The following is a 144,179-nucleotide window of genomic DNA, read 5'->3' as shown; positions in this document are numbered from 1 at the left end:
AAAAAAACCAATTTATTTTTTCAGGATTTTTACTTTGTATATGAAAAAAAAAAATTAACTTACTTCAAAAATGGGTTTCTTAGTGCAATGAGTGATGTTTTGCATGTTTTTATAATGATTTGATGCATTCTTAGAAAAGTCAATTTTTATTACAATGTGAAAAAAATAAATATATTTTTGATTATTTTTACTCATTTTTATAAACATAATTCACTTTTGTATTTGAAAAAAAGCTAAAAGCAGACATTAACGAAAACTTATTTAGTTCAAATAGGCATGATGCATGTGTTTATAATGTTTGTATCATAACAGTATTCCTGAAAAAATCCGTGATAGAGTGAAAAAAAAAAAAAAAAAGGAAGTCTTTTTGAGAATTTTTTCTCATTTTTATAGACATGATGTTGGAAGTAAAATTATATTCGGGATGTTGTTTTTTTTCAGCATTCTTAGAAAATAAAGTCTAAATATACATATATTTTCATTAATTTTCAGCATATTTATGAACAAGAGTCTACTTTCCTATCTTACAATAATTAATAGCACACCTCAAAGAAAGTTTATTGAGTACATTTTACATTGTTAGATGTTTATTGGTTTTGTTCTAAGTACCCTCTTGGAAAATTCCATCATAAAGTAAAAAAAAAAAAACCCTATATATTTATAAGAATTTTGTCAAATTGTTTGGACATAAATCCATTTTTATATATAGAAAAATTAATGGAACACATTAAAAATGGATTTTTTTTTAGTAAAACTGGTTGTGTGAAAGTCAAAATTGTTTGCTTATATTGATTCAATATATTCGTAGAAAATTCCATTTAAAAGTGAAAAAATCCTATTTTTTTGTGGATTTTTACTTATGAAAAAAAAAAAATTGCATACATCAAAAATGGCCTTCCTAGTGTTATGAGTGCTATTTTTTTTTTTTCTTAATAGGTATACTTTTTATATTAATTTGATACATTTTTAAGAAATTTAATTTCTGAATCAAAAAATAATAGAGAATAATGTCCCCTTTTATGAAAATGAGGCTATATTCATATATGAAAAAAATAATATCTGCACACATTGAATATTGTTTATTTTAAGATACTAGGATTTTTTACATCTAAATATGTATGTTTGTTATATATCGGATAATATATCCTCAAAAATTCAATTTAAAAGGAGGAAAACTATAATTTTGAAGTATTTTTACTCATTTTTATGGACGTAGGTCTACTTTTGTAATTGAAGGATTTACAATTAGCAATCATCAAAAATTAATTATTTAGATGCAACTAGAAACTCATATTTTTGAGTATTTTTATGGACATTTTTTTAAAAGAAAAAAATAAATATATGTACTCATCAAATATGGTTTATTTAGTCTAACTAATTATATTGCTTCCAAATATGTACGCATGGAAAGTTTCTTATAAAGTTGGAGAAAACCTATATGTTTGAGTATTTTTACACATTTTTATGGATATAGATCCACTTTTGTAAATGTAAAAAATTATTAGCATACATCAAAAGGTTTTTTTAGTAGAACTAGTGAGATTGTATCTAAATATATATGCCTTTTTATTTATTGGTGAAGATATCTTAGAAAATTCAATTTAAAAGGGAAAATTACATAATTTTTGAGTTTTTTACCCATTCTTACTAGCACTTTTAAGGAATTTATCATTATCTATGGTCAATATTTAGATTTAATTTTTTTGTTTAAGACATAATTATCCCTTCTTTATTTTTAAGTGGCGTAGCATAATTTTTATTTATACCGAACCATAATAATTTTAAAATTAACATAAGATAATTTTTCAATTAATATAGTTACTTTGACTAATTGTTTCTGTGTATGGATATATAATACTCAATAAATAGATTTATTCATATTCCCATGAGAATTGACCAAACTATGAATTTTGTAGGTTATTTTAAAGGATGAATTAAAAAATAAATTTTTAAAGGAGTGCAATGATGTTTTACTAAATATCTCAGAAGGTATTCGAGGATAACTCCTTAAATTTAGTGAAATAGAATAATACATTTCAAAAAGAATAAACTTAAATAGGTTGATTATGCTAATATTTCATATATTTGCAATGAAAATCAAACAGAAACATCTGAAAACCTTTTCGAGTAAAATAAATGGCATATTCGTAATCGAAAATTTCAAAATGCAGACATAGGTAGATACATACCATTCATACTTTAAGAAATATTGAGATAAATTAAAACTAGAGATTACGAGTGTTAGAAGAGACGGATACAGTAGAAAATCCAACTTTCACCCACTATAATAACACCATTGATAATACAAGATCGTCATGTGACATACCACGAGATAGAGGCATCCTTTGGTGTTTCTTCCACCAGCATACATTCGATATTGCATGTCCACCTGGCCGTAAAAGAATGTTTGTTCTTGTTGGATCTCGCACAATTTGACAATCGCTCAAAAGAAGGATCATGTCGGTTGGTGCAAATAAATGTTGAAAAAATACGTTCGCAAAAGATGTTTATAAGATTGTCACAGGTGACGAATCATGGATCTATGCGTATGAGTCTGAAACAAAACAACAATCGACCGTGTGGGTCTTCGAATACGAGCCAAATCCAACGAAAGTTGTTTGTGGAAGAATCACTTTTAAGCAAATGGTCGCCTGTTTCTTCGGCAAAACTGCTCATGTGGCAACTGTTCCACTTGAGCATCGTAAGAAGGGCAATTCTGAGTGGTACATCAAAATTTGTTTGCCTCAAGTCTTCGGAGAAATTCGAAAAACTAACAAGAGAAGACGATTCATTGTTAAACATGACAATGCGAGCTCTCACACATCGGCTCAAACCAGCGCCTTTTTGACCAGCCAAAACGTCGGATTGATGGGTCATCTGCCGTACAGCCCTGACTTGGGACCCAATTACTTTTTTTTATTCCTGCACATCAAGAAAAAAATGCGTGATCAACGATTTTCGTCACCAGAAGATGCTTTTGAAGCGTTTAAAAACGGAGTGGAAAAATTTCTTGGACAATTGATTTGATAGCGCATCCAAAAGTGTATAAATCATGCGGGAAAATACTTTGAAAAACAATAAAACCATTTTTGATGATGAATATTCGCATTTTCATTATTAGGCCAGAAATATATATAGCAGCCTACGTAAGGACTTTTCCCCACCTTTGATTATCACTCCAAGACATATTCAAGGTATTTAAGTATTTCCTTTTGATATTAATGTCTCTATTTCACCGTAATTGAGTATTTATATTACAATCCCTTCTGAGATATTCAGAATAACATCATGTTCATACTCTTTCAAAAATCAGTCCTTAAAGTCATCGTTCAAAATAATCAATAAAAGCTATTTGTTTTGCCAGTTTTTTTCATAGGATTATGCAACATTTTTTTTTTGAAGATTATATGTAATGCATAGGTTAAAACAATTAGTCTTAGAATCTATTTTAATAGAAAATATTCTTATTTTACCATTAAAATTTTGATATTTTGGTGGAGTAACACATTATGGCACGTGACTTATAAATAAAGAACGTGAAACAATGATGTAATGTAGAAGAAAATAAATAATATGTACATAGATGTCGACTAGAAACCTACCACTTTATTTTTTTGGTAAAATGTTATTTAATCCTCTGATGAGATTTGACTGTCAGAGCTGTCAGCCAATTTCTAAGTTTCGGAACCCAGGACGAGACAGTAATTAAGATATAGTTATTTTGAGATTGATATAAATTATTTTACATTTACATATGAAGGTTTTCGAAAAACTATACTCATAGATAGTCTCTAGAGAACTGAATAAACTTGAGCTAACTTTTATAGAATAAAACACACACTAGATGAGTATTTATTTTATTCTAATTTCCAAAAATATTAATTTTACTTTGACATTTACCAATGAAATCATTTCCCATCGGTGTCTAACCAATTTTATTGACTGAATCCTTGTAAGGCTAGTCATTTTTTTATAGGGGAATCTGTCGTATTTGTCCTTAGATATTTTTTTACTCGTTTCAAGAGTGATAAAGATATTTCACTTTTTGCATTTGTAGTAGGCATAAAAAATATCAATTTTAACATCTTCAGTAAGAAGAATCTTTTTACCATGATCTAATAACTTAAAAAAAAAAGAAAATAGATTGGTAGAAATGATTTATTTTGTCTCATATCCAAGTTTTAATGTGAGAGAAGACAATAAGATTATTTTTATCTCTACCAATTTTTTTTATGTCTTAATCGTAAAATTTGCAAACTGGCTCGGAGTTTGTTTGATCGAATCTCTGTTCGATAAAATTGACTACGAGATCAAAAGCTAAGTAACGGAAACGTGTTTTGTATGAATCGTGAAAATTGAAAATATCTTTTAAATTTTAAATTTAATTTGAATGAAATAGTATATTTCTTTTTCGTCTAAGTTTAGGATCATAAATAATAATTTTTAATTGCCTTTTTAGGACTAATCTAGTTCATATTGTCAATTGAAGAGGTAATGTAATAAAATAGCTAAAAAAATAAATAATGCACTTGGATATAAGGTTGGCTTAAAAGTTGTAGTTTTTTTATTGCTTGTTATTTGAACGTATTTTAAGTCATTATTCTCGACACTCTAGATAAAATCATTAATCATTGTTTCTTTAACTTGGAGTTGGTCTGATTTCGAATGCCATTTTTCGAACTGATGGTATTGATTAAAAATTTAATAGAGATTGTTATGCAAAGTATAAAAATACAAAGAACATCCAAAGAGTGATAAACTATAAAATTCAATTTTTGACCCTGGGGTAAGTGGTGTGCGGAGCCATTGGTTTGAATGAGGTATTCTGTCAACCACATAACGTCATCCATTGGGTGAGTTCGTCGTAATCGAAATATCTTGGAAGACCTGTCAATATTCGCTCTGTACCTATGGATAATTGATTTTATAATATATAAAAAAATAAGTTAGACGATTTAATATTTTAATATATTCCACAAAATTATAACAGATATCCTTCACTCATCCCCAGAAATATTAATATGAGGCTATTTGGCTCAAAAATTGACCTACTTCAAATTTATATTACTGCTTAAGTACCATTAACTATGCAATGGAATTGTTCTCAAAATTGCATTTTGATTTGAACTTTGCGAAAAAACAAAATTCTCGATCTCAATATCGCTTATACGGGCTAAGTAATATGGCAAAAAAGTTCATTTTGTGCCAACTGGTCTAACTCTTCTTTACTGGCATTATGTATGAATACACCTACTTGGGATCATTCAAAACTTCCTTGACCGTATTTTGTATCTCTGATGAAGAAGACGTCTTTGAGACTCTCTTTCCGATTCCTCTATATTCTACTTTTGAGCAAACATCACCTTGGTCTACAAAAATAGGGAGACCCACCATTGGAACTCCAAAATAAATGGCCTCCATAACTCCATGCATACCACAATGTGTAAAAAACAAAACCATGTTCGGATGAGAGAGAATGGACTGTTGTGGTACGAATGGAAGGATCATGACATTGGAAGGTAAATTTTTAATCTCTGCATCAAATTTGAAAATGACTCGTTGTTTTAAATGTGCAAATGATTGTATGATGGTTTGGATTCTATCCTCTGGAACTCCTTCAAAACCAAAAACGAAGCCAAGAGAGATGAGGATAACTCCATCTTTTGCCTCATTCATCCAATTGGCCAAGTCCTGAAAGATAGTATTATGGATTGAAAATAAAATGATCTACATTTATACATGAGATAGAGGAGGAATGACTTTGCTGATTTGAAGGCCCCCCACATTTAGGACAGTAGATCCTCTAAGTCTTGGATAGTCCAACACATCATCTGAGTTGATAATGACACCATTTAATTGTGCTATCATATCCAATGAATGTAAACGAGATTCTGGAAGTAGTTCTTGAATGTATTGGTCCATCAAGTTGTAAAAGAGAAAAGAAAAAGATCCCCAGAGAAAGTGTTTGTAAGCAAAGTTGACTATTCTTTGAAATAGATTCATTTCATGTGTGTATTCAGTTAAGAAGACTGGTATATATGATGATGGAAGAGACACTTGACAAAATTCACATTCCCCGCTTACGAATGAAAATGCCCAAAAGGCTACTTTTGATGGTACTAAGAAGTAAAATAATAATTATTTATGAATAATATATATTTATACACTAAATAGAAAATTATTTAATTACTTTTTAAATGGTGAGTCAATACTAGACCAGCCTGGTTATTAAGAATATCAATTATTGCCAAGTCAAAATTCTCCTCTGTCAGTCTCGATAATAAACTTGTATTTGTGAGTAGTGTTCGACAATATGCCTTTGATAATGAAATTGCATTATCCGGAGAAAGAAAGAGCCCCTTCCAATCTAATCCATAGTCCCAAAAAAATCCATTTGGAGTGACAAAGCGACCATCCTCACGTGAAATCAGTGCCAATTGACCATCAGTATTATTAATGGTGAGTTGTATATCAGTGTGATTAGCTCCAAGTTCTTTAAAATTGAATCCATGAGAATCAGCGAATCTGAGAGTAGTGACCCTGTGGCCCCGTTCAATCAGGGACTCAGCTACTTTGTGGAGAGTAAGGACGTGACTCCCAGCATAAAAGGGATGGGAAATTAGGATGTTATATGAGGATATTTCTTGTGTAAAAATAATTAAAACGAGGGAAGCAATGTGATACTTGATTCTCATGTTTCTATAAACTGATTCATAATAAAAGAAATATATATTTACACCAAAGGAAATCTTTTTAACCATAAAAATATTTTATATTTAAAATCCCCACGTACATAACATGTTCAATGTAATACGTCAATTTGACATGACAATCAAGATCCCTTGGAAGGCCTTCTTTTTTTAATATTATATACCGATGGTGGTAGGGATAATAATTAACTCAGTGAATAAAAAAAAAAAACGCTAGTAAGATTTACATAAATAAATTGCAAAAAACTTTACATAAAGTTATTGTACCTTATCGACGGTTTAAAAAAATAGAGATAGATGGAAAGAAGATAAATGTTTGTTGTTTTATTTTTTTGAAATTACATTTCCTATTTATATAATTAAAACAAAAAGGTATATTTTCACAAAAAGATATCAATTGAGTAGTGATTGTCATTTTTTTTATTTATGAAAGTGCTACATTAAAGAATTTGTAATTTTTGAAAGGCCACACTCATAGAATCACAATTAAAGAAAATATTTATATATACAAAAGCGAAAATGGAATATTATTTGGAAAAAACAAACAATTTACTTTTCATAATGGTATCATCAAATCATCAAGAAGTCCTAGGTTTTTTTTTATTTTCAAGCTATCAATTTGTTCCTTATATTAATGTTCTGAACATTAATTTGTAGAAATTGAATTAGATTTTGTTAAGTTGTTAACATTTTCTAATATATTAAATGAAAAATAGATAGTCATAACAGTTGGGAAGTGGAAATTATTCAAGTCTACCAACTGATTTGGGCTGTTTTTCTTTCTCTGTTTGGAGAAGGAAAGGTTAAAAGATACAGTAAAGATTGTTATGTGCTTTATTCAAACTCTTTAAATGTAGAAAATCCATCTAGATGACTTTGATAATCCTTAATTGATGTTCTATAATCTTTTATAAAAAAATAAATACGACTTATTTAAATATATAATTTAGTCTTCTTGGGGAATTATCAATCCAGATTTACAATTGTACTCCACTTAAAGATTATAGCAAAATGTCATTGATCCATATATGTCAATACGAAAGGTATGAAAAATATTTGTTTATTGGAAGTTTAAAGTAGATAATAGTCAAGGTTTTAGTGTACTTGAAATAAAGTATCCTCTTTAATTGTATTTTTGTATATTTGAAGGATCTACTAGTTATTATTTTTTTTAAATTCCTCGTGTTCAGGAAGAGATAATATTTTTATTTTTTAATATTGAAATTTTATTGACACTTAATTTTTTAAATTTGTACGCTTGTAGTTATTTTTTGTTATCTAATATACTAGCGATTTGCGACTATGTCCATGCCTAATGCATATGTTATATTTGTAGATTTCTGTCCATCTGTTACTTATATTTTTCAAAACAGCCCATGGATTTAACTGATTTGGGGAATCTAACACTCTTAAAACACTGCCCTAAACACAAAAAACTATTTTTTGTCCCGTGAGCCAGAACGTCTTTGGAACGCCTTTAAAAATATATTTTTGTCCTACACTGGTACTTTTATTGAACCAAGTTGATTTTAAAGCATAATTCCTTAGCTTGAAAAAATTATCCTAGTTGTTCTTGGGATTCACGGCACAACAAGGCAAAAAAAAAGTTACATGATAAAATAAAAAATATTTATTCTAATTTTGCCCATTACAGGCTATTGATTTTTTTATCCCAAAGAGCAATTTTGAAACAAGACTGTGCTAAACGTTAGCTACGTCTCCTCAAGTGCAAAGGTGGCAATGGGACATCTATAACTTCCTTTTTTCTACTTTATCCTTTAATGTTAGCCCTACAAATTTTGGTCATATATCTGAACTTTGACGTTTTTAGATCTTCATATATTATTATTTAAACCTTTTATTTATTGATGCAACTTTTTTGAATAGATCAAACCAGACTAAGATAGAGGGTGTATCAAGAAATAAAGTTTGTCCAGTACATAGATTACATATGCTTTGGCCCAAGCATCAGTGTATCTATACGGCCAAACAAATTCTTACAGAAACATGAAGAGTATATTATATATGTGGAACCAAAACCAAATTTACAGATGTCACGGTACTTGGGTATAAAAAGTTAGGTTATGCAATAATAGACGTAGATTAAATTTATGCAAAAAATAGAGAAATAGGTAGGGGTTCATCATTAAATAAAGGTTGTTTTTCACTCACACAGTATACTCATATGTAGCAAGGTTAATAGAAATACAAGGTTAGACCATCATGTGATCGGGCTTACTATAATTTTCAATGTGATCTATAGTAACGACTACTGGGCAAGACAGGGAGATTTTGACAAAACACGCCACCAATCATAGTCTATGACGTCACTATTGCTAGAATTTTCAATTTAATATATCGTACCGACTGCTGGGTAAGAAAGACACATTTTGACAAAACACGCAGCCAATCAAACACTATGAAGTCAATATTAAAAAGCGTGCTGGAAGTTGAGCATCAGTTGTACACACGTTATGGTATAACCTTGTATTTCTATTAACCTTGATATGTAGGATATTATAAGGAAAATACTTTTTAATCAATACAATTTTTATAGAAATTGCATGAGTAATATCAAAAATGGAAACAAAAACTGATGCTCAAAAGATATTCTAGCGGTAAGGGCTATTTATATATATGTATAAATTTTTTGAATTTTAAATAATTCATCTAACATTACAGGATCTGGCAAAGTCGGCGTATTCAACAAGTAAACTGTACATACAGGGTGCGGCCTTTATTTTACACCCAACACGATTAAATAAAATATATCATCTCCTAAACTAATCATCTGATTTTAATAAAAACCATTACCAAATAAAAACTGAATTGCCTTTTGCGTCAATAACGGCATCAACTCAACCTCAGAAACGCAAACAGGTCTTGATGACAGTCTCAATACACAGATTTTTGAATTCCTTTCAGATACTGTAAATCAGGTTGGGATTTATTGTTGCGGAAGGATCTGCTTGTGTGTCACTCAACTGCACCCCACACAACGGGGTTGAGGTCCAGTGAGCTTGGAGGTCAAACACTGGGGCCAGCAAGGTCACTAGTTTTTTGGCTTCACAGATTCCTTCTTTACTTATGAATAAAGAAGAGTCTGAATGTTGGTAAATACCATTTAATAGTGTTTTTTATCCCTTTTTTTCCTAGAAATATATATAATGGTGCATTCCTACATCTTATGAATATTCCACAAAAAAAGAAAGTTTTGGCGAACGATAATTGAACAATTTTCAGAATAATCAATCTACTTACAATAATTTTACAGACCGGGTAAAGTTTAGTCTAAATTCAAGTAAATCTGATCCTATTTATGCCTATTAGTCTTCCTCTCATCTTGGTGTCGAAGAAAATAGAGCCAAACATAATATCTAATACATGAATGAATTCCTATCATTGGCCAATCTCTCACTAATATTTAAAACATTCTTAGATGAAATCTCTACATTTCATATGTGGATATTTGAAATGACATGAAAAAGTTTACAAATTACTGTTTTATTGGGGGAGGTACTTCACCTGCCTACGAGGCCTAGAGTACTTCGAGGCAAGGTTTAGAATCGGGGATGGGGTGTACGGTTCTACCTTTTCTTTGTTGACGGGATTCCAGAGCTTACACGTATTACTTTCTCGAGTGTGTGTTATTTGCGGATAGTTTTGGGGCATTTTGGAGATATAAACTATGATCTATATGGCAGATTAACCTAACATAAGAAAATGAGGATGTATCGTAGTGATGATATGTCGACTCAGGACACGAAGAACATAACAAAGGCCCAAAATCCTCGTTAATTGTTAGTTAGTCAATTTTTCCGAATAAATGGGAATTGGTCACAGCTACTTAAACAGAGATACTAATTTATATTTAACCAATCAACGTTCAGAATACGGATAAGAAGAAAGGAAGCGGACACATCGACATCGACAGCTAACTACAAAATACAGTGTATTTTTTTTTGTGTTGGTGTGGTAACGCCGTGAAAGATTTAGATAAAAGAAATGATGGCTTCAAATAACTTTATGAGGCAAAATCACTAGAGGATAATACATTTTTCCCTATCAATTTTCTACACTGCATTCCACGGAGTTATTAGGCGGGGAGAAAGATATACATTTTGTTTTAATAATATAGAAGATTACTCCCCAACCAATCCTTAGTTCACTCTCTACTTTTCTTGAGTACACTCACACATAGTTACTCACTCAATACTTGGACTTTCTTTCCTCAAGAATAAAAAAAATAAGTATAATTCGATTTCATGGGCCAAGGAGTACTTTAGTTCGTTCCTAAACCTCATCTAAATCACATTCATTTTTTAATTTTATATAAGTACTTCCTTCTTTTTCGTTTTTAAAATGTGTTGAAGTAAACGCCTACGAGATTTAATTCATTTTATCTCGTGCGCTCCCTATATATGATAATCTTTTTTTTTCCATTATACTATATATATACATCAGGGAGCACTATGTTCAGTACATTCAATGTCAAACATATGTACATAAATTATTGTTAAATCGCTGGATGACTCTTAAGTTGATGCTATTATAAATACCCAGGAGTGCAATTTTGCCTTATCAGTAAGGATATAAAAATTTTTATTCGTGGATCGAAAAACATGGATTGAAAATGAACAATATGACATCTCTATTGATAATTATAAGCTCTATGTCTATTTTAAATGTACATACAATTAAGTGTAAGTATAAAAATTAAACATGCATTCATGCTTTATTGCGAAATTTTTTTTTTATAATAATTTTTATATTTGTGCATAAAATGATACGCGTTCATAGGCCTACCTACATATATTGAACATGCATAAAAAATATCACGAAAAGATCAAAGAACCATAACTAATACTATTAATAGTAAAGTTATATAGTTTTAAATAACATAATTTATTTAAATTTAATGTATTATATTATTTTTATTTAATTCATAATCAATTAACATTCTTTTAGATACTATGTTAGTTTCAGAAACAGATCTAATCGAAAATAAACCATAAATCCAATAATCCCAAGATAAAATATTTTATATTCCATAGAAAATAAAAGGAAAATAGTTTTAAGTAATTTAAAAGTTCTTATACCTATAAACCACTTTTTTGTTGAAACAAAATAGATTTCTAATAAACTTTAGCAAAAAGGAATTGCTTTAGAGTAGATAGCCTAAAAAATGAGTTCGTCATAAAATGCTCCAATTCCCCTGAGAGTAAAGTGTTTGATAATTTTCTGATGATTGGTATACATGTGTGCACGTCTAAAACTGAACACTCTGAAATTTTAAAAAATAGTTAAATAATTCTGTAATTTTTAAAGTGGTCGACGAATTAATTTATTTAACATGAAAGATGAGAGTATTAGACACATGTCTATTCAATATGGCCGCCCATGTTCTCCACTACCAACTCAAGCCTGGACCAGAATTTGCTGCATGACTTGGCGATGAAGTTATGTTCGAGGTTGGCTCAGGCATTCTTGAGGGCAGACTTCCGATGGTCCTTGGACTTGTATTGGACTCCCGGCAGCATCCCCTTTAAACGCCCAAACATTGCAAAGTCAAGCGGAACAAAACGACGACATCGGTTGGCTTTTCTTAAGCTGGCCGAGACGAATCTTCGACCTTGCGAGACGTTTTTCCTTGTCTACAGGCTTGAGGGCTTCACAAGGGGTTCTTTTGTAGACCTTAAGGTCAAGATCTTTCTTAACTAGCCGGTCCATGGTCCTTTTGCTGACGTTGAGCTCCCTAGAGAGGCCGCTGACGGTGACCTTGCCTCTCTTGTCCTCGACATACTTTTTCACGGCAGCAACCATTTCGTCCGACATTCGAGGCCTTGACTTAGATCTTGTGGTCGCCTCAGGAGTCCCTCTGGCTACCACGCTGTAAACGGTGGTGCGGCTACAGTTCAGAACCTTGGCAATTTCAGTGGGAGTTTTTCCCCACGCGGAAAGTTCCAAAATTGCGGCTCGATGTCTCTCCATATTATCGGCTGTTGTTTCACTGCTGCTATTTAGATTTTGCTGGAGTTTTGTTTATTACTAGTTAAGACCCTTGCCTCGAAGTATAACCGGTTTCAACTCAATAAAATCACGAATATGTGCATGGTGTAAAATTTGAAGGAGTGTTCAGTTTTAGACACGCACACCTGTATTATATGAGTATACCCTGTTTTATGTATGGTTTGTCTGATATGCCAGGATTTAGAGCAGGTCTGATCCTTCAAGTTTAGCTCTGAATTGAATCCTGAATCAGGCATGATGAAATTGAAGATTTTCAATTGATGGCAAGGAGTATAAGTAGTTATAGACGATAGAAAGAGAAGAATATGTTATTTCTATTTCACAAGTTATTATTAATATCCCTGGATCGGGATTCCATTCCTATTTACGATTAACGATTCATGATGCCGTCATTTCTAATCCATAAACACCATAAATCATTCATATTAAAAACATAAACTGTATAACGTTACAAATATCACTCTTCAAAGTAGGAATGAAATGTCTGTCATCATCAAAAGGGATTGAGTTACAGATCATAAATTTCATTTTTGTGTTTCCAAATAAAAGTTTTTTTTTACCTACAAAATTTCATTCTAATCGGATGAAAAAAATAGAAAAGTGAAAATTTTCCATGGAATGATCCATATGCCTATATAATTATGATATTGTGACCAACACTATCAGAAATCAAATAACAGCATTTGAAAACCTAAAACTGTCTTCAATTTCAAAACCTTTTGATTAAACGGTTGTAAAAATTCTTTTTTTTTACCTTATATTAGAGCCTGACCAACATACCGACGAGCAAATTAATTTTGGTTGATTAATTATTTAATATTTGATAATATCGGCCAAAGTTCCTAATTTTTATCAATATGATCTTTTCTACTAAAAATTAAATCAAACTTTCACTTTGTAAATAAAAATTCAAAGTCAAAATTATTTCGTTTGCTTAACCTTTGAAACCCAGATGTTGCAGGTATACACATTTTTTAATGTTACCTGTCTTCTCTCACATTTAATTACTCTGATAATAATTAACAAAGTTTATGAGCTGTGTAATCCCATTACAACAGTGATAAAGTCTATGTTTTTTATGTCCGGACAGAAAAAAATTAATTGTTACAAATCACTCAGGATCAAAATTGAATAAAAACTTTCAAAAGTCTGATTTCATTAATTAATTTACTGATTATTCAAAGATTTAAAAACTATCTATATTTATCGCCATTTGTATCTTGTTATTGGAAATATTTAATTAGATAAATAGCTCGTTAAATAAAAAATCCATAATTATTTAATTATATTTGTATGTTGTCAATAGTTACTTCATGAGTTTTTATTTACAAAACTGACTTCATAATAAAGTCAAAAAAATTAAAAACAAGTTTAAAAAAATATGAAATAAGTTTTTCTTTTCTTATGCCTTAATTGTAATGAACTTTTTTCTTTTTCTTTTTTGATTTGATCTCATTTTCAAGTACTTTCGGAACACTAAAACTTTGACCAGATGGAGTGTAACGATTTTTGATGTCACAGAAAAAAAAATTGAGAAGACATTACCAACTCCTAAATACATCTCATGATCTATGGTAATTTTGAATTTGGTCATCTTTAAAAAATAGCCAACACTCTACTTTGCATATATATTTGTCAATTAGATACAATATATGAAGGGAAATTTAAACTATAATGTTTATTCATGTATCGATTGTACGTATTAGCTCCGGGTTTATGTATTCATTAACATATTAATGAACGGTGAAGAAAAAAAAATCGTTATTATAACATCATTAAGCATTATAGTAAAAAATTCATTACCTAATAGAAGACCTAAGAATCAATTATTAGAATAAAAAATAAAATGTGAAGGTCACAGTCTTTTCAACCTGCTCAATGAGCTTAATTTGACAAGTTAGAGCATGATCAGCTTTAGTCATATGACCCACTTTCTCACAGTAGTTCTAAAATCGTTTTCTAATCCACATAATAACTAAGTATGTATTGAAAACTTTAACCTTACTTTAGATATTGTCTCGTCCCTTTGTCATCCCCAATTGCTTTGAATGTTCTTCCTCCGCAATCTCCTAATTCAAGTGATTTAAGTGGACTCACTAACTCACTTTTCAATAATACATTAATTAAATTCGAAAATAATTAAGAGCCTTATAACCTAATCCACAAACATATAGTTGTGGATTATTGTAAATGATCTATTTAATTTTTATACAAGAATCAAAAACGACTTTTATTATCTTTGGATTGAGGCAATGACCCATAATTTCCAAAATTATGGGTTGGTAAGAAATAAGAAGTCAAGGTTAGAAAATAAAAAACTTTTAATATTTAATGATTGATAAATAAAATGAGGTTAAGATCTAAGGTTGGGTTTCTGTCTACAAATCTTATAACATTAATTTTTTTGTTGGAACGAACTTATTTGATCCTTTAATGAAGTTTAGTCTTGATCTAACCATAAAAAAAATTGGCATTGATTGGACTCAAATTTAAAATTCGGTCCAGTTGAATTTATAAATGAATGGTGTGTGTTTTTCTATATTTTTTAAATGCATACAACTTGTATAACTGAGATAAGGAGCAAATAAACCCAGAGAGCGAGATCGAAAGAAAAAAAATCGTTCCATAATAAATATTTTAAATTCCATATTCACTTTCATTAGCACTAGTCAGGTTGATTGGGAATTTAATTTTTTTTTCGTACCAAATCTGGGGTTTGAGAGATTTTTATTTGAAACTTTTGTTTATTATTACCCTTTTTATAGATTTGAGCTAATTTTTGAGTATGCAAAAATGAAACAATAGCTCATATATATGTAAATTTCTGTTTGAAAATTATATTTTAAATTCAAATATGGGCTTATATTAGACCAATCATTCAAATCAATGCAATTTAAAGATTAAAAAATCATCATATTTGAAGGATTTTGCTTGAAAAGGAATAAAACATCGGATTTTCAATTGATTTTACGATAAAAACCCATATTTAAAGCGTCCATATTTAGAATTTCATTTGCAAAAAAGTATTTGGTTTTCAAAGGGTTCTACAGAATTAATTAAAATTTTTTCTTTATTTTTCTAAAGATAAAATGTTTCGAGTTGTAGCACTAAAATCTTTAAAATTCTGTGTAAATGTATGAAAAAGCTAACAATAAGTATTAATTGTTAAACAATGAAGCTTTATACTCGTATATTATTTAATTAACTTTGTATTGATTACGTTACCCCAATAAAATTAAAAATTAAACTAGACATTATAGTTTAGCGGCATAGCTACTCTTCTTTAATTGAAATATTTATGCTTCAAATAAAACAATTTAAAAAAAAGTAGGTCATACTTTTTCAAACAAACCCTTTTGATTGTGGTGGTTTTGTAACCTTTGAATCACATTTTTTCAGGATTAGAAGATCACATATTAATAATAAGTACAAATTTAAAATTATCCAAAAATTTGACAAAAAAGAATTAAAACTTTTTGACTGAATTACTTAATTTTTCCATGCACAAAAGTTGACTCCAATCTTTAAAAAAGGATCAAAATATTCATAAATTTTAAATTGAGAATTCGCCAAAACCTGATTTGATACAAAAAATACCAAATTCCACTGGTCAAGTACTACCAGCATTAAATATGGAATTTAAAAGATGGTTTTTTGTTGACTTTGTGGAGTTCATCTAAAATTTTTGACTTTGTTCAGAGCAATTAACTTGAATTTTTTAATGCAGTAATAAGAGGGGGGAAAATCCGCATTTCTGACCACAGACAAGTCAACATATATGACAAGTAGGTTAGAACTTGCAAACTTTTTTACACCTATAATCACGTCGAAATCAATGATACATTGGTTCATCGTATTCTCTGATGTAAAGACCTTTCTACCAGTTTAGATCCGAGGCAATTGAATTTAAAAATATATCCCTTACAATAAGTATTATTCATTTAAAAAGGTTACATATACAGTGTTTGGAAGCAGTGAATGTTTTCTTTAAGTTAGGCTTACAAACTTTCAGATATAATTCCAGGGACTCAGCATCCTTGATCGAATTTGCTTTATTTGCGTCGTTCTATAATGTACGAATATAAAGGTAGATTCTTGTTATACATAAAGTTACAACATATTTTATAAGGCTATTATTTGAGACGTTCAGCCAATGATTCCTTTGATATTTATGCTATATTTTCATATTCAATTATAATTACAAATATTCATATCAATGATGTTTATAACTTTAACTGGACATTTCATTTCCTTTTTGAAGAGGGATATTTAGTGACAGCATACGGTTTATGTTTCTAAACTAGTTATTAGTTATTGAGTAGGGTTGTATACGGAGGGTTGGGCATTGGGGAGTCGGCACTGGAGATGAGTGATGACTAGGGTTGTCATTATGATAAATCTTTAATAGTGAGTAGAAATGAAATCCCGATCTGTGGATATTATTTGTACCTTGGGAAATATAATTAAATCTCGTCATTACTCTCCATCTTCTTCATCGTCTATCACTACTAGATCCTACTCCTTCATCATCTCCTTACCTCTTCCTTTCCTCTTATTACAACTCAAATCTATGTAATAGAATAAACAAGTTGCTTGGGTCTTTCAATCCCTTCTTCAGGATCACTTACTCAGTACTGCTTCAATTTCAGCTCTGGATTGAAGCATACAACAATAAACATTATTCATAAGATCATGTTGGGACTTTATATATCTTTATAATATCTCAACCAATCACAACTATTCAAACGTAGGTTTCAAATAATTTAGAAGGAATAATGAAATACTACTGCTTCGGTCCGTTGAAAAAAAAATTGACATTCATACGCAGTCCGTTTCTAAATCAAAAGACCATCAAGATGATTATAAAGTTATAGAACTAGATTGAGATGGGGACCTAATATTTTTTTATTCACCCTACATTTCATTGAAGATTTATAATGATTTTCTAAATAAACCAATGTTGAGTTTTTCTTTTTCTAGATTGAATAAATATTTCTATTATTTTTAGGAATTATCTAGAACTTTCAAAAAACATTTTACAAATATGAATTTTGATATACAAAAACTGACTGATTAGCCTTATACATATTAAAGAAAAGAAGGATAGGACAAAAAAGCACAAATATTGCAAATTCGTAATAACCAATCAGATTAGTCATAATTTGTAACTCATGTTTTATTTACATATCTTAACTTATGACGTGAAAAAATATTTGATGACTAAACGTAACATAAATTTATTGAAAGAGTTTTGAAGGAGGCCCATGGGCGTGGTATCCTTGATAGATAAATCTATTTTATCAGTCAAATCTTTCTTGAAGTATAAAAGCATTAGGGATTGAGGACCGCTATCAGTCATTATAGCTTTTAGATGAGTTTTAATAAGCTTTTATATACTAAATGCTCTTTCGTCCTTTTCAACTTTTACTCGTATTGTCAAAACGAGATGATAAAACAATCAAATTAATGGAAATATAGATTTTCCCTTGTGAGAAAATTTGGCCACATTTTTCAAACCTTTTGTACCTTCTTCAGAAAAGCTACAAGGGAAACAAAATTCTAAAATTCTAATTGAAGAGAATATTGATCTATATTAAACTCATTTGGAAAGAATTTAAGATGGTTGTTGATATCTTCAACTTATGGAAAATGTCAGAGGTGGCTTTAGAATTGAAAAAAAAAAAAAAAAATGGTTTCAACATATCAAGAATTTTCTTGATATGTTGACGCAGTATAAATGCACTCAAAAATTGAATAAATTACTTCCTGTAAAATTGTGTCATTGATAAATTTAATGTGGTATCAGTGTTTTTATCAAATCGTGAAAGTTGTTTTCTGCATTAATGTTTCTTGCTAAATTCAGCTCCAGGATCATGAACACCGATTTTCTTCAAAGACATTACACCTGCTACAATTTCCTCATTTAAGGCTTTGTGTCATCTCTTGACAAGTTTTTTACTGTTGATCTTATTACATTAATTGCATCAATAATTTTAAATTCCTACATTGGTAAGATTTTAGTCATCTGTTGGATCATTTGCATAATATTTTTCATGAAAATCAGTGAAATAACGAAGTCGACGCACAGCAAATTTGAAAGCAAAGATATGGAAAGGTTTGTCGTTTTTGTATCGAAACGATTTGAACAATCTTAATGCTCCAATTTAAGGGTCAAAACTAATTCATAGAGCACGAATAGATTCTGAACGATGGAGCCATCTAGTCTTTGACAAGTTACAAAGTTTTAACAAATTTTTGATGTCCTAGGTTGCTTTTTCAAACGCTTCTGTCCCAAAAAAAAGAAAATTCATTGTTGTTTGATCATGATGAGTAAAATCAATAATTATCATAGAAATAATATTTTGAGCAAGACTAGAGTACTTAAGTATGTAGGATATTCAGCAAATACATGAATATGGTAATGGGGCGACCTCTTTATGTACTCGATAGCACCCTGTATATAGAGGAAGAATAACCCATCATATGTATATATTATTATATAAGCTAAACCAGTAAATAATTAATATCACAAGAATAGAAATGGATAAAAGTGATATAAATTGAAAATGTTTAAAAAAATATTTGATAATCATTTACGAATCTAATGCTTACCTTCTGATACTACGAGCGAAGAATGTGTATAAGTACTCTCATATTGTAAACACTGAAGTAATTTGTCTACTTGCATTCCACCCAAGTTTAACCACAGTATTGCTCCGGTGACTTTGACACGGGATATATGGCACATTTCGTTCTATCAGTTCTTCCAGTCTATGTTCTGCTCCATTGTACTGGCTAGACATTGTAGCAGCAAAATCGCATCCAGTAAATAAAATGATTGTGGCAAAAAGGTTGTGTAAATAATCATTGTGAGACAAAACCGTTGTATATAATGTCATCGTGAAGCAACATCATTGTGAGCAATATGATTGTGAGTAATTTAATTGCAAGACAATATTATCGTGTGCAATTTCGTTGGAGTTTATATTAGATTAGGCCAATAAAACTATTGAATGATGAAGAAACATGCCGGGATAGAACCTTTCTAATATACTATAATGAACCCTAGCCCACAGGTTATATAGGTGCACTGTTGGACCCTCAGGCAAGTTAAATTTATCCCCCACTGTTTCCCTGTGCATCAAGGAACCCATCTTATTTACCAAAAACACACCCCAGTCCTCAGGCTGTACAGGTAAAAAGATGGGTACAAATGCAGTTTAAACTCTACAGCGCCGCATTTCTATGCATCAAGGAACCCTTTTGATATGCTATAACACACCCTGGCCCACAGGTTATGTAGGTGAAGTGTTGGGTCCTGAGGCAAGTCCCAACAATGTTGTCCCTAACCTTTTTGCTACAATCAAATTGTTATAAAAAATTGAAGACAGACAAAACAAAACCATAGTAAATTTAAATCTTACACGGGCAAAGGACCTCCTTAAAATTGTACTCCCGTATTGCAACCTGGGCCACTTTTCATGAGATATGGTATCCAAGGGATACTCTCTTCGCCAAAATGGTCTGAAACTGCTATAAAAATTTATACAAACAAACTAGAAATATTGTTCGTAAAATAACTGGATTTTGCAACAAAAATAAATTATAATTTCTTAGTGCAGAACCCGCAACCTTTTACAACAACAGTCATGCAATGAATCCGGCAATGAATACAGTATACCATGAATTTTATTTAAAGTTTAGACAATAAACAATCCATCTGATTCAAAGGTATCACATGAAATATAATTTTTGTAACAAAAATCAGCTTAATTGTAGTTTTTTTATTACTTGTAATTTGATTGTATTTTTAGTAATTATGTATATTAGATACTCAACATAAGTTTACCAATCATTGTTTCTTTAACTTGAAGTTGGTCTGATTTCGAATGCCCTTTTCGAACTGATGGCATTGATTAAAAATTTAATAGAGATTGTTATGCAAAGTATAAAAATACAAAGAACATCCAAAGAGTGATAAACTATAAAATTCAATTTTTGACCCTGGGGTAAGTGGTGTGCGGAGCCATTGGTTTGAATGAGGTATTCTGTCAACCACATAACGTCATCCATTGGGTGAGTTCGTCGTAATCGAAATATCTTGGAAGACCTGTCAATATTTGCTCTGTACCTATGGATAATTGATTTTATAATATATAAAAAAATAAGTAGACGATTTAATATTTTAATATATTCCACAAAATTAAAAACAGATATCCTTCACTCATCCCCAGAAATATTAATATGGGGCTATTTGGCTCAAAAATTGCCCTAATTCAAATTGATATTACTGCTTAAGTACCATTTACATTGCAATGGAATTGTTCTCAAAATTGCATTTTGATTTGAACTTTGCGAAAAAACAAAATTCTCAGATCTCAATATCGCTTATACGGGCTAAGTAATATGGGGAAAAAGTTCATTTTGTGCCAACTGGTCTAACTCTTCTTTACTGGCATTATGTATGAATACACCTACTTGGGATCATTCAAAACTTCCTTGACCGTATTTTGTATCTCTGATGAAGAAGACGTCTTTGAGACTCTCTTTCCGATGCCTCTATATTCTACTTTTGAGCAAACATCACCTTGATCTACAAAAATAGGGAGACCCACCATTGGAACTCCAAAATAAATGGCCTCCATAACTCCATGCATACCACAATGTGTAAAAAACAAAACCATGTTCGGATGAGAGAGAATGGACTGTTGTGGTACGAATGGAAGGATCATGACATTGGAAGGTAAATTTTTAATCTCTGCATCAAATTTGAAAATGACTCGTTGTTTTAAATGTGCAAATGATTGTATGATGGTTTGGATTCTATCCTCTGGAACTCCTTCAAAACCAAAAACGAAGCCAAGAGAGATGAGGATAACTCCATCTTTTGCCTCATTCATCCAATTTGCCAAGTCCTGAAAGATAGTATTATGGATTGAAAATAAAATGATCTACATTTATACATGAGATAGAGGAGGAATGACTTTGCTGATTTGAAGGCCCCCCACATTTAGGACAGTAGATCCTCTAAGTCTTGGATAGTCCAACACATCATCTGAGTTGATAATGACACCATTTAATTGTGCTATCATATCCAATGAATGTAAACGAGATTCTGGAAGTAGTTCTTGAATGTATTGGTCCATCAAGTTGTAAAAGAGAAAAGAAAAAGATCCCCAGAGAAAGTGTTTGTAAGCAAAGTTGACTATTCTTTGAAATAGATTCATTTCATGTGTGTATTCAGTTAAGAAGACTGGTATATATGATGATGGAAGAGACACTTGACAAAATTCACATTCCCCACTTACGAATGAAAATGCCCAAAAGGCTACTTTTGATGGTACTAAGAAGTAATAAATATTGATTAATATTAAATGTTTAAACATTAAACATGTTTTATGCGTTTTCAACACTATACAGAAAATATCTTTCTCAACTAGAAGTCTTCAATTCTTATATCAAAACTTTAAATATGCTACATGATTTTAAAGATATTAATAAATTTAATTAGTGAAGGCATATTTACTACTTATTAATTACAGAAGATAACAAAATATTTCCTTTCAATTCCATGTTTAGTTCTTGTTGTACTTAGCGCATGAATTAAAAATCTGAAATTAGTTTTTTTTGTATTAAATCTGAGTTCAGAAAAGTTTCAAATTAATTTTTTTTTGTATATTTGAACTCTCTGTATAGTTTTGGGGTAACTTTTTAGTTAGAAACACTCAATGGTCCAAATGAAATTTAATTTATTCGTTGGGAAATTTTATGTTAATTTAAATCTATGTTAATATTGTACCTCCAATCATTCAATACTGAGAAAATGTCAGTAAAATCACAATATGTGAAGGGTTAGATTTAAAAATGAAAAACACCTTTATTTTTTCATTTTATTTACGTCAATGGAATTTATTTGAAGCCTGAATTATTAAAGTTTAATTTAAAATAAAAGTATTTGGTTCTAATAGCTCCAGTTTAGTAGGAAGATCGATTTGAAAAAGGACTCCAATTGTAGTTGTAGATCTTATTCAATCATCAATGACTAAAGAGGACTCTGCTTCTCGTCGTAGAACCTCAATATTCTATAAAAAATGAAAAAAATATATATCAAAGTTTTATAAGTGGGTACATGGGGCTTTTTGTATATTGATATATCTAGAACCAAAAACCTTTTAGTAAAATAAACTTTAATAATTTACGCTTCAAATGCACGTTTTTAACGTACAAAAATAAATGAAAATAGAGTTGTTATTCATTTCAAACAAAAACCCATAAAATACGGTGATTTCTTAACTTTAAATAGTATTTTCTCAGAATTGTATAATTGGATATAAAATATCAGCACATATTTGAACTCAAAATAATAATTTACAAAGTATAAACTAATATGATACGAGGGTAGTTTGAAAAGTAGTATGTACAAGGTCCGAGAGGTGGCACTATTCGCGCGTATCGAGGCTATGTTAGTTAGTAGCATCTCTTGGAACAGCCCACATCAATTTTCAACAAGATCGATTTATTTCTTTCTGTTTGGCATTGGCTTGAATCGACAAAGTGGATTGATTTTCAAAAAATGGACGAAAAAGAATTTTGTGTTTTGATCAAACATTACTTTATGAGGGGGAAAACAGCTCAGGATACTAAAAAAAAAAGCTTGATAAATATTATGGATATTGATAAACACTCTATTCGAACAGTTTATAAATGGTTTCAAAAAAAATTGAGTTACACTATGGGCACAAGTGGTGCTGAACGTTCTGAACGCCCTGTGGAGGTTGTTACTCCTAAAACATTAATAAAATCTATGATATTGAGATAAATTATAGAAAATGGAAGCTGACTGAGATTTATAGTGCTGTGGGTATGTCGAGTTAGAACCCTATTTCTATTGAATTTGTGACAGCAACTGCAGAAGTGTAATGGTGTATTTTTGTGATGGAAAATGACTTTTTTGGCGCAATCGTGGAGTTTTTTTTGGAGTTCGGTTTTCAAAAAGTCCAATAAGGATGAATAAAATGCACTTGTAATAGTTTTACCCTTTTCCAGATAGTCGATGACGATTATTCCTTGCCAATCCAAAAGACAGTAGCCATAATCTCTCAGGCCGATTCCTCGATTCAAACGATTGCCAAACAGAAAGAAAAAGATCGATCTAGCTAAAATTTGGTGTGTGTTCTTCCAAGAAATGTAATTGACTAAATATTACCTCTATGGGCGCCAGAAATGCCATATCTCAGATTTTGCAAGGACTTTTCTAACGATCCTAGTATGAGTAATCTGAAAAAAAAATTATCTGCAAGGTGTTGCGACAGTTTCTAAGTTGGGAGTGCAGAATAAATTTTTCATTACGTCCTCTATGTGAGTAATATATATATATTTATTTTAAGTAATATTATCATTTAGAGAGTTGTATTATTTCCCCACAAGACGGCGCCACTCTCTTCTGCTTTGTTTATATACAATTATGAGTAAACAACGCAGATGCTCCATTATAGATTTGTAATCAGCTCGTCAAGTTCTACTAGAATTGCATAGAGAATATTAAAGATTTTTGAAAAAGTACAATTTGTTGACCTGGTATTGTTTAATTACTTTTTAAATGATGAGTCAATACCAAACCAGCCTGATTATTGAGTATATCTATTATTGCCAAGTCAAAATGCTCCTCTTTTAGACTCAATAATAAACTTGTATTTGTGAGTAGTGTTCGACAATATGCCTTTGATAATGAAATTGCATTATCCGGAGTAAGAAAGAGCCCTTTCCAATCTAATCCATGGTCCCAAAAAAATCCATTTGGAGTGACAAAGCGACCATCCTCACGTGAAATCAGTGCCAATTGACCATCAGTATTATTAATGGTGAGTTGTATATCAGTGTGATTAGCTCCAAGTTCTTTAAAATTGAATCCATGAGAATCAGCGAATCTGAGAGTAGTGACCCTGTGGCCCCGTTCAATCAGGGACTCAGCTACTTTGTGGAGAGTAAGGACGTGACTCCCAGCATAAAAGGGATGGGAAATTAGTATGTTATATGAGGATATTTCTTGTGTAAAAATAATTAAAACGAGGGAAGCAATGTGATACTTGATTCTCATGTTGACTTACATATACTGATCCATAATAAAAGGGAAATTGAATTCCTCCACAAGAACTATACTCTTTTTACACGCATTTTACCAAATAAATGTCTATACATGTATGTTGTCACCTCTTAAAAAATACATGCCTAACAATGACGCTTGATCATGTTTCACAATTTAATTATTATCTGTTGGATTTTCATAACCAATTACTTCATATTTTCTCTTCATAAGCACACATATGAACTAAGACTACAAACCCCCTTCGAAGACAAATTTGTCTTAATGTAACAACATAGTTCAATGGACAACGCACTCATGAGAAATTATTCTCTTGAACTTAATGTGCGTAGGTTTGCGTCTCGGTATATGGACTTCAAAGACAATTCCTAGGTTAGATAGAGTAATTGTAATAGTTTAATGCTTACTTATACTTAATCAGTGCAACTCTATCTGACAAATTAAAGGAATATTAAAAAAAAAAAATGCATTTAAAGAAAGTATTGTCAGAGAAAAATCGATGTTTCAAAAGTAAGGACTCTTTTTTTCAATATTTCATATGCATATAGATATATTTCTCTATATACAGTAGTTATTGTTTATAGATATGCCTAATCTGTTGATTGCTCTAAAAAAGTTGTTTACTTGGTTCATTTTAAACACAAACATTTTTAAAGAGCAACTACATAGAAAAATGGAGTATTAAAAAGACGTATCTTAGGATAAACGATATACCCTCTTTCGGAGTTAAAACAAAAGACAAGTATGATGTCAATGACTAAGGTGAGGCGTTAACGGAAAAGTGATGAAAATAATTAAGGTTGCACAATGTTTTTAAGAGAAATCAACATTGAAAATTTGATTAAGAAAAATAAGGGTAAATTGGATGGAAGATGAGGATATATTAACCTGTGGAATAGTGTTATTCGTAAGGGAGCAATCTGTTCATCTTTTTTTTTTTTTATCAACCCCAAACTTCGGCAATCAAAGTTTAATCCTGTTAATTGAATTATATATCAATAAAATTATATCAAATGCTCCTTTGGAAGAGGATCATAATAAATAACACTGGAGAACACGAAATTTCTACCAATGAAGGAAGCCAAGAATATAATTGATCTTTGATCCCAGAATCCAAAAACTGATCTCAGGTTCTATCTGGGTCGTCAGGCTTAAGAAATATCTGAGACTAATGTAATTTCAAACTAATATAATTTCAAGTCATTTTTCATCATTAAGACCATCACCAAATTGAAGTACTGATGTAAAAGGGTTTTTATGTTTATAAAAAAGTTTTTATTGATTCTGTGGCTTGTTCTGAACTTGACATATTTCCATTTTTAGAACGAAAAATGGTGAATAACGACACTCTTCTTTAGACTTGTTTAGAGCTTATATTATAAAAAATACTTCATATTGCTATAGTACCCAATTAACACATTTTTAATTTATATTTCACATTCAGAGCATTTGATTTAAATTTTTCCCGTCACAGTTTCAAACCTTATATAAATTCATTGTTATATATACATGGATAGATTCCTACACAAACTATTCTCGTATAAGGATTAGCTTGGTTTGGTTCTCTTTTAAATTTTCATTCGGCCATACTCCCGTAGATATCGGAATTAAAGCATAATTTGTTGAAGATAAAATATCTTAGATCCCTTCTTTTGTCTTAATTCTTAGAAAACACAGAAGTTTTTTACCTATTAATGAAGATCGATCCAAGAAAATAAAAAAACACTTTAAAATTTGTTTCTCCATTTACTAAATTCGTTTGAATGTTATTTTTAATTTAGTATAATTATATTATTATAGCGTATGCATCATATTTATAAACGATAATAGTCCCGAATCTCAGATCTCTGACGACCCAGATAAAAACTGAGATCAGTTTTGTATTCTGCGCTCAAAATATATTATTGGCTTAATTTCATTGGTTGAAATTTTTGTAAGTATTATTATTTTTAGTATATCAATACTCGTCTGTATAAATATGTTAAGAGTTTTATATTTGCAGCTGACCTTATATTTGTCTGTCTCTGCTTATATTAAATCTTGTGTTGCTACCTGCGCGGCGTGTATTTAAATAATAACTATTTTTCAGTCAATATTTGGTAAGTGAAGATATCAAGAGAGAACTCACTGTACCGAGGATTCATCAATAGAATGGTTTATCAGAAAAAAGGTATAGATTCAGTGCGTGCAGTGTTATCTGATGGTGGTTTAGCCAATACCTTCTGGGTTGAATTAGTGAGAACTGCTGCTTATATTCGTAAGCGATTCTTACAAAAGCAGTTAAAAGGAAGCCCCCTTATGAAGTTTGGAACGGTAAGAAACCTGATTTGGCACATCTAAGAAGAATTGATGTTTTACTCATGTTTTTATAACTAGAGTGAGTCGTCAAAAGCTGGACGACTTCAAGAGTAAAATAATGGTGTTATTAGGATATGGAGAACAAGTAAAAGTCTATAAATTATATGAACCTAAGAGTGGGGAAATTATTTTTAGTAGAGATGTTATTTGATGCAAATGTTATAGGGTTAAATGAAAATGACTTGGATTCTGAGCTTGCCAAGACAGTGATAGTATTTGAGAAATCAAATGATGAAGCAAATTCAGAGGATAGTACCGGCTATTGTTCTCCTTATAACATTGAAGATAGTGTGCAAGAACTCAGAAGATCTACAAGAGAAAAGAAATAACCAGATTGTTTTGGAAAAAAAACCATATCTGTTACACGAAGATCCAAAGTCACTGGAAGAGGCTCTACAAAGTACAGATGGAACAGAGTGGAAGAAGGCTATAATGAAGGAACTTCCATTCCTGAATAAAAATGATGTTTGGGATTTGGCAGAACGTCCTGATAATATAAGTTTTATAAATTTCAAAATGTGTTCTTAATTTGAAGAAAGATGAAGAAAATAGGGCTGCTAGATTCAAAGCACGGCTAGTGGCGAAAGGTTATTCTCAAAGATATGGAGAAAATTATGCTGAAACTTTCAGTCCTGTAATTAGGTTTGAAACTGTACGATTGCTCTAAGTAATAGCTGCTGGTGAAGGGCTTAAAGTACATCAACTTGATGCTAAAACTGCAATTATAAATGGTAGAATATCTGAAAGAGTATGTTGAATAACCTGAGGGATTCAGTGAACCTCGAAATGAAAAGTTGGGCTGTAAATTAAAGAAGAGTTTATATGCATTAAAGCAATCCCCTAGATGTTAGAATTTTCCTCTTGTTCAATATCTAAAACACATCAGTTTTGAGAATATAAAAGAAGATCCATGTCTGTTTACTATCAAAGGAAAAATATTTGTTGCTGTGCATGTAGATGATATTTTACTCATTGGTTCTGAAGACAAGTTAATTGATATAAAGAAGAAGATTAACTCTAAGTTTATGACTACTGAGGGAGAACCTGTGCTATATTTTCTTTGAATAAATATATTACAAGATATTAAAAATGGATATATATGGATTGGTAGTCAAAATTTTGTCTGAGCATACTAGAAAGAAATACAGTTGAACACCCTGTAGCTTTAGAAACAAAGCTGACAAAAATTGTGGATGAAGAAGTAGTAAAACCTGTTGAATATAGATCAATTGTTGGTAGTCTCATTTACTTATCTACTCAAACAAGACCAGATTTAGCATTTGGAGTTGGAACTCTTAGCTGTTATTGTGATACTCTTGGATCCAAACACTGCATTACTTTGAAACACAAGGAATCTTGGCCATTGTTATCGCAAAAGTAATAAAGGAGGGCTCGTAGAATTTTCAGATTCTGATTGGGCTGGATATTATGACGATAGGGAGTCAACTAGTGGTTATATTTTCCTATACAATGAAGGACCTATATCTTGGAAAAATCAGAAACAAAACTCGGTTGGGTTATCGACTATAGGCGCCGAATATATGGCTCTTTCTGCTGCATCCCAAGAATGCATTTGGATTCAAAATTTATTTTGCAATATTGAAAGACCTTGAGATATCAGTCGACCATAAGCTTACCTAAGAACCTCCAATATCCTGGTAGAGACAAGGATGTTGATATAATATATCATTTTACCAGAGAACCAGTTGAGGCAAACAAGATTATACTCGTCTACTGTCGGAGTGAAGATATGGTGGCTGATATGCTAACAAAAGCACCGTCTAAATTTAAATTTGATAAATTGTTAAAGCTTGTAGAATTATTAGTCTGAATACTGATATGTGTACATATTTTTAGAGTTTTATATATGTAGCTGTCCTTATATTTATCTGTCTCTGCTTATATTAAATCTTGTGTTTATACCTGCGTGGTGTGAATATATATACTAACTTTTGTATTTTATTGGATTAAAGGACATTTCAGTAAGAACAATTATTCTCCCGATATATTTTGATATAATCACAATCCAACAATGTTGACACTTTAATCATATAATTGTGCCTTGATGATTCTTTTGAGTTTGAATAAATAGGTATTTTATATGAGCTCATTCATTATAAAGTCAGGATAAGAGTTGAGTTATTTTACTTTTAGGATTTTATGTGTATTATGAAGAGTATTCATTATTAATACCTAAGGTTGTTAATCTTAATCTTTTTGTTATGGGGTACCCCCCGAAAATTACAATTTGAAGAATGTTATACAGGAGAGTAGCTTCACTGTCATGAAGTTCATTTTAATCAGCTGCAAGGAGCTATGAGAGGAAGGTAATAAACACAAATACCACTCCGTATCAAACAAGAATATAGGCAGGTATGATTCGGCACGGTGTTACTCGCTAACACCAAAATACCCTATGTATTTGGTTGTCAGCTGTCGATTCCCTAATCTCACTTGATATAATATATAATAGTTTATATATATTGGCCATTTTATTATATATATTAATAAATTTTGGCTATCATATATGTAGAAAATACAAATTTATAGATACGTTTTCTATAGAATATTATAAAGCAATATTATAATACATATCGAATAAAATACTAAAATAGATTTTAATATTATGAAATATAAATATGTAATTCATTTTAAAGATGGCGAAGAAATAATATGACCATGATAGCCTGGGAGTACAAAATATATGAATGACAGTTGGTATGATTGACTTATTTGTCTAACTACCAAATGATTTTAGGCCTTTTTCTGTTTCTTTTCTGAAGAAAGGTTGAATGATACAATAAAGATAACGACGTGTCGGATGTCAAAGTCCAAAAGGGATTTATACTTATTACTAGTGATGCTTAAAATATGTCCTGCCGATATGTAAAAATAAAAGAAAATCAAACTATAAATCCTGACAATTTGAATGATGTTTGCGAGAAGAACAACTTAGCTGTTAACACGGTTTATTAGATCAGCTGAAATCAGTCGTAAGAGTAAGCGGAATTACTCCGTTGCTAAACCTCAATTCTAGACCGAGTCGAACAAGGACTTCCACTTATAACTCCCGAAGAAATCCTCAATGGTACTCTTCGTCTTTAATGAGCAAACACAGTAGTTATTACTTTATACCGGGTGCAACCAGTTGTAATAGGGTATGTCAATAAAATAACTAATATGATGTCTTGGCTCCCCTAATCATCGATGCAGCCCCTTGGCAGGTGGTCACGGAAGGACTTGCACCCATTGCGGATGTAGTCCTCAGACATGGTATCCCAGTTCTGGTTAGCGGTATCCTTGAGGTTGTTGACATTTGGGAGACGGACGGTGTTCTTTGGTCAGAAAGGCAAGTTCCATTCCAACTACTTCCTTAAAGGAGGATTTAAAGAGTGAAATGAAGTCCCTCTTGAGAGTAGGATCACGAATTTGGGGATCGGCATTCATCTTTGATGTAGTGTGTATGTACGGTATGGAATTCCTTGTGAACTGCCCCTGGCTGCTAGGATTTTAGGTTTTGAGGGTCTGCTCCAAAGTCTGTCAAAAGTCCATCTCTTGGAATTCCTCACTCACTACGAGTCTACAATGAGTCATCTTGTGTCTATGGAGCTTGAAATAAAGATGGATGAGTGCAAGGATATATGAAATCAAAACATAATGTATGAATGTCTTGGATGAGGGATGATCATCCTGTCCTGAAGAAAAGTTAATTTTTGTTTTGAATCCTCAACTATAATTTGTTTAAATGACTTTGATTATCTGAATGCATCAACACTTATCAAAGTTTCAGATATTGATGAATATATGTTTGCCTATAACGAATGGGATGATTGTGGAATTTTCAAGCTATTGAATTTGAAATATGTTAAGTATAATGTGTACAGTTCCATAAATTGTAATTAGTATGCAACCGTTTAAATGAAAATAAATATATTTTATATAATTTGTAATAAGTATATGCCTTATTTATCAACGTATATAAATAAATCTAGATTAAAGCATCTCTTTGATACGAACGAAAATGTCTCTTCGATACAGACTTAGCTCTTTTCCAAAGTACTTAGAAAATCTTATTTTTCATAAACATACATAATGTAATAAGTCAATATATTATTGATTTTAAAGTATATTTATTTAATATATCTTTGCAAATACAGATTAATTTGATATTTTTTAATCAATTTCATCAACAGTGTGATTTTTATATCTAATGTATAAATTGTTTCGATCGTAATAAGCTTTTCCTCGACAGCTTACCTTTTCAATATTTCGTCATCCTGAATTTCTTGGCAAACATTTTTTAAAGCATTTTCATTCAGTTAGTTTAAGCTCGTTTGGTTTAAGTAGCTATACTATTTGCATTTACGTCCATAAATTAGTGAAAGTTGCTATAATCCGAATTATTTAACTTAATACTGCTTAATTGAGAAGTGGTTTATGGAATAAAATATTGTGTCAGATTTAGAAAAAGTTTATTTTTAAACAAATTTTGTTAATATTCGAATCAACCTGAGTTTAAACTATGTCAAAATGTAATACGTTCACCCTTTCAGATTACCACCTATAACATAGACAATTCGATTTGACATGAATATTATAAATTGCCAAGTAAATTTGTACTGAACGCCATATGTATATAATCATAAGATTATAATATGAACCTTGCAGTCTAGGAACATGTCATATAAACATTTGTGCACACATTTGTCATTAATTCTTAAATACTGTTATCCTTTAATTATCATGCCTTCGTGAAAAAAATACCAAAAAACCTTATATCATGGTAAAAATATGGTACATATGAACTTTACTTATAGTCTGATGAAGAAGAAGTTTATATAATTTCTGTCAAGTTAATATTTAACATGTAAATAAATTTCTTAAGAAATCCCAATCTTTATTTGTTTTATTTGTGGTTTACTGATATTCCCTGCAGATTATTGTTGGAGACTGAAAAGGGATCTTACCAGACAAAAATTCCGACGAAAGTACTAGTCACGTAAATTATATTATATGTATATTCATGTAAATATACAAATATTTATATACATCAAACTGAATTTCTTCAGACTTAAACAAATTTCAGCGTATAACTTATATTCAGTAACTGAATATAGCGTTTTCACGTGACGTCAGTAGTGCTAATGTCAGCCATTTAGGGGTCTTTTTATTTGAAAGGCATTTCATGGAGTTTTACCCAGGTTTATTATAAATATGTTCATTTTATTTAATAAAAAATATATTATGCATATAAAGGTTTTTATATACATAATTAACAAATTTATATCAACTTTGAGCACCAAAAATGGTGTCTTCTTCAATTATGATGCAAATTATGACGTCAGTGAAAAGGTTCTATAGAAGTTTTTATCGAAGTGGATCCTCCAACTTTCTTATCTTTATAAGTAAGAGCTGTTATCTGGTAATTTTGTTACCTCATATCAAGGATTCCTCCTCCCATGATGCTGAGATACATCCACATTGATAAATTCAAGAAAAGCTATATTACAATTTCCGCAGCACACCTCCATCCATCATCACAGACCCAACTTTAAACTCAGACAATAGATGTATCATTTTACATCGACTCTAAAATTGATTAGTTTGAGTTTTACTATTCATGTATCCTTATTTCAAGCTCCATAGACATAAAATGACTCGTTGCAGACTCGTAGTGAGTGAGGGATTCCAAGAGACGGACTTTCGATAGAGTTTGGAGCATAACCTCGCAAAATTAAATACTGGTAACCAGGGACAGTTCACAATGAATTTCATACCAAATTTCATACTTCTTTAGTGATGAATACCGATTCCAAATCTGCGATCCTACTCTCATTTCAAACTTTAATTTCACCCCTTCTTTTTTCTCTCTTTTCTCTATTATTCTTTAAGCTATGGCGTGCAAATACATATACTTTTCTAATGAGATCAATTCAAAAAAGATTTTTATTCTTGAAATATTATCGTGGCCTTATCTCAAATTGACAGCAATATTGAGCGTTTTTGGGTAGGTTTAAAAAAAAAAAATTAAATTTCATATTTTCAGCTTTCCAATGAGATAAACTTTTTGAGTATATTCGTCTAGAAGCTATGAGCCTCTGAATAAAAAGTAAATATTGTCAACTTTAAACAATGATAACGCAAGTTATAAGCATTGACGTTGGGCTTTAAAGTATATTTGCATAATTTATTTCTATCTTAAACATCAAGCACTTACAAATTCTTTGAATATTAAAAATGGCTAAAAATAGAAAAAAACAACGTATGTCCATTTTTTGAAGGCCACGAGGCTAGAATAAGGCCATATTTGGAATCAAGGGATCAAACTTGATTAAATTGAGACATTTTGTTCTAGCGTTTTAAAAGAAAGTGAGATTTTGTTTGATAATGTAATCCAAGGCCATTCTGATTAAACAATTAAAATTATTGATAACTACTTGGCAAGATTTATTAGATGTCAAAGAACACACAAACGTTGCTTCAATAATATATATGATAGCTCCACAAGAAAGCCTCAGTTTTACTCTCCGTCTTTCATGAGCATTCTTAGACGTAGTTACTCAACACTTACATGTTCTTTTCTGAAGAATGAAATGATAAAAACATCAACTTGATCGAAAATGACTATGGCCTGATAAGCCAGGGAGTTCTTTAATCCCAGTAATGTGAGCTAAAGTCACATTATATGACTTGATCTTAACGCCATCAATATTTCATTCATTTTTACAAACCGTATGTGTAATTCATTTTCTTATCTTTTTTAAGCTCAAAGTTACATGCAAAATACCTGCGAGTTTCATTAATATGACTTCAAGGTTATTTCTTAGATCAAAAATGACTGTACGGATTACAGACAGATAGAATTTGCTTTATTAATATAATTATCAATAGAAAAGTTAGGTATTGTGCATTTAACATTATATGACTATGAATTGGTTATATATAACACAACATATTTTTGATATATTAGTTTTTTTCTATTAAAATAGAACATATTTTTTGTCAGTATTTATGTATTGTTTAAGTAAAATGTAGTTTCATAAATAAATGTCGTAATAGTAAACGAGTACATTTGTATAATGGTAGATATATATGTTAATGTAGGGCAAAATGTCAAGGGAATAAAAACAAAGTAAGAGGTAAAAAAAAAAAAAAAAAAAAAAAAAAAAAAGGAATCGGCTTAATTGTAATAGCCAAGAAGCTTCCAAATAACAATGAATAGCGTTGTATAGTTCGTTAAATCTTTTGAGTACGTTGAAGCTCCACCCCCATCCTGCAAAAGATAAATACAAATAATAATAAAATAGAGCTTTTGATGTTGCATAGGGCATGAGCAAAATAAAAAGATTATAAATATCTGCAAGATGGTGCAGTAAGTACGACTAATAAACGAGAAAACGTGATATGTGAACAAACTACGGCTAAAAACACAGCCCTCATGCCCTATTCAATGCTTTCCCCTTCTTACATCGACCGCAAATTTGTCTAAGTATTCATCTTCACAAAACATGTGCGAAATTGCGACTTCTGCAATATTATGCTCACGATCATTATCACTCGGGTCTTGACAGTAAGTATCCTTTAACCAATCCTCATCGATTTCATTCCATTCCTCTGTAATCCATTGTCGATACCAACGGAGATTACAATCGCACTCCAGGGGATTACCTGTTAATATATAAATAACAAACATTATTCAACACTTTTCAAAATATGTACGTAGAGAAAAGATAAACAGAAAAGAGACAAACGCTGTTCAATTTGACTTCAGCTGTAAACTTTGTTATAACTTAGGGATGGGATGTCCAACTCATTTTACAGCTTAATTTGATCTCTAGGGGCGGGGGGCGGCCAGTAAAATCATCGCTACTTGTATTAGTTATTAATACTAATCCTTAGTGTAAAGAAGAATAAATCACTTATACACACATTTATTGTATGAATTTTCCTTTTATTAAATAGACTATAACCGACCTAAGAACTCAAAAACCATGTTCAATTGTAACAACACATTTAATTCAGTTTAACATTTATTTAAGTCCGTTATGAATAACTGATCAGAGGGTAGTAACAATGATGCAAAACATCTGTTCACAGCCTTGTGGAACTTTAAAATACTGTTTTTAACATCTCCAATGCACATTCAACAAGTGAATAACTTCCCTAACAATTTGTTTTTTTCAGTTCTCCCTGGAAGCTCTTGTATTTTTTTTTCACTCTGCTGAGTTTCATAATGGTGCCAAATATTGTATTCTTTAAACATCAAAGCTTCTTGTAGTATACCAATTCCATTCACTTTTGTGAACATAAGAGAAAATGATATTTTCTTTATTCACTTCATTTTCTTTGTGTCTACTTTTTTTCTTCTTGACAAAGCCATTCCGCTGATTAGGGTGAGAGGCTAAAGGAAACACATAATAAAGAAATTGCTGCTAATAGATACAAAACAGACTCAAATGGTACCACCTACTGGGGTTAGTTCTGCCACAGTATTACTTTCATGTTGTCTACTAGTACTAAAACACGGCGTCCTTGACTGAGAATATAGGAATCACAGATTAATAAGAAAATAGGGGGCTGGATACGTCCCTCGGATCGAATGTTTGACACCCTTGCGTTAGAGACATATTCGATATCTTATTCGAATTTGAGAAGTGTTTTTTTTTTTTAAAAAATAGAGATGCACCATTTTGAAATGACCTCATACAAGTCATAGTAATTAATTTTACTGTTATTAGGAAAACTGTTTATTTACGGACAGACAAAATCACTCAACAGTCCATATCCATCGCTTTCTACTCTTTTTTTCCTTTTATTTTTCATATACTGTTACAACATTGACCAAACACAACAGTCTATTAAACATATATAAAGATCAAACAATGGTGTATTTAATATCTTTTTTTGTATTTAGTTTATCAGTTGAAAATATTGTTTTGAATGATTTAAAGGATATAAGATGTGCTCAATTAATGGATATTCTTTTTACAACGAGGTTAGCCAACTGGTCAAAAAATAAATCCCAGAAAATAAACATGTTTAATTATACGATAAACTGTTTAAATGATTGAAATTATTGTGTGATTTAAATTTTGTATCAGTTTATTAAATAATTCCTCCATTGTGCACTGGTAAATAAATATCAATTAAAACACTGAAACAATGGAAAATAAAGATTGAAGTATTCTATACTTCTATAAAAACTGAAGAGTTTGAGAAGGAAACATATAATCAAATGTAAAATACATTAAAGGATCAAATCTACTAAATATTTAAAGCACCCTCTGTTGTTAACATATTTATTTGTTATTGCTGCATATGCAACAACTTTTAAGCTGAACAAAATCGCTAAATATACGAATAATGCCTATACAAGGCATTATTAAGATAAATACAGAATATCATATATTCAAAATTACTGTTTGAGTAGTGTTCTAAAAATTATTGACGATACAATGTATATTCAAAATAATTATAAGGTTATGATTTTTGGGGGTTTCCTGTTATATAAAAGATAAGTATCTACGTTTTTGTTCAACCAGGCTACATTTTTATACATTATCTACATTGTTATGTTTGATACAATTTTGCCCGAATACCTGATGTGACCATTATAAAAAAAACCTTACTATGAATATCAATGTGCATTAATGTATCCAAAACTGGCTCCATAAGTTCATAGGACAAAGTTTTTAATTCATTATTGTAAAGCTTGATCCATTCAAGACTATGAAGATATTGAAATGCGGGAGCTGGTATGTTATTGATGCTAAGTAAATATTAAAACCAAACATTATTGAATGGATCCTATTGACAAACAAATGAAAACTCACTGATTGTTTTGGAACCATAGATTACGAATATGTTCCCCAAATCCTTGGAAGGAATTTTCATAAATTGTTGTCACACTGTTATCGTCTATATGCAGTGTTGTAAGTTGATGTAGTTTTCGGAGTGCTTCACTGGGAAACTCTGTGAGTTTGTTGCCAGTGAGTGTTAATGATTGTAGATTTTCTAAAATAAAGTGTTAATTAAATTCAAATATCCAAGGAATAGGCGGTAGACCGTGGGAATGTACCTTCTAAACCTATAAACGCATTTTCATGTATTTGAGAAATTTGGTTCCTATCCAAATAAAGAGATGTGAGTCCATCAAGATCTTCAAAATTATTTTCGGTAAGAGCCGTTATTTGATTATCATTCAGAATTAATGTATCTAATTTCTCTAATCCTATGGAAAAAAGAAAAGAAGTCATAAACACAACAAGTTGTGAAGGATGTAAAGTTACCATAAAATTCACCAGCATGAATTTCGTCTATTTTATTTTCGGAAAGATCCAACCGATCCAAATTTTTAAGATTATTAATTGAAGAGTGTGGAACACTTTTAAGGTCGTTCCTTACTAAATTCAGCCTTATTAAATCTCTGTAAAAAATAAATATATAAAGATACTTAATATTGTTATAATTATGCCATAGTTTGTTAAATATAATAATCAAATTATATTTTAATACTGTACATATTAGTTAAAATGAATAATAATAATCAATTAAATACATAGACTGGGAATAGTTTTAGAACTATTTATGACTAATGTTGAAGTATGTAGTAGAATATTAGTATTTGAAAACTCAACACGAAACAAGTCTATGTAAATAAATAGGTGTTTTAATAAAGAAAAAGAGAAAAATATGAAGTATATATGTGGTAGGTATTTGCAAATAATAAGTGCTTTGATGGTTTTATTATAGATGGATTATTATACAGATAATTATATTTAAAAATACAGTTGACGGGTTTCAATTTACAGTACATATAAAGGATAATCAAATAAGTAAGCTAGACAATGATTTTATGTCCATCAACGGATAATTTTAGCAATGTACAAGTGTGTGGAATGTCATAATCCAACTAAAATACTCCATATACATTTAATATATATAATGTTTGTGTGTAGGTATAAACATAAAAACATGCGTTGAATAAATACATTTGTTTAAATGAAGGGGAAAATCGAGAAATAAAGGAGTTGTATATACAAAATCATGCTAAAAGTGCTAGTCCACAAATAAATTGCGATGAATTCCGGATTCCCTTGTTATCTGTAACAATTACTTTAGATATTTCTTAAAGCAGAGGGGTAGATAAAGAGAAAGAGAGAGAGAGAGAGAGATGTTGAGTTTTTTGATTGATGGATAGACATTTATAGGAGATAGTTTGTTACAAATTCAAGGGGTCTTAATGTTGATAAAAAAATATTGCTTTTTCAAATAAAAATAAATAAACAATGAAGAACATGTCAATATTATGTACACAATTGCTTTAATTTTCTGGATGTTGATGACAAGGAAAGGAAACCAATTTGAAATCAAAAGAAATCACAAAATATTAATATATAATTAATACAAAATTATTGTACTTTTCTATAAATTTCTTAGGAATTTTTTTTTAGAAATGAAAAAAGAAAAACATTTCAATCATTTAAAAAAATATGCACTGATAAAAAAAAAGTAAAATTCAAGCAGAAAATAAACAAAAGAAACTTAGAAAAACTATTACAATTATTCTCTAAATGCATTGTAATAAATAAGGCTTCAAATTCATAGTTCCCTGCATGACCTAAATAAAATCGTTTATGACTGTCATCAAACTTAAACATTTTTCAGGAAAAAAATTGATATATATGTGTAGTATTGATGACTAACTTCAAATTAATAATAATAACAATACTAAAAAAAAATAGATAACATCAAGAAACAAAAATTTTGTTATTTTTTTTTCAAAAAAATGTCCATGCTTATGTTAGTAAAAAAAGTTTTTAATTCAATTTTTTAAATTTAAAAATATCCAATGATTTATTCTAATTTAAAAAGAATTTTACGTCCCTATAATGCAGCATTACTTATCATTAATTAAACAACAAATTACAACAATTATACAACACTATTCAGATCTTGGAGTTCACACCGTCTAAAACCCACATTTATGATTGTTATTTTAGTTGTAAAACCCCGAAATGACCATTCAAATCTTCAACCGTATTAAGTTTGGCCTTTGGTGCCTTCTTTTTAAAATCGCAGTTTTTTTTATAATTTAGATTCAGAGGCATAGTTTGACGTTAAATAACTATAAAGATGAAAATTAAGGTAATGACAATTAATTAAATATTCCAGCATTCGAGAGATAATTATTTATCTCTCGTTATCATGAATACAGCTCCTGCAAAATGTGTCAAATGATAACAAAATTAAGTAACATGAATCATCATACTTGAAAAATAATATGTTTTTAATGGCTTTATATCATAATTAAAATTAAAGAAAACAATTTATATAACAGTTCTAAAATATTTGCCCTTAATAAAACTTCAATTTTCATTGATTTTTTCCGTTTAACCATTCATCCCAATTTACGAATATGTAATAAATAAGTAATAAAAAAAACTGCAAGAAAATATCTAAAATTAAATATTAATAAATCGATTAGATGACTTAATCGGTTATATATTCTAATCAAATACATTGTATATAAAATATATATTTAAATTGGAATTAATCTCCTTGCCTATAAAATAAAAATTACTTATTCTAATTAGTCAAATAATCAGCTGAATAGGGCATAAGCGTTGTTTACTTATATTCGTTTGTAAAGAAATCTTCAGAGAGGGGCTTCTTCTTGTAGCAATATAATACACACCTCTCTAAATGATAATATTATTTTGTAAAAAATAACATATGAGTGTTGCTTATAAAACGGATCGTGTGAAAATCTTCTGACTATAACCCATTTTTTTAAAACAAGCTACACAATCTCACAGAAAAAATATATATTTTTAGTTTTACCTTGCCCTATTAAATTTAACTTTTCACGCAACCTTTATTTGTTCGTATTTATTAAAGATTTTATATAAAACTAAAAGTTAAACCAAAAAAGTTGACTCATAATCCAACTTGACGGCAAAGCATTTTAGGTTTTGTTTTTTGTTTTTAGCCATAATAAAAAAAATAGAAAAAAAAATGCAAATTAAATATTAGCTTATTAATAGGTCCATAGACTTAACTTGATTTTTCGCTAATAAGACAGTATTTCTAGGAACTGTATTCAAGATAGCTTGACAAATAATTTATTATTTGAATGCTGGAATGTGTTTATTAATTGTTATGACCTTTGATTTTCATTTATATGGCTTTTTCACTTTATAATACGACTCTAAATCGTAACTACACTCGTGATTTTTTACGCAGAAAAACTCTAAAACAAACCCTCATTGCGGTTGAAGGTTTTAATGTTCATTTTTTTTAGTGTGCTATGGTTTAAATAAAAATAATAAATGTGGGTTTAATCAGTTTGGCAAAAAAGCTGTTGCATATTGCTATGAAACGTCATACAATACATATGATTTGAATCTTTTCTTATTACAAAAAAGGTTTTTTGGAAAAAAAAAAAAAAAAATTGTAAATGAAAAAAAAAAAAAAAAATAGAAGAAACATAACAAAAAAATAACAACTGAATATTAAACAAAAGTCTGAAATATAAAGATGAATATATTATGATAATAACTATACAAGATGATATGTTTTTTTTCTGTATTTACAATATAGGTCGTATTAGTGGAAAATTTAATAACTAAATTATTATTCTACCAAATAATTTGTGATTTATTACAACAAAAGAATTCACCTTGATTTATTTCCTTGTACTTCATTTCGTATAAGCAGACTATGTAGAGATGAATCCGGAACAAATAATATAATAATAATAACAATAGAAAGGAAGAGTAAATAAAAAATAATAAAAATAAATGAATGTGTTTGAAAACCACATGCCTTTTTTCATAGATCAATCTTTATGTAAGATCCCTCAGACAAAAAAAGAAAATAGTTATATGTAGGTTGTAAAAGTTGTAAGAAAGGAAAAAATCAACCAAAAAAGAAAAAAAAATCATTGAATCTTATTTAGGTTATATAATTTGTTTTCTTTCGGATTAAAAATCAATTTCTTTTGATTCTAAGACAAAAAAGAAGAAAGAAAAAAAAAAGCCCAGAAAAATTGGAAAATTGTCAATGTTTGAAATTTCTACAAAAACCAAAAACAAAGACAGCAGCAAGATTTTTAACTAAAAGGATTTTTTTAAATGCTATATTGACTTAAGCACATTAAGTGTGTTGTTGTAATTTATGCATGGGATTACCTATGTAAGTAAATAAATACATAAATCAATGCAGTCTCGTTTGCTCCGCTTGATAAAGATATGAATTTCAGCTCTATATTAATATTTACCCTTCATGCCAAAAAAAGAAAAACCAAAGTTGTAGTTAACAAATACATAAACTTATGTTGTGGTTATCAAAAAAAGTAAAAAAAAGTAAAGAAATAGGATTGAATAAAAAAAAGAAAATATGTAAGAAGCGCGCGCGAATTGGAGTATGGAATAAGAAAAGATACTTTAAAAAAGTTGAATTTAAAAGAAAAAAAAAATTAAAAAATATGTAAGTAACAAGGGATCTTAAGAAAAGATGAAATATAAAAAAAAGGACACTTGAGTTTGATTTACCTTGTGAGACCATCAAAGGCATTGTTTTCGATTTTATGAATTTGATTGTTGTAGAGAGAGAGACGAGTCACCTGGATGGGAAGGGAATATATGCAGATTAATTACAACAAAATCTATACATCAATAAATACGAAGAAGGAATTGAAACCCAAGATTACAACAGTATATGTAAATTTTTGATTTTGTAATCTACAGAGTGCAAAATTTTATATACCGGGTGCGGCGAAAAAATCTTTAAACTTCGTTTTGGCTTAATTAATCCAGGTTTTTGTGAATGCGGTAAAATTGTTCCGTTCAAAACTAAAAAACAAAACTAAATCTACCCAAACTATCTTAGAACCCGATAAAATCCCATCAGAACGTGACCAACGAATTTTGGTCTGCGCACTTTTGGACGCTGGCATAAAACCAACGGAGATTGCATTGTTACCATGTGCCCAGACAAATTAACCGGACATACACGTGGTATTCCTGCAGGATGGTGCACCTGCAAACACGTCCAAAAAGGGACAGAAGGGATTGGAGGAGAACTTGCCTTTCTGGACAAAGAAAAGGTGGCCTCCCTACTCATCAGATCCCAACTCATTGAACTCTTTTTAGGTGCATGTTGAGTCCGATGCTTGCACCGTATGTCACCTAAATATTAACAACCTCAAGGACATTGGGATGTCATGTCTAAGGACTACATCCGCAATGGGTTCAAAACTTTCCTTGGTCACCTGGAAGCATCAATTCTGCCAAGGGGCTACGTCGATGATTAGGGTAGCCAAGGCATCATATTAGTTATTTTATTATATTGACATACCCTATTACAACTGGATAAAGTTGTAGATTGAAAGTGTAAAGATTTTTTTGCCAGACCTAGTATAGGGTGTCCCTGCTTATAAGAGTTTTTGGGGAAAAGTAAAATCCGCTTTATACCAGGACTTTCCAAGCAATAAAACCCTTAATATGAGATAAACTATTTTTCAATGGGCAATTTTTACTTTTCTTCATTTTTTTTAGTATGGTTAGCTCAATAATTTTTGTTTATTCATTATTTTAAATAATGTGTGCATGACAAGATACTTCTAAACTTTAATATTGATTTTAAATCCAGTCATTTCAAACTGTAAAATTTAAATAATCGGAACCTAAGCAATACATATTATTTTGTATAATAGCCCAATGTTTTAAGTCTAGCTGTATCAAATCAAATACTTAATAGACACTAAATTCTATGCAAAGTTATAGACTTTTATTTTATAAATCATCGTTTACCTCTCTACATATATAAATTTTTATCATTTATTATGGTAATATTTAAAAAAACACCTTTATTTAGGGGAGTCAGAATAATTCCAAATACTGTGTTCACATAAATCTAAAGTGTTTGAAACTGTGATATGCGTGTACCTCCCGTATTTTCAAAAAAAAAAAAAATCTCGATAGTTTTATATTTTTTAAAACCAAAAATCTTATACAATGATTTCATTTTGTACTTACAAGTAGTATTTTGTTGGTCTTTATTTATTTGGTTGAGTACAGTCCATTCTTAGGACCTGCCCTTTCAAATAAGATATATGATATATGTATTAAGAACATTGTACATATATTGCAAAAAAATGCAAAAAGTATTAATGTTTTTCTTATATTATATTATTTCAAAATAATAGTTTTTCTTTGTCATATAATTTATTTTAGTATACAACAGTATAATAAAAAAAAAAAGGACAAACACCCTCAATGACGTCACAATAGATTGATTTTAATTTCTTTAAGGACCGACCTATGGGACTAGATTCCACGTAGTTTCTGAAGGACTGTACATACAAGATATTTTATCCTATTCAAAAACAGAGACAAAAATACTAAAAAAAAAGGTACAATTTCTGGAATTTCAAACGGACCAAATTTACTACACAATTTCACATTTCCACTGACAAGGTCAAATTTTATTATTTGTAAAAAGACTGCGGTTTTATATTCAATCCTACCCTGCACGCTTTTGCTAATTGCTCAGTTTTGAGAGTAGTCAAACATTTTATCCAATACAACGTTTGTGTGACAAAAGATATTTCTTCTAACTTAATGAAGACAAATATATTATTTGTAGCTTATAAGATAAATAAAAACACTTCTCCTGTTCACACAGCCGTGGATTTAGCTTCATTCAATATTAAATCATTGATTGCTAAAAAAATAACTATTGACTCTCCGTTACATGTGGAAGAATTAAGTCAATTTAATGAAAAGTGCAGCAGTTCGATATTTAGCACTTTCTCTCAAAACCCCTCTGTCATCATCGTGGGCCTGATCCGGACACATCATCAAATTTGTTCCTTCGAGGTCTGTGCAAAATTTTAATCTTATGAAGTCAATAACAAGAAGACATCATCGTTATTTTATTAACTTTATCTGATGTTTAGACTTTTTTTGAATATTATATCAGATTATTTTACTTCAGGATATTAAATGTGAACTATATTGTTCATTTATGTTTTTTTAAACGTAATTTTCCTGTTGCTTTCTATTTATATGATTTACTTTTCATCTTGATGTGTATTTATAATTTATACTGTTTTGATTGTAGAATATAAATAAATTATTTTAACCAAAAAAAAAAATATATATTTTATAATATATATATATATCGATGTGTCAACTATGAAACATGTATCAACAAAATATATTTTATGTGTTTGTCTTAAATTTAGATTCTTAACTATTTAGAAATAGTGGGTTAAAATGATCATTTGATGTTTTTCTTTTGGTAAAAGCTATCATACGCACACAATTTGATTTCAAGAGCAAAATGAAGTTGAAATTTTGTAAACTAATTTTTTTTTTAAGTAATTGCATTCTGTCTAAAAAATAATTATACTGCATACATCATATGATATGTGCACATTTTTATTCTTTTAGTATGCAAATCATGAAAACGTTTCATTTATGTAGATGACTCATCATGAACAATAGACTTCATTCAAATAAATAATTTATATTTCAGAGAACTTTTTTATTGCTAAAGGTATTTTACATAACTTACCTTACTTAGTCCCTTAAAAGCCTCATTTCGCACGACTTTAATTAGATTGGAATTAAGATTAAGATGCTCTAGTTCTCGAAGACCACGTATGGCATGTGAGGGAATTTCTTCAAACTTATTATCTGACATGACGAGGTGTTTAAGTGTATTTCCTTGAGAGGAGAGTGCGGATCGACTCACCGAACGAATAGCTGAATTATGAATATTGATGAAAATTAATTACATATGATTATATAATACAAGTAATTACATTGTACATTTTTATCATTTATGTGACCCGTCCCAACAAAAGCAAGTAGTTAGAATTAATTACTCCAAATTGACCCCTGATTACTTTTAATTATCTTCTATTGTTTCAAAATATTTTGAATAATCCATTGGAGAAGTGCCGATTTTAGCAAGGGAAGCCATTTGTAAATATTACTGCCCCTCTGTTACAGGAATTTAGTAACTTGTATTATGTTAGAAAATAAATACAAAATATTTCTTCAATTTTTTGCCATTCAATTATTTTTGACGTTATGAGGCGCAGGGGAGGTTTTACAGATGGTGGGACCGGGGGTTAAAGAACCTTTCATTTCTTTAAAAATTGAATTTGAAAATGTATTTATTCATTTTTAGGGGTCTATAGACCCCGTAGTCCCATCCAGCTTCTTTACCACTTCTTTTTGGGGTCTTTGCAAATTACATTTAAAGGTCTTAATTTTTTTTGTCATAACACTATGCAACAAAGCTCAAGTTTTGGAATGCCACTGGCTAAAATCCACATTTATCCATGTGGTTTAACCCGTGGAACACGAAAATGGCCATTAAATCTGTCATAGGTTTAACTGTTCGATACTTTAAAAAAATTATAAGGTTTTTAGAGTATAGTGACGATTCAGAACCATATTAAATAACGTCAAATAACCACTTAGATGAAAGTTTAAGGTTATAAGAATAAATAGATAATATTACATCACTCGAAAGATTAAATTTTTATTAAGTAATCTTGAATAAAACTCCTAAAATATGTGTCTTATCATACAAAAACAAAGTAAAATGAAGGATCATATTAAAAAGCTCATTTTTAATGTTTTATATTATAACTATGATTAAAGAAAAATTACAGCTTCAAAAAATAGTCGATTTTGATTGATTTTTTTAGTTTAACTTTTAATTTTCTTATGAAATATTTTATAAATAGGCAATGAAAAAGATTGTGTGAAAAGTTTTGCAATTAAATATAAAGAAGTTGATTAGATGACTTAATCTGTAATAAATTATAATCAATTACATTGGATAGAAAATATATTTATATTGGAATTAATCTCCTAAACTTTAAATTATGAATTACTCATTACAATTCCTCGCTCTTTTGTAGACATCATACAACTGGATTTTGATAATTTTTTTAATGATAAAATTAGAAGCTAATATCTATAATATGTGAAAAAATTACGCTTAAATTCGCTATAATAAAAAAGTTATAACCAGTTGTGATAGTGAATTTAGTTCAAAAGTTATTAGTAAGTTAAAAAGTCCTCATTCTTATTTTCTCTCAACTGAGAAATAGCGAAAACGAGTTATCACAAGTCTACAAAACAGCGACGAGTTAGTCAAATAATCGACTTAACTGTATTGAGTTTCAAAATATTTTATTTTGTAAGCTTTTTATTTTATATTTTTTAGCCGACGAGAAAAATTGATGATGCGTAGCGTAGTTAACGAAATATAATGATATATATATTTTATTTGAAAGGCCTTATCGGAGTCAAAGAAAGTCTCAAATATCCAATTGATATTTTATACTATAGTAAGCATTATTTTGTATTTTATCTTATCAAATAAATTTAAATATATGGAACACGCTTGACGTAACATGTTCATAATATGTATAAAGTAAAATATTGAGTATGGAGTTTCTTCGTTTCTTATTAAAAATTCAAGATTGTACTTCTCTTAATGCTCCACATTAAGTTTGTAGGGATGTGAATATGGGCTAATTTGGGGTAAGCGTAAAACCCACGCCTGAGAAAATGTGATAAATTTTTTGTTACATTGAGAGACAAAACATTTGACTGACATGAGAATAATTTAAAGTGCACCTCGCTCCCTGATACGTTAGAATGTTCCAAATTGGGAGGAATGATTAATAAAATAATTTATATTCTTTTTTTTTTTTTTAATATACGTTCACTGCAATTTAGACAATATTTACATATCTGCATACCCGTATGTTGATATGTAATATTGAAATATGTAAAAAGGCTCTCATTGGATGGAGAGGATTTTTAATATAAAATAAAATAATAGATTGTTGCCATTTTTTTAAATTTAATTTAATTACTCATTTTCATTAATTATTAATAAAATCATATTTAAATATAAAAGGCAAATAGATTAAGTCCAAAAGATTATATTATTATCAGATAGTAGAAAGGTATGGAATTAAACTTTAATTCTCTATTCAAAAAATAGTAACAACAAGTATATGGAGGGAGATGAAGACATTTATAATTTATTCAAAAGCGTTTTTATATACATTATATAAATGTATGAAATATACGTACATACATAGACATCTACATATATTTAGGTATATAGATATATATATATACCTAAATAAATAATATAGACCTATGTAATTTCGTAATCCCTAAAAAGCTTCGTCATAAGTACTTATCTGCCTTCTCATACCATATGCAAATGTAATTTGTCCATATTTACAGTAGGGATGTAAAACTTATCTTAATCTTCGTGAGTGTAAAATGTGAATAAAAAAGAAAAGGGTATGTTGTTCACTTTGATAGACAAAATATCTGCTGACAGTGAATTTTTTAGCTGGACCGTTATTTGGAATGGGAGGGCTAAAGAATGAATTTTCTTTTCCTTAGCAGTTGTCATTATAATTTAATTCCTGAGTGTTGAACTTATTTTCCTTTGTAACAGCTGATTGTAGCTGATCTTCCTCCAAAACAATCGTCAAATTATCAGGGTAACTATTTTGATTTTCGGTTTTTTTCTCTTAACATTTCCACTATACGCACGATTTCCATCACTAGTTAGAATGCTTTTTGCTCGCTCATACTTTTGAATTTTCAAAATAGGGAGAAATAATTATTAAGAGCACTAATATATTGCAGGTAACCAACTTTTACATTAAAAATCATTATGCTCACAATTTTAAGAAAACTTGATCTTTTTAGAATAAAAAAACAAATAAAACATTTGTATTGAATACTATTAATAACTTATATGTGGTTTGTGAAAATTTCCTTTTAAATAACTAAATTCTTATAATTATTGAAGTATGGATTGTATTAACTACGTCCTTTCAGCTATTGTAGTCACCATAAACGACCAATAAGGCCTGGTCCTAAGACTGAAAAAGTTAATTCAGACCGAACTGACACCGGTAGTGGTTTTAAGTATTTTTAAACCGATCCAACAGATGCAGAAATAAGTAAAACCACGCCATTTTCTTTAGGGAGAGTAAAAGGGAATCAATTTGAATGATTTCAGATATCAAAAGTACAATAAATTGAATAAAATAAAGTATAAAAGGCCTTGCATTTTATTAAATTGAAACTTAATGTATGTTTTAAGTGAGGTTAACAAATAAAACACATTGTTTTAGGGAGGGAGTGAAGAAAAACAACAACTACATAAGTCCTCATGGAGGTTAAAAAAGAACCATCATGTGGCTTATGAGTGGCCCCTCATATATTTTTCTTTCCTTTTTTCATTGTACATATATGACGTCCACGTCTAATTTTTCTGCGATTTTGGACGAATCTTGTAAAATCAGGCATATTAGGGGTCTTTTACTACAACATCCTACTATGATGAAATACAGTCTACATATAATATTTATGCAAAATAAAAAAACATACTTACAACAATTATTTATTATCAGATGCTCGATTTTCAATCCTAGAAATAAGTAATCTTCTAACTTTGGCAAATAACTATCGCTGATTTTGAAATATCTAATATTTCGTTCTTTTGACTTCAATTTAACACAATCCGCCTGTAAAAATGATGATTTATTGATAAAATGTATAGTGACTTATTTTCAAAATAATCATTCTATAACTAAATAATAAAGGGGACTATTATTACTTAATACATATCCTATTTATATTAGAGTCCTTTTCCATTTCTTGCAACACTTTTGCAATATATGTAAATCTATTATTACATTAAATTGAATTTCCTGTGCAAAAATTTATCTATGATTTTTTCATCTACGGAAAGCTCACGGTAATCGTGAATTGTAATTTTGAGCGCAAGGAACGCATCCTGAGGGAAATGCCAAAGTTATTAACTACTTTATTCATAATGGATCGAATGTTAATTTTGGAGATGAAAGTTGCGTTCTGATTTTATCAAGACACTTTCCATCAATAATAAGTCGAGTGACGATCTCCCAGATTTTTTTATATTGACAAATGTAATCCAAATTTGATGTCAACATTTTTTTTTATCAATTCTATGTATATGGTAAAAGTATTATTGTGGCTAAAACCACCTCAAGTGAGACCAAGCTAAGAGTAAGACTATGACCAACACCTGAGATCACAAAAACTACATGAAAGGGTGCGAAAATGCTATGGTAATACAGAGTGGCACATATTAGATTGATCTATCTGTTACTGTCTGATTTGGCTCACGAATTAAAACGTCGTTCAGTGCAGTTATTTTAGTTTTAGAGTAATTCTTATTCACGTGGCTTATTGATTATGATGCTCAAAATAAACAGCTTATACTATTTATAAAAAAGTAAATTGGAATTGTTGGGGGCTCATAAAACAAAACTTAAGATCTAGTTGAATTTTATTATTTCATTTGTCAAGTTTAAATGGCAAATTCATCATAAAAAAATAAACTTTTTATTTTACTACAAACTATGATTACTTATAAAAAAATTAATAACATGATATGGTTTGAAATCAAAGGTATAATTTTTCAATACTTTTAACGTACCTAGATACATGAAACTCATTTTCTAGAATTAAAAAAAATGAAAAAAAACACAACAAAGAAACACATTTTTAGAATCTTAAAGAATATTCCTACACAAAAGTTATATTTAAATATGCTCGAGCCTTTTACTTAGTTCCTTCATGATAAAAAATAACTCTTTACTCTGCATACAAAAAGAGTTTTAAAAAATAAGTACTTAGAATATATCTACTTTTTTATAAAAGTCATGTTCTTGTTTTTTGAAGTAAAAGAAAGGAATGACACAGCATTATAATTCATTGGCAAAATTAACAATCAATGTGCCTAGAGACAAGAGCTGAATAGTTCTTGCATCAATGTCTTAATTTGAGGCAAAAATATTTTTTGAGTAAATGTCTAAAGCAAGAAAACTATATACATACTAATAAAGTAAAATTTCAAAAATCGAAAAGGGCTCTCACTGACCAATTGTTTAGCAACCTGAGGTGTATCTATTCTTTACAAATGGAAAACTTCCCCGAGTAGTCCAGTTTGGAGACACTCTTAGGAAAAAGGAAACAAATATTTCAACGGGCAAAAATTACAATTCTGATAGGCTTAAAATTATTAACTGTGCAATGTTAATCTTTTAACTCGTGTCAATGTTAGATATGGTATTTTTCTAGAGAAACATTAGTATTATTCTCCTTTCCCTCAAAAAAAAAAAATCTTTGTCATTATTTGATCGAATAAGTAAACAGCATTTAGATACACATTTTTTCTTCTTCATTAGTATTTCAACAGTCTTGTGGCCTTTTACCACAGCCTCTCTTTTGTACAGTTGACTGATTGATCCACGCCTACTCAAACTCTCCCAATCAACTTACTTTTAATTTTTCCATGTCTACATCGCGACATGTGATATCCAATCCTTTTTTACGAGATTTGCATTTACAATACATCTCATATTCGGAATTCCCAGGACAATAATTCGCATTGTCTCGAACCCCACTATCCGTGTCCCCTTTTCGGCGTCCAATTCCAAGTTTTACTCCTGAGTCCCGTCTTTCTGATGTTTGAAAGAGGGTTGTACTTTGGGATATTTGAACGCAAAATAATAGAGTCCATGATAAATTCGAAAACACTTTCATTCTTGATTTTATAAGTTCTTAATTTTAAGGTGTCACTGAAGAGTTGAAATTGATTTGAGTATGTAATTATATACCCACATAAAAGCTAATGTCTCAAATAAACGTTTTCTTCGGATATCCAGCGTCAAATGATCTGTAAATATAATAAAGAAGAAATACAATCTGAATATTTGAGGAAATTCATATAAATTTTCATAAAAGCATATTAGAACATAAGAAAAAATATGAATATATGTATTTAACATTATTGATCAAAATATACCTACATATAATTAAAAATGAAAATTTAAGGCTGGACGTCTCAAATAATATTTATATAAATTATGTTGTAACTTTTCGTTCAAGAATAATCCGGATTTATATTTTTGCATTTTATAATTATGCAAAAGCAACAAACTATTCGATCAAGTATGGAGAGTGTCTCGAAACACCTCTGAAAGTTTTAATTGCCTTGGATCTAAGCTTGTGGGAAGGTTTTGCCATCAGAGCATACGATGAACCAATACATCATTACTTTGGAATTGATTATAGGTATGAAAAAGTTTGCAAGTTCTAGCTTACTTGTCAAGTATGTTGACTTGTCTTCGGTCAGACTTGCGAAACTATTTTTTTTAATATTACATTAAAAAAATCAAGTTGATTACTGTGAACAAAGTCGAAACTTTTAGATGAAGTCAACAACACAACCCATCTTTTAGATTCCATATTGAATTCTAATAGTACTTGACAACTGGATCACAAATAAGTAATTTTTTTAAATATCAAATCTTTTTTTTGGTCAATTTTCGTAATAAAATTTATGAATACCTATTTTTGAAGGTTGGAGTCAACTTTTGGCCATGGAAAAAATAACTAATTAAAAAAAAAAAAGTTCTAATTATTTTTGCAAAATTTTATGACTACTTTAAATATGTAATTATTATTAATCTTGCAATCCTGAAAAAATTAAATTCAAAGATAAATAAAACCACCACAGTTGAAGGATTTTGTTTGAAAAGGAATAAGATCTCTATTTTTAAAATTGTTTAATTTGGAGCATAAATAATACGGATTTCATTTACACAAGAGGATTTTGTTCTAGAAGGTCTAGTTTAACTGTAATATTGATTTATTTTTAATTTTATGGGGGTAATAATCAATCAAAAGTTAGTTAGATGATGTACGAGGATAAAACTTCATTGTTTAACTATAAATACTTATTTGCTTTCATTTTTTTTTCATTTGTACGGAATTTAAAGATTTTAGCTCTAAACCTCGATATATTTTTGCTTTAAAATAATAAAGAAAAAATTTAAATTAATTCTGTAGAAACCTTCGCAAATCAAACACTTTTTGACAAATAAAATCCTATTTATGGACGCTTTAAATAAGGGATTTTATTGCAAAATCAATTGAAAATTCAAAGCATTATTCCTTTTCAAGCAAAACCCTTAAAATATGGTAATTTTTCAATTTTAAATTGCATTGCATTGGATGATTGTATAACCAATATAAACACATGTTTAAAATTAAATTATAATTTTCGAAAATAAACTAAAATATATGTGAGTTATTATTTTGTTTTTTCATACTCAAAAGTTAGCTCAAATTTATAAAAAGGGTAATAATACACAAAAATTTCGAATAAAAAATTCTTGAAAACCAGATTTGATACGAACAAAACAAATTACAGATTCGTGATTAGCTTGACTAGTACAAGTACATAGTGAATATGGAATTTAAAGTATTTATTGAAGACTGAATCTTTTTTTCTGCCTCGCTCTCTGGATTTTTTTTTCTCCTCATCCCAGTTGTACAAGTTGTGTCAATATAAAAAAAAAATGGAAACACACTCACAATTCATTTATAAATTCGGCAGGGCCGAATTTTAAATTTGAGTCCAATCAGGACCAATTTTTTTATCGTTAGATCTAGACTGAATTTCATTAAAAGATCAAATTAGTTCCTTCCAACAAAAATTAGAATGTTCTGGGATTCTTAAACATAAACCCAAGCTTAGATCTTAACTTCATCTTATTTATCAATAATTAAATATTAACAGTTTTTTAATTATTTTTATTTCTTACGAAAACATGTTTTTGAAAATTATGGGTCATTTTCTCAATTCAATGGTAATACAAGTTGTTTTTGATTCTTGTTTTTAAAAATTAAATAGATTATTTACAATAATCCGCAATTACATTTTTGAATAAGATTATAAGGCTCTTAATTATTTTCGAATTTAATTAATGTATTATTGAAAAGTGAGTTAGTGAGTCCACTTAAATCAATTCAATTAGGATATTTCAAAGGAAGAACAAAGAAAGCAATTTTGGATGACAAAGAGACAAGACAATATCTACTGGAATGTTCAAGGTTTCTATACATTATGCAGTTGAAACGATTTTCAAAACTACTGTGAGAAATTGGGACAAAATACTACAGCTGATGAAGATCTACCTTGCGAAATTAAGTTGTAAAGACTGGCACCTCCATATTTGATTTGATATTGTAATAATTGATTTTATGTCTTTTATTAGGGAATTATTTTTTAACTAATTGATGTTTTTAACAACAAAAATGTCCTTTGATATATTATATCTTATTGGTAAGTATATTTCTTGCTAATGAGAAGGAAAAAGGCTTACTAGAAGAATTTAAAAAAATAAAATAACTAGACTTTATGTACCAATAGCAATTTAGTTCATCCTTTTTCTATATTAATGTTTGTTATATTCAATGAAAAAATGATATGATAACCTTTAAAAAAAATTCAATTTTTCTCAAGACCCTTAAAGTTTTGTACCTGATATTTAGTGATAGTGCTATATTTAATTTTGAGAAGTTGTTGAAAACAAACAAACAAATAAAAAGTAAGTAGAAAATTGAAAAAAAAAAAATTTTTTTTTTTTTTTTTTTTTTTTTTGGAGATAAGAGTTTTTGTCTCAATGTGGATATACTCATATGTAATTATTAGTTTAATTCAAGTATTTCTTCGTTTGTTCTCCCCTCCCACACTGAAAGTAAGAAGAAAGCTCTCAGATAAACCAGCTTACTTTCTAATAAAATTGATGTAATATATAATACAAGTAGTGGGACATTCTGTATAAGTTAAGTTTTATATGACATTTTAAAATATTAACCAAATAAATGATATAGCTAAAATAATAATAAAAATTTATACAAAAACTCTTTTAATATTTAATAAAACGGAATTAAATATTATGCCATCTATTAAAATAATATGTTAAACAAGATTTCATTGTCTGTAGTTGTACAACATATTACTTTAAAATAATATAAATTATAATTTAATTCCGTTTTATACTACAAATATCTATAAACATATAAATATTTAATAAGTACTGATTTTTTAGTTATATATTTTATAGATATTTGTCGTTTTTTATTTTAACTTTTATGTATTATATTAATTATAATACAGGCGCTTCATAAAAACCATAGTGCTTTGGAATGCCTGTAAATAAATTAAGATTATCTGTAATAGTTTTAAGTTATACCTCTAAAGTATTCTATAAAAAATTGTGTTGAGTAAAAAAGCTGGGAATGAAAAATGCTGTAGAATGTATTGGAGTTCACAATTTTGACTTCATGATATTTTATTTATCTCACTCTATCTGATCCGCGTTACTACCTCAAAAGCAAAAAATGAGTTTTTACCTATTGATACTTCTTTTTTAAGCTAATCTAAGCCCTAATGCTTTAAGAACAACATTTTTGTCTATAATAAATGTATTAAAAAAAAAAAAAAACAATCAATTACTCCGTTTTAGAGTCTGAACATAGAAAAAAAGTAATCAATGTTTAGTACCGTGCCCCAAGAGATTCACATCGATAAATCAAACAGACATAACTCGAACAAATATATACATATAAGATTTTTCAAAAGTGGCAAGTAAAAGGACATTACAGAGTGTTTAAAATTCAATTGCATTTTGGTGCATAAAATATAACCACACATTTGAAATGGATATAAAATTTTGCAACGAATAAACTAATTTTTATGATGATTGCATATTTTTTCTTTTTCTCCAAAATTGGCTCAAACCTATAACAAGGGTAAAAATAGTTCAAAAATACAAATTCAAGACTCACAAATAACAGATTTGATTGTAATGAAAAAATTTAATAAACAATTTGTATTTATCATGTCAAGTACTGATTAAAAAAACAAACTTTTGTTGACTTGGGTTATCAAATTAAAATTGTATTCAAATTTATAATGTGAGTCATGCCAAAAACATAATTTAAATATAAATACATATATAAAATCAATTCTTATATTTTCAAATCTGAAACCGGGGGAAAAATGTGAAAAACTAATCAATTTTCAGCGAATATATTTTTAGAGCAAGTCTAATACTATACACATGATACGATTAGATCTATAGGTTCATGAGTATATTTATGTTTTCTTTTCCTCTCAAATACCTATATTATATTAATGATTTATGAATTTATTATAGTTCATTATATAAGTTACATAAATATATGCATCAAGGCTCATCTTCGTTCTTCAATGCATTTATTTATGCGTTCCAACACAAAAGTTAATCATAACTTTTCATTTCTTAGTTCATTTCACGAATTATCTTTAATATATGCAAGAGCTCGAATACTTATTTTATATTTATTTACAAAAGTAAATAACAGTAGAAATTACTTGAATTGAAAATCAAGACAAATTAAGAACCATCCTATGATTTTTATTAAATACTAGCAAAAGTATCCGGCATTGTCCTGAGTTATTTGGGATGAACGAACGTATAAAAGATATACAAAATTTGCTTTAAAAATATAGGTATGATCTCCCCTTTTCTTTTCGTCTTTAATATGTTGGGCTGAGCTTAAGCTACACATACTCATTGTTAAAAATGAGTGCTCCGTAGACGTAGACACACTTTTACTTTAAAAATATATCAATATGTACTCATCCAATTTAAACACTTAATGAGATTTATTACTTATGTTATGTTTCTTATAGACAACCCCCTCTCTGGAATTGAACTTACTCAAACTCCATTGCCATCGATTTAGTAAATCCCCATGTAGCAGAACCTAGCCTTGTCACTTAATTCACCATTTTACTAATTAGTACACATTTTCACTTTTGCGACAAGTTAAAAAAATAAACTATGTACTTAATTAACTCACTAAGAAGAAATTTTGAGCTTCAAATCACTCATACATTCACATTTAATTATATTTTTATAGCACAGTTTAAATTGCGTATGACTTCCTAACTTCCCACCTTACAAATGAAACTCCACTTCATGGATTACTAAATCTATAGCTTTATTCAAACAACAAGGACCCCTTTCGACTATTTATTTATAGGGATACTACCCAACATTAAGCCGACCCTATTCTCATTTTATAAAAATATAACTTAAACCTCTTCTTACTATAACCTTACACCTGAGGATGTCTTTAAGCTAGTTATCTGAATTTTTCTAGTATTTAAACACCTTAATTTTACATTTCGGAACTTCCCCCATGCATGAGTCCTATTGGCTCATTGACTTATCTTTACGTACGCCCCTAGGTTGGGAAAAATACATTACAACCTTTCACGAAAATTATATGTAAATGAGCCCCCCACAATAGGTTAAATCACCCATTTATATTAGCTACCTTAAGGTAACTTTAAACTCTCCACATCAAAAACTAAAAGAGGATTCATCCATTATTAAAGTAAAAAATGAACATTTTTATTTAATTACCTTTTACTCACTTGTTTGAACAGGAAAATAAGCAAACAAACTTTGCTTGATGATTTCTTTATTTTTAATATGAGACGCTGAGCTTTAGCTCTATACGCTTGCTGTTAAAATGAGGACTCCACAGAGAAGCAAACATACACACTTTGCTTTATCAATAATTTAATTTTCGTTTTTATTATGAGCTATCGCTACACAACCTTGTGGGAACTATGGATGCTCTACAGACAAACAAACTGACAAACGTTGCTTACGTTACTAATGTATATATATTCACTACAAGGTCAAAAAACCATGTTAAATTTTTTTTTATTCTTAAGAGAAAATCGAAAGGATAAAAGCTTAACAAAAGGTTTAATCAAAAACTCCTCCTTATTCTATCCTTTTGATTGATGTATGTATAATTATCTATAATGAAAAAACGTTTCAAACAGATAAAAAACACTCCATGACATCAAACATTTTATTAAAAAGTATTAAATTTGTATATAAACCTACACGCAGTTGGATACAAGACTCTTGAACGAATACAATATACATTATTCTCCACCGTTTTTAATCATTTATTTGTATCCCTTGAATTTATTAGAAAGCAAAGTCATTTAAATAATGTTTTTTTTTCTAATATAATAATGTAGTATTGGGTCCTATTAGGGGGGGGGGAAGAAATAAAAATAAAAAGTGAATTATTATTTTTGACATGGGTAACAACAGGATGTATTTAGCACTTAGGGATAAAAAAATACTCTTCATAGAAAGAATGAGAGAACTTCTATTGGATAATCGATTTTCGATTCACAAGGTTCATTCAATATATATATATATATATCTAGGTAGGTATGTAATCATAAGTAAACCCCTGAAAGGAATTGAATTTGATAATGAATTACTGAGAGTTTTGTTTTACCCTTAACGCAAAAACAATCTTGAACTAAAATTTAAGAAAGGAGAAATTCACAATTTATTTTTCTACATCGTATAATTGTTGTCAGATTACCAATATTTTTCTTGGGGTCAGCTACATAAATTAGAATCGGTATTTCGATACATTTTCGACTACAAATATTTACCAAAAACGTTGTTATGGGAAAATAACTTGCACTTCCAGAGGACTCCGTAGGGTTTTGGTTTGGCATGGTGGGATTAGCTAAAAAAAATGATGACGTTTTGTATTACAATTTTTATTTCGGCTGTGTTTTATGTAGACCAATTTTCCAGCCTATAAATTGGTGCGTTCTCCGTGGGCCAATTTTTTAAATCAAGTAAGAATTTAGTATAACTCCTATCAATATAGTACTAGTATGCCTAGACATGGGCAAAACGTGGATAATCATAAAACTATAGTTATTTTATGTTCATTCTTTGATAGATCGTTATAGTGTTAAAATCTCTCTCTGAAGCACTAAATCCCCACCTACTTTTGGTAGTATTAAGAAAATACATTCTAATGCAATAATTTTTATATTTAAATATAATTTCACAATATTTTCCACACACTAATCCTATTTTAAATGTGGAAGGTTCTCTTCTTTAAAACAATAATACATTTTTCTACCTAAAATAATAAAATAACCAGTTGATATTAACAAGGTCTTACCTCCGAACTACCATAAGTCTTTCTCTCGCCATCTCCCTGCGCTTTACTTAATGCCAATCCCTATCTATTCCTAATATTTACTAAGGAAACTTTAGTCGAAATTAAGCTTTTTATTCTTAATTCATGGATGTCTTAGAGTTGTCTATACAGTTAACGACATATAACTTGAAACTTGCTCCTGATATGATTTTTGAAATAAAATCCATCAATTTCTATTTTTTTCATTATAAGGATGAATGTTGCAACTTCATGTGTAATTTTCTGTCCGCTCAAAAATGTAGTCACGACTTCATTTAGAGAAAAAATATTCTTGCTTATTTTGTGTTTTACGTAGAAATTTGGATATTCTTATGCCAAAACTTAATAAAGTATACTACTCTGATAAAAAAAGAAACTATTACTTACTAACTCTGAATTCAATTATCAAGTTTATTGTTTTTATTATGTGTATACAAATGTCCACCACATTTGTATTCTTAATTTTTTTGACAGATAAAAATGTTTGACGTCTTCTGGAGTGCTCTGGAATTTTCTATTATTAACAAAAACGGTAAGAAAAATCAAGTGTTGGGAAAATGTCTTTAAAATTATTTGAAATATTATTTATTTCCGAAAAAAAGTTATTTTTTTTTATTCAAAATACTAAATTTTGCTATTTTTTTTGTAAAACTTGACTTATTCTTTTTTTTTTTTTTTTCAGTATTAGAAAGCTATCTAAAAGAAACAAAACAATACAAACCTTCTGGACGTGTATCAAGATACTCAAAAGCTTATTTGAAAATTGAATAAAAATGGAACTTTGAATTAGAAACTATCAAATAGTTATTTTTGATCAGACTTCGTAAGGATGTTTCAAATAAAAAATCATAAATAATTTGTGGAAATATTGTCCAACAGACCATCAATAATGCACAAACTATTTAACATCGTGAGAAACTTTTTTTCTATTATTAAAAGGAAACTTTCTTTGGGACTACTCTACGAATAAATTATATCAATTAAGTTTAATGCATTTAATACAACAAATAAGTGGAAAAGAAAACACACTAACAGGTAACAAACTCCCAAAAAGTTACTTCCCTTTGCCAGACCTATTTGAAGTTTATTAGGAATTATAATCTAATACTAACAAAAAGAAAATAGAAAGGAAGTTTGTTTACTTATTTGTTTAAAGTATATTTGTACACCAAGGACGGAAGATAGAAAGAGAGAACAGGCAACTTTTTTTTAAAGTTTGAATTTGAACAACACCGAATATATACACATTGCATAGTTCAAAAACAGGGAACTTTATCAGAGCGAAGGACCTGGATTTGAGTCCTTATTTTAAAGATTTTAGATCAAAATCCCATATTCCAGACTTGATTTCGACTCGTATACTAAATATGGAGACATTATGGGACTTGAACCAACTTTTGAATTAAATTGATCACAATTTTGTCAATTTTTGTCACTGGATATAAATGAACTCTTCTAGGGAAATTTCAATTCAAGTAAGAATATGTACTAAAAAATAATGAATGATTGATTCATAAAATGCTACTTAACAAATAGGAGAAGGTTGTTGAAATTGCTTTAAATTTGTTATGACTAAATAGTACTGATCTGAAAAGAAGTAATTATTAAATCAAAATGATCTCAAAAGAGATTTGATGACTCGAGTTGTAATCAATAAAAATGTATAAGGACTTGAGGGCTAAGATTTAGAGCTTTATTCAAAAATAGACACCATAAGACTTTGCAGTTTGTACCCTTGTAAAATTAAGAACTTTTTCCAACTCTAAATCAATTACCGATATACATTTAGGATAGAAATACGAGGATATTTTCAGGGCTGAATCCATTAAAAATCTGCATATGATGATCCTTACCATCTTACCATTTTTTTTTTCAAAATAGCAAGGTTTTGTGAGCAGATATATGCCGCGTGAGTGATTGACATATTTCCACAATCCAAAATTAATTTGTATTTCCCTTTAGATTTTCTTTTAAAGTCCTTATCACGTCCCAAAAACGTATATAGTGTACATGAGGACACTGACACGAGAAGAACATTAAATGAGTTACAGTGGAAAATTAGATTAATATAACTATATATATATATATGTCAGTCACAAAACGTGATAATTTCCTAGTATAAATTAGTAACAATGATTATGTTCACAAAGCCTTATTATTAGTAAAAGAAAAATTCTCCAATTTTGTATATAATAAATAAGTAAAGTTCTTAGAAAATTATACTCTTATAATTCAAACAATAACATCACTCTATCTGATAAATAATCTTAGCCTTATGATGATGAGGCATTATCCAATGCACTAAGATACAAATTTATTATATATTTGTGCTTCAGTAGTTTCATTCTATTCTTACTCTGAACGTTGATTGGTTTAATTTGAATTAGATCTTATTCATCATTGAATAATTCTTTACTAATAAATTAGCAATAACCAAAAGATAACTAACAATATTGGCGTAGGTGGAACACATAAAATTTCATTCTAAGAGGGATTTGAAACAAAATAAAAATTGAGAGAAAGGTATATTCAGCGTAGTTTTTTTAAAGCTAGGAATTTTTTGATAATCCAAAGTATAACGGTGAAACTTGTCTCCTTTATGAATTTTTAAATGAAAATAAAGATAAACAAAGTTGTTAAAGATAAAAATGAATTGTAAGCTTCTTCTTTTATTTTGAATCAAGCGCTATTCAAAAGGGCAAGGAAATAATGCAATTCAATGCTTAATATTGCAAATCATGCACTTTAATTATTAAAGTAAATAAAGCAAATACGATAAAAAAAAACTTAATTATCTTACAGACAAAACTTCGTTGATTTCAGGCAACTTGAAGAGTTTTATAGGTTTAGTTATAAGTAAGTTAAAAACTAACTAAAAATTAGGCTTTTGGCGACAATATTCGGACTTGTTCAGCTTTCTTTTGTGAAATTTTCCTTCGGGAAATATTCCTCCTTGGGCAAATATCCCCTAGTACCACCTTACGAGTATGATATTTTTTTGTTATCTCATTCCCAATTATCGTGACACAAAACTCTTATTTTTATGTTTAAAAAGAAAAATGGTTTCCTTACACGGAAATCAAAATATGTTGAGTTGATCAAATAAATTTGGCCCATAAAATTATATTGATTTTATTTTGCAGTGCGTGCAGGGCTCTCCTTCAATTAATCTATGAATATTTAAAGCAGTGATTTCACTAGTTTATTTTTTTTCTTCTCAAAAACCAAATTACTTATCGATGGAAGGATATATGTAAATAAATCCTTGTAATCAATTATTCTGTAAAATGTATTTCTTTGAAAAATAAAACCTATAAATAAATAATCTACTTAATAAATGCATCAAATACCACAAAGCTGACTTACATAAGTATGTATAACTATGTTGTTTGTTAGTAAAAACGAGAGTAGGATAAAGTAAAGTAAATCAAATTAAGACAAATAGACATAATTTCACAGATAAAAGGGAAAAGCAAACTTCTCATTAATATCTATCATCATAATGGTATCGATATATTATAACTTATGTAGGAGCTTACATACTATTTGTGTAAATGATGGTATGTAGAGTTTTCTATGTAACATAGTACATACCCTTGGTTTTTTTAATAGAAAAAAAATAATATCCTTTTTTACTTTAACTTCAGATTTTATGGTAATTTGTATCTAAATAAATTATCTGCAACTTGATGATAAGTCCTTCTTAATGCTAAGGAAGTATGTTCTGAGGAGCAGCATAAAAAAGTCTACACACTTCTCTGAGCAATGTTCCCATCTCTGTACCCCTGCTGGGTAAAATATGTAGAGTTACAAGGAGGCTATGTTAACAAATAAACATACACATCCAGAATTCTTTATCACAAAAACACAAACATCAACTCACTCAAACGACGGTTACATAACAGCTCTACTTCCAAAATAGCTGAAACATTGGTAAGTCACTTTTTAACAGATGCCAAATATATGTGACTCGCTTTTATTTGCGAGTGTTTGGGCTATTGGAATAATTGTAATACTATGTAATCAATTAAAGGAACATTAAATAAATTTAAATTCTGATGTTATAGGTTTAAAATATTTTTAAACCCTATTTTAAAACCTTGCTAGTTCTACAAGGAGAATTGATGCGGTTTAAGTTGGGAGCCCCTCCTCCCTAAATGGTTTGTGAATGCCCCTTAGTTTTGATCTTCCAAAAAGATATTTCATTGTTTTTGAAATAAGGAATATAAATGATGCAATTTCCTTAAACTTGTGTATGTCTATCTCTCATTAATATAATTGTTTGCAAAATTAATTATATTGCATTTATAATTCCTCTTTCTTTGTTATTTGCATTTAAGCTCGTTATAGAAAAAAGATTAAATATAGATTTCTATACAATTTTCATCGAACAAATATTGTTTTTGTATGTTTATTTTTCTTGATTTTAAACTGGTGAATAAATAGACGAGATAATAGAAGAAAGGGAAGCGTCAAATTGTACATGACATGCACCCACTAAATTGTTATTCATTGTTGGTTGTTAACAACATTCAAAGATATTGTATATTTGCATAAATATAATAAACCCTTCAAAACAAGATTTTAATAAACTTCATCTTCATTCACTAAAATCTATAATTGTTCTGTCTTTTCAATTTCTTAATGGAAGGGTTGACCATATAATACTTTGACAAAAAAGAAACTGTTATTTTCTTATACCCCACTAAATAATTAATTTCTTTATTATTCTGGTACTTAGGTACACAACTTACATTCGAAATATTAATATTTTTTTGCACTTGGTACCTTTTGGTGTGCTCCACAATTTTCTATTATAGAAAGAAAAAACCAAGTTAGGAAAAAATTCTTAGCGAGTCTTTTGAAAGATTGTTGACTGTTATAAAATACTTTTCTTTTTTTAAGAAAGTGCTAAATTTTACAAAATAAACCCATGTTTTTTAAAGAATTATCCCCTGAATTGATTTTTTTTGTCATTTTTTCAGGAGTAAAAAATTGGCGGGCAGACCACGAGACATCAAATTTTTCTATCTGCCTAAAACAAATTCAAAATGTAATCGTTCTGGACATTTGCACATACATAATAAATTTAATAATTCAATTCGGAATTTCAAAAGAATCGCATTGGAATACACACTTTAAAGGACATCTTTTTCTATCATGTTTGCAATATAAGTTTTTATAGGACCGTGATCCAGTAAAGGGGGATATTGGTGTCCTAGGCATCACCACCATAGAATTTGGCTACAACTCATTACTGGTTTTATTTTCCTCATTTGTGTTTTATGCTAATTGAAGGAGTCAAAGAGTAAAAAAAGGAAAATGTACACAAAACCTCTTAATAATTTTTTTAAACACATTTTGATTGTTAAAAAAAAAATGTTAATTAAAGTTACAAGCTTTAGTTGTGTAATAAAAATACATCAAGATAACTTTAAAATATTCAAATTTAAAGCAATTTTATATTTTCATACTATTAAAAAATATTTAAAAACAACTTTTTTATGAAAAAAATAGATGATACACAAAGTTGAGAAGTGTTCATCGATATTTATACACATACCTTGATCTGGAACATCTTTTAATGATAAGTTTTTATTATAAAAAAGACTTTTCCTATTGAAAATACCTTGGAAAGTATTATTGTTAGGTTTTGAAGGGGAAGTTAGGAAGGTTGACATAATTCCTATCAAATGATAACCACAAAGTATACATGCAGAATAATAACCAATGAAATATTGAACATTAACTTTCTGTAATAAAAATTTCATTATGTTTTATCAACTTTACATTTCCAAACACTTCTTCCCATTGTATTCAAATTCACTTGTATATACTTAGTGTATATTTAGTAATTGATTTTTAGAACACTATTTCTAAATTATTGAACCAAAGCTATTAAAATATCGATTATCATCTGCAAAAGTTGATTAATATACAATTATTTTCAAATGTTTTCGCCGATATATTGTTATATATGTAAACATAGTTTTTGGACTTTCTTTTACAATATGTAATAATCTCTCATGACTCTAAATATTCTATGGAGAGATTTCATTGAAAACCCAAATTACTAGTTTTTATATCTGCCTGGGAAAGGAAGGATTAGTTTAATCATTAAATTACCCAATCACCCATCATTGCTGCTGTTTATATGTAAAGGAAGTACAATTCTATATATCAATATCTATATACAAAGTAAAAAAAAAAAGATTATCGTCATGACCTAATGAGTAACGTACTACAGTGTGCATAAGCAAATCGTAACGTGCGAATTAAAGCACCTTAATGCTACTATTAATTGCAATCGATGTTGAGTTATGCAAAAAAAAATCATCTTCCAAGACCTATCACATTTCAATGGCTGTATTATTAACTGGGATGCGTCCCCAAACAACGACAATGGATGCAAAAAAATATATAACATTTTGCTGATCATCTATGTGCCCTGTAAAGTAACGTGGACATTATGAATATGTTGAACTTGCCTGTAAGATCAGGAGGCTCACTAACAGCTCTCTAGGAACACAAGAAGCTGAGGACGCAGCAAAATTGTGACAGAAGACTTTTTGGCCTATGAAATTGAAGCCAAGTGTAACAATAGGTGATGAGAGAGGTTGTAAAGCCCTAGTTGGATACCATCTACCCCAAAGGGGATTACTGATGGAAAAAGACTCAGCACCTGGTCATATGGCCATACAACTCAAGCTTTTTGCAAGGAAAACCTTACCCATTTCTGGCCTCCCCTCATCAACGGACAGCTTCCCACTGGACTATGGAAAATGGGATTTCGTGGAGTGGATGGTCAGTAAAGTCCCCCACAGCAATGTTTATTCCCTGAATGCCTCTTTTGAGAAGGAGTGGTCTGATATGTCCAATGAATACGTCATCAATGTGTGCAAAACCTTCTGGCCCAGACTATAGGGCATGGTGGCTTCAAAAAGAGGAAATTTTGATAAATAATTGTTAATATTAATGAGTATAATTATAATAAAAACAGACCTAATTGAAAAACAGCTCAGTAATTAAATTAACCACGAAAAAAAACCTTGCATGAGAGTTCAATCAACAAGTGAAAACACTAAAAACTCTTGTAATCAAGAAAGTATACTAAATAGGTAGTTTGAATCTTATTACCCTTGTAATAAGAGCTTCAAATTTGAAGTACTCACAAAGTAGAGTTAATAACCATACTGTTTCACTATTAAGTTGTTATTTATATTAAATTGTCTTTTTTCTATTAAGGTTAAACTAACCAAAAAAAAAAAAAAAAAACCTCTTCGTTTTATTATTTACACTAGGAACTACATATGAAATAGAGTTGAATATATATATTATTTAACCAACCAAAGTGAATTTATATTCATTACTCACCCTTCATCGAAATATATAACTAAAACCAACAAGCTTTTTAATACCACAAAATCAACAAATTTCAAGGTTGATCTTATTTGGACAGGTACTTATGAACATACGCTCTATGTATGAATGTGTGATATAATATTCTGTATGCATGAATATCATTTTTTTTTTGTCAACAAATGAATGATTAAATGCCCTGGTATGGCTTTTTTGTATTTGAACAATGAGCACCATTTGTGTTGCCTTTCATTCCCAGAAATGTTTTCTCAATGTGAGTGAAAAACTCAAGGAAGAAACTAATTAAAACCTTTAATTATGAAAGGCCCTGACGGTATTCTTCCTCAAACAAATCTTTAAAAAATATAATATTTTTTTACTTCGACGTTGAACTTTATTTAGATGGGATGGTTTTATCTAAAACGTAAGTAAATTGATGGAATTAGCAAAGAATTTTACAGGAAATAAGTTTATATTCTGATTGATTTCTGATTTTTTTTTTTAACTCACAAGTTGAATTCAAGCCCATAAAATATATTAATGAAAGTACTCGAAAAGTTATAATCGAAAATGTACAAAAGCCAAGATTTTGAAATGAGTGTACATATCGTACTCGAATGCCAGCGCATCTATATACCTAATATTACTTCGGTCAATCATTTTATCTCTTCAACTAATTCCGGTGATCAAAAAAAGTAACAACTAGGGTTAAACTAGGAAGAAGAGTCCTCACTTGTTTTGAAAGACAGAATATTTTTATCCGAACCCTGTTTATAGTAGGTCTATTGGAACAATCAGCAGATTATTTTCAGGAGTACTCAAATCTTCCACTACCAAACTACCTCTTATATGTAGGTTGTCATCTCAATTGGAATAACACTAATTACTTGATACTTTTTCTATTTTATCAGTATGCCCTCTGTCATAAAATATTTGTTGTCCAAAATGGGTTGAAATTTTTGTGAGAAACTGTAAACAGATGCTAAATTGATGTGACTATCTGTATCCGCCATTTTGGGCAACAAATATTTAATAATATCCCGATACTAAATGGTGTCCCTTTTCACAAAAACCCTCACGTCAACTGACTCAAACAAATGTGACGTAATAACTGATTGCCAAAAATGTCTAATACTTTGGTAATAACTGTCAACAGTTGCTAGACAGATGGGAATAGCTTTTAGTTAGGAGTTTGGGCATCTTCACGTTGAGGCTGGAAAATGATCAGACCACCATCGTAGTTGATCATTAAAAAAAGTGTTTTGAGGAAGAAAAAGTCTGACATAAGCTCAAGAACAACATCCCCACCCTACAGTATGAAGTTACTTGGAAACATTAATTTACCGGGGTTATTTCTCTGCTAAGGGGAAACGACGACTATATTGTATCGACAAAATGATGTATTGGGACTGTACTGGGACATCTTTGGGGTCTACTAGCACGACAATGGCATAACTTTATTTTTTGATAGCTTGTTTAAACATGCACCAGTTAGAAAAATTCGAATCGCTTGTTGAATCCGTTGTCCCCACATATTTGGAAAAGGTACGGAGCTCTCCTTGGAATACGTACCAGGAGCATCAACAATTGCTCAAATTATTAGATTTGACTGGGGTCCTGGTGACCAATTTCTCAGCCCACGTCATGGTGTTTGGGGGTGGTTAGTTCCAAAGGACAAGACATGCCTCCTCATGTGTTCCACCAAGGCTTCAGTCTCCACACTGATGATTATCTTGACTTGCTAGAGACCAAGGTGAAGTCCTGGATCGACATGGTCCCCAATGGGAAGCATTACTCAGCTCTTCTTCACATCTAAAAAAAAGTCTTAAATGGATTCAAAACAATTTCGACGACTTCATCTAGCCAGACTTTTGCCTCCGAACTCACAAAATCGAATTCGATCGATTTTTGTGTGGGGTGCGATCGAACGAAACCCCAACTGAACCCCTTGCAACACCAAATTCTAACTTGTCAGTCGGATCATGAAGGAACTCCGGGATGTTTTAAGGGACTAAGTGTCGAAGGCCTGTTCGCACTTTCGGCCTCGTTTTGAGACTGTTATTGAGACTTGAGGTGATTTTATTGAATAAAAAAATATCATAATCCATTAAGTTTTTAGAAACTGGTTTTATTTTTTCAATTTGATGACTGGTTGGAGAGAAATTTGTGTTTAAAAAAATACTTTATGCGGCGAAGATAGTTTGCACACCCTGTATACTACATTGAACTGAGAGAATAAAATTATATCTATTCATGTCATGAACAGTGGTTGGATATACTTTCTTTGCTCCTTTGTAAAAAAAGAAAAAAAAACTTGATAGTTTTTTAGAAGAGACAAATTTTAATTATGGCTTTTCTTTTCTTGTTCCTAAGTATTTCTCTATTGGCTGCTTTTTGAAACTATTTGCTTAGTCTGCTTCTGTTCTTGGCCGTTTCTGCTAATGATTAGAATACATTTTGTAAAAAAAAAAAATTATAATTATATATCATATTTTTGCAGGTCTCTCAAGTTTTGAAATCAGTTTGTTGTCGTATTTTTAATCTTACTATATGACACATCCTGAGTTATGAACACACTCTCAATTTTTTTAATAATCTATGGTAAATGAATAATAATAAAGTGGGGGTCGCGGGGTCATGGGGTGCCCCCCCATACCCCCCAACTCGTGGGGGTCGCGGGGTCATGTAAGGCAAAATATTTATGGACTTGAGGTGAAACACTTCCATTTGAAACATTGTGGCTCTTATTAAGATATTTAAAATCATTGGGTGAGACTTGAAAACCCTAGATTTGTTGTATAGTCTAATTTAATGATACAGCACAGAATAAAATGTCGATAATGTATATGTGCTTATGAATAGATTTATAGAACATTGTTCCATTAACATACGACATCTTTACTATGTGACGGACTCATTCGGGAATAATTTTGGGGATGTAACAAACCAAATCTGAGTGTTTTTATTTCTTTGGAAGTTATTTTTATGACTTACTCAGACACTTGGGATTTATTCAATAAATCCCTGCTGTGATTGTCACACATGTTTAATGTTTTATATATAATAATATTCATTCATGCTTTTATAATGCCGCTTATGGTGGGGAGGGGGGAGGGATAAACGTAGATCAGGTTCCTTGAATGAATGCATGAATGGATTCGCATCCTTTAACATATATGTAATTTATTATTTGATCTTTGGAAGGCCTCTATGTAAGTATATGAGCTTAAGGTACAAATAATAGATATATAAAATAGGTATACGTATATTTGCAAAACATCTTCATTTATTAAGCCTTCATTACGGTCCTTGGGGCTTTATCCACCTCAGAAAAACTGGAATATCTCTGTTACATTTCTCTGTTTCCGCCTATTGTTTAATTTATTCTGTTATCATTTACTTAATATATCCATTTTCTTTTAATATTATTAATCAACCCAAGGTAAGAATATGAAGTATGGAGATGGTAGGGGATTGAGATATGTGATGCATCATCATAAAAGCAATATTAAACAAAAAAAGAAAAAAAAAAGAGAATAATTTTTTAAATTCATAATTACAGCCCAATATCTTATAGAACTATTTGAGTATAAGGGTTTTGTATTCAAATTTCTGCCGTAAGTTAAGATACCCAAAAATTTAAACTGTGTGTTTAGAACCTTTATTTGATTTAGTATACTTATATTGACCCCGATATATGTATATAAATTATATCCATTTCACATTTGATTTTGGCTATTTTAAGTGCAATTTGCAGCACACTCAAAAAGTTACAAAATTATAATTTTTACATAGAAAAGGCGGATAGTTCATCGAGAAATACAAAAGTAATACACATTTAGTTTTTGAAAAAAAATGTTCTAGCCTGCCTTTTGCTTTATTCTGTATATAGGATGTATGTTTTAATAATATATTATCTACATTTTACAAATTTTAATATTAGTTTCTCGAACAGTTATTTTAGATTAGGAATTTATTCATAGGTCTTACATATATTGGGAAAAAAAGTATTCAATTTGTTCACTGATGCTTATATAGGTATGTAAGAACTTCTGAGAGCTTTAATTTGCCAAAATATCAATTTTAACCGGGTATTAGGGTAACCCGTATTAGGATTTGAAAAGGAGATACTTTCTTTTATTGTCATTTCAAGGTTAAGTATTCTATTGATTTATTTTCTTTTAATACACAAATTATTATTCCATAATTTAAAAAATTTAATCACTCAACCTCATGCAATTTTTACTTATAAAAAACAAAAATTAAATGAATATTGTTTTTTAACTAGAAACTTTTAGAGTTATATATATGTTGTATTTGAGAAACCAATTTTTACACTTCAAATACATTTTTTTGGTGTAAACATGAATAAAAAACTAAAGCACTTACTCTTATTCCAATAAAATTTATAAAAAAGTAGGTTTTTCTTTACTTTAAATGGTTCTTTCTCTGAGCTCTATTTTCTCAAATCAAATAAAAAACCCGTAGTTGAAAAAAACATAAAATTTTATAGAGAAAGAGTTTATTTTGATAAAGACGTCTCATTTTTGTTTACTCAAATCCATAAAAACAGGGTAAAAATTTATAAAATTCATATCGAAATTTTCAATAACAGATTTAAAACAAAATACTCATTTTAGATTCGTAACTAATGTATAAAATACTTAAAAAATAAAATATTCAACTTGCGAGATGTAGAAAATAAAGGAAATTACGTTGACTTGTAAAAAAAAGTGTGTTGATGAATCAATTTTCAAGAACAAGAAGAAAAAGACGTCAAAAATTTGTTGCTAAAAAAAACCTTTTCTTTTAATTTTAAATTCATATTATGCTTATATTAGTTCAAGGATTTGTGTCCTTGAATATGCTTCAACATTTTCATACTCGGGACTTAATGTTGCTATATATTTGCTTTTATGTTAAAAACACGATTATGGATATTTATATAACACAGTTTACTTTTGTGGTCTGCATATTAAATTTTGATTCCTAGTATATTTTAAATACCAACACTCCTTTTTCAACATGTATATAGAAAGTATATGAGAAAAATATCAAATAATATTTTTTCTATGTTTAAAATATATTTGTCAAAAAAAAATTGTTTTGATTGTTTATTTTTATTGTACATGATCTTTTTTATAAACTTACTCTAACTGGGTGACAGTATTTTTAGCTGTTAGTCGATTGATAAATAAATATGATTTTTTATAAAAAAAAAAAAATTAATTTATACAAATAACATTCTCAAAAAAGTCGTACTTAGTAAAGTTTTAGCTAGTGTAAATTGCTAAGAATATTAAAGCTTATAAGAAAAAAACAATCAGTGTATAAAAGGGAGCGTATTAATCATTTATATTATTCATTTGTATCTTTTTAGTTAGTTTGTTACATACAATTATACAGTTAATTGATAGTAAATGACTTGCAAGATTTCCCTGGAAAATACTTATAGACCTAAAGTGATTATGTAATTAGCCGACAGTTTTATCTTCTCCTCCTGTTTGATTATTTTTGTTTCTTTGTAATAATAGTGTTATACTGGGTGCTGTTTTACAATTAAGAATTTTCGAGACCAGGACATAAACCTTTCTACTTTTTTAATTAGTAGATATATTTACAAATCCATTTATATAAAAACGTAGGGATATTCCATAAACCTAATCATTCAATCCAACCCCCCACAGTCTCAACCACAGGCTCCAACCTGGCTCAGAACCTGTTGCACGCCTTGATCAGGTGATCTTTATTCATATCATGGATCATGGAGGCTCTCAAAGAAACCAAATTGTTGTGAGCACGCTTGTTGGACTCCTTCTCCAAGATCCCCCACACGAAATTGTCCAAAGGACTACAGTCTGCGGAGCTAGGGGCCGCATTTCCTTAGACCAATTTTGCACGCAGATCGATCTGCCTTCTTCCATGCTGTGTGTTCCCATCCCTCCAGACTCCTTGAACTCCTTTGCGACTTTGTACACGGTTGCAGAGGACAACTTGAGAAAGTCGATGATCTCTTTGGGCGTGTGGCCTGCACGGAGGGCGACAATGATCGCTGCACGAAGGACATTTTCAACGCTTTGTCAACGGAACTTATACAAAATTGTCTACTGAATCTGATAAACTGGTTTTTAAAGCTGTACGACTAAGGGTTCGGAAGAAAAACCGAGTTAAAAAAATTATTAATTGTAAAACTGCACCCTGTATATACCTTAACAATATTTATTTCTAGTTTTACAAATCAACGTTCAGAACACTCAAAAAGTGCAAAAATAGATAAATTGAAAATTTCACTAAAAAATATATTGTAGTTATTGATGTTTTGAGGAGACAGTTGTGTTCAATGTGTGTATACATTACTCCTGAAATGAGGCCATTAATGAAAACTTATTTAAGATATTGTTCCCATAGTTGTAATATGATGTTTAAAAAACCCAACATTTTTGGCTTAATGAATGATGCAAATTAGTTATTCAAAACAAGTTTTATAACCATTATGTCCCAATGCAAAATACAATTCTTTAACAAAACTAACAAATTATACCAAATATGAAAATAAAGTCACTTAAGAGGCTAATTTGTAAAATAAAATGTTGAAAGCCTTGATGAGTTAATTTTTGATATATACACAGACAAATATGAATATCAAACAAATCGTGAAAGTTATCAGTTGCTGTTGATATCTAATAAGTATGTATGTATATATACATAACGGTGTCAGACAATTATTTCTCCATCACCTATCAAAAACTTCATCATGATCCACCTTGCAAACTAGGTTGGCTTGAGTCAAACTGTATATTCTAAAAACTTTGATTAATATACAGGGAGTGGGGATCAAATTGCCGCCTACTTTAAACCTTGATAACTTGAAGACGACATTATCAAATAAAAAGCCGGTTACCAAACAGGAAAGCTATTCTTGTCAGCTGACGATACGTAGTTCAGTTAGCATCATGCCGTCATCATATGAGGAGATAAAGAGCTATAAGTGGAACGAGGAGCTTTTGAGGTCCGCCGTAGTCATGGCATTGGTTAATAATGGAGGTGAAATCTCCAATTCAAAGATTGCTTCAACCTTAGGAGTGTTTTTACGGACTGTTCAGCGTATCCGTAAGAAGCTAGAGGACACCTGGGATGTTGATGCCACCATAAAGAGGGCACCCAAGGAGGAGGGCGCCGACAGGAATGTCAGGGACACCGACTTTGTCGACAAGGTGAAGAAGATGGTTGAGGATGACCCTACCAGGTCCATGATGGCCGGAGACAGGCCCTGGGTGTGGCAACAGGACTCAGCACCCTGCCATGTATCCAAAATCTCCATGCAGTGGTTAACCGAGAACTGTTATGACGTCGTAACCTAGGATTTGTGGCCTCCTAACTCTCCCGACCTTAATCCTTTGGACTATTTTGTCTGGGGCTATGTTGAGAGGCATACCAACAGACATCCCCATAGCACCAAGGCCAGCCTGATGGACTCCATCAAAGAGGTATTCGGCAACATGGACAATGAGATGGTCAGAAGAGTCTGTGGCCGGTTCAGAGGTCGTATTGAGGCTGTTATTGATGCCAACGGTGATTATATCGAATGAATGGCTACTCTATACCTATATGCTCGTCATAGTTTTGATTTTCAATAAAAAAAGTTAAAAAATGTATATTTTGTGTTGTTTTTTGTCGAAACATATTTTGGCGACAATTTGATCCCCGTTCCCTTTAATTTATAAATCTTAGTTTCGACTCAGTAATGACCTTCAAAAAGGAACCTGTAGACGATACAGTACTTCTTATCTTTGATTTCTTCTATTTCTTCTCAAGTTGTATTGATGAAAACCATCAGGGAATTATTATTTGAGAAGGTAGAGAAGCTGTTCTCTTTTCATCTTATCTGCTGTCATATTGTATCGAAATTGTATTCACATAAAGTGATGTTTGTCTAATTTTCAGCAATATTAAACTGATTTAAATAGACTTAAATTATAGCATTTTAAAAATAGGAAAATAGCTAGCTGACACACAATATCAGATGCTCCATTGAGATCTGAACACCTACTAATTCAATAATTAATGAAGGTTTAGTGATTGAAATTAATTCATACTTCTATATATGAAAGCATAATCAATTACTTGCAAAACAATACAAACATGTGCTCTCTAATCTACGTACAAGTCGAGAAAATAACGTTTGAACGTAATCAACGTAATTCCAAGAATTTCAGCGACTCAAAGACCTCCATCTACGCCGTCAGCAAGTCCAAAACGTTGGAAAAGAAGAAAGGCTCTGTCATACGGGCCAAACTGGACCCGAAGAAGTTTTAAAAAATAGACCCTTTTTACGCCAGCAATGAAAGAACCCCATCCCTTGCGTTGCAAGACTCTTTTGAATGAGATTTGATGGAGTATTTCTAAACTCTTTTTTTTTTACACTTTTGGGCCTCTACATCCCTGATACCAAACTCTTCGAGTACACCTTTTGGGTGCATGTCAAAGGGAAGGCCCGCCAGTGTCCATCATCCAAACACCGAGGCCCTCAAAGTCACTTTCATCTAGCTCTGGGATGCCATGACAGAAAACTACATCCGCAGCAGGTGGCAGGCTTTCAGCCACGGCCTGGAAGCCATCATTGTCGCTAAGTGTGGCTACATTAATGATTAAGAGACCTCAGACACACATCTATTTCTAGTACTAAATTTGTTGAAATCCTTAGTTAATTAATAAATTATCTGTTCTTGAAGTTTAAAATTCAAATTGTTCATATTTTAATGGACCACTCTGCATATAACTACATATATGTCGTTAAATAAAATAAAATAGTTTTAACGGATTTTATTTCCATTAAATTTCATCTTAACTTGGCTTACATGAAAATTGGACTCCATGATCACCATTACTTTATGCACATTTTCAACAGTTAGCCTTCCAGAGCGTAATATATCTTTGACATAAAAACTGCAAGAACATAATGGACGAAACCAAAGTTACACCATATTGACTGTTACAATATCAAGCCCTTCAATACTATTTACATTTTCAGCTGCTTTGCTTGCATTTTCCCCTTTATCAAAAAGAAAATGTAAAATATGGGGCATTTTGTTTGTGCATTTTTGACAAGCCCTCAAACAATACAAAGTAAAAACTGTTTCAAGATTGTTTAGTAAAACATTTTATTTTTCTAACGCCATCTAGCATAAGTTGATCTCACTTATACAATACAAGGTACAAATTATTAAAGCCATCTATTGGGAAAATAATTGATTTCTTTTTGCTATACCTATAATATTGTTATAAATCGTTTTAGATAAAGTATTGACAGAATAATTAATGGATTAACAATTTTATCAATAAAAATTGATTACTTTCTGAAAACGGTTTGTAGCTTACTGCTTATTTATGTATATATATTCGTAGTGACTGTATATTCTTTTTTTTTTTAAAGAATAAATGACATAAAACCAATATCAGATGAATAAATATTGCTTGCATTTGACAAGTAAACAAGAGTAAGAACGGATCCTTCCTATTCAACTTTTGCTATTTCCTTCTCATTATAAGCATTTGTTTTTCAGGCTATTTTGAACTTCCATTATTAGTGAAATATGAAATAGTAAATATGAATTACGATATAAACATCACATTTATGGTCAAATTGCTTTCTAGACAATGAATTAAATTAAAAAGGAAAGGGATTCAACACAAAACATAACATTTTATTTATTATGTTCATATAGGTTTTTTTTAAATTGAGCAAAGTATTGCTGAGTTTTGAATTTTCTCATATATATAGTGTAAAAACAACACATGGAAATACAACAGTTGTTTTTTTGTATTAAATATGTTTCTCTATCTTCAAATGAAACCTCCAAGGATTTTTTTTTGTGTATTTTTGAAGCACATTAATTAGAATAAACGCAGCAAATAATTGCAAATTATATTTATCTAAGACCCAACAACATGTTAGAAAATTAAAATAAATACAATTACTTCTTTGAGTAGATAGATACATTCGTTTGAGAAACATGTAAAAACTTAAAATTTTGCTACATTTTTTAGTTGTCTCAACCAAAGCCCTTAGACAAAAAGTACCACAGATGACGTAATTTGAACATTTCCCTCTTGATGTGTGCTGCATTTTTCTTAGTGTTACAGAATTTACCTTGTGAATACCATTAAAAGAGTGAACTCACAAAATGTTAGTAATATAATAATTAAAGAGGACCCTCAGCACTCTGAAGATACCAAAATGAATTTAATAACTATAGAAGGAATATCAAATTTGCCAAATACCATCTTCAACCGAGTCTTCCAAGAGATGAATATAATTTTTTTTTGAAACTAGTAATAATCTAATGCTAAGTTCCCGTGTAAATGTTTTGAAAATAAATATAATTAAGTCAATTATTTGACTAATTTAAAATAAGAAATCAATATTTTAGACACAGGGATATTAACTCCAATTTCAATATATTTCATGTCCAATGTATTTGATTAGTATTTATTGATTAGATGTAAGTAATCTAATCAGCTAATTTATATTTAATTTTTGAACTTTTAATAACTTTAAGATATTAATTACTTTTGACAGTTAGTCAAATAATTGACTTAATACTATTTAATTTTGGAATATTTTCTAGCATCCTTACATTATATATTAATTATATTTTCTATATGAAAGCTAAAAATTAAGCTAAAAAAGTCTATGAAAACCGTATTTTTTAGTTTTAGGCACGATATGAAGGAATATCTGCTTTCTCAAATGATCCTTTGATATGATTAGACACGTTTTATAGGTACTTTATTCAAGATAACTAAATAAATACTTTATCATTCGAGTGCTGAAGTGTTCTTATTAATTGTTATTCACCTACAGTTATTCTCTAAATAATTATTTCATTTTGAAATATGGGTCTGAATTTAAATTATGCATTAGAAACGTGATTAAAAAAAAGTCCTGGGGGTGTTATTCGGGTTGTGTAAAAATAATAAATGTAGGTGTTAGCCGGCAGGCGTTACAAGACTTGAATTTTGTTGGATGGTTAATGTTTTCTTTCTATTTTTGTCCTCTCACCTTAAAATTCTCGTTCAAAGAGAACAAAAAATTGTCATAAAACCAAGATTTTTACCCCTACAACATTTCTTCTTACCGCGCTTGGTTTGTTCTCTAAACTTCTTTCTTCAAACGAACTGTATAGTTGGAGTTATAGAAGTGTAAAGTTATGGGTAAGATAATGTTTAAAAAAATACAGCAACTAAAAGGCGCGTTTCGCCACTTATTTAATTGCTACGGGAAGAAATGATTAATAAGAAAACTAACTTTTTTCCAGGGTATAGTCTTATTTTCACACACACACGTAACAATTGAACAAACAGTGCCACCAAATTTTGTAGAAAATGCGCTAAATTTTATAACTTATAAACTTCTATTTTCTTGATGTCACGTTAAAACACTCTTTACTTCTGTATTAAAATTTAGGCTCGTCTGTATTTTGACCTTATAACATTTGGGGAGACCTGCCTTTAAGTAGTCATTAAAATACTCATCTCTGCCACAAAAATAGACTCTCCGCTCACAATACTATCTACCTACCAAAACCAAAGATTGTCATCTTTAAGCATAGTTTCTATTACAGATCGTCAAGCCTTTGGAATGCCCTACATTTCTACTGGGGGTTTGTATGTGAGGCTAACCTCCAGCGATTTTTAGTTAATTCTTTTTTTATGTGTGACACGTATATATACCGGGTCGTGCCGAATGGATGTACCACTAATCAAGTGAGCAAAGTTTTGCACTTCCTGAGTCTCAATTAAGTAAGACTCGATAGATTACTTAAAGACATTTACTAAGCACACAATGACGGATATTATCTATGAATTTGATCTTCATTGCTCTCAATGACGACCTTCAAGCGGCAATGGTGAGTGGGGCATACTCCCTTCTCATGAGCTCCCACTCCTTCTCCAAAGAGGACGTCAGGTGGATGACATTGCTATGGCTGGATCTGCAGGCCTTGGGCTCGACTTACCACCAGATAGAATAATCTGAAGTATTCAGATCGGGCATCTTAGGAGGCCAGAAGTTCTTGGGCCAAAAATCCATGATCTCTTGCATCCAGGCTTGTACAATATTGTCTGTGTAGGCAGGTGCCCCATCCTGCTGGAAGACAGAGGACACCCTCCTCGACTTCTTGGTGATCTTGAGGAGCTACGAGAGTACCTTGGTCTTCAAGAACTCCAAGTAGTCGGACGCCGTCAGCCTGTGCCCAGTCTTGAACCAAGTCAGCGGCATTTTGTCTCCGGTCGAAGCCACAACCTCAAGCATCATCACAGATGCCTGGTGTTTTATTTTGGATACGTTGCGGAGTTATTCAGAAGTGTATGTAAAAGAAACAACTCGATTTTTCGGCTTGTTGAAGACGGGTCGACAGGGAATGTTTTTTTCATCCAAAGTTGCTTCAGTAGCATACGAGGCGTTTGGTCCGTTCCATACGGACCTCTTGTTGCTGTCGAGTCATTAATGGTCTTTTCACGTACCTCTTGGACTTTCTCCCGGTGGCCTTGATCGCCTTAGACACGTTGGAGGGATCCATTGACTTCTTTTTGGGAAATTTGGCCATGCACTTGGTGGGCTTGGCCTCAAACGCCCTCCTTGATCACTTCTAGGTTCAGTTTGACCGGTCTTCCACTACTGGGCTCAATTTTAAGGGGGTTCTCCTCTTTCAGGAGCTTTCTGACCCTGTAGACGATGGGTCTCTTCATCCCAATAATCTTTACAATTTCAGGTGTGCTGTGTCCAGCGCAAATCAAAGTAACAAAATGATTTCTTTTTGCTTCCATTTTTGTTTACAGAAATGATAGAGGCAATTGCAATATCTCATTAGAAAGCTTAAAAAGTCAGCTGTCGCGTGAAACATCGCAAATTTAGGAATTACAATCTCTATACCTTCAAAAATTAATATTTAGAAGTCGTACATCCATTTTGCACGACCCGGTTTATATATATTATTTTCATTTGTAGTTTACTTTATTATATTGTTTTTGTTGCTTTGCACTGCCACGTCACTTTAAAGTTTTTAATATTTATATTTTATATGATTCTCTTTTGTTAAGAATGATAATTTTTTTATTTATGAACCCTTAATTTAAGTCGACATTTATAGGCTTTGTTTATCGCCTCTGGTCAAAAACAAACAAACAATGTACATATATAATTAATGATGTATAAAAGTAATAAAACATTCTTAATATTGCTCCTTACGTATTAAAGTTTAATATAACAAATATCTTTTGTTAGAAAATCGACTGTACATATATTATTTAAGATAAACTTGAAGAAAACAAAGGTGTAATATATAATTAGTATCTCTATGCGTATTTTTGTGAGTTAATCATATTAATCAAGTTTTTTTCCATTTCTTAATCCAATTATAAAATGTTTGAAAAATTTAATTAAAACAAATAAAGTTAACAACGTCAAAACATAAGTATAATATATAATTTCTAATAATATATCTGTTTGAACAAAAAAATTATTTGATAATGGTAGTATGTATACAAAAGTAAACTTTGTAAAACAATCAATTAATTAAATACAATTTTTTATTACTTTTTCGATTCTTTTGGGTAGGTAAATACTTGACTTTTTAAATTTAAAACAAGATTTTATTTCTTTTCTTTAATTTTCTTGTTTCTTATTTTTTTACTTTCATTTCTTGGCGAAAAATTTAAATGACTACTTGAAAAACTGAATTTAAAAAGAAATTAAATATGATTAATGATGTATTTTTTTTTTTTTTTACATATAGAGAAATAATTGATTTAAGTAGATTAAAGCCATGGTTATTGTGAGGCTTTAACTGAAGCGAATTGCAAAAGGGCCCAAATACCAATTTAAACCAAGTAAATTTAACTTATAACAAGGGACGGTTTACGCTTAAGCGTGGTCTTGAGAAAAGTTAAATGGACGGGACTCTGTTTTTCGTGATTTTTTAAAAAATTGAAAGTAAATTTTGCATCTGTTATTTATAGAAAAATCAAATGCAGTCCTACTTGGGCCAAATAGACTACATTGGCCTGAGGCTGGCCCTAGTAACTACTTGTTCACTCAAATTTTTATTATGGTTGGTTTTATAAAAAAAGGGAATGTGTATTATTTTGAACGACTGTCAATCCATAACTCATCTCTTAAAACACTAGAAATATATGGATTTTGGTCCTTGCAAGTAATGGAAAAGTTTTACTCTTCATAGGCAGAGATAAACGCAGTAGTAGAGTCCTTCTACTGACTCATTGGACGGCAATGGATCACATTTGTGTGAAAATGTGTTGCTGGGCTGTACAAATCTAAATGTAGGTATAGCAAAAAAGGTATTTAATCATAAAAATGGAAGTTGGTAATAAAAATGATTGATTATGATGGCTCTAACGTGACTGTACATGAAAAAGTGGAAAACTACGGCAGGGAAGAAGGAGAGCTCGGTCTATATATATATTGATATTTATACTACAAATAAATGTATACCAGTATAAGCCCTTGTCTCTCTTTCTTTTTTTCTTTCATTGACAAATCATTCTCATGCCTCAAACTCAAAGATACATGTACATTAATATAATATTCAAGGTAAAACTCATGGTTGTCATGCGCCATTAAGTGCTAAATAAAGAGGAGGACTAAGAATATAAGTGAAATAAAAGAGACATGAATACGTATTTATACCTTCCTACATAGAATGGGGGAAAGCCCCCTATTTCTCCTCGACTAACAACCAACATAACAACGACTACCTCCAACACCTTTCTCTCTATATATAAATATGCCGAAAAGGAAACTCTACGTATATATAAACGTATCTGCACATAGAGGGGATAATTCAAACAAAAAAATGTGAAAAGAAAAAGGGGAAATGGATTACTTTTTAAGAGAAAGTATGGAGGAAGGGAAGGAGAGAGAGAGAGGGGAAAATAGAACAACAAAAGTTAAATAAAAGGAAATTCAACAAGTATTCACTTAATATCCATGTTTGTACTACATTGTGTTGAGATTTGAAACGAGACCAATTTAAACCGAGTCTAGACCGTAGAATAAAAAAATCGTTTACTTTATCGAGGGAAATTTATTCAGACTCACACTATTATCCGTTTTTTATCAGTGAGTGGCGGTTATACAGGGAGGCCTATGATGTCTTTGTACATTCCTGGCCATCCAATTGGCAACCTTGTGATGGCAAAATAAAACAATCATATATTCATTACGATTCTAAGTACTGACAAATACGTATATATTTTTTTCTTCATATCTATTAAATTATCTCACATATATTATTCTACAAAATAAATGTTGATATCATTAAAAGAAGAGATAAAGTATTAGAATATCACATCTTACTATTTATACTGTGCCTCTGGGTTAAACCATTGGTCTTAAATAAATTTGGCTTGTATCGCCATTGCTGCAAATTCCGGCTATACAGTTTGTACATACAAAAATAATTTAATCTTTAAATGCCATCATTCTGCAGGTATTCAAAATTTGGACACACACGTAACTTTATCAACAATTCATTTATAAATAAGTCTAGACTGAGTTTTAAATGAGATTAATCTGATCACTGACCTCTTTTTTTTGGAATCCATCTATGCTAAATTGTTCTATGTGTGACTAGTCCAGATTAATATTCTTTATTAAATGGTCACATTAGTTCGACCTCAAAAAAATAATGAAGGTCTTAGGTAGACCTTTGATTTCCAGAATTAAATGTAACACTATCCATGCATATGTATGATAAAATAATTCAAGCTAATAGGGCTTAAGCTAACTAAAACATATTATACATATATTATCTGGAATATCTGTAGTTTGGGGCGGAACATAAGTAATTTAAATAGCCATATACTAGTGTTGAACATTGACATGTTTTTAGGGTATTTATATATGTGGATTGGCGGCATAAATTTTATAAAGAAAAAACGAGAAAACTTCATATCTTCATTTCTAGCTATATTTACATAATAAGAAATAATTATGATAATTTTCATGGATAAAAAATATACTTAAGTAGGAAATTTATTAATATTTTGGTGAAATAATAATATAGTCATAAAATTGTAAAGTTTTCGATAACGTATCTTTTGGATTAATTTTATTTATTTAAAGGTGCGTAAATTGATGTTTAAGTCATCTTCACATTAAACACTTGGTAAAAATAATTAAATTCCGTCACTCAATTTAAATAAGTATGTCTGCAGTTGATATTCTTTCTTTCTTTATTTTCTAACATGTCTTTACTAATTAGTGAATACTCATATTATTTAAGAGTTATTGATTATGTCAGATGAGTGTTCCGTCTTTATGCTAGGATATGAGAGACACCTGCGGTAGAAAAAATTCGGAGGGTGTTACCGTCTCAAATCTCTTCTGGAATCGGTCCTATCTAATTCCTGGCGGGAAGGAGGATTAATTATTCTTACTTCAAGACTCAAAATATAATATATATATTTGCAAGGAGTAAATATGAGCTTGAACCTTGCTAAAGTCGTTGGATGAGCTTGGAAGGGATAATTCTTGGTTGGGCAAATTCCGTGCTCACTTTTTGTAATCCCTCTTTTGCCTGGATTCAAATAGTTATTTCATTTTAAGACCCTTTTAATAAAATTCCCCATTTACTTAACAGTTTATAATATCTGGCATATCCTCAGAACAATTTTCACGCAGAGTTAGAAGTCTTACTGTATTCACATTAAAAAAATATTACGTTGACATATACGGAGTTAAATGTAAGTTGAGAGCAGAGCAATTTTGTCTACATAAACATCTACATTGTCACCATGTAATTTTCCTTTTTTTTTAGCATACCATTAGATCATATTATTTTAAGGGTTAGTTAACATATAGCTGGAAGTTTTTGCTTAGCATTGGAACACTGGTCATCATATCTCAATAAAAGAATACCTTCTTAAACGTTCGACATACTTAAAATAGGGTACTAGAAAAACTGACCTGGGGAAATGTTCCCGTGGAAGAATGCCCTGGAGAAAATTGCCAATTAGGAAAATTGCTCTCTTAAAATATGGTTAAATACCCTTCGACATCTGATTGACCCAGGGGTAGTTAAAGGGGTTTCTTGGATGTATGTGATGCTTCGGAGGTGGTTTTTAAGGATCCAGAGGTACCCTCAATTATCCATCGCAACCTGAAGACTTAACAACTATTTCTTGATATTAAAAGGGGTTTATTGTATGTATGTGATGCTTTGGCAGTGGGTTTTAACTAGCTCACATTAACCCTGTGAGCCAGGCCAACTCAAGGGCTTTGAACTAGTTTGTTGTGTTAGTGGGATTCCTTGGATGTATTGGACACTACCCTTGGGACACTGGAAATCCGAGAGAGGAGATAATTTAATCATATTTTAAGAGGCCCTAAGATGTCCCCCCCCCCTCCTTCTGTATTCAAATAGTATTACTCACACATGAGAGTGAGTACTCCCTGGGGGGTTGCAATAAACAAATGAAAAAGATATGGGCAATTTTCCTAACTGTTAATTTTACTCCATGGCAATCGTCCAGGGTTAGTTTTCATAGAACCCCGAAAACTTTATCACTTTAAGATGCCACACTATTTAAAAAGCTGTGTTGGATGTAATTGCTATTGGAAAATGGTTGTATGAGCATCTTCATAGAGGAGAACCTAGTATTGTATGAAATATTAAATCATTTTGAAAGTATTTTTCTAATAATATTAAATTATTGTTATTATAGCAGGGGCAATTTTCTTCAGGGCAGTTGTCTGCGCACGTTAAAATAGCTATATGTTAGCGTTGAACATTAAAATGTTTGTAGACTATATGTAGTATTAAAAAATCAAATAATCTATTGAGCTTCCCTTGAATATATGTATGTACATATATCCCTTTTGTCAGATATAGTTAATGGGCCTGTCTTGCACATTGTACACACCTTGTTTTTCTACTTTTTTTTTCTTTCTGTACAGACTATCAACAATAGAGTAACTCCCAAGAGTGTATAAGGTATGAATAGGTATATTTACATGAAACAAAAGCAATCCTGACTTACACACATGAACAAATACCCACATAATTACTAGTTTTTGTCATAAAAATTGGATTATTGGAGGACCTCTCTTTTCACATAATAATAATAGCTGGTGGTTCATAGGTCTTATAAGTCGTTTTTTCTTTTTGTAAAAGGAGGTGGGTCTCACTAATGACTTGGAGTAATGATTTGTTGGCACACACATATATAATTTGTATACATATAGCTAATTATATATGTATGTGTATTTGAGTTCAAATGATATTGATTATTAGGAGGGCCAATCGATTATTCTATTTGTCGGAGATAAACGATAATTAATCGACCAATTGGTCGACTTTTTTTTTCAAAATAAATAACCTGTAATCATTTACGTATAAAAGTATGATATTACTCACTCCGTCCATTATAAAAATAACTTTCCTCATCATCAGCTCAGTAAAAATACTTCTATTTGTCAAGACATCCTGTTATTTTATATCTTGACCATTTTGAAGATATGCTTTCATGGTTGAATAGGGATTTTAAGGAACACATTTAATATTATTGACGGTTGGTAGTTTATGATTGGAGTTTTATGTATGTTTTCAGCCTTTGGACCATAAATAACCAAATAATATTTTAATATTTGATTAGAAATAAAACAGTTAAACGGGTTGCATATATTTGAGCATTAGGGACAAATAGATTAAAGTTAGAAGAGGAAACTTTCAAAAAATGCTGTTCCTTGCACTTCTGGTTTATCAAGGGTTAAGTTACTTCAATACATATGAGTACGTTTTTACTTGTGTTTGCTATAACAATATAATTTAACTTTAGGGGGGGGGGATATGGTTAATAATCTGTAACTTTCACCGATTTGATATAAAACAGCTAAAAGGACGTAGTTACTAACTACGTCATTTCAAATTTTGATGTTTTATCATAATCAATTTGAAATTGGGGAAATACCTTAAGTTGAAAGTGGGGAGTATTAGGCTAAAGCTAACTTCTACCTATCATTAATTCTTTTCTTCATTTCTAGCTAGGATTGAAGAATATATAAAGGTGGCTAGGACCGTAGGATTAAATGACCGATTTATCGGTTCCTGGGACTGATGATGATTAAAATGACCAGATCAATTGAAAAAGGACTGAAAGGGAGAAAAATAAAATAATTGTAAAAAATATTCCTTTTAAAAAAAAAAATTGACTAATTTTTGAATGATAGGACTTTGTAGGAATTGTAATCTATATAACTAGATAATTATTTAGTTACAAACACTGGAATACTTTTTGATTGATTGCTATTACATTTAATTTATATCTATATAGTAATTTCATTTTAAAATATGATTTAACAAAAAGGCTTGAATATATTAGTTGTCCTTTTCGTGTTCTATGGCTTAAATAACAATAATAAATGTGATTTTTAGTCGGCAGACAAAAAAGTTGTTACATAGTGTCATTATTATCAAGCAGTCTATAATTTCCAAATTGATGGACCTTGTCAATATATTGGTTAAGTTCTAATTTGTTCACACATGCAAGTAACATTTTAGTTGTTCCTTTCAATGGCGTTTTGTGTCAACCATAAATTGTCTAATTTTTAAAAGAATAAACTAAGATGAAAGTTATGTTTTCTATATATTTATTTTTGTAATTTGCGTACTTATTTTACTGATTTAGTACTCATTCTATCTTTGATCAAAATAACTCGAAAAACTATACATAAATTATGTAGTACTCATTTTAAGGTAAATGCTGTTTAAGCACTGTACTTTTGTATTTTATTTGTTTTACCTAAAAGTAAGTAAGTATAATTTTAGTGACTATAAAATCTACTGCAATTATTTTTATGTAAAGAGAATCGCAACAATTAGTCTTGCATGCAAATTTAATTAAAAGTCAAATAAATCCAATTACGTTGATTAATTTAATTATTTCAATATTTTGCATGTATATTTATCGCATGCAGATCAATTGTTTTTCTACTTCAGAATAATGGATGTATTTAATCATTATAAAGACCTATTAAAAAGCAATGAGAACGCAGTATGATTAATATACAGTCTTTACATATATTCAATACTAGCCGGAGTATTCGGCATTACTTGGAGTTATTAGGTGTCCCTGAACTTTGTTCTTATAACATACATATATACTCTCCTTTTTTTAAATTTTTTAATATGACGTGATGAGCTATGGCTACACAGGCTCCCTGTCAAAAATGAGTTGCCCACAGAAAAAAAAACCTGACAAATTTTGTATATTTAATATAAATTAATTTTGGGGAGGGATATTTAGACAAAATAAACAAAACACAAATTTTTTTAAAAATAAATTCAATTAATTAACGAGTTTGTTATAACATTTACTTGTTAAAGGTATATAGCTAAAAATAAAAAAAATAAGAGTAATAATGAATAATTACCAAAAGGGTGTTCATTGAGAGTGGTAACATATTGATCGACTCACCTAAAAAAAAGGAGTAACATTATAGATTAATTCATTTGTTACTTTAAAAAAAAAATATACTCCTAAATATTAAATAACATATGAGTAGATATCTTAAAAAATGTTATAATTGTTCCACCTTTACTCATTAATCAATTCGTTTTAACAATTAACTGTAGACCTTCTCCCTCCGCGCTAGTGAAGAATCTTGATGTATGTATCTATAGGGAATCAGTTGAAATGCGCACCTTTTTACTTATCTACGTAATATGTATTTCTATTCATATTGTACACACGACAGCGAGTAAACGGCGTTGTCAAATTATGGAATTCTAGAACGAGTTTTAAAACAAATATCATTTGAGGTGAAATGAAAAACCGGATTTGTGTGGATCAGATACATTGTCATTAGGAGAGGCATGAGGCATTTGCCCCTCAAATAATTGAAAAATTATGAAAAAAAAAAAAAGTATTTCAACTCGCCCTGCAACGGACTATGGAAAGCTGTTTAACTCACTCATCCATGCATTTGCAAAATTATTTGTTCTTCGATACTTCATCGACTTGAATATTGATCTTTTTAATTTGAATGACTACCTTCCACAATATTCGTTTGCTTACATTCTTTTTGAAGTGCTCAAGGGGAAGGAATAGTCTACCCCAGAAACTAGGACTATCTGCTTTCAGCTGCCTCACATCTGGGTCCCCATAAATAAGCTTTCACAATCGGAGAAAATATTTTATTGCTTCTGCAGGATGATACAGAACCTTTTCCTTAAGGATTCTCCGCTAGAGAAAGGAAATACACTACATACATTCCTAAGTTTTTCCCGCAATGACGATGTAAGTTCTATTCGACCCTTATATCTTTAGTAAGTGGATACCTCATGATGAGGTCAAGAACATTGAGCGTATAGTTGTTGTCTCTTCTTTTGTTTAAAATTGTATTATTTTCGTATTTTATGTACTGACATTTTGAATATCCCTCAAATTTTTGTATCAACAGTCAAAATATTAGGAAACTTTATAAAATAATGTATATAGTATTTTTTTCTTTTTAGTTTATGTTTGTTCCCCAAATATTGAAGTATATACGCATTACTTTTTTCTGCAATTACCTTACTATGAATAGTATTTTTATTATGCAATAATAAATACAACTTTACTGCGGAAATATAAGAGAGCCGTAAAGTTGGAATATATGGAACAATCACCCATATCCCCCATACCTAAAATAATAATAACTTATTTTAAATAAATTGATGTTTTATTTCTTTTTATAGACATACGAGTAAAGATTTAAATATATGTATACATAATACAGGGTTTGGAAGCAAACCGTGTACTGTTAATAAATACTAATTATTTAATTAAAATAAAGAGATTTTGAGATTTTTCCTGCATATTCCGAATCTCCTTTCCTTTCTGCATAAGTAAACAATAATAAACATTTCTCAAATCTTTCATCATGAGTGAGCAAGAAGCAAAAAGGCAAAGGATCTCAGACCTTCTTGATGCCAAAATTGAAATGTCAGAGATTATGGACATTGTGAAGTGCTCCAGGGGCCTCATTTTTAAGGTAACCAAGATAAGAAAGGATGGAAAATACCTCTCAAGGAAAGAAGGAAGTGGGGGGCACAACTTGAAATGGGATTCTGAGTTTCAAGGGGACCTGAAGAAGAAGTTCCAGGGAGACCCCACAAAATCCATGAATTTTTAACCCCATATATTATCCCTTGTACTTTAGAGATAATATATTCAATTTTCAGGTTCTGTTTGTATTTTGAAGACGTTGCTACAAGCAAATCTGAAGGGCAGAGTTCTTGGCCGTACTTTTCACGGATAATACAATCCACAATTCTAACAACGGGAGCCACTTTTGAGTAAAAATAAAACAATTGGATTGAGGTCTCGATTATTTTCTTTACAAAAAGAGCACATCCTAGACTCAACCATTTGTTTTGACTTAATTGTAAATTAAGAAGAGGTGTCCAATCGATATCTTAAACATTTTTGATGGGAATCTGTTGAGTAGTTTTTTAATATTGTTTTTGGGTTTAATACCTGAACCATTTCTTTCAGGTCAAGCCACTCCATTCTTCTCTTGAAGATAAGGGACGACACTCTGTTGTTATCACCGATTATTGCAGACCTTATTTTACTATTAGGGAGTGCTTCCACTGCTATGAAGGAGGGTGTTGAAGGCTCAAAGTTACTGGTTTTAGACTATTCTCTTGGTTCTACTTAATAGAATCAAATTGCCTAGCTCCGTATCTGCACGAGATAGGTATTGACCAGCAGAAGTACCAAAAGTCCTTTCCTTAAAAACTCGGCCCGACTTCTCAACCTTGGATTAAAGTTAAAAGGTTTGTTAGAGCTCATGGTATGTAAAATGTTATTCATAACGGACTCCACGAGCTACTCATATGTCTCCAGTGTTGACCACATTTTTTCATCCTCCTAAAGAACTCCGTTGGTCCCATAAATAGTCTGTCAATAAGATCATTACCAGTCTTTTTCTTGGACTCACCCTTGATCCTCAGCGCCCAGAAATTATTGCTTTTCCTTATTCAGTGGCCATATTGAGTGAACATGTTCAAAAAGGTCGTGTCTCAAAGTTTTCTTTTTATAAATTTAAAACAAATTTTTAAAATTATGTAAAAAAATATTGACATTTTACTAAAATCAGTCATTCCGTCCACGTTTTGCTTCCGAACCCTGTACATACACCATTATTCAAAAATGAAATGATATTATAAAGACTAGAATTTATCCTTAAGAACTTCTGTTTTTCATTAAAATGTGGTTTGTTTGCATTAATTAGGGTTGACACAATATTTTTGTAACAGTTTAGGTATCACTGTGAGTATCGGTATTTCCATACTCTTTCGAAATAAAATATGGAACAATAATGCTGTGAAGGGCAATTCATATGCAATTAAAAAGCCTTCACAGGATTTTTTTTTGAAGTAAACTTCAAAGATAATTCAAAGATCAGACGGACTGCATAATTGTAATACTATAATTTTCACTTATACTTAATCAGTGTAACTCCCTCTAACCAATTACATGAACATTAAACAACAAAAACAACCTTAATTATTTTTTAGTTTTATAAAAAAAATTATTTTTTTCACAAATTTGATGGTACAATTTGTTTATAATATAACGGCCTTGCAAGAATCAGTTCCAATACCAATTAAGCACAATACCGTTGTGGGAAATGGACCACTGCTGGTAATTTATCTTTATTTGCCTAATTTTCAACTTTTCATTGTTTGTAAAAATATATCAATTTTATGATTTGGCAATTTAGAGCAATTATAATTATTAATCAATAAAATCTTCCACATCTTCTGCAATACAAAATGGTTTTAGATCAAGAGCAATCATGTAATGTATACTTCTTTTTCCGATATATAGAAAATAACTAAGTAAGAGATTGTAAAATGCTAGGAAAATGTATAAGGGTTGTTTTAACTGTATTTAGTATTTGCTAGAAAATTTAATAAATAATTAACCGGCCAATTAACAACTGTTGATTAATCCGCCATTGCCCAAATTGCTGATCGGATTCATTTTTACCTAATTTCATAATCGTGGATCATTATTCACAAACTCAATTATATGTTTTTTTAAATTATATAATTTTCATAAAATGACTCTTATTTATTTATTCTTAGTGTGGAATTATTATATATATTTCCCAGAGGAGCAGTTCTTGAAATTAAATTTATGCTAATTCATAAACTTTTTTAATGATTACTTTTTTGATCATATTTAAGCTTATACATCTACAACATGTGTTTACATTTTTTATATGTATACCGAGCGTAGAAAAAGTACTGAGACCCGCCTCTAAGTAGTCATTAAAATACTCATAATTGATCAAGATGGTGTTGTACATAGAAAATTTTATTTTATAATATTTTTTACTATAACAATGCACATTAATTAAGAATCTTGCCACGATCAGCCTCAATGACAGCCTCCAACCGCATCCAGACCACCTTGCACACCTTTGCAACGTAGTCCTTTTTCATGATCATCCACTGCTGGTTAACGGAGGTCTCTAGGATATCCATATTTGGGGTGGTGGACATTGGAGACCTCCTTCTCAATTTGCCACCAAATGGAGTAATCCAGTGGATTCAGATCTTGGCTTTGAGGGGACCAAATTTCGTGGACCAGAAGCTCATGTTGATACCAATTCACTCATGTTAGCAGTATGAAACGGAGTACCTTTTGACATTGAGACAGAAGTGGGAAATAAATTCTTGATCCAGCCTTTCGGATGGTCTTCCCCACGGTAGACAGATGAACCTTCTTCTTCTTGGCGTACGCTGACATATTCATCGTTGGGTTGCCCTTAAGAGCCTCCATGATGTCTTCAGGTCTAACCTTGGTGGGTTTTCCACTCTTGGGGTTGTCCATATCAGCCAATACGACTTCTGACCCGACAGACTGTGGCCTTGCTGAAGTTTAAGGCCTTCATGATGTCCAAGGTGGTCCTCCCAGCGTGAATTGAATTCCCTATGACGGCTCTTCTTGCCTCCATCACGGCATATATATAATTTTTGTTTATAACAAGTACATCAGTAAAAGGCTCTGAATCCAAGCTTTTCAAAAATAATCGGAACTTTAAGATTATATCAACAAGACCTATTCAAAACTGTATTTTTAGAAGGGCTCATTACTTTTTCTAGAGCTGGTTATATACTCGTATATAGATTTCCCAGAGGAGAAGTTCTTGAAATTAAATTTATAGTGAATCCTAAATTTTTTTAATAATTACTTTTGTAAATGTACATAAACTTGTATATCTGCTACATGTGCTTACATATTTTGTATATATATAAGTATAATATGATTCAAATTTAAAAAGGATAGACAATAGCAGGTAAGACGAGGAGTGTTGCAACATGCTCTTTGGCTCTTAAATCAAAGAAGAATCTATTTCATATGGATGACAATATTTATCATATAATCCACATTATGCTAAAGTTATCAATAATTTTTGGCTTATTTGTCTTCAAGCCATTTGAAAAAACTTTTAAAATGAACTGAGATTATGAGTACAGATTGCAGATAACAAAACACATTTCTACCAATAGGAAAACATAAATTATAAATTTTGTAAATAAAGGAAATATGTCTGTGAAGATTTACATACCGGGCCGTGCAGAATTATTTACCGAACACATCGTGGACAATAATGACATTTGAATGACTTGAGAAACAATTTATTCATACATTTTTAGAATAATAAAATTGTTTGTGATCAAATTTAATCAATGTAGCCACCATTTGACTCAATGACACTGGTCAGGCGACGTCTGAAGCTGCCACAGACTTGCTGGATGTAATCGGCGTCCATGGAGGCCCAGGCCTTGTTGAGAGCAGCCTTTAAGGCATTTATGTTCTTGTGTCGTTTTTTGCAGGCCTTGGTCTCCACGTGCGCCTACATAGAGAAGTCTAGTGGGTTCAGATCTGGGCTCTGAGGGGGCCAGTGCTCCTTGGCCATAAGTTCATGTTGTCCTTGAGCCACTCCTGAGCTTTCTTGGAAGCGTGGGCAGGTGCTCCATCTTGTTGAAAAACCCAGTCTTCACATAATCCTCCGCTGTTAATCTGTAGCCAGTGGGGAACCATACCGGCTTCATGGCCTTCCCGTTGGATCTCCAAATATCTCCAAAGCTCACAACACGGTCATTTTGCTTGTTGAAAACAGGATCGCCTGTAAAAGTTTTCTCATCTGTAAAAAGGATGATGCGTCCAGATGAGCTCTTGAAATCATTCAAGATTTTCTTGGCACGCTCAAGTCTGACTTCTCGCTGACGTTCAGTTAGCAGGGGGCGTTCAGTACGCCTCAGGGACTTTCCTCCAGCCCTTTTCAATGCCCTTGAAACAGTTGATGTCGACGTTCCCATCTTTCTGACCATGTCGGCAATGGACCTGTTGGGAGTTCTCTGGAACACTGCCTTTACTTGCCTTGTTAAGACAGTGGGCTTCCTGCCAGCCCCAAGAGAATGCTTGATATCACCCCCAGCCTCCAAGCGCTTGGAAATGTTGTAAATTGTGTACAATGAGGCCTCAACCTGTTCCTTACTGTTGTTATGAGGCACTCCCACGCGGAGGAGGGCTGCAATTTCGATCCTCTTTGTTTCCTGATTGGACATGGTCTCACGTGTGGAAGTTGTTACGCTCTTCCAGGAAGGGGTTTTGTTTATTTTAGCAGTAAAAATACGAAACAATCAGATTGGTTGCCTCATAACCTCTTAAAAAGTATATTTACATCATCGGTAAATAATTTTGCACGGCCCGGTATTATAATGGGCATGGAAAAGAAAAAAAAATCTCAAGTTTAGACGAGTTCTGAGTAATACACTACTTTTTATGCCCACGAACTTGGTTTGTTTGTATCCCTTTTTTTATTTACTTCATAAAATTCGGGTTGCAATTTACGAGTTTTGCTCCTGGGACATCACTAATAAAAACTGATTTGGAGGAAGTAAAAGTATTATTATTTAGAGGAGAAATACTTTTCGTAATATAATTTAGTCATTAAAGCATTGTACTTTTTGTTGTTTATATCATATAATTATTTAGTAGTTTTATTATTTTTCTTTTATTAGTTGTTATAATTACATCAAAATTTGAATTACCACCTGTTAATTAATAACTTAATATAATATAATATGGATTTTAATGAGGGGCGTAAAAGTGAATTTAAACTATTTGAAGAACGCATCAGTGATTTTTAAAAACATTAAAATTATATTAGAGTTTGCTTAAGTATATTGAAATTTATAATGTAAAAAGAATCATTAGAAAACATTTATTCCTCAAAAATATTATTGAGACTAATTTAGGGCTGCGGGGTAGGAGTTGGAAAGTTTGTACCGACTTAGGATACAAAAATTATTATAAAATAAGTAAATAAATCTTATTATTAATATTAGGTTTATATTAAGAGTTTGTAATGTTTATTTTTTTGAAATGCTTATAAATTATAGGAATTCCTTTAAATTTTGATTCATTTCATTTGCTGTTCATCTTGTTAAATATATTATATTCCAAATATTTACTTTAAAAATGCCAAAATGTATTTACTACATATTCTAATAACTACCAATAGCTATCAATTGAATCTATGTATATTTATGATCTCCCAACTCAAATGACTAATAAAATATATTATTGTAAACTTGTTTGTTGGAGTCGTGCCATTCAAAAAACTGGCCTCGGAGTCGGATATTTTATGTATCAACTCTGCAAGCTACAGGCTGAAATAATGTTTAAAAATATATTCAAATAATACCTGACAGATGAAGGTGTTAAGTTCTGTCAAATTTTATTGTCAATAAGTGAAGCAAACTTTGGATCATTGACCCAAAAAGTCCAAATGATGCAAATATGCCTTTCTCCCTTTTAAATGGCATAGATATATCTATCAAAGAATTTTTTTTTGTAATGTAATTATGCAAGGAAGCTCAGTGGACAATGTGCTCGGTGGGTATTTTTCTCTTGAACTGAATACCTGAAGGTTCGACTCAGATGGAGTACATAATTTCAATCCTATAATCTTTACTTATCTTGAACCTGTACAACTCCATTTGACCAATAAAAAAAATGTTTAAAAATATGTATTTGACTCAAACAAGTTTTACGGGGGAAGAAGAAAGTTCAGAGTTGAAAGGTGTCGTACCAACAAGTTTATATTCTTATAAGGTCTTGTTTAACAGGAATACTTATTAAAATGCAATTAGCAAATTTATTTTAAGTTATTTTGTTATGATAAAAGAATATTAAATTTTACAAAATGATAGGGACTTTCTATTGCGTTCAATGGAATTATTTTTCAAGCATTTAAGCACTTAAAAACTATTATCAAAAAATATATATTATAAAAATATTTTAAAATATTCCATCAATTTTGTTTTAGTATATTTTTATCTGCTTATTTCGACTAAATTTCACAAAATTATTAACAATTTTTTTAAGCTGCATTTCTAAAGGAAAATATTTAAACTAATATATTGATCCAACTGAATAATCAATCAATTCCCTCATCCATCTCAGGTAAATACTGTACCCTTATATAATTTGTCAAGGATAAAATAAACAAAATAATTTTTTTATGTTTGAGTATCCTCCATTAACTTCCAGGGTCCACGAAAGTTTTGTTAAATGTTTATTAAAGTCCTAATTATATAATTTGAACATAATTATAGACATTATATAAGTTCCAAAATATGTGATATCACTTTTATTCGAAATGGTCATTCTTAGCATGACCACAGCCTAAAGTCTCTCTGGAAATGACTTGCATACTGTAAGCACCATGTTCCAGGCGATGAATTCCCAGGCCAGGTGGTCAGACAGGCTCTGCGCTCAAGAAAGGACCAGATGGAGCAATCCATGACGTTTAAGTCGGGGCCGGAGGGAACTAGACTTGATTATAGCCTCGCTCTTAGCTTCTATTGTGGTTAACAAAACTGTTATTTTATTGCAAAATTGCATACTTACATATAATTATATTATATAAAGTTAATTTAAGAGAACTTTCCGTGGACCCTGTATATCAATGAAGAGCTAAATTTAGAAAATATGATTTGGAAAAGTAAATTGTAGGGCCTTATTTTTTTTATATTAGAAAAGAAATTTTCTTGTATAATGTAAATTTCTTTGTTGGTGTTAAGACCTCAAGGTATTTAAACATGACTTTTATTACGAGTTTGTAATAATTATATAATTTTTAAAATGATTTTAGTTTATTTTATAGAACATTAATATCTTTACAAAATAAGGCTTAACTATCTACGATTTCTGTTCATTTGCCTAGTATGTTGATATTTTATGAAACAATAAAAAAATATTTCAAATTAGAAGATAAATATACATAAAATATCGTAAAACATGCAGCCCATTCAACCATTCGATAAATTAGGTATATTTAGTTTATTCTAAAAATAGAACATATATATTTAGATCCAACATGGTTTACATGTGCTTACATTTTTACATGTCACGTAGTTTCATAGTTTGATATGTGAGAACATACGTGTACGAATCAAATTAATTCGTGATGTGTAATTTACAAATGTTTCACGTAAAAGTTAGTAAATGTTATTTATAAAAATCGGTTTGTGGATTAGTTCTGCTGTTGTAAATATATATATAGGACAAACACCTTTGGCTGGAAATACTATATCTTTAAAAATAAAGTTTTTAAAAGGGAGGAATTACCTACCACTTTCTCAAGTGCCTTACAAAAACTTATGTTTTTTGAAAAACTAATATCCAAAATTTAGGTAATGTAAGACATTTGAGAGCTAAGAATGTCACATTCATTTCAGTAACAATCCATGTCATGGGGTTTCATTTAAAAAATTTCCTACTTTTTTAATATTAAAGTGTGATAAAGGTAATATTTATGTAAAATTACTTAAGTAATCACTCTCTCACCATATGCTGTTGCACATTTAACTTTGATTTAAACGTTTTACACAATTACGTCCTTTAAATAAAGAAATCCAGAAATGGTATTAACGCCCTAGTTACTAAAATCCAGGGATTGATCTGTGCAAAAATCATAGAAGAAAGAATCAAACCTTAAATGTGTTATACCTATATAAACACAATTTTTTAATGATTGTTGTAAGTATTTGACATTTTTACTATTTTTAATTATACGATCGATATTCGTTTATTTCAAAAGTTTCATACATGGATATTTTTTTACCTGTGCATATATATGTATATATAACAAATGATACAATTATTTGGTTATGCCTTTTCTTATTCAGGGGCAATTTCCGCCTCGCTTCTTTATTATAAAATCTCATTAATCACGGGATTTCATAGCTTATTTTTCTTTCATAATTTGGTAATATGGCATAAACACACCACTTATCCTTAAATATTTAATAAGTATTTCGTTTTGATATAATGTCAAGTGTAGTACGTACATGTATTTTGTATATCTGTCATACCATTCTACAAATGACATATCTCAAAAAAAGAAAGGAATTTCTACATACTCATGAACGTACGCACATAACTTAATTTAGTCACCTCTTTATCTATTAATTATATAATTAATTTTTTCTTTGAAAATAGCATAGAGTAGAACTATTTGATATATACCCTATGCATCATATTTAAGTTTACAGTGAAGATTGTTTTTCAAATTTGATTCAAAATTAGTTCTTGAAGACGGTAAGAAAAAATTAAGTTTATTTACAGTGAGTTATAACTTAAATGGATATATTTTATTCAATATGGCCTCCCTCTGCCTCAATGTCGGCCTTCACCCTCATCCTGAAGGCTGAATAAAACTGACGGGTGAAGTCTTCTGAGAAGTCAGCCTATCGATCTTGATGGGAGACTCCAAAAATCTCACAGAGCCATGAGGCTTGTTAAAAGTAGCTTCTTCGACCTTTCCCTGGATGGAATATAAAGAATACATACAAAGAAACCTTGGCGCTTGAAAACATATTTTCCTTTGTGGACGTTGTAATGATAATTGTCTTCTTCATTTCTATTGATTTTGCTCTTAAGTCATCTTTAATTATCCTTCAGAGTGTATCCTTGCTCACATTCATCTTCTTAGCAATACTGCGAATTGACCCCTCTTGATTCTAGCAAGGTGGGTTTGACACAAGTAATCATACCTATTGGTCTTACTTTACGTTTTTGAACTTGCCCAGACTTCCTTGGCTTTAAATCGCATTTGAATGCAATATGCAGCCGTCCAGGTGTTTCTGAGGTCATTGTCAGTCTTGGTTGCGGCCTTGAGCATTTCAAGAAGAATAACTTTTTTGCATCCATTTTGTCGTCTTTGAAGATACAGTCAATATTTATTAATAAACACAACTGCAAATGATAATTACAATATAACACAAGCTCACTTCCGTAAAATTTCCTATCAAAATCCGAGTTGTGAGCATTTCTTTCAGTGTAAGCTTAAATATGACGCACGGGGTAGTTATTGTTGGTATAGAAACACACTCTTTCATCTGTTATGTATACATATATTAATGAATGTATAAATTTGATCATATTCCAAGACTATGTTTGTTGCAGGGTTTTACAAATAGTATTGAGCAAAGGAATAATTTCGTACAATTTTGTCTGTTACTTCAAAGAAAACATTCATATTTATTTAAACAGTGAATCATGAAAGCTCTTTATTTGATTTAACTAATTTCTTGAGAATACAAATAGAAAATTATCTTATATTGTATTAATTTCTACCATTAAATTTTTTTATAATACATGGACAATGCCAATTTTATTTCAAATACTGCTTCAGGGAATATTTTTTACACTCCAATAATGCATAATACAAATGGAGCCAAAAAACAACGAACAACAAAAAAAAAAAAATGAAAGTTATCATAGCTTGAGCGTTATAATAACAAAAACTCATGACTGAACATGATTAAAAACTTTTAAATAAAATTATGAGAAAAACTTTTTAAATTATACTAATTAAGTTTTTTTCTTTAAAAAGTTGCATATGTTTTTATGTGTTTCTATAAATAAAGAGGAGTAAGATTAATTTTCACTTTTATTTGTTATACTTCATGCAGTTTTACTTTTATTCATTTTCAGATAAAGGAGTGGAATTGATTTGAGGAAAAACCGTAAAAGTATTATTTACAAATTTATACATAATCGATTAAACAAGTTCTTTGGGTTAAAAGACCTGTCAATTTTTTTTTTCATACAGGATATATTTTGATGCTCTTCTACAAGAAACAAAATTAAAATAACCTTTATGAATTTTGTGTAATGGTTACAACTTGTACTCTTGGACAGTTTGTTTTTTAACTATTTGCACCTGCCACTGCACATTTGAAATTGTCAAGAATGTTGGGATGGAGACCGTCTACAGGGTCAGAAAGCTCATGAAACAAGCGGAAAAACATTAAAATCGAGCCTTGTAGTGGAAGGACAGCCAAACTGATCCCAGAAGTTGTCAAGAAGGTGTTTGAGGTCAAACCCACTTTGTCCATGTCCAAATTTGCCAAAAAGAAGTAAGTGGCTCCCTCTGCCGTGTCTAGAGCAATCAAGGCCGCCTAGGGAAAGTCCAAGAGGTACGTGGAAAGACCATTGATGGCTTAACAGTAACAAGATATCCAATTGGAGCGGGCCAGATGCCTCCTAAACGTCATGAAGCATCATGGCACCGTGTGTTCTTATTCTCGGATGAAAAAAACATTCACTGTCTACCCCGTCTTCAACGAACAAAATAATCGTGTTGTTTGCTTTCAAGACAATTCAGAAAGATATCTGCCAAGGTACTACCATAGGTCCTCATGATCACAAAGAAGTTGGGAAAGGCAACGTACTTCTTCCAGCAGTATGGGGCATCCGCCCACACAGCCAATGTTGTAGAAGCCTGGATGGAAGAGAACATGGTTTGGTCCAAAAACTTCTGGCCTCCCCAGAGCCTCGATCTGAATCCTTTGGATTACTCTATATGGTAGCAAGGCCTGCAGATCATGCCAGAGCAATGTCATCGACCTGATGTCCTCCGTGGAGAAGGAGTGAAAGCTCACAAGAAGGGACTAAATTGCCAGAGTGTGCTCCACCTTCCGTAGCCACTTGAAGACCGTCATTGATAGGAATGGAGGTCAAATTCATCTTTAATATCTGTCATTGTTTGCTTGATAAATGTTTTTAAGTAATCTACCACGTCTTACTTAATTGAGACTCAGGAGGAACAAAAGTTTGCTCACGATGATTAGTGGTAGATCCATTTCGCACGACCCGGTATATGCGGTGTCCCTCAGAACACTGTACCATCAATCATTTATGTTCGTCTGATAAGTTAAAACTAAACCAAAGTTATGCTAAATTAAAATTGTTATAAGTATGCATACGTCCTTTGAATTCATACATGGAACAACTTTTGTTCATGATGTACTTATAATATGCTTAGAGTTCATAACGGAGTTTAAGTAAGCTAATTACTTTGAACTCTTTACGTAAAATATATATATGTATAACTTTTTTTGATCATAGACAAGTAAAAGAGAAATGTGTCAAATTATTTTGATATGCATCATTCTAAGAAATAGGATATTAAAATTGAAACTAGAATGAGAACTGCTAGAGAGCAAACCTACGACTATTTTTATTTTTTCTAAATTGGATTATTTGCTACATCAAACATCTTTATTAACTCTACATATTCAACTCCATATGTTCCAAAGTGATGATCGATACTGGATTTTTAATTAATGTTTTGTGTTTCCTTGACGTCTCAAAATTTAAGGCCCTTTTAATTTCACGATATATTATAATCTTAATACCAAGTTGGATCAAAATCAATTAGTAATTTTTTGTCGTAATCCACGTGACTAACAAACAAACAGGACAAAAAAATAACATCCGCTCAACTTTGTTGCAGAGGCAGTAACGAAAAATCAGTTAACTTTTAGCCAAAATTCATTGAATTGACAGGACTATGACTGCCGGGTTAGGCATGGGGGGGGGGATTTCAACACTACCTTACTAAAAAGGTGCTGTCAATTTAAGCAAAAGAATAGGGGTTTGTCAATTTGTTTTTTTTGTGTTCTTGTCACAATATTGAAATGAACAATTCTCTGTATTCAAAACTGCGACTTTCTTTAAAAAAAAAATACAATGTCGAAAATATTATAAAAGTTATCATTTTTTCTGCTACAATTTGCTGTTTAAATTGTTGTTATCCCATAATATAAAAGGTTCAAATTTTGTCTCTTCCATAATATTTTTTACAATTTTTAGTTGTCAAATATATAATTAATAAAAAAAAATCCTTGAAAAAGCCCAACTCCCCATAGAAAGTATTAGTCTCACTCCAAGATACTGGCTTCTTTATAAAAGTATATTCAGTATATTTTCTCTATGAATGTTAGTAACCTAAAAACCTAATATATCGTGCACATATAGATAGACAGATCAAGTTCAAAATATATCTTTTTCAATCATTATATCCCATTTATCATTGATACTGTAAATTTTTCATTTAATGTGGTTCATATCATTATTTTTTTGTGCAATATGCTTATACAATACCATAAATTTAGAATAAGAAGAAAATGTATTATATATTTAACATGCAGTTGAAAGTTGATGCAAAACATTTCTAATTTAATTTATTTAAGAAAGAGTGATGCAAATCAATTATATCAGTCTATATATTTATAAAAGTAAGTGTATTCCCATCCTACATATGTGTATTGTATATCCTTTCCAACATTTTTAGAAAACACACACTTTAGAGATTTGATTGATTATGAATGACGTAATATGTCCTTCTGACATGAGTACATATGTAAATCTAAATAGTTCAAGCACCATTCAAACAAAATATATTCATTAATTATTTCAGATTATGGAAATGGGGTGATAAAACTTTCATTAATTCTATTAAGTACATTACTCAAACACATTTAGATATGGATGTTTTTAATCAGGGGTTCTCGAATATTTGTGTACTGAACCCCTAATTTTATCATGTCTATTAATATTGAAAGCACAGGGGTCTCTGACTTAGTTTTGTGCCAATCCTTATTTAGGACCGCAGTTCAGCCCATTTCCACTTTTCAGTCCGCCAAGAAGGTAAAATCAATCCCTCATGATGTCGTTGAGGGTGTTTTTTCTTTATTTAATTATTTTGCTATAAAATAGAGTAATTTATAACAGTCAGTAAAAACATCATATGTTCATTTTATATTTTATTATAATGAAAATGTGTGTATTTTTTGCAATATATCTTGAATATTCTTAGTATATATATCTCATTTCGCGTCCATATTCTTATTAAAAATTCCAAGACCAACAGTGAAGGACTGGTAACAAGAGTCCTCAGGATTAATAGGACCTGTCCTTAGACTTGACTAAATCGAAAGAATAAGGAACGATACAACATAACTATTACAGGATAATTGTTTTGGCAAGGCATGCAAAAAATTCCTTGTAAAGCGTACTACTGACTTCTTTTTATCTGTTTTGTAATTTTGGTGTCTGTATTAACTCAATGACGTATGATATTGGAGTGAGTTCTAGTGATTCTAAGAAAGTTTGGAACCAATGAAGTACTTATTAGTTAAAAAGTATAAATTGTTTTAGTATAAATATATCTTTTGATTGTGACGTTAAATTGATGACCTGATACTTCGTGGTGGGGATGGTCACAAACTGCTTGTGTTTCACGTGCTTAGTGTTAAACATTTGAAGCTAAATTTGTTATTAAAATAGTAACCTAAATGGAAGAAAATTTAAATTCCTTTGTAATTATTTATGTTATTTAAAATGCATAAATTGCCATTTTTTAAATGGGTACTTTATTTAAGACATCAAAATGAATTTCTAATACTTCTAATTCTAATATATTTTTATTATCTTTCAATTCAATGAAATGACTTTTGATTGGCTAGGGCATCTTTATTTTGCATGTCTACAAATATCATCAAATTATAATTTTATAACATTAGTCTGGTTTTAAATGCATCAACTTTTTTTTGTTTAGTCGTAGTTATGAAAGTCTTTAATGTGTAAAAGAGTTGGAAATTTAAGAAGGTAAAGATTTTTGATTAGCTCTCGTCGGCATATCTTTTGAACAAGGATGATCTAAACGACAATTTCTTTTCAAAACGAGAGCATTATTCAAATAATAAATTATACTTTTATAGATGTAAGGTTTTTAATCTTATAGAATATATGTTACATATTTTCATTATATTTTAGGAACATAAATAATGATCTTCAATGCAAAACATTAACTCGAGGCAAACGAAAAGTTGTAATGAAAAATTAAAAGAACGAGAAAAACAACTTTATGTTAGGGATACATAAATATATATGTAGATGAGGAGGTGATGCATGCACAAAAAAAAACACCAGCATAAGATCTCAAATACACATGTGGTACGTCCGCATTAAAACAATCTTAAACAAAAATAAAAAAAGTAATGGGTAATACCAATTATTTTATTTATGTGAGATTACTCTCAAACAAGGGACTTTTATGTGATGTTTAAGAATATTTTTTTAAATGATTATTTAAAGGTTTTTTAAATAAATAATAGAGATAAATTATTTGCTGGGGTAAAAATTGCATTATTTAAGTTTATCTTTTCCAATGAACTTTAAATTTAAACATTCCTCTATTTTTGAACCTTGATGTATCTCCTCCGTAGGTTTCACAGCCTTATTGGTATTTTGGAATGATCTGAAAGTGTCATTCATATATTTATCATATTTGGAATGGATTTTCAGGCTTTTTATTGATAAATCACATAGAAGTGAAGTAAACAATTCCAGAAAAGTTGATGACTTTAATTGTGATTCTAAAACTAATCATCTGCCCAAAAAGTAAAGATGAAATCACTTCCTTTAACTTAGATAATATGGACTCTCTGGCAATAGGAAAAAAAACCAAAATTCCATCGTGTATGATGTAAGTTCAGAAACATCTTTCAATTGATTTGAGGCCAATGAGAAGTTGTTTTATAATGACCATGGACCTTGCATGATTCATATAAGTACTTGAAATCATCTGGCCATCAATGTTTTTTGTTTCTGTTAGCATCATCTATTGCAAATTGGTTATAAATTTATGTTCAAAATAGCAATACCCAAAAACGAATCTTAATTTTTTTTTTTAAATTCTTTCATTTGTATCGAGAATAATCCAATTTTTTTTAGTCAAATTAATATAAGTGACTATTCATATTATAGTTCTTTTCAGAGAAATGTTTCCTCGATGTAAGTAAGTTCAGTGATCTTTCCGAAAGTAAGGAGAGTGATGAAAACTTGTTGCATGCACATTTTTTCAGGCAAAGTCATTAAAATATAATCCAACATGTATATGCAAAAAGCCAAAACTCTTAATTTAGCACATTGTAATAAATATATTCTACTCGAATTATCTACATACACTATTTGGAGCATTGCTGTACACAAGGTTAATAGAAATATAAGGTTATGCCATAGCGCATGTACGACATATGTTTGACTTGTAACACGCATTTGATATTGAGGTCATAGTAGATGAGTGGTTGTGTGTTGTCCAAATCTGTTTTTCCTGCCCAGCAGTCGGTACGATACATTAAATTGAAAATTCGAGTGATTGTGACGTCATAAACTATGAGTGATTGTATGTTTTGTCAAAATCTGCCTGTCTTGCCCAGCAGTCGGTACAATACATCAGATTGAAAATTCTAGGAAGCCCGATTAGATGATGTTCTAACTTTGTATTTCTATTCACCTTGGCTGTAGTTCGTTTAATTTTCAGTTTTTTTTCAAGTAGTTGCATAACTAATTTATGGGCTACAAATGAAGATATACGTTGATAAAATAGATTTAAAAATCTCTTCTAAAATCATCAAAGGTGAATAAAGTACCGACCTACCTAATTTAGTGAGAATGAACAAAACTTAGCATAATCAAATCTGGAGACTTACAAATTTACTTAGGTATATACATTATACTCATAAATAAAAATTTAAATTAAATAGTTATTAGCTATTTGTATCACTTTAAGTGTTTTTAATGTCATTATAATGATGCTAAGAAACTTATTTTTAGTATCAGGGGGAAAGAAAATATTCTTAAAGTATTTTTTAATAATTTAAGAAAGTATGTCAAGAAAGTTTTTTTTTTAAAAGAAACAAACTTTAAATTAGGATTGAAAAAACAACAACATAAAAATCTCTTCATTAAGCTAATAGCTTAAAGTTAATATAATTGAATTAAATATTAATTATGTTAATTTAAAACATCATATATATTGTAAATGGAGTTTTTTTTTGCAAAGTTTGTAAAAATTCATATATTAGACCTATTGAAAAATGTACTTTTTTCAATGTTAATATATTTTCACATTTTTTCCTATGCTTTCAGATGTTAGAAGCTAAAATATAAATTTTAGATGGATCGAAATATGTTCTATAGTCTATCTTAAAGTTTTTCCCAAATACATATTTTGAGGATTTTGGGTAGTTTTTCGACAAAAAGTATAGATAAAATACAAGACTGAATGCCCAAAAAAGACATTAAACTAAAGTATAATTATTTTCGAATAATATTTTTTTTTATATTTATTACCAAAGTATCAAAATTGCACTAATGTCAGTACTAAAAATGTATATTCACATTTTGCAATGTGATTTTCTCTTATATTTACCCATAATTTGGAAAAAAGATATAAACCCTCTTTAAAAATTATAAGTTACCGTCATTTTCTTATTTTTATAAGTTATGTAATACTAATTTAAAAATCGGAGAACAAAATATTTTGAAATATATTTTCTTAACTTCTTTATATAAAAACGTAAAAATGACAAAAAATATAAAAGATTTGCTTTCATTTCTTCTTCATATCCTGACCATATGACAACAAGTTCTTGAAGGACATCTTACTCTATATTCAGTATGGCAAAAAAATGATGCAATTCTAGACAATAAAACTATTGAATTTAGTTTTTTGAGCTATTACATAAAATATAGGATTGCCTCTTTTAAAGCTGTCAGGTTCATTTTTGTAGAGTATATATTTGAGGATAATATTCATTTTTTGATCATCAACTATAAAATTGCTGAATAGAGCGAACAAAACCGCTTTTTTATTGTGTCTTCATAATATTTCATTTCCTCATTAAATAAAAATATATTTTTGGAGTGTATATTTTAGGTCATCCATCATCCTTGATGAATGACTACTCCTTATTTTTTGCAGTGAATACCTCGAGGAGGAGTGCTACTATGTAGTGAGTTCTGCGAATTTTGGTAGTGAGCTCTTGGAAATTAGTCTGATTTTAAAATTTTATCTAACATCTTTAAACAATTTGCCCTTTCAACCATAATCTTTTACTAGTGAGACTTTTGGCTATTCTTTATTCAAGTTACTCCAATTGTCCTTGAAATGTCTGAATCAGGAACCTTCTGGACACTAAGCTTTACTAAACAACTTTTCAATGTTGTCTAAATACTAGATAAAATAACTTTGTATCTAATTTGTTTTCGATAAACTTAGCAGATCCTTTTTGAATTCCATTAATACTATTATTGTTGTCGAACACCAGGCAAGTAATTTTATCCATGAATTTCCAGGTCTCTAATAGATCTATTAGTGCATTGGCTTGGTATTCTTCTCTTGAGCTGCTAATCACTGGTATTTCCAACACAAGAACTGCTTAAATTTTATTGTAGGCTCTATGAAAATTTCTCAACATTTTGCTGTCCCATTGTAGTCGAGGAGGATCTCCAGAGAATGATTACAAGTACCTTTAATTGATTTAATGTATGGAGATCATCTAGTTTCAACGGCTAGTTGACGTAGATATAATGAAAGGATCTAAATTAACCTCTCCAGATTTTAAAGTTACAAAAACGTATCTGACAATGTCTTGTCAGATAGTCCAAAACAATCAGCAGAATCGCATATCATTACTTTTGGAGTAATATAAGTCTAAAAAAATATATAAAATAATGTAAAGGATATTTCATTCTGATTTTCAAATCGGTATAAGAAAAATTATCATCAATAAGAAATGTAGGTAAGATTACAATATTTCGAAAATTTAATATCTTTTTTCCTAAAAAAATGGTTAAGTATAAGAGAAAATAATATTGATAGATGAGACAAAAATTGCCGTCCTGTACCTAATTGTTTTTTTAACCTTAATCGCGGATAAAATAACATAAAAAAGTATGAAAAAAAACCCCATATTTTGGTTGAATGTCTTTTTTGACATTTAATCCTGTGTTTTATCTATGTTTTTATTCAAAAATCTACCCAAAACCATCAGAAATGAAGTAAGGAGTATGAAATATTCAGATTCATACAAAAAATATTTTCAAGATTCTCACATCTTAGAGCATGGGAAAAAAATTACAAAAACATATCAAAATTCAATACATTTATATTTTTGAATAGATCTAATAATATATATTCTTATATTTTAAACATTAATTAGAAATGAACAAAATTCAAATAACCCTGGCTGTATCATTTATTATGAGATAAATAATATATTTGATGCGATAAAAATACTTTTAAATAGAAATTTTTATAGAAGTTAAACATAACATGAAACGATAAAACGTAACGATTAATATTTATTATTTATACTCATTAATTATTCATGGATGACATTTGTTAGTTTAAAAGTCAAGTATACATACATATGTCTATGGATTATTTCATCTAAAATACTTTCAAATTCAAACATTACTTTGCACTAACTAATAAAAAAAGAATTTGACATTTCATAATTACCTTTATTCTTTTGAATCATGTTTATTCAAACATTCCTAGGATAAAATTATGAATTCCTTCAGGGATTTAAAATAAGAAAATTACTTTTTTGTATTAGAACATTTAACTTGCTCTATAAAGTCTGAATAAATCTGCTGTTAGTAACTTAATTAATGCTTCAAGTCAACTAATTGTTCACATGAATTAATTTATCGACTTTTGTAAGCCATTCAAAAAAATAATAATTATGTAAAGAATTATACTTCTTGGTATTTTTTTCTTTCTTCAAATCCAGAAACAATCCCTAGGATTGCATCAAATACTAAAAAATTTTATGTATATACATCAATTCAGACCTCAAATATTCTATAACTTATTTTGAAGTTTTTGTTTTTTTGACTAAAGCCTTCTCTGAACGACTTTTTTGTACAAAAACCTATATTAAAATATATTTTAAAAATGTACAATTAAGTTTAACTCTGTTTCGCCATACGTTTCATTTATAATACACGAGTTTTAGTAATTTCGATATTAGCAGTTTGAAATTTTTATTTGTCTCAAGAACTAAATGAACGCATTCACAAATATATTTTCAAGGGATCATTGGATTTTAAACATATGAGCTTCTAGTGTTGCAAACGTATTGCCTCGTCAAAAAAGTGAGAAAGTTAGGTTTTTTATTTTGCTTTGTTTTTGAAAAATTATAAACCAATAATCATCCTTTTCAATTTTAAATAACCATGAATAAAAACACTACAAAAAAAATCAATTTCTACCAAAAAGTCAATAAAATAAATAATTTATTTTATTGGTTTTTAAAAAAAAATAAAATCAAATAATTCTGAACACGCATTAACTTTCTATAGGTTATAGGATACAAATCCATCTTGTGATTAAGTTTTTTATATTTAATGATATACAGTTAGTTAAATCATATTTTACATTTTTGAAAAGTCAATTAGTAGATTAATAATTTATATATTTGTTTAAGGCTCTTTTACCTATTGGTTTAAGTGTAAGAAGTATAAATAAAAATAAACTATCAATCAAACTTTTTCATAAAATACGAGTATATTCGTCGAAACTTTAAAGTGTTTTTTTTTAAACCCTAAGGAATAAATAATACTAATATATACACATTAGCTGTTTGTTTTTTCATTTACACATAACCAGTATTATAAAGTTTTAAAACTTCCAACTTACTCTTAATTTTCATTGAGTCCATACATATTTAAGATAGTCAAAAACTTTCTTTACCCAATATTAGTGTTGGATCGGTTCTAGGACTACACTTCAAATGAGTCTTTTTTCTAATCGGTCCCGCCTTTTTTACCATTCATCAGTTCTACGTATTGTTGTGTCGATTCTTAGTTATTCGATACATTCTTAAAGCCGGTCCTTAGGACCGCCAGTTCGTGGAACCAGTCCTTCAATGTCAGACTTTTGAATTTTTATTAAATATATCATTGTGCATATCTTGCAAAAATAATCTTATTTTCAATGTAATACAAAGTATTATGAACATCCTATATTTGTACTTTGTTATATAAACTTCAATGACGTCATAGTAGATGAATCTTAACTTTTTTTAAGGAACGGTAAGTGGGATTGGACTGAATGGGAGGGGACTGCACTGGACCGCGGTAATCGGTCCTATATATTGATCGATACAACAAGAGTCCAAAGGATTGGTCATTTAGTTCTACGGGCACAGCTATATTTTACTTTTCTTAACTCCTAATTATACATACTTGAAGGATATAAAAAGGAAGATAATAATGACTAATATTTGAGTATGATACCTTATAGTCTCACACCTTCTATTTTAAACTTCAAATATCTCGTCTTTTTGAAAGAAGTTAGGATACAATTCTAAAGGCTTAAATGACGTAGTTATTAACTACCTCATTTCAGCTGTTGTAGTTAACACAAAAGACAGATAAGGACTGGCAAAATTAGTCAGGAGAGGACTGATTGGATATTTCATTTTTATTTAGACCGATCCAACTCTAGTAAACTGTTTTTGGAATAAAGCAGTTTACTTTATATTTGAATGCATGGGTAATGTTACAAACTCAGCTAATTAAAAGATAAATGATATTGCTATGTTTTTATGTAGGCCTCTACATAAATATTCTCATAAAATAGCAAACCTCATTTTCAAAACATTCATTTCTTTTTTTATGAACGTGAAATTAATGTACTACTATACATATAGTTTCGAGTACTACTCCAACCTATTAAATAAGCAAGGAAAAAAAATCCATTAGCGTTTGTGAGGTTATAAGCTCTACAAATACCCACTTATATTACTCATTCATGAGCCAATGGGCAATTAAGCATCCAATGAATGAACAAGCCCACTTTTTGCAACAGACAACAATAGCAATTAGTAACTATTCATTATGGTAGATATATTAAAATCCGTGTGCAAAAATCTTCTTTCAATTGTGTTAAATCCACCTTTAAATAAAGATTTATACGCTTCCTACTCAGTTATATAAAATACAGAATTGCACGGCTGTGGAGAAAAATACTCTTTAATTAACATAGAAAGACAAACGAAATGAGGAGGGTTAAACTACTCTTACGGTTTTAATGTAATTATCACTTGGTTAGTTTGTTGTCTAACCATAGTTTGGTCTAATGATCCATACACCCTAATTTATTATTCAAAAATTGAAGGCATTCAAGGTCCATGTTGCTATAAATTATGTAAAACATCATGGCATCATGGATTTTTCCTTTTTTAAGTATATATTTTTCTATGTAATTAGTAAATTTTAACTTTTATTTTTAGCAAATACAAGAATTTTACTTTAATTGCATGACTAACATCTTAATTAACTTGTTATTCATAATTAAAGCTCATTGTCTATTAATACTGCAACATTTAACCCATAGCTTTAACTTTGAATCTTAAATGCCATGAGTTCTAAACCCAAAAATGTCCCTTTGATAACTTTAAACGACCAAAAGCTTTCCTGAAAAAGTATAAGCATCAATAAATATTTTTGAAAATCTACTTTTTCGACTCTAGGAAAATATATATATATATATATGTATTGAAAGAAAATAGTTTGAAGACGTGAAGCTTAGTATTTAAATATGCATAATTTGATTGTCGCTTTAAAAACATAAAAGTATTCATAATGGTATATAATTTTTTTTGGAACTTTTCTTACAAAAATTTAATTTTATTGATTCAGCATATTCACGCAGCATATTTTTCTAAGTGAAAAAAAAAGACCATGAAAGCTATTTAATTACACATTTCAAAGTGCCTAACAATTATGTATTAAAGTATACTGAAATCTTACTTGATTGATGACTGAATAGAGAAATGTAGTTTTACTAATTGCTACGATCGGCACTTGACTTTGTATTTGTACTAAATTATTACCATGCGTGTAACTCATTTCCTTTGACAAACTAGTTTTTCATGTGACAAATCCTCTCAAAAAAAGGAATTATCTATAATTTTTTTAAACATGATTATTGTAGGAAAAATGCAACTCAAGGCTACACGTAGAGCACGATATTCTAATTTTGCAGAGTACTATAGTCAGTTCTTAGTAAAAAAAAATACAACGACAAAAAAATTTGTGAGTTTCCAGGGTTATCCAAAATAAAGAAGAAAATTGAAAATATTTAATTGGTTCACCATCTGAATATTGCTTTTTGCTAATAACTTATTTTAATATAATTTAGAAAATAAAACTTATATTACTTCCGTGGGGTGTTCATCCACCCTAGAGATTTATATACTCTGGTAATGTAAATCTTGTGCCTCAAAAATTGTGGAATTGATTGTCAAAGAATATTTTTTCTATGTGTTCATATTATTTGTCTATTTCAACGATGAATATGAAAAAAAGGATATTGAAGTAGATTGGAATATGTCTTATTTTGATAAAACATGTCTTGTTTAAAAATAATTTAACATATAAATTATATATTATCTATAGTCTAAATACATTAATATTTTTCCTCTAGCTACTGTTTTACCTAATAAATTTGCAGGTATAAATATGAGGGTAAAAAATAATACAATTTCTTCGCTAAGGCTCATAGTATAATATCTACTAAATAATAAAATAAGTTTTATATTTCCAAAACTTCTATTTTAATTTTGGGAATGGTTATTCCATATACCACTAGAAACTTGTAAGCGACTGCTCAAGCACACCTGCTACAAGTGGGATAAAGGAACTGAGGAATGACTACAATGAAATAACATCATTTTGTTTGTAAGGCCATTTATCACCCAAATGTCATACTCTTATGAAGAAAAAAAACACCATTTATTAGATTCAAATAGTCAAATGCATACTTATACCAAAAAAAGGACCCTTTGATATATTTGATATTGGAATTTAATAATAATTCTATAAAAACTGTGATTTATGAGTTTCAGAGTTCCGATTTTTAAGTTACATAGAAATATATTTTATAATTAAAATCTAATAAATACTCTTTTTCCAACAACAAAAAAAAAAAATACAAAGGGTCGACCAATGGGCCATTGAACTTATGTTATATCATTTAGTAATTTATCCGTGTTTCTACTCCCATTTGAAGCGAGCGCTTAAGCCTTTGGATACAGGTTTCTAGTATTATAAGGTTAATCACCCTGAAAAGTATTTGCCTATAAATTTGAAGAGAAGTTTGAGTGGGGCGTTCGTTTGTAAGATTAGGAGGGAGTTTGAGGCCTCTAAAGGTGGTTTTGACAACTTCATGTCGCTGTAATTTTGACCTTTAAAGTCGCCCGATATGAATCCGCCGTATTTTTTTTAGAATTGCCGTGATCCTATAAAAAACCAACCGAATTTCCTGCAACACCAGAGGCGAACTTATCTGTTGGATCAAGAAATAATTTGAGGATTTCCCAAAGGACCAAGTGATGAGGGCCTGCTCAGGCTTTCTACCTCGTAAGAAGACTGAAAATTGAGGCTGGTGGTGATTTAATTGAATAAAATATATCTGAATCTTTCAAAATTTAATAATCTGTTTTGTTTTTTTCTATCTGTGAAAATTCTGTCGGAAAACAGTCATTTTTGGGGTAAATATATCTTGTGTACCCTGTACAGTTTAACTTGGTTTAATAGTCACCTCTTTTAAGCAAGTTACCGCACTAAGCGCCCATGTTTAGTTTTCTAATATGAAATTGTAATAATGTAAGAAACTTGGTTTCAGCAGTCACCTGCAATAAGCCTTCGTTTATTCAGTTTCCCTTCTTTAACTACTTAAAACACTGTAACACTGTATTTAACGATAATACAAAGAAAAAAAGGGTTTAAATAGATTTGCATATTCATATGAACCCCTACAAAAAATTGAGGGTCTGCAATTATGCTATTGACATAGTAAAGTTTTCACATCTAAGTGCTCGTGTGTATATTTTTGTGTAATGCCTAAAAGTTATTATGTAGCTGCCATACATTTGGAGGTATGAAAATACGGGTGTAAATGTGTATGTACCTATACAAAATATGTCAGTACAAATTAGCACGATGATTTATCTATTATGAAAGAAGTTAGAACATAATTATTATGAGCAGATGTATGTATACATTTGCTTAACTCAAACATTGTTTTTTTTTGTTCTTCTCTCTTTCCAAATGCAAAAATATATGTGACTAGTTATATTTTATCAAATTGTGTATCATGCAAACGAAAATAATTAAAATGAATATGGCTCTAGTAGGACTCATGCAACTACCATAAATTGAGTTTATAAATACTTGAAAACATGCGTTAAAACATGGATTAAAAGAGTCAATTTATTTGTAGATATTATCAATGTAATAAATATGTGCCATTTGCTATTTTTATTAATGACATTCCTCTATACATAGCCTACAGTCGGTAAGGTAGAATGGGTCTAAAAATACTAAAAAGACTGCAGTCCGATCAGTCCGGTCTTAATAAAATTTCTAAGTCCTGGGAAGGACTGGGTTATTGGTCTATTATGGTAACTAAAACAGCTGAATTGACATGGTTACTAACTACGTCCTCTCAGCTTTTCAGCATGATGTCTTTCAAAGATACAATATTTCTTAAGTTTAAAGTAAGAGCTGTCTAGCTCAAACGTATAATACTCCAGTATTATACATTATTATTATGTCTAGGACGGTAGGACTAACAAATCATTCCTTAACACAGAAAGGAGAAGGGGGAATTGAATTGGAAATTTGTATGACAGATCCTACTCTAATGTAGGGTAGACCATATAATACTCAAGTTCGCCCTCTTTAATGTGGCAGAAGAACTTATAACTTAGAACAATGAGATAACATAAGTTTAAAAGCCCACTTGTTATATTTTTTTCTTTTGTTTTTGGAAAAACAGTATTTATTTGATTTTAATAATAAAAGAAATACCCATATAAAACAATTCGACCTGTGAAATTCAGTAATCACGGGTTTAAAGAAATGATTAAATTCCAATATCAAGCCTATCTTAAGCCTCTTTATTAGGTATATATTCGACTATTTGAATCTAATAAAAGGGTGTTTTTTTTTCCATAAAATTATGACATTGATAAATGACATTCTGAATATATATTATTTCATTGCAGTCATTTCTCAGTTCTTCTACCCTATACCCTAAAATTAAAGAGATAAATGTTGGAACGTGTTGCTACTTGTTTGATATTAAAGCATGAACCCGTGTTACAGCATACTGTTGGAGCTGAAAAATATTTAGATGTATCTTACATTTTTGGTTTAAGTTATTTATAAGCTTATAAGACCAAAAGTTTGCTTTAATGATGTATATTTTACAGTGGCTTAATAATGTCATTCATGACTTTGCCTTGTGGTCATAATAATTTACTAGTTAAAATAAATTGTATATAAATGTATACATGTTATATTTAAAATATAGCAATTATATCTTCCCCTCAGGATGACCTAGTATAACATTTACGTGCATTCATTCTTACGTCGTGATTGAACACCGTTATATTCTATAAATCTATGGTATCAGCAATTTTAATTATTAAGAAATGGTATTTGGACGACGTTTCCATCATCTAATCTAGTTAGTGACTTGGAAATGAGAAAGTGCAGCTTACATTTTCCGAATTACTCATATTAAAAGAATTAAGACTATAGTCTAACAAAAAGGTCAAAAAGAGTTAAATAATTAATTAATCATACAGTTATTTTAATTCTTTAAATTATATATTACACATTTGTTTTATTTCATAGATTCTTATATTTCAAAAAAATTCTACTAATAGTGAGATAGTAAAAATAACCTTTCGTTGTTCAAAAAATAAAAATAAAATACATGATCTATGTATAAACCCATACAATAACAGGGTTGATTCTTGTTTGTAAAACAAGTTATGGAAAAATAGTTATGAACACACATATATGTGTATAATATTTTATAGAAGTAGGATTTTAGTAGATGTTATTTTTTCTATAGGACATAAACATTGTTTACTTATATAATTTGTTTAAAAAACAGTTGAGAGTTTTGGCGTCTTGCAGCAAAATACTACAACTCACTAAACGCCCAAATTATTTCATATATTTATAGTTTTTGTAAATATTCAAAAATGTATACCAGAAAACACTAATTAAAAAGAGATACTCTTTTTAATATATTATGTTGCACCTTCAAACAACATATTATTATGCCACCTCACGGATAATATATACATATTTTTTAGTTTCCTCATCCCAAATTCGAAGTATTTTATATTCTAGAAATAAATAATAAAAAATTAACAAAAAAAAGGTGTTAAAAGGAAACTTGCTCTTTAAAAAACAAAATACATCACTTTCTTCGTTTAGTTGAAAGATAAATAAATTTCTTTATTGACGGAGAAAATTTGTTGATGGACTCTTAATAACTCTTGTTAGTTATTGCTTCTTTTATTTTTAAAAGGAAAAAACTAAAATTTTGATATGATATTATGAGCATTATTATCTACCTATAGCAATAATGATTTAAAATGGATTTATACAGTGACATTTGTTTCATTCATCCAATTGTTCAAAAACTCAAGAATTAACATCTTTTTAATTAATTAGCAGTTCAAAAGACATATATATACCATTTTTGTAATATTTCAAATATTTAATATTGTATCTTATAAGGTAAATTGATTAACTGAAATATCCTTTCACGACCAGTTTCTCTCTTTTATTGGTTCAACTAAAAAGCCTCACATTTGATGAAAGTAGTATTTTGATAAGCACATTTAAAAATATATTATTTAATATTTTTGCCCTATATTTTTTATTTTGTCTACACTAAAATCCAAGCAGCCAAAAAACTACAATATTGGGCCCTTAGTTTTGAAAATGGGATGGTACAAGAGGTTTGAAAATAGTCAATTTTGACCCAAGTTTTCTTTTTGACAATAAATGTAAATACCATGCCAAAAAATTCATTTTTATTGATATATTTACTAACATAAATCTAATAAAACTTTACCAAAAAAAAAAAAAAAAAAAGAACTCTTAGTATAATTCCTAAATTGATTTGTATATTCTTATATATTTTAGATATATTGATAATTTGTATTTTTAGTTCTATTTAATTGATATTAACTAATATTCAAAATAAGAACCTACAAAGCAGTTTTATGTTGTATTTAGAACATAATAAAATGTCTAAATAGAGAGTCTAAGGAGATGAGTGATTAATTACTTATATAATTTGATTTCAAAACTCCTAATTTGAAAAAAAACAAAACTTGTTGAGGATATAACAATATATTTATTTAGATCTACTAAGATTTTTACATTTCCCAGTAAATATTATTGTAAATCACAGCATCTTGGAAATTTAGGAGGATCCCAATGGAAAAAAATAAGACTGTTAATTTTTTTTTAGTCTTCCTTTAATTGGTCAAATGGAGTTGCACTGATTAAGTATTCGTATACATATTAATAAATTACATTCCATCTGACCTAGGAATCGTGTTCGAAGTTCATATAGATTAAGTATATTTTCTTCTCTGGGAAAGATCGGGCACGAAACTATGCCCAGTTAATTCCAGAGAATAATTTATCCTGTCTTTCTATAATTTATTTTTAGATTATAGGAAGAAAAAACAATTTTCGTTTTACTCCATAAGTTCTCAATTCCGATTTTATTCATTTAATCATTATCACCTATAGTTCACAAATTTTTTTAGAGGCCACTCTTTTTGTAAATCTGTAAACTGATCATACCCACAACTAACAAACTTAAACAGTAAGTGATAAAAGAGCTATTACCGCCTCCTTTACAAAGCATAAATACCAAAATCTTTAAACTTAGTGATACTTCATTCAATATCTATTCAACATCATATTCAATGTTTTAAATATAATTGAATGAATCTGATATTATGAAAAAATTAAATGCAGCCATAAAACTCCAAGAAATTCTTGGCAAAAACCCAAGCATGTACCAATGTATAACAATTCAGAGTTTATCATGTTTAATTTTTAATTAAGTTTATGTACCACCGGGTGGTCTGTGGAAATCTGAATCCCTACTAATTCAATAATTAATGAGTCATAGAAATTAATTTATATTTTGCTCTATTAAAGCATCAACAATTAGTTACAAAACAAAAACTGAGCTTACGTACAAGTCAAGAAAATGAGACTTGAAAGTGATTGAAGAATTTCCATTCTCCCACACCAAGCAGTTGGGCCTCTCCAGGGCCACCGTTTACGCCGTCAGCAAGTACGACATGTTGTAGAGGAAGATGGGCTTTATTAAAAAGGTTACACAGGATCCGGAGGAGTTAAAGAAAACAGCCCCAGCCCATCTCCTCAGGTCCATGGGAGTTCATGAGAGAGATTTTGGGGGTTCACGCCAGTGTATTCAAAGAGCTATAAAAAAGTGGATTGAAAGAGTCTTGTGAGGGTAGAGAGACCACTTTTCACGCCCGCAATGAAAGAACCCCATTTCCTCTGTTGCAAAACTCTTTTGAAGAGTCTTTTGAGTTCTTTTGAACTCTTTTTTATACCCTTTTGTATGCCTGATGCATACCCCTTCGAGTAGAACTTTCAAGTCCATATCAAGTGGAAGATCAAGGTCCTAAGAACCACTGTCAGCCAGCATTGGGACGCCAGGAAATTACATCCACAGCGAATACCAGGCCTTCCGTCTAGGAGCCATCATTTCCACTAAAGGGGAAGGGGGTCTACATGAAGAGTAAGAGATCTAAGACTCACATCTAGTTATTGCATCAATGTTGTTGAAATTCTGTTGTTAATTAATATTTTGTTGAAGTTTAAAATTCAAAGTGTTAAGATTTTAAAGGATCACTCAGTATATCTGATATTTTCTGTATCAATATAAAGTCACCTATTTTAAGACATTCTTGTATTTTGATTTTTTCTCTTTTACTAAAAGATAATTTAAGAGCTTATATTATCATAGGTGATATGGATTGCGATCAGTTAATATGAGGCATGAACTTAATCATTTATGGTCATTTTATGACAGAAACAGGGAGAAAAACTAACATAATTATCATCAATTTGCATGCTTCTAAACAATATCCATTATTTTATTTTACGTACTTTTTTTTTGTATATAATCAATCTTCTTTTTTTTTTTTGACAATACTTATAAGAAAATGATTTGTAATTTTCACATAACTGCCACTATTAAAAATATAATTATTGTTCGTGCTTTTGTTTTTCATAAAAATTAATGAAAAAAAATACTCATTTGCAATTGAAGCACATAAAAAAGCCAATGTTCATTATTATATTTCTCTTTTTTTTTTTATCAAAATGGGAATGACATAACAGCACAAAATCAGTTCTGTGAGATGATTCCTCATTTAATAGTAAGGCACCGTGTTATCTTATCCTCCTGAAAGAAAAGAGTAAAAAAAAAAGTCCTAAATAAAATGTTAGTTAGCTATATGAGGCAACTAACAGATCTTTTATCTATTTAATTTGATACTAAACAATTCATGACGAATACTTCAAGTATTCTTTCAGCTGAAAGAAAAATTACATGGTATTTTTGTTTTATTTTAGAAGCTCTTCCTACTATCAGTTGTAAAAAAATTGAGAGCTGTCAAAAAATACAATGCTTATTTTTGTGTTAGCTCTAAATATAAAACTCTGTCAAATGATTTACGAGATCAAAGCCTAGATTATAAGCTTGATGAAAGATCAAGCATAAGTGGATATATCACATTGAGGCATGTAGGTATTTATTTTCATTTATTATTTATATGTACCTTTATAAATAGTATGTTATTGTAAGCCTGCCATACTTTTATCTACTTCATAATTGGTAGATAGATATATGGATAATACATAATTTGGTCATACATTCCTTGGTAACAAATATCTATTTTTGTTTTGTTCCTTCATCAAGAAAGATACAAATATTATACATATAATAAAGTGTTGTTTTTGTTTATCTATTAATATTTGGTTCGATCCTGAAAAGTGTTTTAACAATAACTTGGTATTATTCATTATCGGAGAACAAGGAATCCCATCATATTGTATTATTCATAAAAAAACTCCCACGGTGTAAAGTTGTACGTCATTCTAATCAAATGAATGGCAGAATGTTTGTTAAGATTTTATAAAGATTTTCTCATTTTGTGGAACTTAAAATGTATTCTAATTGGGTTTAAGCAGATTTTCATTTGGAGAATTGCCCGAAACGAAGAATTATATATATTTTTTTAAATGATCTACTGTTGTACTCAGTTTTGTGAGGAAATTAAAATAATGAAGCGTAAATATGAATCTAAAATGATATAGAAGAAAAAAACTATAAAAGCAATGTTGCAACGAAGTTGTTTTGTTGCTTAGACTCTGCATTCTGATTTGCTGAAATGAGTGATGTCAGACAAAATATAGTCACTCAGAAATGAAATAATAATATAATAACGTAATTTGTGAATTGGTAGACCCCTTTCACTCTTAAAAATCAAAAATTTAAATTTGGCCTTTTATATGGGAAAGTCATCAGTGTATTCATCAGCACACAAATCTGCAGTGTCCCCTTTTGTGAGCTCTTTTACTTTCTCTAGTGCTTCTACAGTCTTTTCTGCATCGAGGTCCTCATCCGTGCAACCATCTGCTCCTACAGTTTCCTTCTCGTGTGAAACTCCATTTTTGCTAATTCCGTAAGTTAATTAATGCAATAAAATAGTCTTTCAAATATTATTGATTGGAAGAATGGGCATACATACATGACTGATTAATATTATTAAGATTTGATATATTATTTATTACTCTCCACTATAAATGATTTGTATTTTTTTCCCCCAGAAAATCGAATTTTGACAACCGCGCTGGTACATTCTATCATAATTTTTCAAAGGAACTAGCACATTGCTATGAAATTGGGTGAAAGTCAACGAAAAGAATAAATAAGTTCAATCCAAAAACATTTTGCACCTGCAGCAACCATTTCAGCTACGACTATTATGAGAGAGATCTTCATAATGAATTACTTTGACTAGCATAACGAAAGTTGCTGTACCTGTATCTGATCTGTATCATTTGCAAATTTATACACTTCTAGCCGTTCAAGCTTAAATATACCAACTGAGCGAATGGAAAGGTCTTGGAAAAGGGAGATCCACTAAACTATTCAACCTTTTTTGGCAGTGGAGCATCTATATTCGAGTAAAATGATCCCTCAGGTTGTCGAAATTCATCAGGTTCAAGTTTCTAATGTCAGTGTTGATATTGAATGTGGCATGTTCTTCGAGAAAGAAGAAACACACCCCATGAAAGTAAGAAATTTCATACTGTTGGAAGAAGCTAAAATTGTCAAAAGGGGAGGCTTCAAATATAAAGAAAGAGATTAAAGTTTTGCAGTTTAAAAAAATACAAAAAAGGATTTCCTCTGATTTGTTTTAAAAGTGACTCAAACTCCAACTCAAGTCAAAAAAATCCTCAGCCCACAAAAGAAACGTTTGCATTAGGATAGAGAGAATAACATAAAAACTTTGGTTTTGAAGACGATGGCAAAAACCCTAAGGAGTTGAGAGACTAAACCAAGCTTTAACTCTCAAGTTTGGAGTCAAATATACCCTAAAAATTCTCAAATGCTACGCAAAAATGGATACAGGAATTTCAATCATAGCTCTGAACATTAAATTGAAAACCAATAAGGAAATAAAGAGTTTAAAACAGCTCGGACAGTTGTCAAATTAATCATAATCTACGATAAGAAACACAAACAAAACATTATACTATTAACCAATCGAAAATTGTTTGATCCAGCACTAAACTATTTTTATATAAATACCTTTTTTGGTTTTATTCACCAAAACCATTCGAATTTTTCTTTGAGTTTAGTTATAACTAACATATATTATGTACAATATATTCTAGTTAGAGATTTATAACTTTGTAGAAATACATTTTATTTCGTTCTAATGTTATGCTTACCCAAAATACAGTTTCAATTTAAAATGGTTGTATTTTTAATAAAAAACTTTTTTTCATACTTTAACTTCATTTCCAAGATTATTTTATGGTGTAAAATTGTTTGTAAAGAAAAAAATTTAGAGGCTTTATATATATGGTATTTGAAATTCTTTATTTCTAATAGATTACTATTTTTTAATAAAATCATGTTTGTTAGTGCCTATATGATTTGTAGAACTGTTACTTATTAATAACTCATTTAGAGGCAAGATTCTAAAATTGTCTTACAAATACAGTCAGTTACTATCATGATTAGGAAGAATTTTCTTTTGCCATCGAACATACATATTGCCAAAAAATCGTTTGACAGAATATTTTAATAGATTGATATAATTATAATTTAGCTTATGAGTATTTATTAAAATCAATTAATTTATTGAATTTCAAATATATGTAAAAAAAAACATTTTTAAATTCATTTTTATACTTTAAAACATGCAAATCTCTTTGTATGCAAATTATTCCAATGATTATGATGCTAAATGGTAAGAAATATGCACCGTTATATCCGATGTTATGCAAGAACTTTAAAATGGTCACTTACGCCCATATCGGATGATTGAAATCAGATTTATTTAGGAGAACAAACATTTTTAAGAACTTATAATGTTGAAAATTAATCATTGTATAATCAACAAATTATCATTTTTTTTAAATTAGGTATGTTTCCAAATAATTTAAACATCTTTTTTTTTATAGAAATAACTTTCCTTCTACAACCTCCGAATGAAAAGAGAAGGGAAGAAATAATCGGGTATTAATTTAATAAAAAATAATGATGAAGCGAAAATATATTTTTTCTGACTTAAAAACTTCTTTCGTTGTCTTTTAAACAAAGAAAGTTATTTTTCTGCAGTTTATATAAATATATATTTGACGTTCCTCATTACTAATTCATTTATATTTTCAAAAAAAGAAAACCCCATATTTGTGAGAGGGGTTAAAAAGGTTTATGTAAGAAAAGTGTATTTAGTAAAAAAACTGTTCTTTTTTATTCTTATGATAATAATAAATATCTACCTAAATTACTTTTGGGTTTATCAATATAACATATTGGTTTTTTTCTCACCAATAAATAAATAAGGCAATTATAGGGTGAAAAGTGGCTTTTCTAAAAGTATACGAGGATCTGAAAAAACATTAAATAAAGTTTATTTTGTTTCTTATTGTGTTACCAATGTACAAAACAAGAAAATTGTTAGTTACATTTGTTCCTTGAAATCCAATTTTGATAGTTTTTATATTTATAAAACATATTATACATTTGATAAATAATAAATCAACCATGAAATTAAATGCTACTAAATAATTTCTTAAAAAATAAAATGCAATGAATTTAAGTCCTTAAATAAATAAAAAAACAATTTTGTTTTTTTCATTGGATTTCATGAAAAAATAAATACTTATTTGGACTTTTGATAAAAACTCTTATATGAATTTCAAAAATCAAATTACAAATTACAGAGCAGTGTTTAATAATATTGCGTTTATTATATAAAATAATTGTTATAATATTATAGTTATGTACAATACTTGATACACTGTACAACTCAGTCTTCACATTGAAAAAAAAAGAAAGACAAATCCAGGAAATCAATGGGGAATACAAAGGAACCACTTTTAAGCAAAGCAGATAATTAAATTAACTCAACCTTAAATAAAAACTGCAAACTATTCTAATAAACCCTAATCAACGCTTAATTAAAGTAAACATGGAATTCCTTATTATCTGATTTATTGTTTCAGGAAAAGACTGAAAAGTAATGCCTTTAAAATTTAGATTCAAAGAAATAACATGCATTTTTTTTAAAATTTTGGGGTATATAATGCCCCAGTTCAATAAGATAGGGTCAATCTATTAGTTCATTGCTTATGTAAATTTATGAGACTGATTTTTCAAAATTGCATTAAAAACAGAATGATTTAAAAAAATAGTCAAGTAAATTGAAGTTATTCTTTTTTTAATAGAATATGATTGCTTTAATTTGATTATAAGTAATTAAATGTCATTTAAATTCAACATGTTTAATTTCTTAGCCGATAAAAAATTATATATATGATGTAAAAATTACAATATTATATAGTATTTTTATAGTCTATCATCATCTATAGACAACATTTAATCAAAAATTGATTATTTAATCCTCCCCAAAAGGTCAAACGACGACTATAGTCAATATTTAATTAAAAAAAGAAACTCATTAAAAATATATTTTTCATCAATTATAGAGATATTTTCTACCATTATATATCGATACTAACTATTGTTCCGCCTTCAATCGATGGGACAAGTTGAGACAAAAAAATTTACCAACATTAAAAATGATTGTACAGCTGATTAGGTTGTGAAAGTAATACTATAAGTGACATATTGCTTTTAACTTCACCAAAACTTTAAATAAATCAGCTCTCAATATCCTTTTACAGCCAAATAATTTACAAAAAGGGAATTTCATGCAAATTTGCCATATTTTGCCCTACATTAGGGGAAAAAATAAAAGAAATATACTCATTTGTATATATTCAAAGCTAATTTTAAGCTATGAAGGTATTTTTCTCAATTACAGAGAGTTCCACCTTATTAAGAATTAAACCATAATATACTAAATAAATTACAAATTTTCTTTTTATGTATGTAAATGTAACGACTAATTAATTGCACATAAAATGGTTTCAAAATTATATTTCTTTCAGGGCAGAGCTCCCATTAACAATTTTGTACACACATATAATTTTAACATAATTTTGATAATAGATGTATAACATACATATTATTAGAGCCATAAATATACCTTTCAGAATATAACTCCATACGCCTTTCATTTGCAAAGTAAATGCATTCACCATAACAACTTTTCCTTCAGATTCATGAAGTGGATTCTCATAGCGACATTGAGACTATATATCACGTTTATCTTCGTTAGGTGGGAGGTCAGGCCTTTGTTAGTGTTTACGCACTAAAATATTTGGAAAAGATACTCTGGAAGTCTTCCTCAAAATTAGGCAAGAATAAAATCAAATTGACCGATTTACATCACTACTAATAGTAGTCTACGTACCCTTTTGTCTATATATTAAATGCGACTGTTTTTGTGTATGTCCATGAATTTTTGATCATTTTATCTGTACGATTTAAGAAGTTCTAAAAGATAACTAATCTTTATCTGACTAACGTGATGAATTCCAAAACACAAATGCCATTTTATCCCTTTACTACTGTGCACAAAATATTTTTTTGAAGGTATGTGCTATGATGTACGTCTTAAAGAGATGAAATATGTGGTAACAGTATTGTAATTTTATTTCCCTCATGATGTGTAAAAATGAAGTGACATTTTTCTATTTTTTATTTCAAATTTATTTATCATGAAACATTTCGATGCATAAGGAGTCTCACATTTTCATTGACACATGAAAAAAGAGCTATATTTAAATAAATAGCACAAAATGGTTATTTTATTTCGCAGGTAAATTTTACAATGAGTATCATGATTGTATGTGTAATGTGGGGCTTAGTTATATCATGTGGGTTATTTATCTTGGTAATTTAACAAAGTATGAGTAAAGTAAAAGCCTTTGTATTCCGTTTGCTTTCTTTAATATTTAGAAAAACTGTATAAGTTTATCAACAATCATATTACTAATGAAATAGTGCTATATAAATTTGATATTAAAGTATGGAAAATATAGCGGTGAACCTCAAATATAAGTGTAAAAAATAATCCATAAATTAAATATCACTCATAGAAAGCAATCGTCAATAAGTATATATTTTTTATGATATAACTAGAAACGGTAAAATCGTAAAATTAAAAAAAAAAAATTTATCATATTGGTTTTATGAGAGTGAACATATAGGCACTCTTTTTTCACGTGATGAGGAAGTCGTTACTCTATTCTGGGTCAGACACCGAACATGCAGTCCCTCAGACGCTTCCCTGAGGATCAAAGAAACCTCTTAATATACCAAAATACACCCCGGCCCTCAGGTTGTTCAGATGAAGTACTGGACTAAAATACAGTTTAAACTCTACCGCCGCCCGTTTCTAGAAACCAAGGAACCCTTCGATTATGCTATAACACTCCTCCAGCCCATAGGTTGTGCAGGCAAACATTTGGCCTGCAGTCAAGTTTAATTTCTTGACGGTGCTTCCCTGAGCATCAAAGAACCCATCCTATATTCCAAATACACCCCAGTCCACTGGTTGTACAAGTAAAATGATGGGCCAAATACAGTTTCAACCATACCACCACCACATTTCTAAGCTCCAAGAACCCCTTGTTAGCTGATATAATGTACCCTAGCCCATGGGTTGTGCAGGCGAACTTTTGGGCCTCAGTATGTTAAATTTATCCGCCACAGCTACTCTGAGTATCAAACAACCGTTCTAATATTCGAAATACATCTAAGCCCACAAAATGTACATTTGAAGTGCCAAGAAATGCTAGTTTAAGGTCACCATGGCTTTAAAACACAAAAATATTTTAGCCAGAACCGTTTCTTGGGCCTTAAGAAAATTTCAGGAAAATCCATTTATTGGTACGGCCGTGATTGAAGGACATAGGTGCACACACAGACATTCACATTCAATATGTAGATGGTATATGTTGGGTTCCAGTTGCGATTTTGTACAAGTTGTAATTTATATAAGCAATTTGTAAATTGTATAATAATATTATACACGTTGCAAACCAAAAAATGGGATGAATTATTTATGTATGGAGGATTTACAGTACTTGGGATGTGAATAATGCAATATTTCAATATTCTATGGATAACCAATATACTAATAGTTTAGTTTGTTGTTACTAATTTAATATAATTACTAAGCCTTAAGTATTGCAGGGGACATTATCAAGTTCAAAACCGCAAATAATAGTTGGTAATTAGAATGATTAATGCTATAATTTAATAATGCACTTGAAGGCTTAATGATTCAAATAGTAAGTCAATTTTCAGTTTTACGAAATACCAAGTATACTTCTTATTTTATATAGCCGGTTAGATTTTTATAACTAAGCCTCGTCAATTGTTTTATTACAAATTACACTATTTCATGAAAAGTAGCTAAGTAATGTCTACTAGTTAGGGCATACCGAAAGTAATTCATTGAATTAAATTAAGTGGGAATGTGCAGCTATTTAATTTTTTTTAAATACTTTTAAAATTTATAGAATTAAGCACATAAACCCCTAGAGAAAAAATATTTTGTCAATATAAAGTATATTTTACATAAACTCAAGTGCTTTAAAATCAACTCACTTCTATTCTAAACCCAACGCTTGAGTAATGTCTTAAATCGTGACGGAGGGATCATTTTAAGATTGATGAATTAATTTGATCAATTTAAATCAATATACCGTAAATACAAATGGGAAAATAAAGGTTTATACATATAATGTCTTATAAATGACATTTAGCAGGCGTTTTGCATGAATCATCGAGTGTGTTTAGGAAATGGTCAGACTTGTAGCATTCTAGGAAATAAAAACCAATGGCGTAAATCCGTTTTTTTTTAGCTGTCCAATGAAATTGTAATTGGTAGTATGAAGAAGGAACTTTCTTTTCCTTAGAAGTTGTCATAATTATTCCATTCCTGAGTAGTGAACATCCTATCCTAAACAGATTCTGTTATATTTAAAACCTGTTTCAACGTTCGTGTATGCTCATAAGAGACGGAGCGTAACCCTAAGTCCTTGTTGGACTCAGAGTAGAATTGGGAGTCGATATCAGAGTAATTCTAGCAAATTTCCTTGTTTATATCCTTTTCTCCTTCCTCTCTTGTCACAGCTGATTGTAGATGATCTAATAAAACGTCATGAGCATTATTCTTACTCTCCTCCGAAACACTCTTCCAATTTTCAGGGTTACCATATTGAATTTCGGTTTCCCATTCGACACTGGATTTTCATCATTGCTACAGACTTTCTCATCATATTAATTTTTTCTCGACCCGTTATTATTATTTCATTCTCGCAGAGATAAGATCTATACATTGAGTAACTACGTGTGAGTGTGCCTACACAAAACGTTGGGTAACACTGAGGATTTCTTAGGGAGTTAGCTTTTACATAATTAAATCAAAGTTTATTCATGTTTTACGAAGTCGTATAACTCCAGGCAATGCTGGTAATACCTCAAGTATATATACTTAGTTTTTGCAAACAGTTATAAAATAATTTTGATCATTACTATCACACATATAGGAACACAATATATATAAATGTATTACTGATTGTTTGAAATCCATGTCAAAGAAAGGTTTCATTGTCAAAAGAGGGAAACATTAGCTATATTCACATTCCTTATTTGCATATCAAAGGACAATACGAGAACATCGAATTCATTTAAGTAGATTTAATGGATATGTATGTACCTATGTGAAAGAGTATATTTTATATTTATCTTATAATGTGTTTCATTTGGTTATGCAAAGTAGCATATTTTTAACTCTGTATATTTTTAAGTATACATAGAGTTTTAAATTTTTGATATAAAAAAAGAGAAACTGAAAATTTAGATTGTAACCTTGTCAATTTGATGATTTTTTTTTTGGTGTAGAGCTGCTTGGCTGCCAGGATACATAATTAAATTAGCTGCTAGCAGCTATACAAGTAAGAAAGTAACAAAATATGGTAACTTTAGAGACGAGATATCTGTTGACAGATATCACTATTTACTATTGGGATCATTGCTAAAAAAGATGAATAATTATCAAGAGGATTCAAATTTTGCTGTTACTAGCCCATAACTTTTTTATAGTTAACATTTACCACAATTTATCTAATATGAACATCCCTATTTATCACTTTTTTTAGCATGCAAGATTTCTTTTGTTATCAACCCAGACAGAGTTATATATTTTCGAAAGTTTATCATTATTTTGTATACATGAGTACGGACCATTCAGATATATAATGTAACCACTAGTGTGGGATCATGAATGAGGAAAAGTAACAATGAAGACCGGTTGGGAATATATAAGTGTTAACAGGGGTTCAATGTTGATTGTTGGTTATTTTTTTAATGTCCAAATTGCAGAGTTCTAAATCTTAAACATATGTTACTCCGATAGCAACTTGAACAGTTCTCGTTATTTAATAAAGCTGTCATCATTACTCATTCATTATTGAAGAGAGAACATCTATGTTTAAAGCGTCACGATAGCTAAACTGCTCTACTCCATTACATTATTCATATTGCCACCTCCGATGGGACATTTTCGACCAAATATCGATCAAACAAACTAACTCAGGACGTTAAAAATCACTCAGATACCCAAGAAACAAGCTATTTCCATGGAGTCGTTGTCATGAGCCGTAAAAATTGCTGCTCGTAAGTCCTTAAGGCTTCAAAACTACCTTTACCTACTCCTGTTAAAAAAAAACTCATCTCCAGCGCTGTAAATGCATGCAGAATTATGAAAAATTAATTCTTCAGTGCTGAAAAAACCTTTATCGTTGAGCCTGTTATTAACGGGGAAAATGATGGATATAAAACCATTGATAAATTCCTCCAGAGTGTCTGAGTGCTGACTGAGAGCATGGCCATGATGGTTGTGTGACCGGCGCGGAATATAAGGGCAAACTCCTTTCTTCTGGCTTCCATTTTCCACTTAAGGGTACATAATCTGACCTAATTTTTAAAACTATAGAATTAAAAATTTCGAACAAGATGTATACAAAAAAAAAAGCTTACGAAACCTCGTAAATTTTCTTTTTAATAACACGCCAAGACTTTTGGAGCACTAGGTGAAAGTGAATCAATGCTTTGATTTGGAACAAAAAAGTTATTTATTTATCTTCCCTAGTTCAAATAACGAATTGTCCAAACTTTTTTACTTGTTAAATTAAAAAATTATTGTGGGAAATGTGTAAAATAAACTTTTTTACATAACAAAATAAATTTTTAATGAAATAAGTTATTTTATATAACAATCAATAATTAGTTAGAAGATTAAATATTTCTGATTTATTTCCTTTCTATAAATGTAAAGCTAAATGTCCAAACGGTCCATTATAATTTTTAATAAGTCATTTAATTACTTATAAATGTATTACGATAAGTTGAATTAATGTTATGTGTAAAATTTACTTATTTTTTGAACTAAGCAATCATATTCTCAATATTGTGTAGTATTCATAATTAATTTGATAAAAATGTAATGTTCACATGAATAAATATGTATCCATTTATATAATGAGTTATTGTATAGCAGATTATTCGATGAATTTATTTAATAAAACCTCTTCATGCAATAATTCCGTTCCTCATGTCTCATGAGAGCTGACAATGTGAATATAACGATTTTTTTTCTGTAGATGTTTAATATAATCAATGTAACATAAAAGTATTTATGCACTTGTACTTAAATTCCTCTTAAAATATATATTTATCCTTTAGATTCGCATATTTTTTCGTTTCTGATTAAGTAAAATTTGAGAATCTGAAGTGTCTTTAGAGTTTTTGAACTATGTTGTACTTACAAGCTATTAACTTATAGCAAATTATATTCTTTATTTTTTGTATTGTATCTATTGAGCAAGTTTGCAAAGATAAATAAAAATTATGCAGAAAATATAAGTTATATGAACAATTTGTTCATATTTGTTTGTAGAACACTGGTCCATATGGGTTAAATAACCATATTTCTTGAGATACTTTTGAATATAGAAAAAAAATGAATTAATTGAGCCTTGGTAAATAATTAGACTTTGAAGTAGTCATTTAATATTATTACTTCAAAACGCAATTACCTTACCTTTAACAAAAGCTCTTAAATTCCCTTTCCTTCAACATGAATAAAAAAAAATATAATGGTTTAAAAAACTATCGACTATTACTTATTTCAACTTTTTTCATAAATTCTTTTTTATTAATAAAAAACCACTCAAATAAACCCTTTTTACTTGAGTTCTCAAAAGAGGAAAAAAATATGAAATTTGATTCATTGCTTCTACTTTTATTAAATCAAAAAAGGACATATTATTTGATGGTTTAAATGTTTAAAATATGTGGTAAGTTAACATAAAAACAATCTTGAACAAAAATAAAGAAAAGGTCAAATGGATTATGAACTTTTTAATATTATATATGCATACAGCAAAACATTTCATTGACATATTTTGGTCAGTTATGGATTTTGAATTCCTGTTCTTGGAATGTGTGACGCTATTCAAGAATTTTAAGTATAGTTTAAAGTCTTCATTTGAATCCTAAATGCCCTTTTCAAATGAAATATATATCAGTTTTTAATTATTTTATTGGGAAAGTGAATTTCTTGCTAACTTATTTCTTATTTGAGGGGCCACAAACGGATTAATCCTAATAATTTGTTGGTATAAATTGACAATAATTTCTGTCGAAAGTACAAATGTATTCCACACTCCATTTCTCAAAACTTATTCAAGAGGTATACACATTACACTTAAACTAATTCAAGTGTCATGTTTTTTTTTAAGTAACATTATTATTGATATTAATATTAGATTTTTAAGCTTGGAGCAATACCCAAGCCAGAGTTGTTTAATATCAGTCTGTTCAAATGAATGCTAATTAATTAGAGAAAATTTATTATTATATTATAAGATGTCTAAAATACGTTCCATGTACAGGTTAGATCAGGAAAACAAGGACTCGAGAGATGGATTTAGAAATCATCCAATAATTTTATATTTCCAAAAATAGGTAAAAATATAATCTAACAAAAGTTTTTGTAAGACTATATTTCACTCAATATGACCACTTCATTATTAATCACAGCCTTTACATATCACCTGAAGTGCGTCCAAATCTTTTGAGGAAGGAGCCATGTCTCTTTGTACTGGAATCGAGCCTTATTATCTGTTGATAACTTTTGGCACCTAGCAAACGAGTCAGAGAGGGTGCCGTCCTGAGTCCACAATTAGTTACCCTCCCGGTAGTTGGAATTCATCCATGGTAAGATGGTGTACATAAGTACTTTATGGTAGGCCTCCTCGACGATTTTCTCTTCAGCCTTGAAAAAGAACAGAGGCATCCTCTTTTCATTAGAGGCCACAACGCTAAGGACCATTGTTTCGGCCGGATATGGAGTGTGGTAAACAACTTGTACCTCTTCTTTTGTTTCCTCAAGCCGGAAGTTATTGAATTGATCAACTGTGAAAATCTTCTTTTCCGAGAATTTTTTTTACAATTTACCTATTTTCCTATATCCATGTGAGGATATTTTGGACCTCTAGTGACTTCTAAGTTTCAAAAGGTGGCGTGAGATACATGTAAAAGAAACTGAACCCAAGTTGTGCTTTATAGCCCTCCTCATGGTCCTAGAAGCCATAGAGAAGCCGTTGGCAATGGGATTTATCGACTTTGTAGGACCCTCATTTATATTCTTCTCCAAACTTAACAAGAACTTCATATCCCTCTTTAAATTATGCCGTCTGTTTTTTGACATCTTGGAGAGGTCTTCTCCATTGTTTTTCATCTTGGCCAACTTAAAAACCAGACTTCTAGAACACTTAACAATGTCCATAATCTTCATCACATTGACTCGAGCATCTAGGAGATCTGAGATGTGCTGCCTTTTTGCTTTTTGCTCGCTCATGATGATGAAATGACTGAAGTATTAGTATAGTTTGTTTATGTAAAAAAGGACGGCAGGAACAGAACATCAAAAAATAATCACTAAATATTTTCATAGCCACAAGAACATTAACTAACAGAACTAACAGTCCACGTTTTACTACCCTACCCTTATAAACTTCTTTTTTTTAACCTATAATTTTCATCAAAAACAATTTCTTTTTAAAACTTTATGTTAACGAAAGAATCTTCCATTGAACACATTAACGAAATCATATATTTTATTGTAAAGAGTTTATAATCAAAAAAGTCCGGTTTCTTACACTTTATCTAAAATAGCATCAAATATACAATTAAAATGGCTATATATAATCCATAGTTACATAATCCATCACTTTGCCTTTGTTAGAGGTCATTTAATTTAATAATGTCGGAGAGAGATCGCCAAAGGAAAGAAGTAGCAGATTTACTTCGCACCCAATTTGTCTTTCTGAAATAGCAATTATTGTCGGTGTATCTGAGCGGTCAATTTGAAGAATCCATGCAACTCCATATGTTATAGTCATTAGAAAATTCAGGAGGATTAAATAAACTCTATGATCTTGACGAAATCCTCCGATGGAAACAGCATGCCTCCATATTTCTTAGAAAAGAGTAAAGAAGATTCGGATGGATACAGCAAGGTTCTCAAAAACTTTGTAAAACCCTGGATAAATGAGAATTACCTCAATAGGAACTACATTTGGCAGCAAGACGGAGAACCATGACATACTAGTAAGCAAATCCAAACAATGATGTTTTAACAACTTCGGGATATTTTATTCGAGGGAAAAGTTGTCAGTATCATAACCAGATTTGAATCCACTGGATTATTTTTTTTTGGCGTGACATTGAGAAAAAGGCCTGTAGGACTCGCCACAATATTCTCCCATTATGACTTCCGTTGATTCCACTGAAACTGTCAGATTGTGTTAAAGCTTCCGACCTAGTCTTGAGGCATGTATGGGTGTAGATGTTGGACAATTTGCACTTTGAACGTTTAATATCATAGTTTTGTATAACTTCTATATATTAATTTGTGATATAGTTTCAAGTTTTCTGTAATTAGGCCCAGAAATAATCTGGACCGGACTTTTTTTTAATATAAATACTACATTTTAAAGTTAACTATATAGTTATATGATGTACAATAACTCCTTTTAAACGAACCATATCTTTCCCAAATATGTCTGAGAGGCTTTATAAACATAGCATTACTAACATGTTTGTAAAAAAAGTTATATATAGAACATTTTAGATGCAATCAAACAAGACAAAAAACATCATCCCATCTACACATAATACTGTGGTCAATATGTCGGAGTAATATATCCGCTATTGGCGTACTTTTTAACCAATATGTAATCGAAATAAAACTATTTAAAAAAACATGTATATCCCATACTTTCTCCGACATTTGACATAAATTGTAAATATATCTTTATAGGTACCTTAATGAAATTTCGTACCTTGCACCTGCTAATTCTTTTTCGACTATTTTTCATTTTTTAAATAGGATTTTTCTTTTTAGAATCATTTATTATTACAACGGTACTTCTATACTTTGTCTTTTTTTTGAAAATCTATACATAATATAGCTTTAAAAAATTGATGCCCTTAGTTTATTAAATTTTTATTTGATTTCTTATAGTAAATCAATTTTTCGGCAAAGATACACATCAATATAAAAATTAAAACAAACACAACTTTCCACATTTTTGAATTAATAATAAAATTTCTTTAATTATGTTCTTTAAAATTGATTTTGAGTAGATACAATCTCTCGGTTGTGGAATAAGTTAAATTGTTTGTTTTTTTAATTTGTTCATTAAATGTGTTTAAATATAAGACATTTACTGTACAAAAACTATTTCCTTATAAGTTAATAATAAATTATTTAAGAACAAAATTATATTTATCTATATATATAAAGAAAAAACTGTTATGTGGTTCTTCAAAAGATTTTTCGAAGCTTGTATGTTTGATGAACTTATTAATAATAAATAATATACTGAGAATAAAAGTGAGCAAAAAATATATTTTTTTGTTTAAATAAAACTCATCAAGAACAAATGGAATACTTACAGATTTCAAACTTCTATGTACAAATCCACAAAGTCCTTCTACAAATCACGGCATAGTATTTGTAGATAAAATGATAGACCAACAAGTCTAAATCTTTAAAAAACCATGATATTTTGTTATTGTTATTCGTCAGCCTCCAAAAAAATTTAAATATAGTCCTATTTAGTAACTAAAATGATAGTTGAAAAAGTGGAACTAGGGACTCTTTCTAAGTCTTTCCCGGGTTTATTTATTCGTTCAACAGGCAATTTTTTATTGTGAAACAAAAAATATAAAACAAACCCTACTAGCTTTCTAATTTTAGCGCTTACTTACTGGCACGCTCATGGTTCTTTTATTATGATCTACAAAGTACACTAGTATGTAATATATGAAAAAAGTTTCTCTGTGTTCATTCTTTTTGGTAGTGGTTAAAAGTATGTAGGGGAAAAGGAGAGAGAAGAGTAAAAAAAAAAAAAACTCATGAGAAATGATGGAAAGGGCCGACCTCTGGTGGTGAGGAATTATAAGATTGTTATTTGTAATATTAATGAAAAAAGGGAATGTATATATTCTATGTAAGGTAAATGAAATATATTATAATCTCTTTGTACAAATACACAAACGCGTATGTTTGTAAAATGTAACTTTTCTTTACCTAAGGCCGGTCTTATTGGTAGGTAGACAAGATGTATCAAATAATAAATTGGTAAAATCCACAGAAAAACGAAATGTTAAACATGAAAACTATTGATTAAAAATGAATATAACATGCTCTGTTCAATTTATTTTTTATTCAATGAAGATCAAAGGGAAAATACATTTCATTAAAAGGATTAAATAATGTCACTGAAATATCCTTTAACCTTGATTCATAAGTAAGAATAAAAAATCTATTCTGACATTGATTAAAGAGATATAATCTTTTCTAAACTGATGGACTATTTAAATAACAGTCAAAGCAACAATCAAATGGTATTTTACAAACAGGTCTTATAGGTTTTTTCGTTTGCTAACAATGTATTGGGAAGTGGGTAAGTTCAAGTTGGATATATAGAAGTAAAAGTTAATTAGAACATGTATATGATTAATCCTATCTACGAATCTTATTTCGGTAGAACTCGCTGAACCCTGAACTCAAGGGAATAAAAATATGACTGCTATAAAATAAATCTCCTGTGCCAAATTAATTAAATAGTTTGATAATTTAATAAATAGTATTAACTGTACATTATCTATTGAATTTGAATAAACAATGATTTGATAACATTAGTAGCATTAATGTTTACGTGAAAAAACCTTCACTCTTCCAAAATGGGCAAAAACTTACATTTTAGAGAACACTGATACAGTAGCCATTCACGCTGATGACTATTATTGACATTTGAATATTTTTGTACAGTAAATTGGTTTTATTTTTAGGCTTCTAACGACTTTTATTACTAGCAGATTATCTCTGACACAAACATTATTATGGGTGGGAAAATAAAAAGGATTAAACTCATTTTTTGACTATGTTTTATTTTCAAGCCCATTTAATTATGTATTTGACAGCTTTAATTCAATTGTTACGTCATCTATTTTAATAATTTATTTATTAGTAGATTAATAAAAAGTATACTTTACCAAATATGTATTGTTCTATTTATCTTCACACAAAACCTTTCTACCAATGATTTGATTAAAAATAAAGAAACGAATAATTATAGGAACTATGTTTATGTAAACTCTAATTAGATTAATTTGATTCAAATCCAAATATTTATGCTCCATCTTATAAATAAATTTGATGAATTTTGTAATTGTACATGTAATATTTTACCTGCTAACTTAAAAAGTTGATTTTTTAAAATCAAATGATTAATGGGAACTACAATTATGAAAATTAGAGGGGGAATCTTCATTTTCTTTTGATATAATCGATATTTTGAGTTCAATAAAAAAGAGTCCATATAACGCCTTTTCAGTGTATGTTTTTCAAAATAAATCATTATAAAATGACAAATATAAGCTTTACTCATTTTTAAAAGTGCTGTATCACAAAGTTAATTGACTTCAAGAGGTGTACATAGATTATAGCATATAAAAGTCTATGATTTATATTTGGAAATTCTTTCCAATCATATACTAAAATACTACTTCATATTATTAAAAAAACAACACCTGATTGACATTCCTAAAATATATTTCAAAACATCAATAATTAAATAATAGGGAACTTTAGAACATAATGCTTAAAAATTTATAGAAAAACACTATTTAAGTCTTCTTTTCCACATATTTTTTTTCCAAGGAGGATAAAAATAGAAATGTAGATCTATAGAACATAAATGTCTTTTTTCCGTAGTTTTTTCATGGCTTCAAACACGTCACAAATATTGTAGTGAGTTAACATAAAAACAATTTTGAAAGAAAATAAATACCCAATTTATTTTTACATCATTATGTCAAAGACCTTCAACTATAGGCCTTTTATTCTAATTATTGCCGGATTTGAAATACCAAAAATATTCAATAAAGCCAACAGCCTCCATTTAATCTATGGTACTAAGTTTGATCCTAATATAGCCTTTTAAATATAGTAAATCAATTCGTATTGTATAAATTATTTTGTCTAAAGCTACTGCAATGTGAGACACCTTCAAAGGATTCATAAACATAATTTGTGAAAGAATACAAAAGTAGTTTAGACTCAGTTTTGAGTAAACACACATCTTTCTGCTTGCTTTTGTGTGCACGGGCCACAAATGTTTATTAAATGAGAGTAAAATATATTACCCAAAGGAAATCTATTCATTGTATATCTACTCATGAAATCCAACCATTTGTTAACTATAATGGTACTACCCCTTTAGATGAGGTCAACGATAAGCCCTTGCTTGCATGGGTTATTGCAAATATTTATATGAGAGATTTATGGGTGTATGAAAAAATTATAATTATTTGGTAAATGTATTTTTTTCTCCCTCCAATGTATTTATATCGCAATAAATTACTCAGTCACATAAATTAGTAATTTTTTTTATAATTCTACTATTCTAAGCTACTGAAACATATTAAATCATTTTTTTTTTCCTAATTTAAATTGTGTTTTGTCAAGAGATATCAATTATATTGTATTAATAATTAATGAAACATTTTTTATTACCTATTTATTAATATTTGTCTGCTACAACTATAAGCTTCGGTGTACCCCTAAAGGGGGTATCTGAAAATATTGATCATCTTAATTTGCATTAGAATTTCATAATACAATTCATTTTTGAACTACAAGAACTTCGTATTGCTTCTATATAATTGTCAAATAGTAAATTTGCAAGTAGTATCTTTTTCAAGCCTTTCATGCTAATCAATGAATAATTAAATAAAATATTAATAATATAGGTTTGCATTCTTCTATGAATGACTAACGAACAAAGTGTATAAATTATATTTTGTCTTAGCCTTCATGTTTAGGCTGTAGAATCAGTTTTTTGAAGAAAAAAAAATAATAATAAATAAAGTACGCCATTACTGTTGAAGAGATCTGTATGTCAAAGAAAAAGTTGATCATGAAACTTAACAGATTATATAATATTTATGTAACAGTTGATATACAAAAAAGTTATAACAAAGGTAGATTTACATTTTTTTTTCCTTAGAACTTTATATCGGTTTAAATATTACTTAGGTTGAACAAAATATAAGTTGTATATCTTTATAATGTCTTATAAATTGAGCTATAAAAACAATAAAAAACTTGAATTGTTTTTTTTGGTCTAAACTATTGAAGTAAAGGATCTAGTTTATAAAAAAACTTTAAAAGAAGTTAACAAGAGGGAAACTCTTTGAAGATGGCAATTAATAACAATTTTAGATAGCAAGAAAGAGAAAAATCGATATAAGTACGAATTACTCATTCATCAAAAATTGTTGAATTAAAAAAAAAAAAAAATGTTTCCCCTATGTGTTCTAGAAACTCTTTTTTTTTCTTTCTCATGGCAATATTTACTCTCACTTAATGTACATTCTACAACCATAAAAAGAGAACTAAGTAAGTTCATAAGTAAATTGTTTTGCCTGTATGTATAATGGATTTTTGTGGAGTATCAGTATAAAATAATTTTGAATAAAAATCCCAATTTATTATTTTAATTTTTATTAAAGAAATTTTGATGATATTTCTTTGAAATTATCAATTTGAATTTAATTACAGGATTTTTATATTATTACGTATTATGGATAAAACATATATTTCGCAACAATATTCCAAGAATCTGTCTCTTACTTGTCTTATGGTATGATTAATTTAGTTACAAGTATGTTGCAAGTAAATAAATATTCTCTTTTGATACCGCGTATAACGCGCCATTATTTAGACGTTTCTCTTCATTTTGACTACTCAAATATCGTTTTTGATATCAAATTATATTATTATAACAATTGAAAAGGCTCCTAAGAAGGAATGAAATATATTTTTGTATACTGAAGAAATTGTATTTCTTTTTTCTCCTAAGTCTAGCAAAATAAAAATATAAATTTTGCAATACTAAATTCAAATCTTTTCTCATTATGGTACACATATATTATACATACATTCTAACGATCCATTTGAATCAATTATAGCCTTTGATTTCAAATTTCTGGGATAATTTGCAATACCTACGAACATTAACTATAATTCAGAATCTTCATTCGATTTGGAAGACTTCAATTCCCACCCTGGTATTATGGCCTCTTAACTAAATCGATCCATTTCACATTCTCTTGTTATGAACATCATTTTAGGCTATTTTAAGTGCAATTTGTGAGTCCTCAAAAGGACTAATAAAAACAATTTGTTGATAGAAATGAAGGATAATTTGTCGAAGAATATAAATGTAATCCGCAATCAATTTGGAGAAAAATCGTTTGACTTGCTTTTGTGTTGACAAGACACATGTATCTGAATATATGTTTAAAAATTCGATCATAGGCTCACATATCTATGTATTAAATGTATAGTTCAAATATGCGTTGGTATACATATATATGTATACATTATATAGGTAGGTAAATCATTTTTAAAGCGCTTGGATTATAAAAGTTACTGGATAGATTATACATGTGTGTGTACGAATATATACGAGGTAGTAAATCATAAATTTACTCTCAGAAAGTTAAAAAAAAGAAGTAAATATGACCTGGTTATAAATGAACAGTGTTTTTTTTTTCCATGAGATGTTATTTTTTATTATTCTTCGATTTGTAAAAGAATATGAATATAACCAGTACGATATTTTTTTTTCTTTTTGACAATCTGAGTAGTGTTTTTTTATTTTTTAAGCCTCTTATCATTATTCTTGGATTCTTGAAGAGAGAACATCTAAATATAAAGTCATTACAAGTGCTTTTTTGGACTCGGAGTAGAATAGAAGATTGAAAATGTCAATTCGACATGGGGGTAGTTCCTATAATGCCCTTGCAAGACACGGTGTGGGATTTGTGTTTATTTACTTTCTCTCATAGCAGCTAATCTCTAAATTAACGTTATGTATGTGTACCTATGCTTCTTTTGTCCTAAGCATTCTACAAATTCTTATTCTACCCTCTCATTATCCAATTCTAATTTTTTATTATGGGGGATATAACATCTAAATATGAAGTATACCCACGCCTGTGGGTTCTCATGAATGACAGAGACTTCCATTTACGATTTGATGGGGCTTATAAGTCCTTAATGGACTCGTGGTAAAATTAAAAATCGACATTGGATATTTATGGACTATTTTGTTTCACTCATTGATTAGAAATGTTGATGTTGGCACTCCATGGCTCAAAGGTTGCCTAACCCTGATGTATATTATTCAAGGTATTGAATTAACATTAAATGTATTATAGCGGATCAGTGTACTGTATAGTAAGATTTGTATTAAGCCTTGATTACTTAAGAGTATTAAATATCTGAGAAGTTCACTCTTCAGGACACTAATCTGGAATCAATAAAACTGCTATGAGAAGTGAATATATAGAAAAATTTAAAAAAAATCCTCTATGAGTAAAATTTATAAAACTATATATTAGCTGAAAGCAAACAATCAATAATTTTAAGGAACTATAAGTATCAGAAAACAGAAAAAAAAAAAAAAAAAAAAAAAATGACTACTTTATTACAAAAATATTGGTCTTCCAAAATATTATTGAATGATTCATCAAAATTGAAATCGGGAATCGGGAATTTTGCTTTTTACAATAAAATTCAATATTTGCAATTTAATTTCATTTGTCGCATTTTGTTCCAAAACAACTAAATTTTTGTTAATAACTATGTATTTTCTTATATTTTTCTCCAAAAATTTAATATTTTAATTTTTTTTCCAAAAAAATGTATTCAATAAAATTTAACTTTTAAAATTTTCTTGAAATTTTTTAAAGAACAGCTATTGATTTTGGAAATTTTTCTGCAACAGATTAATTTTTTTGAAATAACAATGGGTTTCATAATTTTTTTGTGAATAGTGGTAGATTTTTGAAAAAAAATTTAAATATCTATTAGTATATCTAAAGTTTTTTTCCGAAAAATTTAATTTTTCAAAGTTTTTTCCCAAAATTTCTATTTTTGGATAATTTTTTCCAAAAAAATTCCAAAAACTAACCCCCCTCCCCCCCAAAAGAAATATAATCTTGTGGAGGCTCCTCATAGCCAAATGTTATTTTTTATTTAAAATATTAAAGAATCTAAATAAGATATTCATATTTCTATACTGGGCCAAAAAATTCAAATTTTTAAGTAAAATACAATTTTTAACATTGTTTGAGGTTTTTAGTGTAAGCTGAAAGACATAAAAGGAGCTAATTATTTACTCATTTTCTAAGGTTTCTTGTATCGGTTTGTGATTTTTGTTAAAATAATACAAAATAAGAAAAATAGGATCAAGTTATGTTAAAAATTTAACTGTGAAGGAAAATAATCCGATTATTGGGGTTTTTTACTGGTAGTTTAACAAACTCCTTAGTATTTATCGTTTTTACTTCTTTAAATAAGATTTTTTAATCATTTTGACTGAATAAGTTAAAAAATATCTTGAAAATGAAAAAAATATACATAAAATTTATTAATCTTCATTTATTATATGTAAAAATTAGTTAATTATGCTATGGTGAAAAGGTATTTCTTTTGTTAATGTAGTATTTATAAGATATTTTGTTAATTTGATTTCATTTTTTTAAGGCAGAAATTTCCTAAAAATGTACAAGAAATATCAAAATAACAATATGTCAATGACTTGTAAAGCAAAATAAGTAGACTTTTCAGTAAATTTGGGCCTTAACAAACTTTAAACCAAATTAATATACAATATAAATAGATTTTAAATTTTGTTAGTATTTTTATACATCATAAAAGTCAATTTCAAAACTGAAAATCACGTTCATAACTATTTCATCTGAAATTGAAATAAACATTCCCTATGTCTGGATTGCTTGATTATGTAACTAAATTATCAAAACCCTAAATGGGAGAGGTTGGAAAAAGCATCTGTATATTGAAATGGCAATTGGAGTCCAAAGTCTTTGGTATCGAACCTCAAGTCTTTGCTCAAAAGTTCAAGCCCCTAAATATTTATATTGAGTTCTTTTCAAGTTTCTATATTTCTGTTGAGTTCATTTCCTATCGGAAATTTTTTATTTGTTGTTTTGTGTCTTAAATAGTTCCGTCAAAGTTAATTTTAATTAATAGACCCAAAGTTATGACCAAAGTGTACGCTTAATTGTTTTCCATATAAAATATTTAACAACTTATTTGGACTAAAAAGGAGTTTTGCACCCCAAAAAAATATTTAAAACGACATTTATTAATATCCTGTAAAAACTTGTTACAAAATGGTTGCAAGTCTAGTAAACTCTTAGCTTAAGAGTCCAAAACAAGTCTTGGATCTTTGATTTTGGGCTCAACTCAATTTTTTTAAAATAGTTTCGAGTTCCAATCGACTATTTAGTCTTAGTCTCCAATCCTGGAACGTAGCATTACATTTAAAATTAGGAAAACTAAACTCGTCATTGTCGAAATGTATTTTGTAAAATGATACCTACTTCACGCCACAAAACAGCCTTAAATGTAACAAACTTATATATTGCTTGAACCCCCTTCATGGAAACTTGTTATGGATTATAAACAAAAAAACAATTAACCATTCGATTTGTCAAGTCATCAAAAAACCTTCTACCAAGAAATTGAAAGTCATGGTTTTTATCATTTTTATATTTTTATCAAGTCAACACATTAAAATTTTGCAACCACATACTTTAGAATTCTGCGAATCAGGTGGTTTAATGATTGAATTTTATTAGTTTTTAAAAATGACTCACATTTTTTTAGAAACTACTTACATAATAAGGTGAAGTAAAATAGAATCCATTATTTTGAATGGATTTTTATTTTATTTATTACTTTTTTCTATTAATGTTAATCACCTTAGCAAACAGAGCAATGCTTATATGACGGTTGGACTCAACAATCTATATTATTTCATCAACATATTAAACAATTATCCTTGCTTTTTTTATATCAAAATTACCGGTATTGGTCATGAAATCACTCATTACAGATGCTTAGAATTACATATATTAGGTATATCTAATATATGGTATAACAGTTTTCATTCGATTTAATTTTTGTATCCAATTTTATTTAAATATGCTATCTCTAATTAATTATTATTCGGATCCTTAAAAATGAATTTTTATAATAAAATGTCAAATATAGTCTAATAACTATTAAGCAAATTTTGTGACTTTAAACGAATTTATTGTGATTTTTATTCCTGTAAATGGTTATTTAAAAAATTTATTTCATACCCAAAACCAATGGTTTTACTTCAGCATTGTTTATATTAATAAATAAAAAATAAACAATGAAACTAAGCTAACTTCTTAATGACTATCAAAGTTATCAAGATTAACAGTACTTTATAATTGAAATGAGGAGTATACATAGTTTGTTGACATAATTATTTCTTTTACAATTAATGGCTTCTAGAGAAGTAATCTTTGGATAAAATCGTCTTTCTCAAATTTTACTACATGAATTGTTTCAATATGAAAATGGGACCTTATTTTCATTATTCATGATTTTTTAATACAAGCACAATAAATGATTTAGTTAAACCATTGGTCTTAGTCAAGAAATAACTTATAAAAATAAGCGTTTAAGTGAGTTAATATTATACGTGATTTTGATTATATTATCAAAATTTGCTTAACGTAATGAGTGGGACTCTTCTAAAAACTATTGAATGTGATTTTTATTATATGGTTATATTTATAAAAAAATAAAGCCTCTCATATATTCCAAGCAATTAAACCTTTTATGGGTATCTTTTTTTTACGTTGAAGTATTAATTTTATTTTTTTATGTTTTTTCTTCAAAATCAGACTATATAATATTTGATATACAATAACTTTTTTTTAAATATATTTAAGATATCTTAGGTCAAAAAATTTGGTCGAAGTCAAAACATTTTTTTTATGAAATTACAAAACAAAAACTGTAACAAAAAAATTGAATAGCTCGATTGCTATCAAATGAATTATTATCAGCATCCATCTGTTATGTGGTCCATGAGCTAAAATCCAAAACGCTATGGGAATCTAGATAATTTTTAATCAAATTTATTATAAGAAGATGCTCAGAACTTAGAGCTAGTTTGAGTTAGAGATATTATTTTTTTTTTGTATTTGAGTTTTCCAATACAATGTTATTTGATATACAAAATTTTAATCAAATGGGAGAGGAACAAATCAAATGTAAATTTGAGTGACCCAAATATTAAATACATGGATATATTTAACTGTATTAATAACATATCCATAATTTTTCCAATGGCTTTTGTAATGTGTATCTTTTGTTGTATAAGTACAATCAGTTACTCTATATAACGTTAATAGTTAAGATTGTGTACGGTAAAAAATTGAGAGTTGTTTGAGCGTGCGTCAAAGATGGATACCAGATGAGAAAAGATACTCCATATTTTACAGTTATTTTTAAATGCAAGACAGGCAGCTAAAAAAGTGAATAGTGTGTATGGTCCTGATTCTGTAACAGTCAATCACGAGCAACTTTTAGGTTCGTCGATTCTGTTCGGGTTGTTGGATACGGATACAGTACTTATAAATAGAATTGCTGTTTATTTGATGCTCTTTTGTTTTTATCTAGTAAGACATTATTAATTTAATATGTAGATGTCCTTTTAATTTGACAATTGCTAAGGACTAAGATCATACTTCAATCATTAAGTCCAAAAAAAGTTGGCTTCTATTTTCTCCCAGAGCTATAACAGAAGGAAAATCGAAGCAATCGAAGAAAAATACTTCTAACTTGATCATTGGACCTATTCAAAAATATACTTTTAGAATTTTGATATGTGTCTACAATTCTTTTCCTGCTTTCAGATGTGAGAAGCTCAAAAATAATTTTTTTAGGATCTAAGTATGTCCTATACCCCTGCCTCATCGTCCTCAAAGTTTTTCCAACATGCACTTTTTGGTAATTTTGAGTAGTTTTTGGGCAAAAAGTATAGTTAAACCACGCCCTTGAATGCCAAAAAGAAGTTAAACTAAATTATAAGCATTTTGAATGATACTTTTTATACGTTTTATTATCTAAGTATAAAGGTTATTCAATGAAATGAAGGTAAAGAGAAACATCTACTTTTTTTTTCTAAATTGTATACTCCCATCTAGCAATGTTATTTTCTTTTACATCTACACATTTTTAACGGAAAAGATATTAATATTTTCGAAAGATTATACAATTATCCCAATTTCTTATTCTCAAATAGTTTTTCGAATACCAATTTGAAAATCAGAATGATATACACTTTATATTATTCTATATATTTTCATCGACATCTATAATTAAAAACATATAAATCCCAAAAAAGTGATTATATTTATTATCCTTTTCTTTATGGATTACATTATTTTTCAAACAATTAAATCACTGCCTATTATATTATACGGCTTGAAAGAGATACTGTGTCTGTTTGGGATGGTTAGATATTAAGTTCACATAGTTAGTCATCATTCATATTCCTCTCTCTGCAATACCTGAATATTATATATATAATTTTTGGCTTTCACATTGTCTTCATTTCGTGACCATGATGCAACATGAATGCCTGATCGAAACAATAAATAGATCCATTTACTATGAGTAGATAATTTTAATATTTCAAATATAATTATTAATTAATGCTAGGATTTTATTTGAATTTCAACAAAGTGTGGTAGCATTTATAGTTAGGTTACAAAAAAAATCAATAATAACTTAATCAAGGGCTTTAAATAGGTACATGCGATGAATATTGAATCTAAAATTCGGTTGACGCTTAAATGACTTTTATTTGCGGGATAAGCACTGAGTTATTGCACATTTTCTAAGCCGGAAATAATTGTTTTATCACATCTCCTCAATAAATGACGTCACTAGTTCTTTTGAATTTTTAAGTTTATAGCTCATCTTATTTGTCTTAGTTTATTTTACTATTTATATTACAGCACAGCCTTAAATTAAATCAAAAAGGTTATAACTCAAATTAATATACATATTATTATATTTAATAAAATTATAAATACATTAAGTAATAACAATTTTGAATTAAATTTAAAAAAATATAACATACGAATACACTTCCTTATAGTATGACATCACAGATTCCATTGCAGGTTTTTTTGTATAAATGACGTCTTGACGTCTCTAGTATATTTCATATTTTGTTTATCAGTCATCATGAACACAATTTGCAAGTCCAGTAATGTACCTGTCAGTCGAT

General features: G+C 29.7%; 3 protein-coding genes across 5 annotated transcripts; all 3 read right to left on the bottom strand.

Annotated features, from left to right (window-relative positions):
- Positions 1-4,536: 4,536 nt before the first annotated feature.
- LOC121116699 (UDP-glucuronosyltransferase 2B16) lies at positions 4,537-6,702 on the bottom strand. The gene is made up of 4 exons (XM_040710990.2): positions 6,191-6,702; positions 5,740-6,119; positions 5,255-5,691; positions 4,537-4,908 (listed from the first exon to the last, which is right to left on the bottom strand). Exons 1-4 carry the CDS (start codon positions 6,693-6,695, stop codon positions 4,629-4,631), a joined length of 1,602 nt encoding a protein of 533 aa, XP_040566924.1. The 5' UTR covers positions 6,696-6,702; the 3' UTR covers positions 4,537-4,628.
- A 13,688-nt stretch (positions 6,703-20,390) lies between these two features.
- Positions 20,391-24,866, bottom strand: LOC121116701 (UDP-glucuronosyltransferase 2B16). Its single transcript, XM_040710991.2, has 4 exons — positions 24,333-24,866; positions 21,704-22,083; positions 21,219-21,655; positions 20,391-20,871 (listed from the first exon to the last, which is right to left on the bottom strand). Exons 1-4 carry the CDS (start codon positions 24,835-24,837, stop codon positions 20,604-20,606), a joined length of 1,590 nt encoding a protein of 529 aa, XP_040566925.1. The 5' UTR covers positions 24,838-24,866; the 3' UTR covers positions 20,391-20,603.
- A 9,182-nt stretch (positions 24,867-34,048) lies between these two features.
- LOC121116447 (uncharacterized) lies at positions 34,049-132,752 on the bottom strand. 3 transcript variants are annotated; one of them, XM_040710702.2, is made up of 13 exons: positions 132,412-132,752; positions 86,008-86,051; positions 50,598-50,994; positions 48,664-48,796; positions 44,785-44,975; positions 41,757-41,827; positions 40,883-40,921; positions 37,491-37,627; positions 37,280-37,432; positions 37,035-37,215; positions 36,831-36,970; positions 34,670-34,869; positions 34,049-34,474 (listed from the first exon to the last, which is right to left on the bottom strand). In XM_040710702.2, exons 3-13 carry the CDS (start codon positions 50,859-50,861, stop codon positions 34,382-34,384), a joined length of 1,602 nt encoding a protein of 533 aa, XP_040566636.1. In that variant the 5' UTR covers positions 50,862-50,994; positions 86,008-86,051; positions 132,412-132,752; the 3' UTR covers positions 34,049-34,381. The 3 variants fall into 3 exon arrangements, with proteins under 3 accessions (XP_040566636.1, XP_040566639.1, XP_040566638.1); XM_040710705.2 differs by lacking the exon at positions 40,883-40,921; XM_040710704.2 differs by lacking the exon at positions 86,008-86,051 and having other exon boundaries at positions 34,331-34,474; positions 132,412-132,657.
- Positions 132,753-144,179: the final 11,427 nt, after the last annotated feature.

The sequence above is a fragment of the Lepeophtheirus salmonis genome, chromosome 4 (assembly GCF_016086655.4).
Source record: "Lepeophtheirus salmonis chromosome 4, UVic_Lsal_1.4, whole genome shotgun sequence".
Lineage (NCBI taxonomy): Eukaryota > Metazoa > Arthropoda > Copepoda > Siphonostomatoida > Caligidae > Lepeophtheirus > Lepeophtheirus salmonis.
Note: the sequence above shows the minus strand (reverse complement) of the source record. Positions and strands in the feature narration are given on the sequence as shown.

What these genes read in the sequence shown, in the direction of transcription:
- LOC121116447 (XM_040710702.2), bottom strand. Translation starts at nt 50,861, where the DNA reads ATGAAAGTGTTTTCGAATTTATCATGGACTCTATTATTTTGCGTTCAA. An exon ending in TCTGATAATAAATAATTGTT is followed by an intron (nt 44,976 to 48,663) that starts GTAAGTATGTTT and finishes TTCATAATTCAG; the next exon opens with CTATTCGTTCGGTGAGTCGA. An exon ending in AATGCACATTGATATTCATA is followed by an intron (nt 34,870 to 36,830) that starts GTAAGGTTTTTT and finishes ATATATTAACAG; the next exon opens with GTAATCCCCTGGAGTGCGAT.
- LOC121116701 (XM_040710991.2), bottom strand. Translation starts at nt 24,837, where the DNA reads ATGAGAATCAAGTATCACATTGCTTCCCTCGTTTTAATTATTTTTACA. An exon ending in TCATTCCTCCTCTATCTCAT is followed by an intron (nt 21,656 to 21,703) that starts GTATAAATGTAG and finishes ACTATCTTTCAG; the next exon opens with GACTTGGCAAATTGGATGAA. An exon ending in GAAGTTTTGAATGATCCCAA is followed by an intron (nt 20,872 to 21,218) that starts GTAGGTGTATTC and finishes AATTATCCATAG; the next exon opens with GTACAGAGCAAATATTGACA.
- LOC121116699 (XM_040710990.2), bottom strand. Translation starts at nt 6,695, where the DNA reads ATGAGAATCAAGTATCACATTGCTTCCCTCGTTTTAATTATTTTTACA. An exon ending in TCATTCCTCCTCTATCTCAT is followed by an intron (nt 5,692 to 5,739) that starts GTATAAATGTAG and finishes ACTATCTTTCAG; the next exon opens with GACTTGGCCAATTGGATGAA. An exon ending in GAAGTTTTGAATGATCCCAA is followed by an intron (nt 4,909 to 5,254) that starts GTAGGTGTATTC and finishes AATTATCCATAG; the next exon opens with GTACAGAGCGAATATTGACA.